The following is a 144,179-nucleotide window of genomic DNA, read 5'->3' as shown; positions in this document are numbered from 1 at the left end:
GCCATACATATGTCCTCTCTATGAAATACCTGTTAAGCATTTTTCTATTTGGTAGTTATTTCTTATTCATTTGTGAGCATTCTTTATACATCCTTGATACTCATTCTTGGGTGGGAATGTGTATGGTAAATATCTTCTCATTTGTCACTTGCTTTTTCACTTAATTATTTTTTCAGTGCATAGTTCTTTATTTTAACGTGCCAAACGTACGAATAATTTTCTTGGGTGAGTTTTGTATCTTTTCAAAAAGCATTTTTATCTGTTTATAAAGATATCTTTTGTCTGTCAATTATATCTCAGTTTTTTTAACAGTAGCTTTTATATTTCCACTAAAAGCCATAAATTTTTCCTTTCATATTTATATCATCATTCATCTAGAATTTAGTTCTGTGTATGATGTTAGGTGAAGAAGGAAATGGCAACCCACTCCAGTGTTCTTGCCTGGAGAATCCCAGGGATGGGGGAGCCTGGTGGGCTGCCGTCTATGGGGTCGCACAGAGTCGGACACGACTGAAGCGACTTAGCAGCAGCAGCAACATGATGTTAGGTCAGGATCCACTTTCTTTTCCACTTCGATAATCAGTTAGCCCAGCCTTATCTCCTTATTGATCTGCAGTGTCACCTCTGTCATATCAAGTTTCCATATATATGTAAATCTGTTTCTGGGTTCTATATTATTGGTTTATTATACCTCTGCCCCCTTGACTCCCCCCACCCCCACTAAAAAAAGCCACCTTATTTTCTTCAGGAGTATCTCGGTTATTCTTGACCCTTTAATCTTCCATGTACATTTTGTTTTATTTATTTATTTTTAAAATATTTATATATTTATTTGGCTGTGCTGGGTCTTAGTTGTGGCATGTGGGATCTTCAGTTGCACATGCAAAATATTAGTTGTGGCAAGTGGGATCTTAGCTTCCCAGCCAGGGATCAAACCACACCCCCTGCATTGGAAGGGCAGAGTCTTAACCACTGGACCGCCAGGGAAGTCCTGTTAAATGACTTTTTGACCAACTTATTCAGAGAATGGGGAAAGAAGGAGGGAGAGACAGATGGAGGGAATGGAGGAAGGAGGGAGGGTTATTATGTTTATCACAAGTTTTCTTAAAAACTCAATGATCCCAGGTAGCGCAGTGCTGGTAAAGAATAGGTGCTCAACATCACTAAATAGTATCCTTCCCCGCTTTGTGTTTCATTTACTTATTCTTTGTAGATAACCCGGGTCTCTTCCTTTTATTCTAGGTCCTGTTGATTGGGAACATTGGTCCTAGCAGTGTGTGTATTTGGATAGAATCCTCTTACAATAAAACAAGCTGAGGTGTCTGTGCTGGATTTCTTGGTACTGGTGAGGTTCGGCAGAGACCGAATACCTGGCTTGTAGAAGAAAACCTACCTCACCCTCCGTCTTGCTCGGGTATGTGGAAGGCACACCAATGACCATGCCTCCTGCACGCCTGGAGACAAGGTCGCCGCAGGACTGACAGGGACCCCTGCTGGCCAGTGCACCCTTGTACAAAGGATCGGCCCTCATGTGGTCATTTTAGGCAAGGATGTAACCATAAGCACCACCCTGAATCCAGAAATTGAGGTTTCCTAAAGAGTTCTTGGAAGGCAGTTCCTGGCAGCACTTCAACCTCAAAGAAGCAAAGAGAAGCCAAAACAAAGTCCAGACGCCTTTCATGGCACATTTGCTTTGTTATGGAGGGCAGTGCTGCCAGAGAGAAGTCACTTCTCAAGTTTTCCATATATTGTCCCTACTGGTGTCTTCAGAAAAGTAAACTTGGTGCCACATAGGTCAGTGTGCTACAAAGTAAGACTGTCCAGGGACCCTGAGGACATCTGTGCCCACCAGGTAGGAAGGACAGGCAGGCCCGCCTCCTGTGATGTCCTGGGGTTCTCTGCCATCGGTGGCCTGGGAGCAGGCAGGCAGTGGGCCTGGCACCATGGTCCATGACCATGCTTCATAAGGGTCCCCATGTGTGCAGCACCGTCTGGACTGGGTTTGGTTGTTTCTGAATCAGCAGCCTGAAGAGGTTCTCTGATGATTCATGTTAGAAGTCAAGGGACTGGAGGGAGGGATAGGAATGAGAGGACAGGTAAGACAGGGAATAGGGAACTCATGCTGGTGGAACAGCTACTTGAATCAACTTTACAGCAATGATAATGGTAATGATAATGGTATCTTACAGTAGAGAGCGTTTTCTACATTCCAGACTCTGTTCTAGCCACTTTGCATGTGTTCAGTGCTCAGTCGCTCAGTCATGTCCAACTCTTGTGACCCCGTGGACTGTAGCCTGCCAGGCTCCTCTGTCCATGGATTTCCCAGGCAAGGATACTAGAGTGGGTTGCCATTTCCTTCTCCAGGGGATCTTCCTGATCCAGAGATTGAACCCACGTCTACTGTGTTGGCAGGCAGGTTCTTTACCACTGAGCCAATTAGGAAGCCCAGCCCCTTTTACATATTCATTTACTCCTTCCAACAACCGTATGAAGTATGTATTTTTATTTTTATCCCTACTGATAGGAACTGAGACATTGAGTACCTCGATCAAGCAGACACAGCTTGAGAGGTGTGGGAGAAAGATATAAATGCTCATCACTTCATTTAATACAACATCTATGATGCAAATTTTCATCATCTCCATTTTACAGGCAAGGAAGCTAAGGCCCTTGGACCAGCAACATCAGCATCATTTAGGAGCTTATTAGAAATGCAGCACCTTGGGCCCTACTTCAGACCTACCAAAGCAGAATCTGTACAGAACCACTTTTTTTTTTTTAAATCACCTGAAATTCTGCAGGCCTTTCTGATGTCAGTGCTTTTATTGGCCTGTGAGCTGAATCTGTGGTTAGTCTGGATGATACAGTCATACATTTCAAGGCCAAAAAGGCCATTCAAAAGTCGAAATGATTTCAACCCCGTAACATGAACTAATGTTTCTAGAGTATTTTGTCATACACTTTGCTTGGTGAGTATTTGTGCAGTCAATTAATTAAACAAACCCTTCCCCAATGTTGGTACCTCACTTGAAAAAAGCTGGGGGGCTCAGAGAGCTCTTTCTGGGGTCAGCGAGAGTTCCCAGTCAGGGCTCCCAGGACACCATCCGCAGGGCAGAGGGAGGCCCAGGACTGAAATCACAGCCACCCATCCCTCTGCAGTGACCCCTGACTTGAGACCCACGAGGCCACTCCTCACGTCTTTCTATGATGTCTCTCCCCTTTACAGCTAGTGGTTAACGTGAGAGGACACTTTCTGCTGTGCTAGAGAACACTTTAGGGGTTCCCAGGTGGTGCTAGTAGGAAAGAATCCACCTGACAATGCAGGGGACATGGGTTTGATCCCTGGGTCAGGAAGATCCCCCTGAAGAAGGAAATAGCAACCCACTCCAGGATTCTTGCCTGGAAAATCCCATGGACAGAGGAGCTTGATGGGCTACGATCCATGGGGTTGCAAAACGTTAGACATGATTGCTGCTGCTGCTGCTGCTGCTAAATCGCTTCAGTCATGTCCAACTCTGTGCGACCCTATAGACAGCAGCCTACCAGGCTCCCCCGTCCCTGGGATTCTCCAGGCAAGAACACTGGAGTGGGTTGCCATTTCCTTCTCCAGTGCATGAAAGTGAAAAGTGAAAGTGAAGTTGCTCAGTTGTGTCCGACTCTTAGCGACCCCATGGATTGCAACCCACCAGGCTCCTCAGTCCATGGGATTTTCCAGGCAAGAGTACTGGAGTGGGGTGCCAGTGCCTTCTCTGTAGACGTGACTAAACACAGAACAATTTTAGACCTTAGAACAACTTTTCAAATATTTTTGACTATGACCCACAATGAGAATACATTTTATGAACCATGAAATATACCAACTGATATATAATTGCAACAAAAGTTTCACAACATAACAGTTGGCCTTACTACAGATACACTGATTAATCTATTCACATTCCAATAAACGTGTCAGACTGCACTTATCTCACAATCCACCAATGGATGAGGTGGGCGTTTTGAAAGCAGGTGCCCAGCCATCCACAGGAGTGACAGAATTCAGAGACTCCATCTCAGGGACCCAGTGGTAAGGAAGGCTGATGCTCCTTGTGACACCTGGAAACACACCTCTGTCACAGGAAAGTGTGATGCAGATCCCTCTTTTCTAGAATCCGAACAAGAAAGCTCAAAGGAGAGCTCTTTGCTTCTAAACTTTATACCATAAATAAAACATAAACAAACACATAAAAGCATTATACTATAAATAATGTATCAATTCTTAGCCATGATTTTCCATAGGGAAGAAGCCACTTCTGAGTGCCCCAGAGAGGAACTCCCATGAGAAGAAAGACTGCGTGGTTGCAGCTCCAGCACGTGTCCACTTAGTGCCACCAGACAAACAAGTGGCAGAGGCACAGGGCTGCGCCGAGAGCACAGTGAGTCCCCCAATCAGTGTCCCCAGCAACAGCTTCTCAGAGCCTCCGACATGCTCTTTTGTGTTGTGTAACTCTTGGGAAGGTGGGTACAGCATGCAGTGTTTTTCTATCATAGCTGACCACAGAATCCTTTCTTGAAATGCTCTCTTAAAACCTGCAGAATACAGTTTAGAGACCGCTGCCCTCAGTGACCAGTATGCCTCTTCCACTAGTTGCAAGAAACACAGTGTAGATGGGAGGCTTCCTCGCTGCTGTATGAGGGCAGGGCCAGGGTGTTAGGACGCTTCAAGCAGACTTGAAGGCATCACATATATAGCTAATCACATGAAAAAGGACCTGGTCAGCAGGTGGAGCAGACCCTTGTTTATGGAGTCACCACTGTAGCTCACAGCTGAGCTAGTTGTATCCTGCCTACCTCCAGGGGCCACCATTCATAAGACCCTGGCAGTGGCTGAGGCCCTTTGGAGTTCCCAGAGGCAGCAGCAGCCCTCTAAAAACAGGTTTATGTTTCAAACTGTAAAAAACAACGTCACACAGTTGTTGGCCAGAATATCCAGCACAGTCTCTCTCACCCCGACTGCATCCATCGTTGTTGCTCAGTCACCCAGTCGAGTCCGACTCTTTGCGACCCCATGGACTGCAGCCCACCAGGCTCCCCTGTCCTTCACTGTCTCCTGGAGCTTGCTCAAACTCCTGCCCATTGAGTCTGTGATGCCATCCAACCATCTCATCCTCTGTCGCCCCCTATCTTTCCCTTGACTCCTGTTTTTCTGTAAGTGTAGCTTCTCAGGGTGGAAGTGGGTAAGGCTCTTAAGAGATCAGACTCAGACCTGAGACTTGAATCCATCACTACTTATCCCACCAAGCCAAGGCGAATAAGGCATATTAAAGCTCTTATCAATGTGATCAGCAGTCTCTTCGTAGAAGCCAAGTCCTGCTGCAGCTCCCTGCCCTCAGGCTTCAGTGACTAGGTTCTGAACAGAGGGTACTGTGCCTCAAGTAAATGATTTTCTTCAAGCCGAGAGGTGAGACCCCTGATCACTTGACTCTACCCAGAATTCCTTTCACTTGTTTCTAAACATTTTTTGCTGCCATATGGAAACATTAAGTAATTTCTTGAATCAAACTCTCATTATCCTGGATTCCTTGTAGATGCACCATCACATTTATCTAAAGCATAAAACAAAAACAACACATAACATATACCTAAAACAAAATACACCTCTGACCTCACAGGTGACAGTTTTTATGGCAGCATCTGTCTGGATTACTTGTTAACTGGAAAATGAGTGTCATATCCCAAGAATAGGAGAGTGAGGACTTAGAAAACCTCCCCAGAGCTCATTTTGTGATGTGGGATTTTAGGAGGATGAAATGAATTTCCCCAAGGAGGTACATGAAAGGAAGGCCAGAGAGATTGGTACAGATACATCTCATACCTTTGTTTACAAAAAAAAATTCATGCTAAGTTGCTGACAAACTTGCAAAATATCAACCACTCTTTCTTGTTGTTTAGTTGCTAAGTTGTGTCCGACTCTTTGCAACCCCATGGACTGCAGAACGCCAGGCTTTCCTGTCCTTTACCATCTCCTGGAGCTTGCTCAAACTCATGTCCATTGAGTCAGTGATGCCATCCAACCATCTCATCCTCTGTGGCCCCTGTCTCCTCCTTTCCCCAGTCTTTCCCAGCATCAGGGTCTTTAACAGTGAGTCGGCTCTTCCCATCAGGTGGCCAAAGTATTGGAGTGTCAGCTTCAACATCAGTCTTTCCAATGAGTATTTAGGGTTGATTTCCTTATTGCAAAATGTCAACTACTCTTTCCAGTTCTCCCTAACAGTATCCGTTCCCCCTTCCCGATTCTTTCCTCCCTACAGACATGTTTTCCCTTAAGTCCCAGAGCCATGGGACAGGGCGCCAGTGTTGGTTGCTGACTTCTGCATGTTGGCACTGTTTTCTGTGCAGCCAGCCCTGTTTCCGGCGGGGTTCCCTTTGGCCTCCCTGCTTCTGCAGAAACCTCTCTGTCTGGACCGCCTGGCCAGCAGCAGTTTCGAGGCCGCTGCTCTATACTTCTTTGAAATGAGGTTGTAGAGGATGGGGTTGATGGAGGCGCTCAGATAGAAAAGTTGCAGAGCAACGATGTTAAAGTACTGAGAGAAGTGCATCATCTGGGAATCCTCGGTATTTATGTAAATGATTCTGCCAACGTGGAAAGGCAACCAGCAAACTATAAACGCCAGAACCACCACCACTGCAAAACAAAACACAGGCACCAGAATTAGCTAAAGCATCTGAAAACAAGAGTTCCCACTGAAGCAATAATTAACAGCAGGATAAATAAAACTCTTGCCTAGCCAGATCCCCACCCCAGAAAAACTACCAGGTTACAGGCAGCATCCATGTTTGGTTTGAAATTGAATATTTGAGAACAACCAACAACAACTGAACATTCGGCTCATACATGCCCTAGCAAGGACGGACATAAACTAGAGAGTGATTTCTACTAACAAGTAGAAATCGTTTCTTTCCACAAACCTATTTCAGAAACATGTTCTCTGTTTTCCGTTGAAAAGAATTATGCAACCTCTGTACGATCTTTATTTATTTATTTATTTTTTGATATGGGCACTATTCACTTTAGTCCTCAGGATAACATAACATTTAGTAAAGAAACTTTATCTTAACGTGAGGTATCCCGTCTTCTCCAGGGTTCTGTGAATAATTCCACATTTGCGGCATCTAACGGACACAGGCAGTGGGCTTAAGAGCCTGCAATCATTCATCTTGGATCAGTCTAGCTCTTTGCTCACAGAGGCTTTGGAAAATAATAGCTATTTACCAGACCCGGATATCCCACCGTTAGGGGGGCTCCCTGGGTGACACAGAGCTCCTAGAAGACGGGAGATGGTTTTCTACGGAGACTGGGGAGACAAGCTGGGGTCGAACCGCAAAAGGAAGCGTGGCCAGAAGGGGTGCTGAGGGCTGGGAGATCCGGGGAAGGGGCACCACGCGGTCGGGGTGTTTGGAACAGAGGCGGCGCCACTTACGCAGGACGCGGACCGTCTGCCGGTGGCCCTTCTCCCGGCCGGAGGTGGCCGGGCCTCGCAGCTGCCCGCGGCTCCTCCACAGCTCGCGCCCGATGAGCCCGTAGAGGACGCTGAGGCATAGGAAGGGCAGGAAGAAGTAGGCGGTGGTGACCCACAGCATGACGCGCAGCGCACCCAGCTGCGCCGGGCTCGGCCGGCACTCCCGGCTGAACAGCGCGGCGGCAGCTGCTTCGGGCCCCGACGGCGGGGACCGCGGGGAAGCCTGAGAGGGCCCCAGGAAGGGCGGCGGCAGCGGCGGCAAGGGGGAGGGCCGCGCGGTGCTGTTTAGGTCCCGGAGCGCATCGTGGCCGGCGTCCTGCTCGACGCCCACCAGAAAGAAGAAGGGCCCGGCGGAGAGCAGCGCCACGGCCCAGAGCGCGGCGATGAGCGCGCGGACGCGGCGCCGGGTGACCAGGACGCGCGCCCGGAGCGGACGGCAGACGGCCAGGTAGCGCTCCACGGCGAGCGCCGTCATGTGCAGCAGCGTGGCGTAGGTGCAGCCCTCGCCCACATAGAGTGAGAGGCGGCAGAGGAGCTGCCCGAACACCCAGGGCCGCGAGCGCCACAGGCGGTACAGGTCGAAGGGGAGCCCGAGCAGGATGAGCAGGTCGGACACGGCCATGCTGCCCAGGTATAAGTTGGTGGTGGTCCGCATGTCCCGGTAGCGCCCGATCAGCAGCATGGTCACCACGTTGCCGCTCACCCCGACGGCGAACAGCCCCAGGCACACGGCGGTCACGGGCACCAGCGCCCCCAGGGGGAAGGGCGAGCAGCGGCGCTCGTCGCACGGCAGCAGCGCGGCCCACGGCGGCTCCCCGGCGCCCCGCGAAGCGTGGCTGCGGTTCCCGGGGCTGCCCATGGGCGCGGCGCGCGGGGCGGACGCACGGACGCTCGCGGGGTCCCCGGGGCAGGGCCGGGTGCCTAGCGCCTGGCCCCGCAGCGAAAGCGCTTCCTTCGGCGGTCGGCGCGCGCAATGCGCGTGGCGCTCCCGCCGCCCGCACGGCTCGAGCCCCGCTGCAGCGCGCGCCGGAACGCGATTCCGCGGTGTCCTCTTTGAGGGCTGCCGAGCAGGTGGCGCGCAGTCCCCGCCCCCGGCCGCCGCCCTGCCCGCGCCGGCCCCGCAGGCGCTCCCGCTCCCCGGCCCGTCCTGTTCCAGGCGCTTCCCTCCCCAACTGATCGCGGGAGGCGGCCGCCCCGGACGACGCCTGCCCCGACGCGGGAAAGAGATTTCTGAGCCCCCAACCACGTAGGTTACTGCACCCAGCGGAGTGCGGGCGGTTTTTTGGGGTTGGGTTCTGAGAGGGACCTTCTGAGGGACCTCGGCTGGTGGCTGCGTCTTGACGGCTCGGGAGGGAGCCGCAGGACCAATAGCGGGAGAGGAGCTTAGACCGGAATCCAGAGCCCCTCCTGGGTTCTGGTGGTGGCTCGACAGCCGAGTCTTCTCAGATCAGCCCCAGCCTGAGGGGGCAACAGCCAGTTCTCCTCTTCTGTAAATTTTCAAATGGTGATGGAGTTGACCAAGTAATCTGAACTATCTCTTATGACTGAAATCTATGGACATGACCATGTCTACTCATTTTAAGGGGCTTCCCTGGTGGCTCAGACGGAAGAATCCGCCTGCAATGCTGGACCCCTGGGTTCGATCCCTGGGTTTGAAAGATCCCCTGCAGAAGGGAATGGCAACCCACTCCAGTATTCTTCCCCGGGGAATTCCATGGACAGAGGAGCCTGGCGGGCTGCAGTCTATGGGGTTGCAGAGTCGGACCCCACTGAGCGACAGTCACACAGGAAGGACTAATATCCTGGGGGAGAGACTGAAAACTGAGTCCTGAGTCCATTCATTGTGGTCTTGATGACAGTAGCTGACGCCGAGAGCTCAGGATGTGTCCGGTGCTGTGCTTTCCGTTTAATTTTCGAGTCATTGGAACTGAGTTCTTTGTTTGTGGATGGACACCGTCTAGCGATTTTTCCATCCTTCCAACCGTGGTTTAAATCCTCGACTTCTTTTCCTGAGTTCCCTTCCTCTTCCTGGAACTGAAAGCAGGCTTTACTCTAGCCTGGCTTCCCCTGCTCCGCTCAGCCCTCCGGAGGAGGGGTACCGGTCACCGCTCTCATCATCACTGTCCCCGTCGTCCTAAAACCTATCTTTAAATCTCACCTCCTCACACTGTGCCCTCTCCAGCCCCTCCCCCCTCATTCCCCCTCATTCTTAAGAATTTTGCTGTCTGACCTTCATTTTCTCAAGAGCTCCTGATAATAATAAAATTCACACCCCTACACAATTCCTCTGCCTCTCCTTTCTATCCGTGGTCTTGTCCTCCACCCAGTCTCAGGCAGTGGCCCCTGTGAAACACATCCCTTATGCCTTATTGTTCCCAGGGGCTTGCCTTCATCTCAGTTTCAGCCACCCCAGATTCTAACCTCCACCCCCTGTCTGTCTAGCTCACTTTCTCTGATACCTCCTGCAGTTCTTCAACTGCAGGAGTTCAGTGGGACCTGCATTCAGCCTCTGCTCCACCCTGTCCCTCAGGAGCCCCAGGTTCACACTTCCCGACTATAACGAATTTAAACTCCAAGAGCAATACTAATGGCTTCCAAGAAAACACTCTCAACGCCTGTGCTCTTTTCTTTCTGGTCTCTTTGGCCAGAGTAACCCTGGTGAAGCTGAACTCTCTGCTTACTTTGTGCAGACTTCCAAGTACCTTGAGTAGAGTTGCATCTCTTGAAATTCACAACCTTTAGCTGGGGGCTTAGTTTTCTCCCACCATCTTCATCCTTATCCTATTTCATTTGCTTTTCCCACCCTCCAGACCACTCTGTACATCCTCCTCTCTCCTTGATCCTCAAGACTTCTTTCCCATCCTCACGCTCAGGTGGTGACCTTGTACTTTAATTCCTGGGAAGAATAGAAACAGCTGGAATAGAACTACATGCTCCCATCACCACAGCCACCATCCCCCCAATCCCCAGACAGATGAATGAATGGATGTTGTTGTTCAGTCACCCAGTCTGCCTCTTTGAGACCCCATGGACTGCAGCACTCCAGGCCTCCCTGTCCCTCACTATCTCCCAAAGTTTGCCCAAGTTCACTTCCATTGCATCGGTGATGCCATCCAGCCGTCTCATGCTCTGACACCCTCTTCTCCTTCTGCCCTCAATCTTTCCCAGTATCAGGGACTTTTCCAATGAGTCAGCTGTTCACATCAGATGACCAAAATACTTGACCTTCAGCTTTAGCATCAGTCCTTCCAATGAGTATTCAGGATTGATTTCCCTTAAGACTGACTGGTTTGATCTCCTTGCTGTCCAAGGGACTCTCAGGAATCTTCTCCAACATTACAGTTTGAAGGCATCAATTCTTTGACACTCCGCCTTCTTTACGGTTCAGCTCTCACAACAGTATGTGACCACTGGGAAGACCATAGCTTTGACTGTATGGACCTTTGTTGGCAGAGTAATGCCTCTGCTTTTCGATACACACACCCCCTTCCACTCCCTGGACAGATGAATGAGTGGATGGTACTTTTACCTGAACTCAACTCTGCCACTCAGAACTTCATTCACCTCCTCAAAATCCTAGAAATCACTCTGGAAGTTCTCTCTCACACGCATCATCAGATTTTCCTCCCTTTTCTGGATCGTTTCCATGTTTTCAGCAAAACTCATAAGAGTGTCTGCGTCCACTGTCTCCCCTTTTCCTCCCTTCCCCCTCCCTCTCTGCCTAAGCAGCGAAAATATAATTTCTCCATCTCTAGTTGATCTGAACTCTCCCTTACTCCCTCGGGTAGCAAGAAACAGTTATCTAGCCTGCGTGAAGCATTGTCCGGTTGAATGAATTAGACAGCCCCTCTCAGCAGTGCTCGGCCCTCTTCTCTCTGATGGCTTCCTGCTTCTGCCCCGTCTTTCCCTAAGAGGGCCCAGGTGGGCGGGAAGCGAAGGTCAGGTGGCTTAAAGGGCCTTAGGAAACCAGGGAGGGAGGGGGGTGCCTAGCTTTGTGTTGGTTCCTAGGGGGCTGGCATTTGCTGGACTCCAACTCGTCCAAGGGTCCTCGTCCCCCTTGGTCACCAGGCGCTCTGCTGACCTGAAGGCAGAGGTCTGTGGCTCGTGAAACTGTGGTCTTTTTCTTTGACTCCCGTGATGCTCCCAGGAGCACGTAGGTACCAGCTGGTAGGTACCAGCTGTCAGCTGTCACAGGCTACAGCCCCCCGAAGTCTCTGTCCTTGGGTCCTTTCTGCTCCTTGGCCTGGTGGTCTGCCCACGTCTGCTGAAAGGCTTCCTCATCCATCTCCGCCACATTACAACTCTGAGAAAGACCCACTGGGGCTCAGAGCATGGCTGCACATCAGGCTCACAAAAGCCAACTCTCCATCTCGTCTGTACTGCACAGCTCCATTCAGACCCTCCCCTGCACTGCTATATTTTCTCTGTGGAGCTTATGACCAACTGACCTGCTACTGAATCTACTTAGCTGTTTGTTATCTGGCCCCCTCCATCTCCTGACATCACATGCTCCGGAAGACAGGATTTCATCTTTCCCTAGTGCCTGGTACCAAGTGAGAATTCAATAAATATTTTTTAATCTCAGAGCATGAATAAGTCTTTCCAGAATAGGGCACCATATTTTCTTTACAATTCCCAGCAGTTGAGAACCGTACTCTGATTACAGGGGCTGTTCAGCAAGCACTCCTTGATAATCTGGTTGGAGATAGAATACTGATACGGAGAATTAGATTCATGGACAGGTTTTTATTATATTTTAGTATGACTTGGCCTCTGGGGCAGATCTGAACCCTATTATGATGGCTTGGCCTTCCATGTTTTAGGAAGAAATGGGACCAGATACCTGAAGAATGACTAAACCCTCTTTCTACTTTGTATTTCTGAGCCATCCACCAGCTCATGACGTTGTATTTCATTGGAGGAGAGGGAGAATTTTCAGTAGTCCAGGTGTGTGGCTACCCTCCTCCTCTACCAAATGTGAAGTATCTACCTTCACATTTGCTGCTTGTGTGGGGCAAAACCGAGCCTAGGTCTGACCCAGCTCTCCCCCTGCTTCCCTGGAAGCTGGTGTCCTTAATAGGCATTTTGCCCCTGGCTGGAAGCCTCATAGGCTGGAATGTTCTGGAAGAAAAAAAAAAGCTAACTTTGTGCTATGTGTGAGGCGCATTTTCAAGTACCTGCATATGGTAACTCATTGAGTCTTTAACCACAGCCTTTTGAACGGGTGCTTTCAGTATGTCCATTTTACAGATGAGGAGACCAAGGCACAGAGAAGCTGCCTTAGGTCACGTAGCTGGTGAGCGTCTGCTTCCCAAGGCCGAAGGCACGACCTCTGAGCCAGGGCCTCTCGCTTGGTAGGCCATAGCACAACCAGTCTTAGGAATGGTTCCTGTGATCAGCTTCTGCTCGGAAAGTGTATTTTAGTTCGTATTCTATAAACCAGATTTTTGTGGACAAATGGAAACAGAAGGTTTTTTTTTTTTTTTTTCAGTTGAAGTATCGTTGATTTGGGGTCTTCCCTGGTGGTTCAGCAGTAAAAAAAATCTGCCTGCAATGCAGGAGACTTGGGTTTGTTCTCTGGATGGGGGCAATCCCCTGGAGAAGGAAATGGCAACCCACTTCAGCATTCTTGCCTGGGAAATCCCATGGACAGAGGAGCCTGGCGGGGTATAGAGCAGGGGGTCACAAGAGTGGAACATGACTCGGCGACTAAACCACCACCATAGCTGATCTACCAGGCTGCGTTAGTTTCTCATTTACAGCGCCATCTCCCGTGCTCCTGGAGCCCTTGTAGGGTTGAGTCATCACTGAGCAGGCTCCTGCCACTCACCTGCACCTCACTTGGGAGCTGCCCTTGGGCTGTAGCCTCTCCCATCTGCACAGGTTCCTGGAGACGGCGCCACAGCAACCCAGCCTGGTCCTCAGGCAGAGTGAGGGTTCGGCGTGGAGGTTTTCCACCCGGCTGCAACAGAGTAGAACCTTTGTATTCTGCTGCTGCTGCTGCTAAGTCGCTTCAGTCGAGTGCGACTCTGCGAACCCATAGATTCTCCAGGCAAGAACACTGGAGTGGGTTGCCATTTCCTTCTCCAGTGTGTGAAAGTGAAAAGTGAAAGTGAAGTTGGTCAGTCGTGTCCGACTCATAGCGACCCCATGGGCTGCAGCCTACCAGGCTCCTCCGTCCATGAGATTTTCTAGGCAAGAGTACTGGAGTGGCTTGCCATTGTCTTCTCCATTTGTATTCTATTACAGGTTAATCACTAAAGAGATGTTGCCTGGAAACGTAAATGGCCCACCTCTAAGGAGCCCTGCCTCCCAGGTAATGAGCATTAAGCTAAAACACCTTTGGGTAGCTGAACCACCCTGACCAGGCCCACCTGTGAATGACTCAAGGGAGGAAGAAATGAACACATCCCCTTTGGAGGCTCAGCTGGAACCGGACGTATTTGTCTTTACTTCCTGCACTTTTAGCTAAAGAGAAGCCTGAATTCTGACTCGGGCAAGATGACTCCCCGGCTTCTTGGTCAGCTGGTTTTCTGAATAAAGTTGCTCTATTGATTTGGCCCGTCGTGTGGCGAGCAGTACCAGCTTGGACTTGATAACAAATTTTGGTGCAGTCAGCCAGGAGCCTTGCTACTCATGGCTAGCTGGTCCCCTTTGGGGAATTTTTGGGTAAGGCCCCTAGCAGCTGCTAGGACCGCTTATCTTGAAAATCTTCCCCTCAAAATGCCCCAGAATGGCTCTGGCTGCCCCAGCACTTGGCAGCTGGGGCAGGGAATCAGCATTTGGAGGCCGACAGGCTCCATATGGTAGGGTGAGTTGCTCTGGTGTGTACAGCCAAAAAATTTATTTCCTCTGCGTTTGGGGCCTTTCTCCAGAATAAGCCAGTTTGTTTGTATGTGAGTGGGGAACCCTGTTGGAGAAAGGAAAGCTGTTGGGCTTTTACCTGTTTTGTGAGCCCCTTCATTTGTTTCTTGGGGTGCTAGTGTTCCTACGTGCCGTTTGTGCTTTTTTTTTTTAAAGTTACTCACCTTTTAATTGAAGGATAATTGCTTTACAGAATGCTTTGTTTGTCTTGAATTTCTGTCTTTCAAAACGGAGAATGTTTCAACTATCCCTGAAGAAAGTCCTCTGAGGTGCATTTTGGATCTGATTACAGCTGTGAACCTATGAGTGAGAGGAAGATATTTTATTGAAACAACGTGTGGCCACAGTGCCTCTTAGGATCTCCAGGAGGGGTTGAGGCAGGGTTATCTGGGGACCCTGGGCACCTTGTACTGCTATGCTTGTGTTAATTAGGTCATTTAGGGTCTCCTACGTCACTGGCATATGTAAAGCCCACAAGACCAAAATTGAGGGTTTATTTAGATTTTCTGATTGTCCTTTGGGTTTTTTTTTTTAATTTTGCATGATACTGTTTCCCCATTTATAGCCAGCCCGCTTTTGTGATATTTAAAATTTTTTTACTGATGTCAAGTGGAGGTAAGGAACAGGAAAAAAAAGCAAAGAGAAAACAAAGTCTTTTTTTGTCCAAGAGTGGGATATTCCCGGGAAGAAGAGAAATCTTCCACTTGGTTCCTAAAATTACTGAAAGCTACAAATAGAAATAGATGTGTCTTTCCCAAAATATTAGTAAGGGGTTTTGCTGTCTAGACAGATAGGATTTATTCTGACAGAAACCCAATTTGAATCCACTCTCTTTTGTAACTGATGGATTATACAATGTTATACCTGATTCATGACTGAAATTTTGGAATGGGAACTATGTTTGTTTGTACATGTTATAGATGTCTGGCATTGCCAGAATTAATTTGTAAAAGAATTTAATTGACCTAAAGGAATTTAGGCTTCCCTGGTAGCTCAGCTGGTAAAGAATCCACTTGCAATGTGAGAGACCCTAATTTGATTCCTGGCTCGGAAAGATCCCCTGGAGAAGGGACAGGCTACCCACCCCAGTATTCTTGGGCTTCCCTGATGGCTCAGATGGTAAAGAATTTGCCTGCAATGTGGGAGACCTGGGTTTAATCCCTTCATTGGTGAAGATCCCCTGGAGAAGGGAATGGCTACCCACTCCAGTATTCTGGCCTGGAGAATCCCCATGGACAGAGGAGCCTGGTGAGCTGTTCGCAAAGAGTCAGACATGACTGGGTGACTTTCACTTTCAAAGGAATTTAAGTGCTTAAATAAATACTCAAATGGCTTTTTTAAAAACACTGGCCAGAAGGAACTTCAGGTTCATGTGACCTAGGAAATATTCAGTATTGAATTAATGTCTGGTATTAAAGTTAGCTTAAGCTTGTTGGTTTGATTAATACATGTTTTAGGTCATCAACATCAAATATATTACTTTTTATTGTGCCTAGGTTTGCTAGAAATCAAATACTGAAAGACCTTATTATTCCTATTACAGCAAGAAAAATAATAATATGACAAAGCTTTTAAGTAAATAAAATAGAGATAAATGAGGTAAGAGTAAGAGGTAAACACTACAGAAATAGCTGGGGCTTCCCTGGTGGCTCAGACGGTAAAGCGTCTGCCTGCAGTACAGGAGATCTGGGTTTGATCGCTGGTCGGGAAGATCCCCTGGAGAAGGAAATGGCAATCCACTTCAGCACTCTTGCCTGGAAAATCCCATGGACAGAGGAGCCTGAGAGGCTACAGTCCGTGAGTCGGAGACGACTGAGTGGCTTCACTTTCACTTTCTTTCCCTGGCAGCTCAGCTGTGAATCAGCCTGCCAGTGCAGGAGACATAGGTTTGATCCCTGGTTTGGGAAGATCCACTGGAGAAAGAACTGGTAAACCACTCCAGTATTCTTGCCTGGGAAACCCCATAGACAGAGGAGCGTGGAGGGACTATAGTCCATAGGGTCACAAGAGTCAGACATGACTTAGCGACTAAACAACAAATAGGAATAATTATGTTTTGGGAATGTCTATCTAAAATAGTTTCTCCAGATTTATGTAACTTGAAATTCAACAAAGTTAAATGAAGAGGATCCATTGAATATCTGGGTCATTTCAAATGGGATAAAATATTAGGACATTAATTGCTGGGCATGTCTCAGTTTACCTACCTTTGCCTTCTCAGGAGAGAAAGACTAAAGCTCAAGTGTGTCAGCTAGGAAATGTGGTATGACAGTTTCCAATTACTCGCTTCTTGGTTTTTCACTAGAGGTGAAGGTTTTAAGGTTCAGAATTGCAAGGTACCATTTCAGCATGCAAAGATATAGGACATGTGTTTTCAGCAAAGAAGGTATGAGGAATGAAAAATGCATTTTGCTAAAGCAAAAAAGGTGGTTTTGTCTTAGAGATGACTGTTTCTTTTTAATAACGTTTAAGTTTATTTTTAAAATTTTGGCTACACTGGGCCTTCATTGTGGCATGTGGGCGTCTCTTGTTACAGAGTGTGGGTTTAGTTGCCTTGTGGCACTGACCAGGGATCGAACCTACCTCCCTTGCATTTGAAGGTGGATTCTTAACCACTGGACCACAGGAAAGTCCTGAGCTGATTGTGTCTGAATGGAAAAGAAAGTGAGGGATATAAAAAAAAAATTAAAAAAAAAAAAGAAAGTGAGGGATAGATTAATGCAGATACAGAAATTGTAGAAGGTTCTTAGAGCAGGAACACTGAGAGAGGTTTGTGCATGGTCAGGACTGGCTAAGATAACATTGAACTGAGTTAAGAAAATGAATTTTAAAATTAATGTACAAAGCCTGAATTTCGTTCTCTAAAGAGGACAAGATTTTCTTAAGGTATTGAACTGCTTTTGATAATTGTGCATTTCCTTCAGTGTTCTGTATTTGTCATTGAGATACTTTTTTATCACTGGTTGAAACTTGATATTTCTGACAAACTGCCCAAAGATAAAATTCTAAATGAAGTTCATGTGACCTTAAGCTAAGGTTGAGGCTTTCCAAAGGGTCCCTGGAATACCTCAAATTATTGTCTCCATCTCAGAGGAATATCAAGCTAATTAGGCTTGTTTGGTATGTTAAACTACATAAGAAGCATTGTCAAATAAATGGTGATGAAAGAAATTGTATCATAGAACTTCTTAGATTGTATGTATGGGTAAATGTTAATATACACATTTTAGAAATTATGTGAGATTCCTAAAATTCTGGTATATCCTGGTAAATTATAATAGGTCATAAATTTAGTAATTATCTTAAATTGTATGTCACAGCAGTAGCCAAGTGTCTTTTCATCCGCTTTGTAATCCTAATTGGTTGATGCCAAAGCAAAAAAGTATCTTTTTAATAGTTTAGTTCAGTCGCTCAGTCGTGTCCGACTCTTTGCGACCCCATGAATTGCAGCACACCAGGCCTCCCTGTCCATCACCAACTCCCGGAGTTCACCCAAACTCTTGTCCATCGAGTTGGTGATGCCATCTAGCCATCTTATCCTCTGTTGTCCCCTTCTCCTCCTGCCCCTAATCCCTCCCAGCATCAGAGTCTTTTCCAATGAGTCAACTCTTCACATGAGGTGGCCAAAGTACTGGAGTTTCAGCTTTAGCATCATTCCCTCCAAAGAAATCCCAGGGCTGATCTCCTTCAGAATGGACTGGTTGGATCTCCTTGCAGGCCAAGGGACTCTCAAAAGTCTTCTCCAACACCACAGTTCAAAAGCATTAATTTTTCGGCACTCAGCTCTTTTCACAGTCCAACTCTCTCATCCATACATGACCACAGGAAAAATCATAGCCTTGACGAGATGGACCTTTGTTGGCAAAGTAATGTCTCTGCTTTTGAATATGCTATCTAGGTTGGTCATAACTTTTCTTCCAAGGAGTAAGCATCTTTTAATTTCATGGCTGCAGTCACCATCTGCAGTGATTTTGGTGCCCCAAAAAATAAAGTCTGACACTGTTTCCACTGTTTCCCCATCTATTTCCCATGAAGTGATGGGACCCGATGCCATGATCTTCGTTTTCTGAATGTTGAGCTTTAAGCCAACATTTTCACTCTTCTCTTTCACTTTCATCAAGAGGCTTTTTAGTTCCTCTTCACTTTCTGCCGTAAGAGTGGTGTCATCTGCATTTCTGAGGTTATTGATATTTCTCCTGGCAATTTTGATTCCAGCTTGTGCTTCTTTCAGCCCAGCGTTTCTCTTGATGTACTCTGCATATAAGTTAAATAAGCAGGGTGACAATATACAGCCTTGACGTACTGCTTTTCCTATTTGGAACCAGTCTGTTGTTCCATGTCCAGTTCTAATTGTTGCTTCCTGACCTGCATATAGAGATGAGAAATTGCTATTTATGGCTTTACAGCGGCTTTTGAATGACTCTGTAGCTATATTGGGCTTCCCTGGTAGCTCAGCTAGCTGGTAGAGAATCTGCCTGCAATGCAGGAGACCCTGCTTTGATTCCTGGGTCAGGCAGACCTCCTGGAGAAGGGGGAGGCTACCCACTCCAGTATTCTTGGGCTTCCCTGCTGGCTCAGTCAGTAAAGAATCTGCCTGCAATGCAGAGACCTGGGTTTGATCCCTGGGTTGGGAAGATCCCCTGGAGGAGGGCACGGCAACCCAGTCCAGTATTCTTGCCTGGAGAATCCCCATGGACAGAGGAGCCTGGAGGGCTACATACAGTCCATGGGGTTGCAAAGAGTTGGACATGACTGAGCGACTAAGCACAGCACACATAGCTATGTTGTGAAGAAGCAAGATTTCATCAGGTTCAAATAGTTGTAGATAAAAAAAAAAAGGATTGATTAGAGATTCTAAGAATATTCATCACCTCCATTCAGTAAGAAATAGCCTGAACCATCTTCATCCTTTTCCTCACAAGATTCTGGAACTGACATGACACTGGAGAATTTTAATAGGGAAGAACCTTTGTATTCTATTACAAATTAATCACTAAAGGGATGTTGCCTATAAGCTTAAATTATATATAAATGGCTCATTTCTGGGAACCCTGCCTCCCAGCTAATGAGTATTGAGGTAAATACCTTTGTTCAGCTCACAGGAAACATCCTGACCAGGCCCACCTGTGAATGAATGCAGGCAGGAAGTAACTAACAAGTTCTCTCCAGCGGCTGGCCGGAACCAGGCAAGGTTTGACTTTATTCCCTTCCCTTTTAGTATAAAAGAAGCCTGAATCCCAACTCAGGCAAGATGGTTCTTTGGGATACAAATCTACTATCTTCTTTCTTGGTCTGCTGGCTTTCCAACTAAAGTTGCTGTTACTTGCCCCAACAACTGGTCTCTCAGTTTACTGACCTGTCGTGCAGCAAGCACTCCGAGCTTGCACTCAGTAACACAATCAATAGGCTGACACCCCAAAGGCTGGGAGACACCTGGGGAATGGCATCGCTGAAAGCTCATTCTCTCATCATCTGGCCTGGATCCAGGAAATTTGAGGACAAGGGCACCTGACCAGAGTACCTGCATTATTTTGCACTTTGTCATTTAGCTTAATGAGTCATCTTGGTGCTCTTTCCAGATCAGTCAATAGGAGGCTACCTTAATCTCTTTTGCTATAGCTACATATGGTATTCCATTGCATTGGGTGTACAATTTAACCAGTCTCGCACTGTTGCTCATTTAGGTCATTTCTGGTCTTTTGCTGGTACAAATGGGTCTGCAATGAATGGTGCTGTCCAATGTGTCATGTCTGCAGATAAATATTTGTTAGTGGACTGCCTGCTCAAAGAGTGTAAACAGAAATTTAATTTCCCTTCATAAGGGTTGTATAGCTTAAGCTCCACCAGCACTATCTTGTTTTTCTACCGTTATCAATGGTGTGTAATCAAAGCTTTGCATTTTTGCCAGTGAGAATGAAAATGGTGTTTCTGGGTTTTTATTTTATGTTTCTTATTTCATTTCCATATTTCGGAACTGACATTTTCCTTATTAGGAAGATTAGATTAGCCCTTTTCTGGGATATTAGTGCAGATATTTCCTGGTTGGCTATTGGCTCTAACTATTTTTGTTTGTTTGTTTACTGCTAATACAGAAGTCTTTATCTTTATGGTGTTAAAGTGATCAGCATTTCTGTGACTTCTATGTCTTGAGGCATAATTTGAAAGGCCACCACAAGTCCAAGATTATAAAGGAATTCTCCCATATCTTATTTATTTAGTTTCATCATTTATATTCATTTGGAATTCATCCTGGTATAAGGTATGAGATGTGGCTACCCAGTTGTACCGATATCATTTGTTTTGGTGGTTTAGTCGCTAAGCTGTGTCTGACTCTTTGGGACCCCATGGACTGTAGCCTGCCAGACTCCTCTGTCCATGGAATTCTCCAGTCAAGACTACTGGAGTGGATTGCCATTTTCTCCTCCAGGGGATCTTCCCAACCCAGGGATTGAACCTGTGTTTCCTGCTTGGCAGGCAGATTCTTCACCCATTGTTTGTTGACTTGTTCATTTTTACTCCACTGATTTGAGGTGCCACCTTTATTAAGTACTAAATTCTTCTATGTACTTGGGTCTATGGGCTTTCTAGTAGGTTCCAAACAACTCTTTTCTGCTGGTATTATTAAGGCTTTATAACTTAGTGCACCTAGTCCCCTCTCATTGCTCTTTTTCAGCATTTTTCTATTTTTGTTTTCCCAAATGAATGACAGTTTACTTATTTACAGTAGATTTATACTGTCTTTTAAAATTTGGTGTCCCTTTAAAATGTTATTGATGATATTGTCATAAACTGTGTGTGCTCTTTCTAGAATAATGTGTACTCCCTGGATCCTTTGTAGTTTCGTACTTGTCACCCCTCTGGGGTAATTAAAAAAAAAACTTTTTGGTTAATTAATTAGACTGCTTCGCATCTCAGTTGTGGCACTCTGATCTTCATTCTGTCAAGTGGGCTCTAAAGTTGTGGCATGCGGGCTTAGTTACTCCTTGGCACGTGGAATCCTCATTCCCCGATCAGGGATTGAACCTGTGTCCCCTGCGTTGCAAGGTGAGTTCTCAACCACTGGATCACCATGGAAGTCCCCCTGAGGTCATTTTGAGCCAGATTTACAATGATTGGAATCCACGTTCTTCATAGCATGACTGGATACTAAACTTCATGCTGGTTTTAAAGGTCTGAATCACATTTAGAGAATCACAAATTAATTCTATGAGTATTAGTACTTAAAAAAAGTGGAAGTCGCTCAGTCATGTCTGACTCTTTATGACCCCGTGGACTGTAGCCTACCAGGTTCCTCTATCCGTGGAATTCTCCAGGCCAGAATACTGGAGTAGGTAGCTGTTCCCTTCTCCAGGGGATCTTCCCAACCCAGGGATCAATCCTGGTTCTCCTGCATTGCAGGCAGATTCTTCACTGTCTGAGCCACCAGGGAAGCATTAATACATGCATTTTCCTCACATGATTTTTAGGTTGCTTTTCAGAATACAGGCTGTAAGGAAAAAGGTCTTATGCTACCCTGTATGAACTTCTTACTACACAGCTACTGTCATTGGTAAACTGAAACTGTAAAGCGTAACTTCCTCTCCAACATCACTGGGTCATCCTAGAAATGTTAAGAGTCAGACAGAGCTGGTAACTAGTGGGCAGGCCAAATCATTTAATAGCTATTAATGACACCCATTACATCATGAGAAACGCTGGACTGGAAGAAACACAAGCTGGAATCAAGATTGCCGGGAGAAATATCAATCACCTCAGATATGCAGATGACACCACCCTTATGGCAGAAAGTGAAGAGGAGCTAAAAAGCCTCTTGATGAAAGTGAAAGAGGAGAGCGAAAAAGTTGACTTAAAGCTCAACGTTCAGAAAACAAAGATCATGGCATCCGGTCCCATCACTTCATGGGAAATAGATGGGGAAACAGTAGAAACAGTGTCAGACTTTATTTGAGGGGGCTCCAAAATCACTGCAGATGGTGACTGCAGCCATGAAATTAAAAGACGCTTACTCCTTGGAAGGAACATTATGACCAACCTAGATAGCATATTCAAAAGCAGAGACATTACTTTGCCAACTAAGGTCCGTCTAGTCAAGGCTATGGTTTTTCCTGTGGTCATGTATGGATGTGAGAGTTGGACTGTGAAGAAGGCTGAGTGCCGAAGAATTGATGCTTTTGAAATGTGGTGTTGGAGAAGACTCTTGAGAGTCCCTTGGACTGCAAGGAGATCCAACCAGTCCATTCTGAAGGAGATCAGTCCTGGGATTTCTTTGGAAGGACTGATGCTAAAGCTGAAACTCCAGTACTTTGGCCGCCTCATGTGAAGAGTTGACTCATTGGAAAAGACTCTGATGCTGAGAGGGACTGGGGGCAGGAGGAGAAGGGGACGACAGAGGATGAGATGGCTGGATGGCATCACTGACTCGATGGACGTGAGTCTGAGTGAATTCCGGGAGTTGGTGATGGACCGGGAGGTCTGGCGTATTTCGATTCATGGGGTCGCAAAGAGTCGGACATGACTGAGCGACTGAACTGAACTGAATGACACCCATAAAAGACTCCGTTTTACCAGGCACAACCCACCAACTAGAGGGAGTGGGAACACCCAAGGACATCAGGGAAGTTGGAAAAGGAAGTGAGAAGTTGGTCTGTGTCCTTAGAAATGTGGACTTAATGACTAGGTCAATTTAATTGACTCGATGTCCGGGATTCTCTAGTTATGTGCTATCTGTGTATCAGTCTTTAGGAATGTCTTATAGTTCCTTCTAGAGGTAAAAAAGTCACTGAAAATTAACCATTTTAAAGTGAGCATTTCAGGGGCTTTTATTTATTTGACTGTGCCGGCTCTCAGTTGCAGCATGTGGGATCTAGTTCCCTGACCAGGGATTGAACCCGGGCCCCCTGCATTGGGAGCATGGTTTGAGCCACTGGACTGCCAGGGACTTGTAGTATAGTCACAATGTTCCACAACACCCACCTACTTCTACCAAGTTCCAAACCATTTCCCCAATAGAACACCATACACAGTAAGCAGTTACTCTCCATCTCCTTCTTCCAGCTCCTGGCAACCACTCATCTTTCTATCTATATGGATTTATGTAGTCTTGATATTTCCAGTGAATAGAATCACACATGTGACCTGCTGTGTCTAGTTTCTTTCACTCAGCCTGTTTTCAAGTTTCAGCCACATTGTACTGAGTTGATCAAAAAGTTCGTTTTTCTGTAAGATGGCACGGAGAAACCCAGATGAACTTTTTAGCCAACCCAATAGCTATATTCCCTTTTTGAGCAAGTGAGCTGATCTCACCTGTGGATGAATGAGTGTTTAAGAGAATGAGTTAAACCTAGGGCAGGGTGGAGGCTCAAAATGGGAATCAGTGTATCCAAGGATGAAATTTTGTTTTTTTTTTTGTTTTTGGTTATTGTTTTTTTTTTTAATTTATGTATTTATTTTTTTAATTTTAAAATCTTTAATTCTTACATGCGTTCCCAAACATGACCCCCCCTCCCACCTCCCTCCCCACAACATCTCTCTGGGGCATCCCCATGCACCAGCCCCAAGCACGCTGCACCCTATGTCAGACATGGACTCAAGGATGAAATTTTGGAGGAAAAGAAATTAGAGCTTTGTTTGGTCTGAAATGCCTGTACCAGATTCTCTATGTACTTGGGACTACGAGCTTTCTATTTTCTGTGTATGTGTGTGGTGGTATTATAAGTTCCTAAGGCTTTAGAGTTTAGTGCAGCTAATCCTCTCTCATTGCTCTTTTTCAGGGTTTTTCTGTTTTTGTTTTGTACCAGATTCTCTTAGTCTGATTTCTTTCTGTTCAGTTTTAAGAGGACTGTGAGCTGCTTTGGATGTGGTGAGGTGTTCAGCTTGACATTTAGGAAGTACTCAATAAATGCTATCATAAATGCAATTAAAGTCAATTATTATCTTGATTCCCTTGAGTTGAGGGCTTCTCTGGGAGACAGCAGAGGATAGTGGTCAAGTTCGGGGGCACTAGAGCAGTCACATGGATTCAAATATCTAATCTTGGGTTTCTCACTTATTAGCCGTGTGATCTTGAGCAGATAATGCTCTGTGCCTCAGTTTATACTTAATGGAGCAATTAAGAGGACTGTGAAATAACTAAGGTAACACTGAATATAACACCTTTAACACACTGACTGGTCAACAGATGCTATTACAATTTGAATGGGTCATGTGGCTTTAAAATGTTTTGAAACTTTTCTCTTGGCAAATTTCCCACAGCATCGTGTTATCTATAAGATGAAAAATAGTCCTTATATCGTCTAAACATTTGAAGGCACCAGTGCAGACACTGTTTTGCAACTATTAAAATCTTAGTTCTTCTTTCAACTTCTCCTTTAAGAGAGTCAGGGAGAAAACAAATGAGTAAAGGGACACATACAGATTGTTCTCAATCTGTAATATTAAAGGCTTTCTGGTGGCTCAGACAATAAAGAATCTACCTGCAATGTGGGAGACCCGGGCGTTTAAAAAACACAAAGCACTATGGTCACCTATGTTGATGGTAGGTGTTTAGATTCTAGGATGACAAGTGTTAGGTTTGGGAGACCCATTTCCTTTTTGCAGCCTGTTTGCGTAACTGAGCCACCACAGACATGGGATCCTCCTGCAGAGAATCTGTTGATGATGTTAAGGTACGTACACGTGTTGGAAACCAACCCACAAAATGCTTAAGCACAACATGTAACATTCCTATTTCCAATCTATAGGAAAAAAAAAAAGGTGCTGTGGAACGGTGACTCCAGTATCCTATCATTCTCAAGGGTGGATTCCAACTCAGTGGCTTCCATGCAGCAATGTCCCTACGTCCAGTTTCTCCTCTTCCACAGCCTAACATTTTAAACTTTCTCATGGTGCCTACAGTTGCAGCAATTACAGATCCACTTGGATTTTAAAAAGCAATGTATCCCTGGATGAGGTCTGTGGGATGGAACTTTTGAGATAAGCGAGAAGGGATGTTGAATGTCTTGGTATGTGTGAGAACTTTATGGTATTAAGCAGGAGGGCATGTTGAACCTTCTGGTGGAAAGCAGGCCTGGCTCTGGGCCCTGTAGGTGGGAAAGAAGGCAAAGAATGCAGGACAGGTGAGGAGAGGTCAGACTTTCTTTCCAATGGGAAGTTTACCTCAGACCCATCTTTATTCATTAGATATCTTGTTTTCTTTATATATAATGAGTTGCACAAAATCAGCTCACTAGGATAAAACTTGACCTTCTTGAATATGGATCCTTCTCCTGTTGAAGATTTAATTATTTTGAGAAAACTGTTGTAAGCCAATTGCAAGAGGGAAAAAAACATTTCATTCTCCAAAAGAGGCAGCAAATAATGTTTATGAATACAATAAACATATCTCAAAAGAAGAATGATACAACTTTTATTTTCCATGGATTTTAAAGATATTTTTGCTACATAGTTTATGTATTTTTATGAGATTATATTTTACCATCTGTATGAAGTTCATCCTTACACAATTTTAAGGTGATATGTTTGGTAGTGTGTCTATAATCTTTAAAAAGTTTAGAGTTTTTGGAATGTACAGTATATGAGGTAAAATCAAGGTGACATTAAAAATTGTTTCTCCTCTGCACGCGTTTTGCAGTGAGGCTCGAATGGCAAGCACACTATTAAATGACATTTACTATCAAAAATAGGAGTTCATTTGAGATACTATGAAAAACATAAGCCACTGTAACTGCCACAGTGGCACATTTTACCATTTTAGACATTCAACTATATAGAAATCTCTGGGCTATTACACTCAGACTCATTTGTACTGCCAAATGTGGCACTTTTCAGAAGTTTCTAGAAAACAATCACTGTTTCGGGGGACGTTATCAGCCTACATATAAGAGATTAAATTTAAATAAAATGTAAACATACAGTATTTTATAGTGACAGATCATTCTTACCACTTGGGAAGGCCAAGTTTATCCATTTCTTTTTTGAACAAAAGTTAATGTTTTTTTCTACAGCACAGATCATTTGACATAAAACAATTACAATACATGCCCATTCTAATAGAAGAAATTCTTCAGGGATCTTCAAAGCACAAAACATACGTCCTTTTTTTCAAAGACTGACAGAAGTGCTTAGTAATCACTAAAATGCTAACCTCAGCAACTAAAAATTAGTGATTCACTATCCTAAAATTCAAATAATAAATTAAAAAGGCTAGTTACAAGTGTTTTACAGATAACAGATGTGGTAAAACAAGAATTTTAGATAGTTTCATTACGAACTGTATTATTACTGGCAGTCATGGACATCTATGCAAGATGTACAATGTGATACTTGACAAGATTCAGTCTGATCATCCAATAACTCACAAATGCAAGCTCACAAAACATTAATGAATTATGTAATTGCAAAGTGCTCTAATGCAACATTAACCACATGCAATCAACAACTGGAACAGTATCCAAACAGACACTACATTAAACATTAGTTTTTCAAGAAAGAAAGCAGCTTGAAGTTTACTGGTGCAAATTAATTTTGTCTTCAGATTTGGTGCCCCAAACAAAAAGGTTAGGTTTGATTATGAATTCTGATGGTGATAGCAGTAGTTATGGGAGAAGCAGCAAAACTTACGGGAGTTCTTCAAAATTAGCCTATACCAGATAGATGGAGTGAGAGTGTCTGTGTGTGTATGTTATATATATATATTTCTACACTTGGTATATATATAAAGCCATATGTACGTGCATGTCCTTTTACACACACGTAGAGTTCAAAGGCTCAAAAATAAAGTAAGTCTGAAATTCAGGATTGATTATGAATTACTTTTAAAAAGTTAACTATCTAAAAGCCCTCTGTTCTTTTCCATGTTTTCAAGACCTGAAGATGTGTTTCTGAGTAAACGTTAAAATATTTTTAGGCCAAGTAAACTGTCTGTGCTTTCTTCAAGTGACTTATCTGTGAATTCATGAATATATACTTGTAATGAAGAACTCCACATTTATCAAACAAGAAGCTTTTTTCCATGCATATTCTTTCATCCAGTTTTTGTCTGCTAAGCCCCTCCAGTTATTCATCATAATCCCACTTACCAAATTAAGACAAATGAGGAGGTAGAAATATAGCACTAGATTGCTTTCACAGCATCATCATACTTTAACATTTTTATATAGCATGTTAGTGTGAATTTTAACCATTCTGAATTTTTCACTAGGTAATAATCTTTAGAACAAACAGATCAGGATGTCACTGTTACACTCATGCCGATTGGTCAAAATATCAATTATATATTGTATTGTTGCCTCTCAGAAATTTTGTTTCACAAGAAGGCATGTCAAAACAAGAAAAAAAAGCAAGAAAGGAAAAAAAAAAGAGCCCCAACCAAACAAAAAGCCGAAAATTGCTATTTCTGTGGCTTGCATTCTAATAAGGTGCCAGCCTCTACCTAGCAATATAAAGCATTAAAAATGGCCAAAATGATGTACTAGAGTCTCAATGCCAGTGCTTAATGCCACTGTTTTTGTAAAAGCAATACAGAAATAATTTTAGTACATGACAAAATAAAATGTAATATTAAAAATAAAGTTATATTTTCACTTGATTACAAAGTACTGAATGATAAAGGCAATCAAAATGGAAAAGAACGCAAAGAGCACAAGGATGACGGCTGCGCACTGCTCGTCGCTGAGCGCCCGCCCGCTGCTCGTGCTTTCCACAGTGTCTCTGCTGGCGCTGGCTGGTGGTTCAGTCCTCTGAGAGATGAAGAGCACTGTCGTGCTGTAGGGACCGACGAGGTCCTGATGCCCTGCAGGGTCTTGGCACTGGCGAATGGCACACACGCGGAAACGATATTCACAGTTCAGCTGAAGGCTTGAATACCGGAATGAAGAGTCAGGACCTCTGTAAATCTGATGGCAAGACATGGGGAAAGGAGAATTGTATGTGAAGGCTGGGTAGAAAATCTATGTTAAGACTGGCTAGGTTTAGAGTTATTTTTGACATGGAAGCATGTGATAGCCACCGCCTGGCTCTTTTAAATGAGGTTTTAAAATACCTATATATTAAAGAACTCAACTGTTTGCTGTGTAATGGCAGGGGAAATCTGAAGAGTCAGGGTGTGCCATCTCCCCTCACAGAGCTTACAGACCAGCTGAAGAGGGAAGATGTGCCCCCAGGGTAGCTACAGAATAAGCACAATCAGTCCACGGGCATTTCTCTGGTTTTACCAAATGTAAGAAGTCAAACTTGTGTGAAGCCATTCCATGAAAAGAGGAGCAGTGTCTCAGCTTCCTCTCCCATGGTGTCTTCGTAAAACTGGTTTTCTGTAATGTTTCAAACAGATGTGATGAATGAAACAATAAAAAAGGAGAGCTTGCTACAGGTGTCTGTGGCAAATCATTTTATAAACTTTAAAGTGAGAGATCACTTAGAACCAAAGAATTAGATCTTAAAACCCACTCCTCTGCTCAGTCCCCCAGAAGGGCAATAATAGGAATGGAATTCCACAGATTTTCAAGGCAGAGTGCTAGTGACTGTAGGGACTGGGCTCCGAGCTCTGCTCTACCCCTGCACACGCCGTGATGGTGTGACAGCAGTCATCCTGTATGGAAACTAATCTGTTACGGCGCTTCTTAGCACAGTGCCCAGCATACAGTGAGTGCTCAATATATGGAAGCTCTCACTTCCATTACTGAATCCCTTCACTCATTCTCTAAATGAAAAGACCAAGACTCAGTGGCTTCCCAGTTGAGTTTCCCCAGCTAGCTGGTGGGTTACAAGTAAGGTCAGGCAATTTTGGCTGCCTTATTTGTATCTGTGTTATAAATCTAAATTTTTACATACTGGTTTGCTCCCAATGGAGCAAGGTAAGATCTTTCCCTCAATTCTGTGTCTCTAGCATACAATAGGTACTTGTTAATAAAAGGCCACTATATTAGTATTGACTATGTATATATCAAATGTATATTGGTAGATACTGAAAAGATATAAATTCATAAATTCATTCAATAAATGAATTTTTATTGAAAAATGAATCTTTAAAAAATGCTGAATATGCCTTAGTCCTGAAGAGGCAGATGAGCATTTCAGGAAGTGGGAATATAGAAATGATTTATGTTTCAGTGATGGTAAAAGGATGAAGTTAAGTAAATCAGAACACTGTATTAGAAAGCAGTGTGAAACAATATATATACAATGGGTCAATTTAGTAAAAGTTAAAAAATATGTATTTGTCCTACAGGTACAGTAGATGATACTCATTTTTGCCTTTGAAATTTTCTTTACTTTCCATTTGTCTCCAAATGATCACGGTAAAATGATTTGGGAAAAAGCCTCAACAAATGGCATGAGGGTGACAGGTGAGGCGATTTGACACCGAGAAGAAGAGCATATTACTACACTAACTGGAAACTTAGGTCTAATTCCACAGGGGCTTTACTGTGCGCTATTTAAACAGTGTCTAAGGAATCCTGATCGTAAGGTTGAGTGAGGGATTGAGGGAATTGGGCATGACAGGGCCTCCTGGTGATAAAAGCACAAGGTTTCAAGTGAAAGTGTTAGTTGTTCAGTTGCGTCTGACTCTCTGCGACCCCATGGGCTGTAACCCACCAGGCTCTTCTGCCCATGGAATTCTCCAGGCAAGAATACTGGAGTGGGCAGCCATTCCTTTGTCCAGGGGATCTTCCCGACCCAGGAATCGAACCAGGGTCTCCTGCATTGCAGGTGGATTCTATACCAGCTGAGCTATCAGGGAAGTGTTTACAGATACCGAAGTGTTTATGATAGTGATAAATTAGGAGGAAGCTGGAGAGGAGACTGGGAAGGAAGATGATAAGATCATTTTGTTTCAGATGTTGGGAAGATGTCTAAACAGGGAGACATCCTATAGGTAACTGTAGATACAGGATTTCGCTGAATATGAATAAGCAAGAGTTCCCCATGGCAGGCAATGAACACTGAGAGAAACTATGTCCCTGATGACTGCACTAAGCTCCTGGATCAATCTGCCTACCTACAGGGTTTTCTCTAAGAGGATTTATACTTTATACACCAATTTGAATTAATTTTCCTGGTACTTGTAACATTAATGAGCTTGGTCTCAGATACAGACTCCCAAATGGGAGTTATCTACTTTGAAGGTGGTTCTACTGTCCCCCAATATTTTTACTTCACCCTGTTATACCAATTGAAATGCTGCTTTGGTTAAAAAGCACTTGTTTAAAAAATGTATACAATGCTGGGAGGATCAAAGAGCCAGTAGACACTTGACTTTTGATATGAATTTTTCCAAGCAAAAAAATTTTCTCCCAATGCCCATAAGGTCAGTTATCCTGTGGAGATGAGAGTTACAATGTATGTGAGGGAGGGAACAAGAGTCAGGGCAAGAGTGTAATTTTAGGGAACTAGGCCAGGCCTTGGCGAGGTGCTACAGAGTGGGAAGTCTGGTCAAAGCCAATGACTGATCAAACAGGGCGGAAAAGGGAAGAAGATAAAGAACTATAAGTGTGGTCTAGGGTCAGAAGTACTAGTTGCTGCCACGCTAATTAGCTTTCAGATCCCCCAAACCAGCAACACTACAGGTTAAACAGGTTTTTATAGGCTCACCTAGAAAGTCAACCACCAACTTAAAAAAAAATAATCCCCTTCTTAAAAACATCAACAGTTCCTATTGCTGTAGAATAAAGACCCACCAAGACCTGGCCTCCTCCACTCCACACTCCATTCTTGAGCCTTACTCAACTTACACCTGAGAGGTCACCAGCTCCCTCAAGAGTCCCTTCAGTGATAATCCTTTTGGAAAACATTCTAAAATCCGGGGGTGGGGGTGGGGAATCATTCCTTTTTATAAAGTGTTTTATCTTTATTATGACCTTTTATTTGTTTGCTTACATAAAATGTCAATTATAGTTATTTCTGCTTGCTTGCTAATGTGTAATAAATGAAAAATAAGAACAGTAATATTAATAATGTAGCCTCAGTTTCTTCATGTGTAGTATTTAATACATGTGTGTTGAATATCAAGTAAATTTTAAGTAAAATATTAAATTCCACGAATGAGATCAAACTCTTAAAAAATGACCTTCAAACTTTTAGAATATAATTTGTCAGTAAATTATAAAATTATATAAACATTTAAGAGATTTAGATGAGCATATGTACATGCATATATATGATGAAGTTCTAAGGAAATCAGTCTTACAGTATGCTTACAATCTAAAGTAAGAGTGTTGATGGGGATAATTTAGCTTTTAAATTACAATTAGCACTGCTGTTTCATGTAGTGATGTGTTCACATACTGCTCAAATGTCGGATCCCTATTTCCTTTAAACATGTAGTGCAATTACATTTTCTTTAGTATTAATTTGATTTCCTCCTTGGAAGGAAACCTGCTTATCTGTAAATTATATTCAAATCCAATTATCATGTCAATTTGCCGATGACTTAATAAAGAAAACAACCACATTCCAAATTTAATCTGACCCTTTGGGGCCTTCTGTTAATTTTGGTTAAGAAATTATGCTTCCATATTTAGCAAAACTTGAAGGAAAAAATTATACCTATATTGAGAAGTAATCTATTATTAATAATTACAACAGCACAAGAGTGAAATAAAACAGATGAATGACTGGTTTTTCTACTGAGAAAAGAAAATACAAGGTTAGATACTAAATTGAAAACAACCCAATTTAAAAGCCCTCAAAAATCACGAAGTTTGACAGCAAAAAGGGAGAAGCAGATGAAATGCCTAAAAGAAATAAGGCTTTTGAGCACCATAAAGACTTCTTTTCTAAGTTATAATGAACACTGACAGCTCCTCACTTCATTGGCTATTCACTCTCTATCAGGAATCCGTCTTTGAAATTTCTTGGCTGGGAAGGTGACACTTCCTCTAGGCTTCCATACTGCAACTCTGCACTCTGACTAGGGCTATTACCAACATTGTCAAAGCCTCCTCAGTGGTGTCTCTGCATCTGTCCTCATCCTACTCTAGTCACAATGACCTTGTGTCTGATCATGTGACTACTCTGGCTACAACCCGCCACTGGCTTCTCATTTCACGTGGAGTAAATGCTGGAGCGTGGCCTGTAACACCTTGCATGACCTCCATGCCACTCACAGACCCTCTATGATTAACTCCCTGACCTCATCTATTACTCCTCCCTTTGGTCACACTGCCCCAGCCACAGTGACTTTCTTCTTGTCCATTAAATTTAACAAGCATGTTCCTACCTCAGGGCCTTTGCACCTACTGTTCCTGCTTTTTGGAACACTCTTCTCCCCATATTCACCTCCTTTGAGTCTCTGTTCAAATGTTACCTGCTGTCCTGCATGAAACAGCACTAGCTATCCCTTGCCCTAGTACTTTCTACTCCTTTTATCCAGTTTTATTTTTTTCTCCATTGTGCTCATCACTATCTAACACTGATACAGTGATGTGTTTATCTGCTTCTAGTATCTCTTTTTTTCTGTTAGAATGTAAGCTGCACGAAGCCAAGGACTTTTTGTTCCGTGCATATCCTGAGTGCCCGGCACAGAGTTCAATAAAGCCTATCAAATGAATGAACACTCTGTTTAAGTACAGCTCATACCTAAAAGATTTTGAATCCTGATATACTGTATAGTTACTAATCTTTGGAACACAGTAAGCACTGAACAAACGTTTCTGAATTAGGAAGATAAAGGTTAGTCAAATCTTGTACTGAAAATACATTGAAGTGAAAAAAGGTAAAAACATGTATCTATAGAATTATATTTTGACACATACCTGTTTGAACTCTGAATCTTTTCCCACCATAACTTGGAGACTGTAAATAACTGGATCACCTTTCATTGGCTGTAAACACTCCCATGTAATATCACAAATGTGATCATTCACTTTCTCTATTTTGGGGGCTGTAGAGAAGAAATACAAATAAAATCTGCTTGACTTGATTTTTCACTTGGCACATCACACGGACATTTGTTTTAATCAAAATCAACAGACTTTAAAACCTAGTTATAAACTTGAAGTAAGCATCAGTGAATGTTTGAAATTTGCCGAGAAATGGTCAATGGCTAACTCTTACCATCCTCCAGAACATGCAATCTATAACATTATAATGCAGACTCATCAAAAGATCTGTCAAGAGAAGCACTGTTTTCACTCAGCTAAAAAGCTAGTGGTAGTTCTACAACGTCTTTTATGGTGGTACTTCAAAGAGCATAACCAGGACATGAAATTTTATAATTTAATAAATTTCCTTAGAGAATGAGTTCAAAAACACCCCCAACTTCTTGGCCACACATATGACTACCTCACTCAGTAGTGAGGTAGAAGGTGTCAAAAGCAGTAATCTTCTTAAGGTTCAGAGACAACTAAACCAGATGAAGGAACAGGAAAATAACTCCGTGAAAGCCATCAGCATTACTAGGAGGAGTATTCCAGAACAATCTTGCCGTTATGGGTCCGGTTAACAGATGGTACATTCAAGTATATGATCCAGGACACTGTACTAGATGTGTTTGTGATTTGTCCCCAGAGGGACAGGAGTTTCAGTTTTTTCCTTGGCTAAATGCACAAAGTACAATACTTGCCAGGGTCATTTTAAAATAAGAACTCTGCTGAAATTAATCTTAAATATATATTACATGCACAAATGTGTGAATATGTATGTAAATTTGACTCAAAAATTCAAATTAACTTAGTACTCAGGTTTTGCTGAACAGATGACTTGACTTTCCTCCTGAAATCCAAATAAATGAAATAGCAATGACTCAAAACAACAAGGATTGTGATTTTTTTTCCTTTAAATAACAACAGTGAAAACAGTAAATGGCCCTATTAGAAAACCAGCCTGTCTATTCAATTTAGTACTTTTATATTTATTTAAAAGATGAGTGACAAAAAACAGCACTGATTATGCCAGATAAAATAGCTTTTATTATTAAGTGAAACTCCCAGTAAGTAGGCTTGTCTAGCTCATTTCCTTTTTATAATTTAAATGTTAGACACATACTAGATGATAAATTTTAACTGTACAAAAAGTACATTATGAAAGAGCATTTAAAATTATAATTTATTATTAAAGAAAGTAACTTGAAGATGGAGAACTTACCTTTCAGGGCAGCTGGGACAGATTTTGGAGTAGTGAAAATATATTCTTGGGAAAGAGGACCTTCCCCTGCTTCATTACAAGCTTGAATACAGAATTTATAGGACGTCGACTCGTTAAGTCTTTGTACTTTGTATGTATGACATGGACCTCTGTATAAGGATACAAACCTAAAATGGAAATGACTCTTATGAAAAATAAACCTTGACGACCTTATGAAAAATGTTTAAAAACTGCTAAAAAAGAACAGCTCAGACATTATTTAGGAGCAGTAAGTTACTCCTAGAATTTAATGCCACAATGGTTTGTCACTCAATAAACCCTTATTTTTCATCAGATGAAAATCACAGAATTAGTTAATTTCCCAATTTGCCATAGTTTCCTGAAAATTTATTGCAAAATTGTATATACCATCACAGTAACTGTTTCTTTTCAGGCTTCTGGTATAGCTTTGCTTCTGACTGCTGTTTTTTAATGTATACATCTTAAAAGATACTCAGAACATCCAATTTTCATTATCAATTATTTCTAACTAGAGTTACAAGCATACAGTTTGTCATATAAAAAAGACAATTCCCTTTCCTAGGCATAACTTTAATTGATTTAGTGAGGTTTCCTTAATATTTCCCTAGCAGTAGGAGATGACACTGTGTACAGTTTCCCACAGACCACCCACCTGAACTGTCCAGTGGAAAGTTTAGTGTCTTATAGGTCATACACATGCTGAGTGTTCTCCACATTTTTAACTGGCTGTTTTAAACATTTTTGGAGAATGAATAATGAATGCTCATGTAGTTCTAATAGTCTGAAAATTGTAGTTAGTCTAAAATGAAGGAATACTTAATGATCATTAGTAACACTGTTTCCAAGAAGTAGTAATTGGATAAGCCTTGCCTTTTGAATCTACATTTTTTTTTTTAAAACTGAGAGGATTAAAAAAACCAGTGGCAAAGCCACTGTTGTAAAAAGCTGAACCATGATAAAAAACCTGTGGTCAGGGAACAGATAAGGTAGCATTCCAAAACAATCCCACAACAAATGTGAAGAGTTGTGAAAAATCAAAGGAAAGTAACTAAAGATATTAAATTGATTTAATTCATGAAATTTATGTGGTAAATTTACAATATCATAAAACACTTTAATTTCTTTATTTTCCACAAAGACCATAAGCTATACCCCATACCCTGCAACAGTTCTCTAGCTAAACATTAATCATGCTTAAAGTTCTACAATATAGAATAATATCTACAATAATATCTAAATATAGACTAATATCATCTCTACTTCATAGAATCTTTGTTCTATTATTTTTCAACCAAATACCAATTAAATGTTTCTAGTAAATCTTGCACAACCCTAAATATGAATAAATTAATTCACCTAACAATAACAACATATATTAAAGATAAATAGCTATAACAAAAATGTGCAGCAAGGCAAAAAACTTCCTTCCAGATATAAGATTACAAAGAGTACACAAAATTCTGCCAGGAGCAAAGGCTAACATTCAGAGAGGCACAGATTTTAGGAAATAAATGATCAATACTATTTGCTCTGTGTAATGCTCTTATGATTGATACAGGATGTTTAATTCTGTATGCTATTTTAAATGTATAATTATTTCTGATAGGGAGTACTGATATACAAGTACCTTGAGTATTCCATTATTAAATATTTGGCTGACATACAAACCCAATACAAAAAAACAAAGTAACCTTGGGAAAAACTGTCACTAATACTCTGAATCTATCAAACAGACAAATTTATTTCTAACAAATTGAGTGAAACATAAAAAACAAAAACAAAACAAATTTCTTAAAAGATTAAAGTATCAACTGAGGAAGATATATGGCATTGTTTATTTTGGTTAAATTTAATATCAATTTACTACCCCAGATTGGATTTTGAATAATTTATACTAATTACTTTGAGCAACACTGTAATTCAAATGCATGTTTTAGTGGAATAAAACGGCACGCATGTAACGAGATGGCCAAGGACAGAACAGAGAAGAACCGGAGCAGCCGGGGGACTGGACTATGCGTCAGAGGGCCTAAGATCTGACGGTGAGGAAGTGCACTCCTGCATTCACGTGGTGTTCACGCTGTGAGTAAGGAGGAGGGTGAGACATAACCCTCAGGATCTCAAAGGTCTTATGCCAATCAACCGCTTACTGTAAAAACTACCTCTTGCTGGAAATCAGCACTGAAGAACTTATTTTGCAGTAAAGATTGCTCCTTTTACTAGCTTGAAGAGAGTGAATGGGTTAGAGAGCCAAAGAACAGCTCCCCTATTTTCTCTCTTCACTATATCTTCTGATGTTTCAAAAATGGCATACTTAAAAAAAATTATTTCTTATGAGACTTCTGCTTTTGAAAACAATTTATTTCTAGTGTTAAAAAAATTTATATACAGAAGACCTAAGAAACTATGTAAAGAAGCAATTAGAAACACCCACCTTCCATTCTTATCCTCCATCTGAAGGTGGTACTGAACCGAATCTGTTGACAATGTCTTTGGGGTTCCTTCTCCCCACTTCAGTTTAAGGTTCTGGTGGCTGAAGGCAACGCATTCCAGACGAGGTGGATCAGGAGGGAGAGGTTTAGTTTTTAATTTTATCATGTGGCTGAAAGGACCAGCTCCAAGGCTATTCAAGGCTTGAATTCGTATTCTAAGCGCCATGTTAAAAAAAAAAAAAGGTTTAGTTTATGATTATTCTATTTAAAGTGTCTCTCTGGTCTAGGCAAAAATGAAGATAGTTTTTACTGTGTACCTGTATGTTGTATCTGGCTGCAGATTGTCTAGGATGTAGTTTGTAATCTTTCCCACTGTCAAAGGCTGTTTATCTCCAAAGTCTATGCTATAGGCAAGGATTTCTGAACCATGATCACAAGGCTTTTCCCAGCTTATTGCAAGGCATGTAGATGGTGAATAATTGGGATTTTCTATATCATCATCACTTATTTCTTGAAGACAAGTCACAATAGCAGGAACTGATGGTGGAGTCATACAGGCTACTACTTCACTAAAAGGGCCTGCACCCACAATGCTCAGAGCCTACAAATTAACAGAGCCCCAAAGTTAAAGACAGAATTATGCAAATACTCACAAAACACAAGACTCTAGAGTGTCAAGACCCTGACCATCTTTACCTGGACTCTGCAGTAATAGGTGGTTGCTGGTGAAAGTCCTTTTAGTTCGTAACTGAGACCGGGCCCGCAGTAACATATCTGCATACTTCCTTCAACTCCTCCCCATTCCAATCGATATTCAGTGACATCAGTTCCATTACTCAAAGGGACCTTAAAGTTAAGAAAAGGGGATAAAGTCTTTTGTCTTAAGTTCTGATAATGATTACATAGTTTTGGGGCAAAAATGTCATTTCCCCAAGCACATAAAAAACTGAACTGTTTTTGGATTTCTAAAAGAATGTTTAACAGAACACAAACTGTTTAATATTACATTTTTATTCATTAAGGCCACCTGAATTAAAGATATAACTTTGTTTTCAAAAAATATAATTGTTTTCAATCAGACATAGAAATATGATTCAGTCACTTTAGAAAGAGTATCTTAAGGTAAATAAGACAATTTGAAATAATTCTATTAAGTAATATAAATGTTAAATCATACAAGGCTATTTTCTTTGTTAAATTTCAAATGAAACAGAAAATGGAATTATCATTATTGATTACTACTATATGCAGTAAGTATACTGGAGATAATAAACATGAGAGAAATAGTATACACTAATTTCCATGAATGTTTGTTCTGAAAATTAAGTGCACCATGGCTAAATATCTCAGTACTGAGATGGGGCACCATCATGAATAAGAATATAAATACTTGTAAACATATACCTTACTTAAATACTGCAGAGCGAGAAAAGAATTTACTTTTTACCAAGTGGATTTAACTAGGACTTAACTCTTTTTATAATTTATGGAGATGAATAGTATCTTCATTCTTTTATGTAAAATTATTTTAATCATTTAAAGCAAATATATGTGAAGGAAATTACAATACCTCCCAATTCACTTGTGCACAAGTTGCAGATCTGCACGTCACTTGAGGGGGCTTACACTGATCTGGTGGTCCAGGGGCTGTAGTAATATCATGTTTTTCTGAAAATGGCCCAAACTAGAAAAACAAATATTAATCAGTGTTTTCATTTTTCACCTACCAATTGCACAGCTCTCCATAAATATTCACAGATAATTAAATTCATCATCCCTTTCCTTTAAGACTAATTAGTCATAATAAAATTCTCCTAAAAGAAATCACAGAAAGTAAAGATTTAATTAATGATCATGGAAGTAAATATGTGAGGTTATTTTAAAGTTTCTTTTACTATGGTTTCTTCCCTTGCCCCTTATTCTTTTATGAATTGATTTTTTGTAAGAAGGGAGGGGAATTTAGGAATTAGGTCGAATAAAAGGAAGAAATCATGTCAGGAGTGAAGAAATGAATACCAATCAAAGGCACAAGAGATTGTAGGCATAAATTATAACTTAAATAACAGCTTTAGTAGGGTGTAAAAATGCATTCTGTGAAAACATAGGGAACAAATATTTACTTGAGATGATTCTGATAAGTTATCACAAACCTGAAAACCCAGATTATAGACACTAGTATTAAAGATGCTACCCCATGTACTGCAGCCTTGAGGGGCTGCCAAGATCATCAGGGTTTACTAAAATCTGACATAATGGGGAAAGACTTGTCAGTTTAATTTCATGAAATTTTAATTATACTGTAGTTTTAAGAAACACAGTGCTAACTCAAAGTCAGAAGTGACTGGTTGGTCCTCAGAGAACTTTTAATTCAGAGAGATGAGAGATGTCACAGTTGAGCGGAAAGGGTTTTGGCTCGAGTCGGACAGAGTGACTGATGTCTCCCACTTTTTAGTGTGTGTGACTGCTGAGGCAAGGAGTTGAGCTTTCCTGGGCCCCAGCTTCCTCAGCTGTAAAATGGAGATATCACCTATTCTGTCCATTTTATGGAGTTATACAGATACAGAGATAATTAAAAACAAAAACAAAAAATACACAAAACCAGAAATGCTTAGAATGTAAGTTTTTTCCCTTAGGCAAAAAAAATGAATCACAAGTAGTTGTCAACTGGAAATAAACACTGCGTACAACCAGCCTCAAAACACTTACTCTTAAGTATTTCATCTTATGATCATGTTTCTACTCTTCTTACCAAGTAAACTCCATTAGCACTGCCTGAAAGGCTCAGCTCAAGTTCAAAGTGTCACATATTAGTAACTGGAGTTTTAAAGTACTGATATTCTGTAACTGTTAAGCTATGGTACATACTGAATTCTCATTTATCAATAGAGGCTTATTAAAAATTGTAAAATTTGGAGTCACATGTTGAAAGCAAAATGGTCAAATAATGGGCACAATGACATGCTACATGATATACCACTGGGATTTATAATTCAGTCAGCTTCGTTTTCCTACCCCCATTTTGTTAGCTGCACGTAGTCTGAAGCTGTAAGTCTTTCCAGGAAGAAGGTTGCTCACTGTACATTCTACTTCAGGACCTTGGTAAACTTCTCTGGGTTCATCTCTTTCTGCAGGAGACATTTCCACCCCATAGCAAGAAATGGGTGATCCACCATTGACCAGAGGGGGTCCTAAAGGTGGAAAGATTCACGCAGTTAAATAAGAGGAATATATTTAGTACCGACTTAATTATAATTTATTACCAAAATGAAAATTACCCCATCGTAACTGTATTTCTTTTGCTTTGGGTCTACCCTGTAATCTGGGAGGGAGGCATGGGCCAGGAGGCACAGCTGGAGTCTGCACAAGTAAAGATTCAGATACCTGCCAAAACAAAAGCAAAAACAAAACAAAAATGCCCCAAGCCAAATAATCAGACTGCTTTTGTTAAAGGAAAGTAAGACGAACACAAAGACTGCACCAATAATTTGCATCTGAGTATCAACAGAAAAGGAATAACGTTTTGAATAAAATCAAATCTAATTAAATCATTAAAACACAAATTTTATACAGGCAAGTAAAATAAGGACAACTATTATGTACCTACTAGGTACGAAGTTACCAGGAAAAAAAACAAACCCCAACAAAGAACTCTCTTCTTCCTTCCATAATTAAAACAAAAAACTTCCCTCATGACCTAATGGACATTATTTTTGGTGTCCAAATGGATCTACAAATCTCTTCTAAAGAATATTTTAACATTCTATCAATGCTGTTTGCTGTGTTTTTAGGAGGTTTAGACTATTTTGACCACTTGACTGTCTTTTTCAACCTAAACGCTAATTTAATATTAACAACAAAAAAATCTTTTCTTTCACTCTAAAACTAATTTAAAAATCAGGTAAGTGTTCTCAAGTATTTAGCATCTTTTCCAGGTAATTGGTATTACTTTTCATTTCTATGCTACTAAAAAAAACTTTTATTTTAAAAGACATTCTCTTAAAAGCACTGACACAAACTCAGTGCTATATTCATTATCTGCACAGTATTAGGGTTTATACTTAACATTTTATAAACAGTACGGCTCACGCTTAAGATTTCTTATTAAAGAAAATGAAGCAATTGGATCCAAAGCCTGTTGCACAGGACTTGCAACTCAGCTTCACTGTACTCTCATTTTCAACAAGATGCTAATTCATTAAAAAAAAAAACTACTTTCATTGCATTAAACCTCATTTGAAAAAAGTAACAATTATGAACGCTCTAAGATACATTATTGGTTGAATTCATTAAAAAATCACTCCTATTAAAAAACATTATACTTTTCCAGAACATTACAAATGTCTCATATATAATCAATGGCACATTTAAGTCCATTTCTGTCTCTAGTAAGAAAATAATTGCCAGACTTTTCTGAAATAAGTGTATATTTAGAATTTGTGTTTAAATAATGATTTTGTTTCTATTTCTGTTAGGGAGGGTTAATTGAGCATCATCCTAAAATTTATCTTTATAAAATTTTCTGCAATGTTTTTCCAAAACATTTTCTGCAATGTTTTTCTAAAACCTATTTTTTCCAAAGCTAAACAGCAACCAGACAACAGATATTCACTACAAGCTAAATACTACATTAGGCTAGTCTGGTCACTAAAAATTTAACCACCTGGGTTATACATTTTATGGATATATTTCAATATTTGAGGTGGCATCTGATGATTTCATTTCATTTGACCAAACTTGAGAAAAAAAATCTACACGTAAGTATTACCGCACTCTGTCCTCCATCACTGATGCAGTAAACTCGAAAACGATAGAAACAGCCTGGATTCAGTCGATCACAAAGATGTTCCCTAGTAGCGCCACTGTATATCATATCCCATTTGTTTCCTGTAAGATGGAAGAATTACGCTCCATCAGCGACAAGGTAATGGTTAACATTTTGGTATCAAGGACATGGCAGGTATCCTAGCTTCACTTCACTAAGTAAGCGTTTATGTAATTTGTCAGAAATGATTTAAGCCTGTTTTTCGAGTTTCCTGGAAATGATGTAATTTTCTTTATGTGTACAGCTTCTTAGACAAATTTGCATGGCTCTGTTGAAGTAAAATATCTCTGTAACTCTGTACAGACTCTGACTTAGATCGATAATTTGCTTTTAATTAAACATTTTAAATGTGTTTACTGGCCCAGTAATAACATTATAACACACAAAGAATAGAAAAAACCAATACCATAGGAAGTTTAGTCTTAATTAAAAGACATCTTTATTTTTTGCAAGGAAATAGGCCATTTGATATAAAGATAAAAATGTGTGATTCAAGAATAAAGTTCACTAGACAAAGAACTTATTACTAAAACTACTGTAAGTTAAATTTTAGAAGATTTTTCTGATACATCTGGGTATAAATCTGAGTGAGCTAACCTTCAGAAGACTTTAGGTATACTGGAATTGAGCAATGCAAACCAATGAGAAAAAAAAAAGAAAATGTAATAATATAAGTATACAGCAGTCTTACATTTGAGTCACTGTATATCTGGAAATTACAACTTAAAGTGGATCATAACAGGCAAAATCTTATCTGCTACAAACAGGAAAAAAATCAAGAGGAAAGAAAAGACATCATGTAAAATTTAGAACCATGAAGACTAAAGGTAGACTGACTGGTATAGATTATCAGTTTTAATAGTTATTCTTACCGTTAGAACCTTCTGCCATCTCTACTACATATTTATTGATGGCTGCCCCTCCATTGTCTTTTGGTGGGTCTATCCAAAGAAGCAAAAGTGGTATTAGGCAGAGTATATACAATTCAAAAAATGACATAAACTCATAATAAACAGAACACCACACTCAAGACTGCTCTAAAAGAAAGAAGAATCACCTGCAATGACTTTTTAAAAATTAATACCAGCACCTTCTTTACTCTTTTGTTTTTACAGAAGCAGATTCTCAATACATTTTTGTTTTAAATGAATAAGCGATTTTAATTTCTCATGAAAACCAGAATGAGCCATGAACACTTTAGCTATGAGTTCAATAATCTTTCATCTCACACAGGCGGCCCCTGCTCAGAGTTCTACAGTTGACCCCAAGTTCTTCCTCCATCAAACCTGAACTTAGTATGTATGAGTACAATGCTCTCCATAAAGCAGATCATCAAACAGTGAGTCTCACATTTCTCACTGACCTTCCCTGAGCTAACAAATCTACTCAAGTGTCTTAAAAATGATCTAAATATTCAAATCATTTAAATCAAATATAAAAGTAGTGACATACAAATATGCAAAATATCTTACCCCAGGTTATTTTAAAACTATGTGAATGTATCTTTCCTTTAACTGAAGGCTTTACAGGGACTCCAGGTTTATCAGGACAGGTCGTAAACTCTACGACTTCACTTGGACTACTTTTACCTTCTGAGTTATAAGCAATAACCTATGATGAGAACACAAAGACATAATTAATGTCTGATACTTAATGATACTGGCTTAATGAACAAAGTGATGGGAGACAAATAGGGTCAATCAAATGATTTATGTGAGAACTGCTTGTCTTCAAAAGGAACTCAGCACATATGAAGAGAATTAAGGTATTCAGTCAGTCCTAAAAATACAAGTGAGTCTAATATTTTGATACTAAATAAGAGTCATCACTGGAACAAGCTATATAATCTGATGATACTTGGCGAGGCTTGATTTAACTTATTCTTTTAATATTCTTCAGGGATTTAAAAAAATGTCAGATTCTCTGAATTTCCTCTCTTTAAAAGATAAAGGTTTTAACTCCTCCTCCTTTTGAATTGTCCTTAATAACTTGCTTCTAACAAAGTGTGTAGCAGAAACGATGGTGTGTGTAGCTCCCCTATGGAGAAGCCCATGTGGTGAGGTTTTATAATGATAACTGAAGCAAAAATGCAATCCAACATCGTAAGAGGAAAACTGGAATAAATCTATGTATTCCTCAGATACTTTGTAAATTGTGTCAATATAAAAATTGTATTTGAAAATTAAAATGACCCAGTGCTACCAGAAGTCTTGAAAATGAAGCTAGTATACAAAATAAGTATTGCAGGCATACTCCTTACTGTCTGAGCCACCAGGGAAGCCCCAAAATAAAACAGATATAATTATGCACCACATAAACAAATTTCCTGATATCAGTAAAATTTTCTTTCTTAGGTTCTCAAGGAGTAATAAAACTTTTCTTTTTAATAGTGAAAACACTTTACAATGGCTTCTATCATTTATTGGGAATAATTTGTTTAAACAAACAATGGTAGGAAAATTCAAATGTTGAATTTGTCAACTAGTAAGCATCCTGTTACCTTTTTGGGAAAACCTCTGTACGAAAATGAAGGCTGGCTTATATTAAATTGTATATTAGCTAATTCAAGGCCCTGTCTGCCAAGCAATAGCAATGTGTATCACTGACCAAGTCAAAGATAGACTATATCCTAGAATGGACGCTTGGAAAGATTCAGGATTTCAGGAGAATCCTAAAATGCTCACAGGAGAATTTTCAAAGCTTGCTATTGCTTCAAGTGAGCAAGAATGATATGTAGAATCTCCAGGCCTCCAACGAGCAAGAATGACATATAGAGTACCTCTACTTTCCTAAAATAATTAAGTCTGAAGGCCATCAGATGGGACAGTGAGACAAGCACGGGTGCTAGGGGATGGATGAAGGTTGGGTGGAGGCAGCAGCATTCACCCTGCACAAACTCAAGTGCTCTGGATAGGACTTTAGGGAAGGCTATGAGGGCAAGAGGGGTTTTATCCAGTAAGTAAAATACTGTGATAAACAGGGAAGAGTTTCTCACTGATGATGATGGCAGTTAGAAATAAGGACAGGGAGAAAATTAGAATTAATCTGTGGCACTAGATCAAATGGAGGTATAGGGTGCAAACTCATGACTTTTAAAAATAGATATGTATGTAGAAATACGTGTTCCTGCATGTAAAGGGTCTATGTGTGTCTACACACATACACACACAACATACACACGTACATCTAGTTCTTGGCTTTGTCCACTGAGAGGAGGCCTAGGAGTAGCAAAATCCTATAGCATTAAGTATACTTACTACCCAGATCCTGACTTCTAAACACCACTGTCTGCTTAACAGTGTGTTAAGTGTCTGCTTAACTTCTTAACACCACTGTCTCAGGTGCTCTGAGAAAGGGTCAATGTCAAATTTGAAGGAGAGAACTGCATGATGAGAATGTAGTATCATGTGCCAGAAAGGAGGGGCTCAAAGAATGATGGGGTGGGGACATGTCAAAAAAACTAGAAGTCAGCTTGACAAGGGCTCCCAAAATCTAAGACAATTTGAACCTCATAACTGATAACCACAGTAACAAAATATAACCCACTCAGTAAACAGGAATCCATGAGTTCATACTAATATAAATGAGAAGAGAAAGCTTTTCCTTTTAGTATAATGCCAAGTAATCAATGTAGAAGAAATTTTAAAAACCAGCACTTGGCAACCATTAATCATAGTTACTGAATGATTTAGGGCAAGAATTATCAATGGATGTTAAAACTAGTGGGTGAGACTTTGATGAGGAACAAGATGTCTATACAGTATTTGCAAAATACTTATTACAAAGGGAGAAAGAACAACTTTACAGCAAAGAAACATGGTAGTTATCTTATCACCTTTATAGCTACTAGTAAGTGGACCACCACTTCAAAGAGCATAACAGCATTACTTTTTTCTGATATACCTGCCAAAAAAGCATATTCTGACTATGTTCAATGACACCCACATTTTAAAAGATGTTTTGTTTACATTTTACAGAGTCTTGTTAAACATTAAGACTGCTTTGAATTTAAATACATAAAGTTTGAGAAGCATTATATAGTAAGAAAGTAAAACAATAAAGCTCATTAGAAAAGGCCAAAATATTTAAGATTTAAAATTATGAGAATAAGGCATGTACTTGGTTTTAAAACAGAACAGTAAGAACAATAAACCTTTCAAGGGCTTTCAAAGCTTACCTTAAATTTATACTTTGTACTACGTCTGAGATTTTTCACTGTGTAAGCAAGGTCTTCTCCATCATATTTAGGCTTAAAACCATATCCCTGGAAAGGGAAAAAAAGTCTTTATTAGATGCCTTACAGCAGAAATACGGGGAATAAGCAATATGTGAAAAGATTCAGGTCCTCTTCATCTTCTGCTGTGTGCAATGTGAGTAATGCCTGGTTGACTGTAATCTTCTCCTTGATGTTTCTATCTTGAGAAGACAGATCAAGAAATGCTACTGACCACTTGTAGGAGGATGAAGACCCCCACTTATTCTCAGTAAATACAGTAACCAAGAGAAGATCTCCGTGTTGAGGGAAAATCAGAGACAATGGTAACATCACCATCAGTAAGCTTATCCCTAGAACTAAGGTGAATTTCCCAGATGGACGTTGCAAGAATTAAACAAAACTATAACTATTTAACATATTTAATTCTCCGTGCACACACACTTGTGTTTAGGTGAAAGATGAATGATTGGTTGGGCTGGCAGGTTGAGATGTTATTTAGATTTGGCATTATTATTTCTAGCCCTAGGGACAATGCTTCACTACTTTCACAATGTTATTTTTAAAAGTTAAAAAAAAACTGAGACATAATTCACAAACCATGAAATTCCCATTTTAAAGTATAAAATTCACTGGTTTACAGTATGTTCACAAGCTTGTAAAACCATCATTTAATTCCTGGTTCCAGAATAAAGCCTAAATAAATAAAGTACCTTTATTTTCTGGTTAGCAGTCACTTCCTCTCTTCTCTTGTACACTAATATACTTTCTGTCTCTATGACTTTGCCAATACCTATATAAATGGGATCAGACTGCGCTCTTTTATTTAGCATGATGTTTTTAAGGCTCATTCATGTGTGGCATATGTCAGTACTCTATCCCTTTACATGGCTGAATGATATTCTACTATATGGATATGTTACATTTTGTTTATCCAATTATTAACATTAGTTGACGGACATTTCAGTTATTCCTACTTTTTGGTTATTATGATTAATGCTGCTATGAACACTGGGGTACAGAGTTTTGTACAAACATATTTTCAATTCTTCTGGGTATATATCTAGGATGGACCAAACTATTTTCAACTCATATTGCTTCAAAGTAACTCTGAAAAGCTATGGAGCTATAGGTAACTAACAGGGGACAGTCTACCACTTGTTCAGCTCAGCGCTGTCTCACCGGAGATGAGACACTGTAACTGGACAGTATCACGTGAGGCTCTTCGTCTCTGTGGCACCTGGGGAAGCAGCGGTTGCACACAGGTGGAGAACGCAGACACGCTCTTTCTTATCTTTTAGAGTTGCTTGGTCTAAGGCTGTGATGATCTTGCCCTCTCTTTATTCTCCCCAAAACATATATACTTACATGGGGTCCGTGTTGTTCCCAGGCACAAAGTGCAAATATACACACCCACATAAAAAACAAACCCCCCTCCAACATATTGAGAAAGCAAAAGACTGAGCTGTTCCTCACTTCCAGTCCTTTCCAAACAGTAACCAACCAAGGTTTCAAAGGGTCTGGGGAAGGAGCTGGCTATTGTGGCGGTATTTAGTGTATCAGGATTAATGTCACACTGAAATATTCTAAATACCCTATTTAAAATACATATACTTACTGAAGTTTCTTCCTCCATCTCTAAAATGTAAGAAATTCCTTCATCTGATGGCGTTCCTGAGGGTTTACTCCATTGTAAGGATAACCAAGTAACCCCAGCTTTAGTTAATACAGGACTTGCTGGCATAGATGGGGCACAGCCTGAGGTGTAATATAAGACTTCTTCACTAAAACCGCTGTCAAAACAAATGGTTTTTAAGAAGGAATGAAGAAAAGTTAGTTTTCTAAAGCCAAAGAACACAGTTTTGATAAATGACATTTTTGGTGAAAATGATAAATTTGATAATGAATCATAATCCAGGAATGTATCTTTGATGTGATAATATCTTTATGGTAACTAGGTCAGATACCTAACAATCAATTATTCTTCTTTTAAAACTGCCATTTACATAATTAAATTTCTCTCATAGCTTTTGCTAGGTTAGTAACACATCTTAACCATATCAACAAAGTGATAATAAACTAAGGCAGAATTTTTAGTGGTTAATTTGGACTGTAAATAATTTATACAAATGAACAGTCTAAAATACCTATATTAAAATGTATCTTACCTTGTACCATAGTCATTTTTGGCTGATAGTCTAAATTTACAACCCATTGCTGGTGACAGTTTAGTAATTTTAAATTGCTTCTGTAAGCCCATATAACACTGACAAAATTCTCCATTCCCTTTTCCCTAAAAGAAAGTTTTTAAACATCACTGTACATTAATGTAAAACGAAATCCACATTAATTCCTGACAGTAACATATTAGCTAGTATACATTTAAAGTCATCTTCGTTACATACATGTCATGAATCTTAAGAGAAGGTTGAGATAACACATCCTTTATACGACACTCGTTCATTAATGCAAAATTAAAAAATCAAAGGGTAGGCATCTCTGTATAGCTTCTTGAACTAAACATCCCATTTTAGAGCTGATGCTAAACCTCTGGCTTTTAATAAAAGAAACTCTTTCTGGGTATGGACCCCACAACTCTATGGGGGGACTGGTAGTGGTAGAAATAGGTTGATCTTCAACATGAATATCTGGCTGCTCTTCATAACCTATGAAGTTCTATGCAAACAGTTTTAGAAAAGGTCCCTCCTATGCATCTTCAAACCACCTAGACAGCTGCTCAACATCCTTAAAGTAAAGACTGATGCTACTACTGATTAGATTTAACACTGAAAAAGTATAAATAGATAGAAAAACTCCATTATATGTATTAAGATGGGAGAGAGAAAAGTCTGCAGTTAGGACAAGTGAAGAGCTTCAGAAATTTAAGTGTTATATAAAATCGACAAATTTCTTATTTTCTACCCATTTCTCTGTTGTGTGGTAGAGGTAAAGGACAGGGCTTCCCAGGTGGCGCTAGCGGTGAAGAACCCGCCTGCCAGTGAAGGAGACATAAGAGACACGAGTTCAATCCCTGGGTTGGGAAGGTCCCCTGGAGGAGGGCGTGGCAACCCCAGTATTCTTGCCTGGATAATCTCCTCAACTGAGGACCCCTGCGGGTGGGCTACAGTCCACAGAGTCACAAAAAGTCTGAAGTGACTTAAAACACACACACACACACATGCACATACATACACGTAAAAGGTTACAGTGACCTGTCAGAAAATCTTTAGTCTGAATTTGGTTGCTTTATTTAACTCTAGTTTTAATAATGTTTACAGTGTATTCTATTGAGTTATCTAAATAGAAACTCATATCATCTCTAAACAATGATAATTTTGTCCCCCAGGCCAGCCACCATAGCTCTACTTCTTTTTTTTTTTTGATACTGTTAAGCTATAATTTCCTGAGGAATGTCAAATAAAGGTGGGAAAAACTGGTAACTTTGACTTATTTTTGTCTGGCTAGAAATGCTTTTATTGTTTACTGATAGTACTTCTCTTAATACAAAACTATCAAATAAGGGATTACCCTTTTATTCCTAATTTGAGTTTTAAATGAAACTGGTAATAAATTTTATCAAATACTTGTCATAATTAATCAAGATGATATGGTTTTTCTTCTCAATTACTCTGATACTGCAATAGACTGTCTAATTCTGTATTCACTTAGAACTTCTGGAATAAAACTTCCTTGGGCTGCGCCTCATTACTGTTTTAATATATGGCTGGAATTTCTTCTACCCCCTCTGGCCCCTCCTCTTTGCTGCAGTGAAGCAGCAGGGCAAAAGAGAACACGGCAAATGACAGTAAAACAAAGTACTGAATAGTAGAGCCCAGGATGCTTGCTGTGGTAGGCCCCCAAAGACACCCAGATCCTGCACCCTGGAACATGTGAATATGACCTCAGATGGCAGCCGAGGCTGTATAAATGTGGCGGAAGTCAGACTCCTGAGAGTGGAGAGATTATGCTGGGTCATCTGGGTGCCTCCTTAATGGAATTACAAGTATCTCTTCTAGAGGAAGGCAGAGAAGGACCTGAAGATGACCATGTGATAAGGGCAGCAGGGGGAGAAAAGGCAATCTGATGTGGCCATGAACCAAGCAATGAGGAAGCCTCCAGGAGCTGGAAAAGGCAAGGCAATGGGTTCTCCTCTAGAGTCCCTGAAGTAAGCAGGGCTCAGGTGCCACCCTGATTCTGGCCCAGTGAAAGCCAGTTTGGATTTCTGATTTCCAGAACTATAAGAATAAAAGTGTTGTTTTGAGGCGCCCAGTTTGTGGTAATTTGTTAAAGCAGTCACAGTAAACAAACATGCTTGCCTTTAAGGCTGATGTGAAAGAAAATATTCCATCAAGTTAATTAACCAAGTGATTGCTTTGACGGTTGGTTTAGTTGGAAGAAACTAAAACATCAGGAGGTCTGGTCAGTAACATTTTCTAGGAACACCATCAACTGACTCAAGCACCACATGAAATCATTCATATTGTTTTTAAAGAGGAAAAAATTATTAAACAGAAAGGTATTTCTGCCTGAAGGTACACATACATTTTAGGCTAATTTTAAAAGTTCAAATGTACTTACCTCATCCCATTCTAAAATAAAACTTTGGATTTTAGAGCCATTGTCACTAGGTGCCTAAAACAAACACCAAAAAAACCCCAAATGAGTACAAGTTAGTACGTTTATAAAAGGTATTGGTGATGATCTAATCTAAGGCACCTATTGTGCTATAGATGTTCTCTGGGATTTAGCCCCGGAAAAATCTGCACAGAGAATACAGATAGAGATGTACATCCTATAATCCTTTTAACTGCCGGAAAAGAAAACAAAGCAGGAGGCTACTCAGATTTTTTTAAACTCTGAACAATCTCTTTTATCAAGAACTATGTTTTATCAGAAGGTTTTATCATCTTTAAGCTTCTGGGTTAGATAGATCCTGTCATTTTCATTAAAACTCAACTTATCAATACAATCTGCAAGTGATACCATGTAATACACTAAAGAGTAAAAGAGCAAGTGTGCTGAGAGGAACTCCAAAGGCGCATATTTTCTGGATCTCCACTTCTAGGTTCCATGTGTTGATTGCCTAAGACTGTTAATTCATCAATGTGTTAAATTTTCAATGGTGAAAATTTTAGTTCTAGTCATTTCCCCCAGGATTTGGTCACTCTAGAACTAAAGAATTTCACCTTTATTTCAGAACAAGGAAAAATTGTATTTTTTTCTCCAAGACATTTTTTTTTTTGAGAGCCTATGATAATTAAAATTTTTTGTGTTTCTTTTTCCATCCTCTTTTTGGTAATTTCTTTAAAATTTATTTATTTTTAATTGGAGGATAATTGCTTTACAATATTGTATTGGTTTCTTCCTCTAGGATTTCTGAATGTATTCCTGGATAGCCATATAGATGAATATCTGTTTATAATTATTATAGCCTAGAACTTGATTCCATTTTCCAAGGTATCAGTGGTATAATTTTAACAGGGTATTCCCCTAAATCCAGCTACTATGCAACTTGGGAAAGACTGTACTTAATTTTATTCAGAAATTTACCAAGACCTATGTTATGATTTCAGAAAATCATGTCACCAATGACAACAATGCCTGTTCTATCTGGGATCCAATTCTGTCCAGTGTCTATCCACTTTATTACATCTTCTTGTGTAATATTGGGTCCAAATATTTATACACTAAAAAAATACAAAGAAACTGCCTGTTGATGCAGGAAATGTAAGAAACGTGGGTTTGATCCCTGGGTTGGTTAGATCCCCTGGAGGAGGGCCTGGCAAACCACTCACTCCAGTATTCTCGCCTGGAGAATCCCATAGATGGTTCATGGGGTTGCAGAGTCAGACATGATTGAAATGACACAGCATGAATTCTATTAGAAATAATTTCATTCCTCCTTTACGGCATCATATTAATATTTGGGTTAAGTTATTATGAATCTCATTTTAGGATAAAATTCAGGATATAAAGGTGTTATTACAAAATACAGAGAGCAGCAAGTTTGAGAAACACACTGCAGTGTCAGCACACATTCAGTGTAAGGACTGCTAATTATGAGCCAATCTTTTCCGTTATACTTATGTCACACGTATGTTATACTTTTCTGTTTCTGTTATATACATGTTATACATAACATATATTTTATGTTTCTGTCATAAAAATGTCATAAATATATATCTGTCATAAAAATGTCATAAAAACATATTTTATGTTTCTGTTATAGATAACATATATATATAATTTGTAACAATGTTTCTGTTACATTTATGCTACATTTATACTTGTGTTATGTAAGAAAAACTGTTAAGAGTGTTATTTTAGGATACAAGGAAAAAAATGCCTATTTGATATATGTGAAGAGCAAGAGCAAGTTAGCTTAAACCTCCTTTTGTCTCCGAAAACAAATGAAGTTTAATAGTACAGGGGAAAAAAAAAAAAGGAAATAAATGTCCAGTTGGAAACACTCTATAGTCTTACCTTCCACTGCAAAGTAAGTGAATTTTTGGTCCGATTGGCTATCCTTGGTGGATTAGGTATGTCAGGTTCACAGCTCAAGGTGGTAAAGGTTTCAGCTTCGGAAGGAGTTCCCTTTATAGAATTGTATTCTGCCTGGACTCTATGGTAATAAAATAAGTTGTAGTTTTATCCTGCAGAATCACTGTATCCTACCATTCTATAGCATCACCTTTAAGTATCTGCAAGTCAGTAAAGTGCCCTCTAAATGTTCTATCGAGAAACACACATATCAGAAATAAAGGGTAACCTTTAAAAAAAAGAAAAATAGAATAAACCAGCGGCTTTCATATTTTTCTAACTGCTCAAAGTAAGAAATACATTTTCAACTATGACTCTGTCTCTGCAATATGTATTTATACATACACACACATATATGTCATCCACACAACAAAAGTAGTATTCTGAAACAATATCCTTAACTGGGTAATATACTGATATTTTCTATTCCATTTGAGTATATTTAATTAAAAAAATTCTGACTAGAACCCACAAAATTAATTTCATGATTCAATAGCGGTTACAATCCACATTTTGAAAAATATTAGGTTGGATAATACTTAGGGTTCATCCACAGGGAGTATAACTGAAGACAGTTTAATAGGATAATCTCAAGTACAAGTGTTCTTTTTAAAAATAGGTGACTGAATAAACTGTTATACGAGTCCCAGCTGGAGAGGCCCTATAGTCTAAAAAATAATTTTGTGAAATCACAATAGAAGAATTGTGCAGAGTAAAACAGTAGTATCTAAGCTATCCCAATTAAATGTTACCAAATTCTAAGAGTTTTAATATTCCAAACTCTTACAAATTAGGCTGGAATAAATATACATAAGTGGAAGTTATTATTTATGATTTTGCTTTGTAAAAATTTCAAAAGCTGGCACAGTCTTCCAGTGCTAAATCAGGTATTACAGATATAGTATACATATGATCTGTCAGTTCAGTTCAGTTGCTCAGTCGTGTCCGACTCTTTGTGACACCATGGACTGCAGCATGCCAGGCCTCCCTGTCCATCACCAACTCCTTGAGTTTACTCAAACTCATGTCCACTGACTTGGTGGTGATATATACTCATTCTAATCCCTAAGTTGTACAAACCAGGCCATTTACCCTTCAATATAACATTTCAGATAAAAGTTTTTCTGGGGAATGTGTTGATAATTATAGCAAAAGAAAAATCAAAATCCACAAACTCCGTGTTTTTAATCCAAAATTAATATTGAAATTATAGTCTACACTTTAAGGAAATCATTAAAAACAAACTCTATGCTATAGTATATCACATAAAAGTAGCATATAGGAATTCCTTACTTTGCATGGTAATCTGTAGCTGGTTTGAGATCATTTAAAGTGACACTGGTTTCTTCTCCTCTGGGGGGAAAAAGGTTAACATATCATTATTTGATAAATATAGCATTTTTAGAGAATGTGTCTTATGTATACTAGTTTGTGGAATTTTATGAAATTATACTGCTTCTTACTTTCTTACTTGAAATTATACTTACTTCTTACTTTGTGGTTCCCAACTGTAACCACATTCAGACTGTATCAATAAGCAATTTGCGTATTTAGGATACATGCCACACTTAGGTATGTCCCTGCATAACACTTGAAAACAAAAAGGTGTGCTAAGTAAATGGACTGTATAAGCAAGACTGTGTGTGTGTACGGTGTGTGTGTGTAGTTAGGGTAGCTATTTAGCTTAACTGAAGAAATGGAACCATTTTCAATTACTGGCATATAGTTAAAATGCTAAGTAACACATGAAATCAAAACTGAAATCAAAACTATCAAATTTTTACAAGGAGTCTGCCACTATTGGATTTTATTTAAAATATAATGTGGAACTTTATTTAAAATGTTACAATTTAATGAGCAGGTTTCTAAAAAGTGAATCACAATTTAAGGTAAAGGATATTTCATAGCCACTATTACATTTTCAAATATAATAGCACATATTTTCTTAAATAATTATTTGCTACCACTATTATTTGGGCATGTAGCCAACAAGTTAGCCTATTTTCTCTTCCTTTTCTTTTAAATCACTGTTCTCTGTTCCATTTCCTTCAGTCAAGTTTCTCTCCTCTCCACTTAATGGACTTCTTCCTCCCGTCCCCCTCCCACTTTCCTTCCAGGTACCCTGTTTCTCAAATCAAAGCCAGTGAACAGCATGAGAAAGGAAACATGTCTCACTGATGGAAGGACACCTTACTGAACTGGGGCAGTTGTAGTAGCAGCCTCAGAAAGAGACTTTAATTGGCGCAGGATAACGAGATGACTGAGGCTGACTAATGTCCCCCTTGTGCTCTCTGGTCAGGCTGCAAATGGAGATAAATTCTTTCCCTTAGGAAGCAGTCATATCAAACTAGAACAGCCATTAACACCAAAAAGAAACCTTTATGTTGATGGTCCTTTACTCTCTATTTAGCCCGTAGGTAGGTTTGCTCTTTTAAGAAAATGAAATAAAATACACACAAGGGAGTCTCAACAAAGAGGAGGAGACCTTGTTACTAGATGACAGTTACTGAAGCAGTTTCACATTCCTTTCTTCCCCATACTTTTTTTTTTTTTTAAATACACCAAGGTTGATTTATCCAGTGTTTTGTGTTAGTAATGATCATTCAAATGGCTAACCATGTCCTCCTTTACAATCTTCCTGATGAAGTTATATAACAGTTACCGATTTTACTCTTTTTCACCAGAATAAACAATTTCTATATGAACAAGAACAGAAAAATAATTCATTTTACAGCTGTCAATCACAAAATCACAATTTTAGCCACTGACACTTTCTAAGGCTTGCTGGAGTATAACACACTTTTGAACCTAGAAAAGAGAACTATGGCATTTTCAACACACAAATGAGGAGCAAGGGTACTAAATTCATTTCACAATAGGACATGAGGTTGTACATGTAGGAATGAAATCCAGCTCCCTAGAGGAGCAACACTGCATGAGCTCACAATGTAAGACTTCTCCATTTCTGGTCCTGGCTTCTACAATTTATATTTATGTCTCAGGAATATGTAGATAGTGAAATATCTGTTAGGGAGCCCCTATTGAAAAATAAAAAAGCTGAATGTGGCCAATGAAAGTGAATTATTCCAAGGGAGTTGTAGACAGAAATGTGAACCAGCTGGCATGTGGGCTATTTACATTGAAATCAGTATCACCGGTCAACTTACAGATTTAAAATAAAAGCAAGAAGAGAGAAAACAGCACAGAATTAGTATTAAGCTCTTTATGATAAACCATTAACTTATATAACGGGAAGGAGTAAAACAAAACAAATACCTACGCAAAAACACTTTTGTATTTCCCATCTTTTCCAGTGCTTGAGACCAGAATTTCATAACCATAGAGCTCTGGTACAGCCGTCTCATCTGTTTCACCATTTATGAGGCTGGAAGGCGGTGACCAGGTAAGAACTACTGTCCTTGCCTGGATGTCGGAGGCCTGCAGAAACATAATATTTAAAAGCTCTCTGAAACAACTGTAATGTGCACAACAAACAGCACAAAATCTAATAGGGTTTCAAGATTAAATAAAATGTATCTGTAGTTACTTACATAAAATGACTCACCAATAGAAACCTGCCCATTTGTAAATGAGATACAATCTGCCATGAAAGGGTAGATGGGATCGACAAAGTTCAAAGACCATTTTTTTTGGCTGTTTAAAACAATTACTGTAAACATCATATACAGTTGAAAGAATGGCAGAAAAAACTCACTTGTAACATACTTGAAAGGTTTCATTTCCTCACTTTAGAAAGTGTCTAACAATAAGAAAAAGACCAAAACCTTAAGAGAAAAATGAGCAAAAGACTGGGACTGTCAAAGAAAAATAACTGAATCATATTTAAAAAACAAAATATATCTAACTACCTTCATAATTAAATAATCTATACATAGCATAACTTTCTCTTCTTTTCATTTGTGTACGTTTTTTACTGAAAAATAACACCTCACCATTTCAGAAAAGTTTATTTTTCTTTTAATTACTAGTGAAGAACCCTTTGGGGTCCTTAATGGGTCTAAAAATTCAGTTTGTATGAGCATTTTACTTAATATTAAATATTAATCTTTTATCTGATGGAAATATTTTTCCTATCAGAATGATAGCCTTTATTTAGGCTATTTTAAAACATACATTAGCTTTCCAGATGGTGCTAGTGGTAAAGAACCCGCCTGCCAAGGCAGGGATGCAGGTTTGACCCCTGGGCCAGGACGATCCCTGAAGGAGGGCATGGCAACGCACTCCACCATTCTTGCCTGGAGAATCCCATGGACAGAGAAGCCTGGTGGGCTATAGCCACAGGGTTGCAGAGTTGAACACGACTGAAGCGACTTAGCACGCATGCATGCAAAATACCCAGAAAATTTTATGCCGCCAGTTTTGCTGTCATACATTTTTCTGCTTTCTTCTATTACATCTGCACACAAATAGGACTGGGGAATATTAACCTTCTTCTATGGTTTGATTTTAACTCTTTTTGCAACTGGAGCTATTGGATTTATTTTATATGGAAATAATTTTCTTTTTTTAAATGATTATCAGTTGTACCTACACTCTTCATTAGATCTTTGCCTGGTCCAGTGATTTTGAATGTCATTAAGCGTATACTAAAACCTTGTTTTAAAAATGAATTGCTGGTTGAGTATTCTGCCACACTGATTAACAGCTTCGCTCTCCTTATGTCAGATCTGTATTGATCTATTATTACTGATCTCACATTCCTTACATATAGTTAAATTTTACGTAAGCCCTAAACCTATCAAAATCCTATGTGAATATACTAAATGTAAATGTCAAGAAAATACATGTGATACTTACCACTGGTTTGACAATGTTGGAAAGAAGTGCTTCAAAAGCTTTAGTTTCTTCATCTTTTTCTTAAAAAAAAAAAAAAAAAAAAAGGGAATAAAAAAACCCCAACTTAAATGCAATCATCCTGCTCCCTTTACAATATGTCTTCTAAAACATGTAACAAGAGGTTGGTATTTGGGAATTTTATTTCCTAGTTTTTACTCCTTAGTTCATATTCAGCAGTTTGTGTTTTTTTATAGAGTTCTTCTGCCTCAGTTTCTATTTCCCTTTTAACCATAATAACTAGTTATAGTGCCACTATATACATCCCTTTAAAAAAATAAAGTACTCTCTCTTAAAAGCCCTTATTTGCCAATCTCATACCTCTTAATGACAAGTTAACTAAGCATTTGTTTCATATATGCCTTAATCGTGGCTCCCAAATAGGAATATAATTGACCTGACGATAACTTAAAACCACCACTGAAGTATTTGAAACTTTAGCTTAACTCCTCTGAAACATCAGTGCTGAAAAGAATGATCAGAAGGTCTCAAAAATATGGGAGAACATTTTAATAAATGTTTATATTACAAGCCAAGAGGCTATGAAAGCACTAAATTGATGGGAAATAGAAATTTTAGAGAAAAGGAAGTAGTTCTCAGATTTCTTATGGTGGAAGCCACAGGTTAGATGAAGGATCTGAGGGAAACAGAAAAGAACTTTTGAACAAAGAAATGGAAACGACTCTGTCCTAGCTTTAACATTTATAGAGTATATAAATGGATTGGTGAACTACATAACTGGTTGCTATCAGGGACTTGTATAAGAAGAAGCTGGGAAGAATAAGGGTTTTGATTAAAAACCAGTTTAGCCTTATTTAGATTCAGGAAGAAGGAAGGAATCTGGATGAACTTTGAGTTTTCCTATCAAACAGAAATTTCTCAAGGTTAGTAAAATTTGTGATATAGGTGTATTAATTGAGCTTTCCCAAAATGTAAAAAGAAATACCCTAGTAACAATTCAGGTTCTAAAACTTACCCCTCACATTTAGACCGTGTTATGCTATTAACCTACAGTTTATGTGAAGCATGATGAAATGACTGAAAGGTCGGACTATATACTTTTAGTAGGTTAAAAGATGATAAAAAGACAATAAGAATATATTTTAAATAGTTACCTTCTATTTCTGTATCAATTTGCGCACCGCCTTTCCCCTTTCCTGACTTCTTCATTGATCCTGTGTTTGTACCACTAGCATTCTGCCCTTTTGTAAGCCCATTATGTTCACTTATAGGAGAAGGGCATTTCTGGGGTGATGATGGTGGACTGCTCATCTTATCTTTCTGTGTTCCTTGTCGATCCTTTAATTTCTTCTGCAAACGTTCGTATGTTTTACTAGATCTTTCATCTCTAAAGTTGGACCTTCCATGTGAAGAGTGAGCATCTAAGAAGAAATAAAGTAAAAATCATTTAGAAAAGGTTGCTTTCTCCAAACACATTTATGGCATGAGAAAAGAGTATGAAATAAATCTATCATTATATTATATAAAACTTATAATTCAAAGAAAAATCTTGCACAACACAAAGCTATTTCTGTGTCTCCACTAACTGAAGAGAACCAAGCTTTATGACTTGATTATAATTATAATCTTACAGATATTTTTTTCCTTCCTCGTTTCTCAGTATTAATCTCCATAGAAACAGCTTGGTCCTAAGCTATGACTGTCACAGGAGGGGAATAAGACCTGAACTGAGCTGTGGAGAGTTCTTTTATTCTACGTTAATTTTAGCCCCTCTTTCAACTTCAAACATCTTCTCTGAATAACAATGGCTTCTAACAATGTAAAACAGTAGTATACTGTAATAGTTAAGATTTTTCTTATAATTTTCTCACATTTAAGAAAACTAGGTCATAATTAGGAGTAAAAAAAATGAGAAAGACTGATTTGTAGTATAAACTCTTGCTATCAAAAGTATGTTCATTGGGCTACTGCATGAGACTTACCTGGGAATTCGTTAGAAATGCAGAAAACCAAACCACGCTCAGATCTACCGAATTAATACACATTACTTGGACAATAGAAATAAGTTTGAAAAAAATGTAATATATGACATGTAATATATCTACGACTTACAGGCTGTGTTGCATAATTTAAAATTTGTATTTAGAGTTATTTCTTCTACAAATTTACTAAGCTTGAATGACAAGTACTGATTAAGTGCAAGGAAAACAGTGATGAAAAAAACAGATTCAGTTCTTCAGGGCTTTACAGTTACATAAGGGAAAAAGACTTCTAAATAAACAAAAATAATCAAGTTGTGTTCAGTTCTGTGAAAGAAACAGGTTTCAGAGACTGACAAGGAAAGGTTATGGGAAGATCTCTGAAAGCTAAAATCTAAAGCAAAAAAAAAAAAAAAAGAAAGAAAAAACCCCAAAGCAGCAGCAGCTTACATGCAAAGGGGGGAAGAACACTTCTGGGAGAGAGAACATTATGTGTAGAGGCACTGAGGCAAGAAAGAGCTTGGTTCTGAAAAACCGGAGGTGGGGTGCGTACATGGGAACAAGACAGACCAGGCAGACTGCGGCCACAGAGCAGGATCTTGTCCAAGGCAGTGGTTGGGAACCAGGCCCAACTGTGGCCCCAGGAGTCATTTGGCAGTGTCTGGAGATACTTCTAGTTGTCACAGCTGGGTTGGATGAGGGTGAGGGGTGGAGTTGTGTGCTACTGGCATCTAGTGGGTAGAGGGCAGGGATTCTTCTAAACATCCTACAAAGCCAGTTCTGTCCTCCACAGTAAAGACTCATCCTTCTTCAAAGATCAAAAGTGCTGAGGTTGAGAAATTCTGGTCAAGGGGACGGGTTTAGGATTTTATTCTAAATGCAGGGAAAGTCACTGAACTCTATTAACTAGAAGAATGGTCTGATTTACATTTTAAAATGATTACTCTGGCTGAGTGTGGGTGGCTGTGGGCAGGAATGACAGCAGAAAAGCCACTGGAAGGCTGTTGCTGCAGGTGTCCTGGCCAGAGGTGATGGTGGCCTAAGTCTGAGTAGCAGTGGAGAAAAGCAGTCATATCTGGGAATCTTCTGAAAGTAAGACACCCACTGATGTGGGGGTTGAAAGAGGAGGAATCGAATTTGGTCATCTGGTTTTCACTTGTGCAAACTGAGTAGACAGTGGTACCGTCCATGGAGATGAAGATGACACAGAAAATCAAGTTCCATAATTACGTTTTAAAATACTATTACTGAGATATATGCGACACTTAAGTGGAGTTATCAAGAAGGCAGTTAGGGAGTAACCTGGTGGCCTAGTGGTTAGGATTCCAGAGTCCAGGCTTTTAATACCACGGCCTGGATTTAATCCCTGGATTGGGAATGCAGCACAGTCCAAAAAAAAAAACAAAAACAAAAACAAAAAACCCACAGACAGAAATAAAAGCCTGGGGCTCAGAGGAGAGGTTTTTGACTGAAGATACAAATTTAAAAAAAACTGTCAGTCTATGGATGGTATTTAAAGCCACAGGAAAGAGTAAGATGATTATTTTGTGTATATGTAGCTTTCTATTCTTCCCAACAATTTATTAACTCCCCGAGGGCAGAGATTATGTTTTGTTTTTTTTTTCCCCCAGTATCTTATAGAACCTAGCAATGTTAGTTAGTGGCATCAGAGGCTTCAGAATTTAATAGTAGCATGATCATTCCTAACTAAAAAGTTTCCTCAGAGAGCAGCAGGACAGACAAGTAGACCCCTGGTTTGAATGTGTCCCCAACGGAACGTTGCTGCATGATGTAAGTTACTTTCCCTTTCTGATTTTCAGTTTACTCACCTGCCTTGAAGGGTGGGCATGAAGATGAAACATTTAACCTATTTTTTAAAGTTTAATTTTTACTGGAGCATAGTTGATTTACAATGTTGTGTTAGTTTCTGCTGTATAGCAAAGTGAATGGGTTACACATATACATATATCCACTCTTTTTTAGATTCTTTTCCCATATAGGTCATTACAGAGTACTGACTAGAACTCCCTTAACACAGTGTTTGAGTGATAGAAAATTATTGGGATAGTTACCATTTTTTGGCTTCTTTTATATAAAGTGATAATAGTACCTATTATACCCAAGCAAAGACCAGCCAACTCCATAAAACAAGAATGCTTTCTAGATGTCTTACCTACATCTCCATATACTTGTGAAGACTGATACTGCGGCATATACTGCGTTGCCATGTCTCCGGCTCCGGTTACTGGTGAGTACATGTGGCGTGGTGGGGGGGGCATCATGGTTGGGACAGGAATGAAACCAGGCAGAGGAGGGTGTGGAGAGCGGTGGATGACTGTGTGACCACCAGGATGAAACTCTGGTGCCTGAGGAACCACAACAACTCGTCGAACACCATTGTCTTCAATAACCTATAAAATGAAAAACAGATTAAATGTTTCTTCCATAGGACGTTACAGATTTTTCCAGATATGTGAAAGTAAGAATTATTACACCAATTAGAAGTTAATTAAGAAATTTTACAGAATCAACATGAAAATATTTTATTAAATACATTATATACATATGAATTAGCACTGAACAACATATGAAGTAGTTTTGTTACACAATTGAATGTAAATCTTAAAACACAAGATTGGCTAAATAGTAAGATACACAGTGAGTTAGGATATTCAGTATTTATCTTAGGTGTGACATGCATTTAGTGATACAGTTAAAATGTAGCAATGGGACCAAGTGTCTCAAGGGACCTTCTGGTTTCAATATACTAGGGTCAGGAATTTCTTTCTTTTTGTGGGGTAGGGAAAAAATAAGATGTGGAAAGAACAGAAACTGTGAAATAGCAACGGGGAAAAAAACTGGATCCAAACTCCCCTGATCAATTGTATACTGAACTTAGGCATAAAATTCTTAGGACCATGACCAGAACAATTTTAACAGCTGAAGATCATGTCAAGGTAGGCAGAAACACTCCCAGTTAAGGAAAATATCTGTGGCTCTAAGTCTTAGAAATCACACATTTCCACATAGGGGTCACTCTGTGGAAAAATATTTTTAAAAATGACAGATTTCCCTTTGAACCTCACTGGAACAAGAAGAACATACAGGAAGGACTAAAAAGATACAAGATTTTACCTCAAATTTAGAAATCCTTCTACGAGAAGAGTTTGTTATCTTTTAGACTTTAATAACAGAAAATGATTAAAATGTAAAGCAGTACCTTAAAGGCAAATGGGAGGCCTGGCGTGCTGCGATTCATGGGGTCGCAAAGAGTCGGACACGACTGAGCGACTGAACTGAACTGAGTATTTTCACATTTTATTGTGGAAGAATAAGTTTTACTATGCCTAAACAAATAGCAAATTTTGTTTATAAACATACGTGCTTGGTAAGGATGTTAAAAAACACAGTACTTGGATACAGATAAGCCTAAGTTACAAATAAATTACTGCTTTAGCAAGAATACAGTTGCTATTAAATAGGTTATTAAACTTTCCCTGATGAAGTGTGAGACGACTTGTGACAAAACACGGAACCAGAAGAGCAAATGAATCGCTGTCTTGATACACTCGGTGAAGAGTACGTTTGTTTCAGCACAGTGGAGACTGCATATCCCATGTCTCCCTATTTAACCCAGTTCTGGATTCAAGCCTGGACAACTGCCTATGACTGGTGGAAACAACGTCCTATCTGGAACCATAGCTGAAGATAATCCGGAACCTGTTTACCATTTTCCGGCCTCTAACCTACAGGATGGGACCTGAGAGCCTACAGGATGGGACCTGAGAGGAAGTCTGAAATGGATTCTGAGTGAGCCAAACCACAGTGCCTGCCATTAACATGCCACTTTCACCTTTATCACCATCTGACTCATAAACCTTAGATGACCCCCACTGCTGATAGGATTGCATGGTACATACTTTTCAACCTAGCATTCCATCTGGCTCCAACCTCTCATTATGGCTGTTATCTTTCTTCCACACCAAACTCTGAACCCTTCATTCCAGCCAGGCTGGTATACTAGAACACCTATCTTCACACTTACCTGCATATTTCTTTATCTTGTACTTTGGCTTATGCCATCTTCCCTCTTCATTTTACTTTTCCCCAGTCTACATCTATGAAAGTCCCATCCATCCTTCCAAATCTAGCACTAACCACACCTCCGTTCATTAAAACAAAATTTGTTTTTGAACAAAAAGATAGTGGTAATTTAGGAGAGAAAAAACCAGTGACATGTTTGTGTGGGCACACACTAACAGGGGCAGACAAACATGGCAGCAAAAGTAAGTTATCTAGCATGCTGCACGGCGATAAACACCATGGACAAAACCAACACACCAGGTGGGGGGGTCAGAAGGACCGCGAGAGGGGAACAGTTGTAGTATAAAAGAATGATCAGGATAGGCCTCATTGGCAAAGTAAAATTTGAGCAGAGATGTGAAGGAATTGAAGGAATTAGCCACGCAAAAATCTGAAAGACTGTTCTGGGAAGAGGGAACAGTCAGAACAAAGCCTTTAAAGTAGGAGTGGCTAGGAGGAAGCCAGTGTGACTGGATCAGCGTAAAGGAGGAGAAAAGACAGAAGCGGATGAGATCAACAGATACAAAATGGTAGATGATGGCCAAGTCAGGCAGGTTGTACTGTACAGGCTATTAGGGACTATATGTACTCAGTGAGATGGAGGACCATCCAGAAACAAGTGGTTCTCATCGAGGGGTGATTTTACTCCCTAAAGCAACAGTCTCCAACTTTTAGGAGGACTGGTTTTATGGAAGACAGTTTTTCCATGGACTTAGAGTAAGGATGGTTTTGGAATGATTCAAGTGTATGACATTTATTGTGCACTTTATTTCTATTATTATTACATTAGCTCCACCTCAGATCATGAGGCATTAGATCCTGGAGGTTGGGGACCCTTGCTGTAAAGGACATTTGGCTGTACCTGGAGTCATTTTTAGGGCTTCCCAGGTGGCGCTAGTGGCAAAGAAGCTGCCTGCCAATGCAGGAGACGTAAGAGATGCAGGTTCAATCCCTGGGTCAGGAGGACCCCCTGGAAAAGGGCATGGCAACCCACTCCAGTATTCTTGCCTGGAGAATCCCCATGGACAGAGGAGCCTGGTGGGCTACAGTCCATGGGGTCGCAGAGAGTCGGGCATGAATGAAGCGACTGAGCATGCTTGGAGTCATTTTTGGTTGTCACCCCTGGAGTTGGAGGCACTAACTATTTAGCGAGTAGAGGTCCGGGATGCTGCTAAATGCCGTACACCACAGAGGACAGCCCCTCCATAACGGAGAATTACTGGCTTACGCTGTTTATGGTGCCAAGGTTGAGAAATCCTGATACACCCTTACATTTACTAGGGTTACTCTGGCTGCTGAGTTGAGGACAGACTGTAGGGCAAAGCCAAAAATGGGGAGGTCATTCAGGAAGTCATTGTAGAAATCTAGGCAAGAGATGGTGGTGGCGTGGGCCACAGTGTAGCAGTGCAGGGAGTGAGAAGCTGCCCACAGTCTGCGTGTCTTTAAAGGCAAAACAACAAGCTTAGCTGATAATTCCACTGGAGAAGTGTCAGAAAGTTTTGGAACGATGGTATTTCGCCAACAGTGAGAGGGAAAGCTGTAGGTTAGAACAAGCTACTTCAGCAGAGTTGGGAGAAGGTCTGGAGTTTTAGGTTTTGCACATGTAAGTCTGGTAGGTCTGTAAGTGCAAATGTTGAGTAGCAGTTAGAGAATAGTGGCCTGCAGTTCCACAAAGGCAGGAAAGGACAAACAGGTAAGGCAGGAAGAAAACTTGAGAGTGTGGAGTTTGGTTAAGTATATCAGGGAGAATGGACTGATTTGTTAAGTGTCGCTGATAGGTTCAATAAGATGAAGACTTAAGAACTGACCATTGGATTCAGCAATTTGGAAGTCATAGGAACCTTGATGAGAGCAGTTTTAGCATAATCATAGGGGCAAAGCCTGAGTGGAATGGACTGAAGAGAGGAAGTGGGGAGGAGAATTAGAGAGCTAAATTTCCTCACAATTTTGAAAAGTTTTCCTGTAGAAGGGAATATGTAGGGTGGTAACTGACAGCAGAAGAGTCAAGCAGCTTAAAAAATCTGTTGCTGTTTTTAGTGGGAGCAATTACAACAAGCTGATATACTAATGAGCATGATCCATCAGAGAGTAAGAAACTGATGATGTAGGGGCGAGAGAGAGAGAGAGCTACAGTAATGTCCTTGAGCAGGCAAAAGGAGAAGACAGGACTCCAGCTGGGGCGCAGGATTTAGATAGGAGCAGAAAAGTCTGTCTGATCTAGATGAAAGAAAAGTACGGATTGATGAGATGAGAAGATAAAGAATGTAACTTCAGATGCCGATAGAGATGCGGGGTTAGGCGTCTGTAGCTTCCTTGATTGCTCTCTGTGAACCCTTCCCTAGATACCAGAATCTCAGTGTTCTCTCCTTCCTATCAATTCTATTACATTTATTCTCTAGCATCTGTTTGGTATCCCTAACACTGCAGTATTTGTTAATTTTCCAACATGTCTTACTCTATAATTTAACTCTAAGTTTCTCAAGGGACATGTGTTAACTATTCAATCCTCAAAACAATGCTAAAATAGGTAGCATTATTATTTCCATTTTTTTTAGACAGGGAAACTGACGCATAGAGATGTTAAAGAACTTGCAACGTCACACAGGCAGTAAGTGGAGGAACTAGTAACTGAACTCAGGTAAGCTGGCTTCAATTCCATGTTCTTATTCACTTTGTCAGCACAGAATCCACAAATAACTGCCTCCTAGTGCCCTTTTAAATTTCACAAACACAAGTGAGAGCTCATCAGTTAAAAAAGAAATGGCTAAATTGCTTATGAAATTAAAACCACTTTTCTGCTGAATAAGAACATTTCAAATATACAGATAAGCTGAGGGAAGGGAGACTGGGGAGTTAATTGTTTTAAAAGGTTGGGAAATGAGATTTCAACAAGAAACCTGATTTAAAATAGTCTGGAAGCCCTGAAGAGGGGGAACTCTCATGCACTACTGTTTGCTGTCTTTTGCAGACTCTAGCAGGAATCACATACCTTGCATTTCCCAACCAGAAGGAAGCTTACTTTTATACCCCAGCTGGAGGAAGGAAAATTTTTCTCCTTGCTTAGTATGGCCAATGAGAAGCTACCACAACTAGCCTAATCAGAAGCAGCCATAACCCTCAACTCTCTTTCCTCCGATGGACTTTGCTCAAAAACCACCCCTTCCCAACTCCCCTCTTTTCTTTAAGAATGGTCCTCTTCTTTGTTTTGGGAACTTGCCTATGGTTTGCCATAGTTTGCATGTCCTGCACTGCAATTTCTCTGCTATTCCTGAATAACATCATTTTGCTGTTAACTATGTATTTTATTTTTAAGGTTGATAAGGTACAGAGTTCAGTTTTGCAAGAAGAGTTCTGGGGATGGATGGTAGCACAACAGTGTGAACATACTTAATACCACTGAACTGTACCTTTAAAACTGTTACGGTATATTTTTAATGTGTATTTTACAATTAAAAGAAAACAAAATAAAACTAAGATACAGAGATTAAAAAAACTAAAGCCAGATCACGATCAAGAGGGTGTGGAGAACTCCACCACTTCAAGAAATCATCTGAGCAGCCAGTAACTTCAGAGTAAGGCCAGAGACCTCAAAACTATCCGCCTAGTCTCTAGCTGCCAAGAAATAGCCAAGACACTGAATTTTACACCAACAGGGTACAGTGATGGCAGAGATTAAGATAAACAAGTTCTGAGAAGGAAAAAAAGGTAAAATATAATCCAAATTAGTCTATGTTAAAAAAATTAAAGACAATGAGATAAATGGAAATATCAACACAGTCTGATTACCTAACCACATACACCATATAATATCTAATTAGACAAAAGTCCTGTTTTGTCTCCTTCACTGAACACAGACGTAATTGAGAGGGGCTGCAGAGAAAGGAGGTTGTGTTTGCTATCTGATATTTTATATTGTGCTCCAGAATGGACATTCCATGACAGATCTGTTCTGTATTCTATTTTCTCCCCAATAACTGGTACGGTACATGTAGTGTATGACAGATGCTCAAAAAATATTTGTTTGATGACTGATATGACCAGAAATAAATGCTATTAGTTCTACTCAAATGTCCCACCCCTCTTAACAATAGCTAACTACTAGGGTTTTGTGACTTCTTCAATACCTACCACCTTTGCTTCCCTGCTACTTCTAGCAACCTACTTCTACTGCATCATTCTGAACTACTCCAAATTTAAGCTACTGAACAGTATTACAGATATTTCTGGCCATTCATCTAACAGATTCACCCAACGTCTAATTAAGCACACAGCAACACAAGCGACTACAACCTTTCTGTCCAGCTCTTACTGTGTCTCTTCAGCCTCATTTAAACCTTTCAGTCTCTTATACTGCTGTCCATCTGTTTTGGTTGTTCCTTCCAGGAGAGACAAAGACTGAGATCAGACTTGTTTGTACACTCTTTGAGAGATTTACTAACCTCACTGCTGTGTGCTGACATAAAGACACAGTGAAATACCAAGTCCAGCTCAAAGGAGTAATCTGAAACTTCATGAAGCTGACACAGGCCCTTTCCCCACATTATGAGATCTACAATCCCCTCCCTGTTAGGTACCCTGTCATCACCATAACAACCCACATTCCATAAAAAACAAGGAGCCATTACAGAAAGGCAGAAGGAGGGACCTTTTGGTATTACCTTTTTTTTTTTTTTTTAATAGTAACTGGACTTAACATTATAATTTTAATGAAAAAGTTAAACCAGGGATCTCTAAATTTTGAAATCCTAGTATTAATCAACTACAAATAAGTATTAGCACCTATCACCAATGACTGAGATGTTTCTTTCTAATGAATTGACCATTACATTTCCAAGATCCGAAATGGCCAACAGACCATAGAAAGAGACTTCTTTAGGCTCCTGTTTGAAACCAACAGCTTCAGCAAACTGCTGGCCTTGATTCAGGGCCAATTGGTATTACCTTTTAGGAGTCCCATTCAGGTTAAGTCTACACTATTTTCTTGATAATTCATTAACTTCATCACTAAAATATCAAGTGTGATTCTGAGCTGCAATACCCTTAGGGACCACAAGTTGTTATTATTTGCCAGGAAACTAAGTACCTTCTACACCTGTTACCATATGCTTTCTGTGCCATTTGTTTTCACTGCTTTTGTTTACTGTACTGTTTCTCCCTTTGGTGTCTGAGTTCAGCTGGCACATATTTCTGTCTATGCAGTATGTCAAACCGCTCATACATTTCCCTTTCTTATTTGTTAAACTGTAATAATCAAGTTCCTTAAGGTCATGTCTAAAATTATGTCTGTAATTAGAGAAAAGGCTAAGGGGAAACATACTTAATGTTTACAGAGAGTATCTCTGGGTTATAACACTCAATGGAATTTTTTCCCTACCCTTTTACATGTTTTCCAAATAATAATGATCAGAAAATGAACAACTATATTTGTTCTTTATCACTAAATATATTTCCCATTGGTTTGCTAGCAAAATTAATATTCCTTGACATTTAGGCTTCTGGTGAACAATGAACATTTTCAGTTCAGTTCAGTCGCTCAGTCGTGTCCGACTCTTTGCAATCCCATGAATCTCGGCACGCCAGGCCTCCCTGTCCATCACCAACTCCTGGAGTCCACCCAAACCCATGTCCATCGAGTCGGTGATGCCATCCAGCCTTCTCATTCTCTGTTGTCCCCTTCTCTTCCTGCCCTCAATCTTTCCCAGCATCAGGGTCTTTTCCAATGAGTCAGCTCTTCATATCAGGTGGTCAAAGGACTGGAGTTTCAGCTTCAACATCAGTCCTTCCAGTGAACACCCAGGACTACTTTATGCATAAAATTTTAATGAACTTTAGGTTTCCCAATCATATTGCAAGCACCTGATGATTAATAAAAAATTTTAGAAAATGATGATCCATTTTTCTGATCCAACAACAAAAGCTATGCAACTAAAAAATTAAGACTGACTATTCTCATTACTGCTAAGTAGAATGCTGAAGTATCAGAGAAATAAGGTACAAATATAAATTAACAATATTATAGAACTCTTGGATAAAGCAGCAAAGAAAGTATAACAAAATTGGCAATTTTAACAGCAACTCTGGGCTTTTCAAATGGCAAATGAGAAAAACAGAACCAACGAATCCCCAAATTACCTAACATGTAATACCCTGTCTGTTATTCTCAAAAATCAAGTTAAAATATATGTGAATTATTGATAAGTGCACTTCTGAAGTGCTTCTAAACTTAATGGCATTTGTACAAACATAAAAAATTTAAAGATTGATTTATCCTGGGTAAATCATGATTTCTTTATTTCTACTTAAGTTCTTTGTTAAATCTCGATCTTCATCTAAGATTATTTATCTTTTGAATCTTTAATTTTTCCGCCTCAATATGCTCTTTGATTTGTAGCATGATTGCTTCCCCAGTGGTAGAGCTAGAGAGTCCCAACATTGGATTTTAATTTTTTTTAATTAAATTTATTTATTTTTAATTGGTGGAAAACTGTCTTACAACATTGTGTTAGTTTCTGCCATACTGGATTTTAGTTTTTGCAGTCCTTGCTTGTCTGACCAAATGTTTTAGGACATTTACATTTGCTGAATATTTACATTTAGTGAATCCTGTTAGTATTATGTACTGAATTACATGATGGTATAGCAAAAACATTACTTGACCTTCCTTCGATCACTGGCCTTCAACAACAGATACACAGAAGGCAGGGATGGAGTTGATTAAACTGCTGCCCCAAGGGGAGAACGGTGTACAGAAGTCTAAAGAGACTGCAGGTGACGGCTATTCCTGGATTTAGTGTGTGTGCTCCTTTAGCTCCCACCGAGCCAAATCCAACATGCAACTTAGAACAGCCATCTACGTGTCTTAATGTTTGGTTCAACTCCCGGCTTCTATCTTTGCTAATATAATTATGTTTGCTTCTGCGTTAAATTTTGGATAATTACCAAGCTCTTAGCTGTGCTGAGAACTTGGCTTTTGGTAAGTATTTTCTAACATGAGAAATTGTGTATGTCAGGCAATAGGGTGATGTCAATGGTGATGTCAAAATGTTAGAATTCATTCTTACACACTAGGTACTTAAATTATTTCAATAATGATGAGAATAGATTTTTGTCTTTGGATTACCGTTGTGTGATTTTAAATGATTACATTTCCTAGAGACAATGATTACTGTTAAAGTTCATTCTCTTATTTGACAAATATTTATGAAATACATACTATATTTGAGTTACTACAGAACAAAAATAAAAAAAGGTACCTCCATACACTCAAGGAATTTAAAATCCCATTTAAGGAGAATATATAGACACATAATTATAGTATCAGGTATGCATATGTAACTAAAGAATGGTACAAATAACTTGATCTAGGTTCTCAAAGATAGGTAGAATTTCAAAACGCAGAAATGAGGGAATGAATAACATTCCCTGGATAACAGCATTAAGAAAACCATGGAGAAAGAAGAACATCAAGTGAGCATGTGAGTAGTCCTGTTTGGCTGAAAAAAATAGATAGGTGATGACATTTATCAAGAGAAGGCTACAGAGACAAACCAGAACAGAACTATGTTAAGGCCTTATGTGTCAAGAAATCTAGACCTCACTGAGTGGCCAAGCCAACTAATGAGCACAGAACTGAAAAAATTAAAGAAGTTATATAGGAAGATTTTTTTTAGTGGCTCTTGCCCTAAAAATACAGCACTTTGGACTTCCCTGGTGGTCCAGTGGTTAACACTGTGCTTCCAATGCAGGGGGTGTAGGTTTAAGCCCTGGTTGGAGAACTAAGATTCCATATGTTATGTGGCATGGCAAAATAAATTTTAAGAAAGATACAGAATCTCAACTTGGATGATTATTTGATTGATTTACTAGTATTTACTGAGCCCTTAATACATGACAGGCACTGTACTCAGCACTGAGGAAATAAAGATGAATGAGAATTCTGTATGGTCTAGTCTTATTATCTCTCTGACCTCACTCTTTACTATTATTCTGCCTTAAGGACTCAGTCAAGCTGCAACGGCCCCCTTGTTCCCAAGCATGCTCTCACGTTAGGCCTTTTGCACCAGCTGTTTCTGTTCCCAGAATCCTCTTTCCCTGAATAAATGCATGGCTAACTCCCAACTGTTCTTCAAGACTTGGTTCAAAGGCACCTTTCCAATGATGCCTAGTCTGACTACCCTATCTTAAAGTGTAACTAGCTCTGTTTTCTTTCTTTTCCCCCCATTTTACCACCGAATACATTATATATAATTTATCCATTTATTATGCTTATGTTTCCTTTTGCCCACAAGAATGTTGACTACAGAAGTACAGAGGTCCTTGCCTCTTTTTATTCAAGCACTGAGAGAGTCCCTAACATGTAAGAGCACTCAAAACATATCTTTTGACTACTGTTAAATACAGGAACTGTATGAATTCATAATCTTCTCTTCTCAGGAAAGAGAATTTATTAACTAAACAATGTGAAAAATTTGTTAAAAGAGGGATATACATAATGTGCTATGAGAACCCAAATGGAAAGGCAAGTGAAAAGGTTCAAGGAAAGTTAATTCTAGAAGGTTATAATTGAGTGAGTTGAGAAGAATAGAAATTTGCCATAAAAATGAAAGGTACTGTTAGCTGAGAGAACAGCAGAATACCTACAATTGCCTTTGAATAATCTGTCTTAATCACCGTTATGTCACTAGCACCCAATACAGAGCTTGGCACATGATGCCATTCAACATGTTTGTTAAAATGAGCTATGCTAGAGAGAGAAGACGAGGTAATCCTCTTTATGGAGACGGAGAAAGGTCTGAAAAGGAGCACACAGAGAAGAAGGAAGAATCAGGATAGCATTACTTCAAGAAAATCTGGGGTAATCTGGGGTAAATCATATCAATGTTGTTTAGTTGCTAAGTAGTGTATGATTCTCTGTGACCCTACGGACTGTAGCCTGCCAGGCTCCTCTGTCCATGGGATTTCCCAGGCAAGAATACTGGAGTGGGTTGCCATTTCCTTCTCCAGGGGATCTTCCTGACCCAGGGATCAAACCCGAGGCTCCTGCATTGGCAGGCGTACTCTTTTACCACTGAGCCACCAGGGAAGGGTCAAATGTTCAGAGGTCAAAAAGGACTGTTGCTGTTCAGTCGCTCAGTTGTGTCGGACTCTTTGCAACCCCATGGACTGCAGCACACCAGGCCTCCCTGTCCTTCACCATCTCTTGAAGCTTGCTCAAACTCATGTCCATTGAGTCAGTGATGCCATCCAACCATCTTGTCCTCTGTCATCACCCCATTCTCCTGCCGTCAATCTTTCCCAGCATCAGGGTCTTTTCTAATGAGTCAGTTCTTCACACCAGGTGGCCAAAGTATTGGAGTTTCAGCTTCAGCATCAGTCCTTCCAATGAATATTCAGGATTGATCTCCTTTAGGATTGACTGGTTGGATATCCTTGCCATCCAAGGGACTCTCAAGAGTATTCTCCAACAACACAGTTCAAAAGCATCAATTCTTGAGTGCTCAGCCTTCTTTATGGTCCAACTCTCACATCCATAAATGACTATGTTTTTAACAAATATTTAGAGGTCAAAGAGGATTATGCTGGAAAAAGGGCTTTGGTTTGGTGTATACCAGAGAGTAGTTTTAGTATGGTAAAAAAGGCAGGCAGGCTAAGGAGTCAGTGGGCTAAACAGAAGCAGAAATAATGACCAGATTATTCTTCTGGAAAGCTTACAAAGTACTTTCAAATATGAAAGAAAGTTAAAGTATTAGTCACTCAGTTGTGCCTGACTCTGCAAACCCATGGCCTGTAGATCGCCAGGCTCCTCTGTCCACGGGATTTTCCAGGCAAAAAATGGAGTGAGCTGCCATTTCTTTCTCCACTTTCAAGTATGTCATCTCATATATGTTATCATCTTATCTTACAGTGAGGACACTGAGGCTCAAGGAAGTTGATTTGTCCAAGGCCATGCAGCCAGCAAGCGTTTTAAACATGATATGGATCCAGCTTTTGGACTCTAATTCTCAACTATTTCCATTCTCCCCAGCATCATGGTCCTCTTTTGCTGTCATTCATATAGTGGGGTAGGCTTCAGATAGTGGGCAGTGAATCTACCACAATAGCCCACCAGTATTTTGGCATAATCAGGGAGGATATAAGAGAGGCTCCGAAGAAAAGTCTAAGTATACGGGCTTCGCTGGTGGCTCAGTGGTTAAGAATCTGTCTTATTATATAAAGATATGTTATATCTTAATATAATTATTATATATTTAATATAATCAAACATACACTAATTATAATTAAATATATATTCAATATATTAATATATTATATTATATTAAGATTCTGCCTTATTATAATGCAGGGAACATGGGTTCCATCCCTGGTCTGGGAAGATCCCACATGCTGCAGGACAACACGTGCAGCCTGTGTGCTGCAACTACTGAAGCCTGTGTCCCTGGAGCCCAGGAGTGGCAACAGGAGAAGCCACTGCAAGGAGAAGCCCACATGTGGCAACGAACAGCAGCCCCCACTCACTGCAACTAGAGAAAGCCTGCGCGTAGCAATGAAGACCCAGCACAGCCATAATTTAAACAAATAAACACATCTTAAAAAATTTTTCAAGTACAAACTCAGTGCTAGGATAAGAAACTGGCTATTTCCAAACAGCTTTTGAAGCAATGAGTGCTGACTACGTAGAATCTCAGTAGCAGATATCGACACCTATAGATTTTATAGTTTTACTAAGTTTGCCTGTGCAAATAAGTAAGCTATCCTTTTTTCTTTAAGTCAGAGCTTTTCAACTTGTATCTAAGAAAGAGCTACAGGTGTGTGGTGATACTGATCCCCTTAGCCCTTAGAGTTGCAGGTCTACAGGTCTAAATTCTCTTGTATAGACCACAATGTGCCATCCAATGATCATGGACCCCTGTGAATGAGTGTAAAAAGAAGTTGGACGCACTGGCTTGGATTACTTTTAAGTAAATGGTTAATTTTAAAATGTTAGCATGGGTGCCTTTAAACCTTACGATATTAATTATATTATTCACATATCCCAGGAGAAAAAAACTCTACAATTAATTCTTTATTATAATTCAACACCCAAAAGACAAGGTCAAATGATGAGTGCTACTAACTTAATTTTTCCTCCTTTCCAAATAGCACTGATTGTGCTAAATTTGAAATAGATTCACCAAAGATATACTATACCGGGTAATAAGCTTCGGCATCTAAATTTTGTTTGCATTAAATAGTAACATTACGATCACTAACATACACATATATAGACAAAAGTAACACAAAACATACCTGTGGGGCATAGCCAGGAGGCACGTAAATTGGAGGCACAGAACCATTTGGGGACATCATTGGAACCTGAGCAGGACCTGAACAGATGACAGAAATCATCTATTAATCCTGGGTTACTTAACAAGCAAAAATTGAAAACAATTTGAATTACATTTTGAATTCTTCATTTTAAACTAAACCCTTAAATTAATAGTGTATAACCATGAAAGGAAATTCAGATGCTTCACCTGCTAAAATAGAAATGTTTATCTTGTAAAGGGCACTGACTGCTCTTTACCTACAGTTATGTTTTTCAAACCTGCCTGGTGATCGTAACAGTCGCCTGGGGAGATTTTTGAGCACACAGGGACTTCTCTGACAGTGCAGTGGTTAGGACTCTGCACTTCCACTGCAGGGGCTGCGGGTTCAATCCCTGGTCAGGGAGCTAGAGATTCTTGTTTAGTATGCTTACAGTAAATGGGGGTCTTGAATCAGTGTACTTACAGATGTCCCAGGTAATTCCTGTGCAAATTGTGCAAATTAAGAAACACTGACCCAGTGGAAAATCAAACCAAACTTTGCATATAAAATCAATGAAAAATACAAAAGGCAAAATTTGAAAAAAACAATAGGAAAAAATCAAGAAAAAGTCAAGAGAAAGAAGCAGTAAGAGGAAGATTAGTTAGAAATTTGGAACTTGTTTTCTTAGGGTTAAAAATCTCTTTTAACCCTGTAATGCATAAGTCATGCCTTTGGGGGCTTGAGAACGTTAGAAAAATGGAATACATGAGTATTTGCCCAAATAAAGGTTTTTTTGTTTCTTACACTGAAAAGTCCTTTTAAAAAAAAGAAAACTCAGCTAGTCTTAAATTCTACATTTCCTTTCATTTTAATAGTGATATCATTTCCCAACAACTTTTTAAAAAGTTGTTTCATATCTAAGGATATATTTCTACTATGTATTTAGTAAACACTAAAATATTATGTATTTTTTAACAACTGATGTAATGAGCTTTAAGAAATATGCTCTGATGCTTCTAAGGACAAGTAAGGCCTTCTTTATTTTCATATCCTTGGAAAACAAAAACAAAATTTTCCTACATCTAAGTCAACATTACCTATAAATTTACTAAACAATACTTGTGACATGCTTTACAACTCTAGGCAAGAGAGGCTTCATCCAAAACTCACCTTTCAACTTCAATATGCTGGACTCAAGAAATGACAGCAGTTTTAAAGTTATGCTGGTTTACTTCTGTTAGCTAATTTATAGAAAACTATGGCAAGCTAGCTTTCTGAATCCTGAGATCTGGCTTAGAGATTATTCAGAATGTGTGAAATTTTGCTGAGAACCAGAAAGAGAATTCACTGAAAACTATTATATATAATTTTAATAAAGGACATTACTTTGTTGTGTTTCTACTGTATGTGCCAGAGACTGCTACCTTGCATACGTGGTCAAGTTTAATCCCTATTTCAAGTTATCAGAACAAGCTTTTGTTTTTTAGCCATCAGAGTAAAAAATAAATTATTACCGATTACATTTAAACTTATAAAACTACATAACTGCTTTGGGTTGCTCTTCTTTCACTAAAGATATGAATATATAAATACTAACTAGTTGCAATTCAAACCATAATATTCTTTGAAAGCTGCTAAGTGTTTGTAATTTAGTAGTACAAAATTCTACTTTATTCTTTAATTATAAGTGTGATTACTGAAGAGAGCACAAAACAAACCTAATCTCAAATAAACCAGCAGTAAACCCATAACTAGCTGCAGTCCAGGAATAATCATTAACTCATATCCCTATGAAGTAATCTTTTCACTTTAGCAAGTGAATTTTCTTACCCTGAGGGAAAATGGTACAAGGTTAGATTTTTTTTCTTTAAAACCAAACCAAACCAAACCACACACTTCATGTATAGCATTATTTAATATCTAAAATACTGGTGTGAAGTAACATGCAACACAACCTATAAAACTCCCATTGTATAAACAAAATAAATACAGGTATTTATTTTGTTGCTTAGAACTACAATATTTACAGCACCATTTCTGTTGCTATTCCTGTCTATAGTAGCAAAACTCCAAAACCTCGCATACTTGATGATGCAGAAGTTCCATCACCTCCTTAGTTCCAACAATATTTTTAAATTTAGGAGGTACGAAAAGATTAACTACAAACTCTTGATTGAGGGCAGTGATGGAGCTCCTGTCTCAGTGAAGAAAGCTAAGTCTGTTACAGACTGTACCATTAAGCACATCTGGCAGGAGAGTAGCTGTATCTGAACCACTGTAGATCCACCAGCTAACTCCTTAATAATATATACGATTTGAGCAAAATCTACCACAAATCATATACCTAGATTTTTAAGGGCATATTTCCTTTTCTAAAATCTTGCATAAGAGTAAACAGCTCTATTTACCAATTGCCTTAAGAAATCTGAGAAGCCTAAATTCCTTAAAAATTGCCATCAATGATTCAGTAAAGACGGTATTTCATCTAGTAAAATGTCAACTCTTTTTAAATTTTTTCTTTATTAGCAGATATGAGCAGACATCTGATTAAAAAACAAAACAAAACGAGAGATCTGTCTGGGTTCAAATTCGTAACAGGCAACGGGCTGCTGACGTGCCACACATTCTCCTTACAAGCAAGCTTTCACAATGGCTTCCAAATAATCTGATGCCAGTTTGCAGATTTTAGTTGTAAAAAGAAAATCCTAGTAAAGGCTCTGGAAAGGAATATTCTGTGGAATATAAAATCAACCCAACTCTAAACAGAGTCTAATCTTTTTATAACTACATGGCCACAATGTAAAATTTTTACAGCGACAGATCTGGCATCTATTGAAAAAACACACGGCATGACTTTAGAGTAATACAATACTTGCTACGTTTTAAAATAAAAGCAGAATGTTCAAAACCAGTCAATCTTACCACTCATTTTGTTTTTACAGTAGCAGAGAACAAGAAAATCCAACAAGGAAACAGCGTAGTACACGTTAGCAGCTTTAATTGGAGAACCGCGGTTGCTGCCTTTTTTTTTTTTTTTAAGCAAAGCTACGAGGAAAAGATCCTTTGACCGAGTCACGTGATACTAACCACGTGACCTGCAGTGACCCGCGGAAAGGGAAGGGGAAAAAAAAGCAAGCGTTCCTGCTGGCAGTGTTTGGCGTACAGTAAATGATTAAAAGATTTCTACTGATTCTGCCCTGGATTTGAAAATTTTCAGACTCCTTTATGAACCAGCTCAAAAGCTCATCAAGATATTCATGGAAACATAGATATCTGATATAAAAAAACTCCCTTTGGGGTTAGGGTTTGTTCTCATTTTCCTCTGATAACTAATAGGCCTGTGTGCTAAATCGCTTCAGCCATGTCCGACTCTGCGACCCTATGGATTGCAGCCTGTTCTGCTCCTCTGTCCATGGGATTCTAAAGGCAAGAATACTGGAGTGGGTCGCCACGTCCTTCTCCCAGGGATCCTCCCGACCCAGGGATCGAACTAGCGTCTCATTAGTCTACCTGCATTGGCAGATGGGTTCTTTACCATTAGAGCCACCTGGGAAGCCCTACATACTATCTACTAATTCAAATTTTATTACCCCAGCCGGCTGCTTTTCATTTATAAATTTTAGGACACATATAACACTAATTTAGAAGCCTCACTCTGAAATGTCCTTGTGTAACTTGATGCACTCTCCATACTCATCCCTTAAAATTCTTTTGTGTATTGTGGGCAACCCTTAAGGAAAGCCCACAGTACACAAAAGAATTATCTACAGAATACAGGCTTCATCAACTTGTTCTTTAAGCATGGGATTTCTATTTCAGACAGGCATTTAACATCTCAAGTTAATAAACACTACCTTTTTTTTTGTATTATTACTGGTTTTACTTTCTTTTCATCTGATTTTTTCTTGTTTCTAAAGGTTTAACCTGGACACTAATACAGATACTGGGTAGATGGTATTCTCACTCATGCTCATGAAATCTGAAAAGACAGGTCATGATTGGGGCTTAAAGTACTTTACTCAAGCAGGTGTAGAGACCAGGAAGAAGACTAAATGTTCAGTTATAAGAGAGGGTAATAAGACTGTAAGAACTTTGGAGGGCTTTTCATTACTTTATGGTGCTGTGTAGTTAAGGACATTTATTTATAGCTAATACAAATATACAGGTAATGATAATGAATGTGATTTGTAATAAATTGAGCAGTGGAAAGAAAGTGCATTTTCGTATTAAAAGATGTAAGTTTTAACAACAGCATCAATATTTATTAGCAAGGCAATTTACTGCTCTTCTGTGACTCAGTTTCCTTCTATAAAATGGTTAAAACAATCAACTTCATAGCATTGTTGTGAGAATCAAACTAGATAAATTTAAAGTACCAAGTACACTGGCTGCCACCACTCAATAAATGATAGTTATTATTATAAGAATGGTCACTATGGGGCTTCCCACGTGGCTCAGTGATAAAAAATCTGCCTGCCAATGCAGGAGACAAATGAGACATGGGTTCAATCCCTGGGTCAGGAAGACACCCTGAAGTAGGAAATGGCAACCTGCTCCAGTATTCTTGCCTGGAAAATTCCATGGACAGAGGAGCCTGACGGGCTACAATCCACAGGGTCACAGTCAAACATGACTGCGCACGCACACACACACACACACACACACACACACACACATATCTGAGAAAGTAATGGACAGGGTACTATTCAATGTTTTACATGTGTTAACTCAATCCTCGAAATAACTGAAATAGGCATCGCTTATAGGTAAGGGAATTGAAGCAGAATGCAATAAAGTAACTTGCCAAGAGCACACAATGAGGCAAAGCCAGGATTATTTTAACAATAAGGCAATATTTTAAACATATATAAACCATGTTCAAAGACTTGGTCTTCCAAAAAGCTGGAGAAGAACTGGCAAGGGATAACCTGGAGGTTTCAATAAATACATGCCAGACATTTCAGAGGAGATAAGACACTGAAGTATCATTCTCACTAGTGAGGAAGGGTAATTGTTACCTTCTAAGTCTCACTAAAAGGCAAAGCTGCCCTGAGGAGCATAGCTTAATACCTAAAAGTCTCCTGGTCTCAACAGAATCTTCTCATAAATGTTGGATTCAGGCTCCCAGTAAATCCAACCATGCCTCTGATCTTTAGCCCCTAAACAAAAAGCAAGTCCCAGCAGCCCACTTCCTCATTTTGGCTCATGTTCTCACACAGCTGTGTTTCCATTTCTTGACTTTCTTTAACGGATGATCTTCTCATTTCTTCCCATTGTGCTCACTGGAACATTTTCCTTGTTATAAATTCCCCTAGATCCTCAACCTTTTCACAGAACACCTGCTGATGGGCTTTCTTTAAATGAAACCCAGCTCGCCTCCAGGACAGCTCTTCCAATAGCTGCTGGGAGCAGCAGCTTCTCATTCTCTCCTGAGGCAGGCTCCAGACACCCGAAGGGCTGCTTCTCAGCGCCACTACTGTTGCTGTTTCATGCTTCAGCTTCTTGTTCCTCGAGATCACGCCATAGTAATGCATGGTGATACAGCACCCTCTGCCCCTTCTCACTGCCATCATTTATTGAGAGCTTCAGCACCATGTTCACAGTGTTTTTCCCAGCTCTTGCCTATCAGCAAGACGACTTCCGTGTCCAAGAAAACCTAACATACCTTTCTTGAACTCTTCTATTGTTTTTAGTAAAGCATGTTCAGTGATATATCTTAGAATTTATCACTCAGAATTCCACTACAGAATCTCGTCTTTGAAATGTTAAAGCTCTCATGTTTAAATCTCCGGTCACTGTATCTAGCATCTCACTAGTTCTTTCTTCTGCGACATTAGGTCTTCCTCATAGTGATCTCCTGTTTCTCCTGATCCACCTGTGTCTTCATAGCCTGATCTTTTTTCCCATCCATGTCTTCCTTTTACCTTGCCTTCACTAAAAATACCAATTCTAACAAATCAGATTTAATTATCTTCTCATAGACCTGAACTGTAGAAATCAAATGTTATGTGGATTGGCATGTTTATGAATTTAATTATATCCAACCTTAACTCAGCCATGAGCACCGCCCAGGAATCCTTTCAGGAATTTATTCCTGGATAATAAACTTATATCCTGTTTTCTACAGGGATTATCAGAGATCCCCACCACTCTTTAAGGATATCCCCCAATTCAACCTCAACTACGTATCTCAGCATAAAATTGAACTCTTTCAATGTTGTTTACAAACTCTTCTCTTTTCAGAAGAATCATTGTCCTTTCACACTGGATTAAAGCTATCTCCCCCCCTTTCTAGTCTTGAGCTGATCTCTACTTCCTCCTCTACTGGGGTCTGCTTCAGTTCAGTTCAGTTCAGTCGCTCAGTAGTGTCCAACTCTTTGCGACCCCATGAACTGCAGCACACCAGGCCTCCCTGTCCATCACCAACTCCCGGAGTCTACCCAAACTCATGTCCATTGAGTCTGTGATGCCATCCAACCATCTCATCCTCTGTCATCCCCTTCTCCTCCTGCCTTCAATCTTTCCCAGCATCAGAGTCTTTTCAAATGAGTCAGTTCTTCCCATCAGGTGGCCAAAGTATTGGAGTTTCAGCTTCAACATCAGTCCTGCCAATGAACACCCAGACTGATCTCCTTTAGGATGGATTGGTTGGCTCTCCTTGCAGTTCAAGGGACTCTCAAGAGTCTTCTCCAACACCACAGTTCAAAAGCATCAATTCTTTGGCACTCAGCTTTCTTTACAGTCCAATTCTCACATCCATACATGACCACTGGAAAAACCACAGCCTTGACTAGACAGACCTTTGTTGACAAAATAATGTCTCTGCTTTTGAATATGCTATCTAGGTTGATCATAACTTTTCTTCCAAGGAGTAAGCATCTTTTAATTTCACGGCTGCAATCACCATCTACAGTGATTTTGGAGCCCCTCAAAATAAAGTCAGCCACTGTTTCCCCGTCTATCTGCCATGAAGTGATGGGACCGGATGCCATGATCTTCGTTTTCTGAATGTTGAGCTTTAAGCCAACTTTTTCACTCTCCTCTTTCACTTTCATCAAGGGGCTCTTTAGTTCTTCACTTTCTGCCATAAGGGTGGTGTTATCTGCATATTTGAGGTTATTGATATTTCTCCTGGCAATCTTCATTCCAGCTTGTGCTTCTTCCAGCCCATTGTTTCTCATGATGTACTCTGCATGCAAGTTAAATAAGCAGGGTGACAGTATACAGCCTTGACATACTTCATTTCCTATCTGGTTTACCATTAGCGCCACCTGGGAAGACAGGGTCTGTCTTCAGTACCCTCCTAACAAGATTCAGCTCTATCCCCTCACTATCCTCAACTATTTCCACAGCTGCGACACTTCTAATGCCCAAGGTTAGTGTTAGGATCCATATTTTCGAGGACTTTTCAGTTACAATAGAAAAATAAAAGTTAAATTTATTTCATGTTTTCTAAAGATATGTTAATTTAACAATGTGCATCAATTTTTCCACAGAAATAAAGAGAGAGAATGCATTGAGAACACCACAATTACAGGAAAACATTTTGCAGTGGTGAATACATTTTTCATTTTCCCTTTTGTACCTGATTATATGACAATTTTAACAAACAAAAGGCTCCTGGTTTTTATTTTCTCAACACTGCCTCAAATGTTCACAGAGGGTTACTGGAGGCCTGGTGACACCAAGTGGCCATCAGGGGCATGAGCATCACATACTGCCGTGGCCACCGGCAGGAGACTGGAAAGAGTTCTGCCCTTAGCCCTCCTTATCAAAGAACATTCTGCTCTACTGCTAAGTACCTTAACTGCCATGCTTGACTTGCTTCTGACAGGGGTCAGGAAAAGAGAAACGGTTTATTCTAGTTGCCTTTAAGTATAATCACAGGTTAAAGTAAAAACAAGAGATAGACAAGCTGCTTAGAGGAGATCATGGCAGAAACTAGCAACACGAAATGAAGGCTGATCAATACATCAGAGCTTATTTTAATGGAACTATTAATTATACTGTTAAAAAATGAAAAGTCTGGAACAAATGTTAAACCAGTCAGATATCAAGATGAGAGGAATAAACTGGGATTGTCCTAGACAAAATGGGACATAAGGTCACCCTATTAATAAGCGATGCTTATTTGTTCAGGTTACAAAACACCTGATAATTTTTATTTATATGAGGCTGGTAATCAGCACAAGCCTATATAGTCTTGGAACTGAAATGAGTTAGTCTATTGTAATTTGATTGTATGTATTTTTTTTTAATCATATATTTTTATTAGTGTATCTGAAAGGTCCTTGAAAGTATGGACTCTAACACTAATCCTGGGCATTAGAAGTGTGTGACAACTGTAATTTGGGAAAAAGAATGAAGTAGGAGATTAAAGAAAAAAGATCAAGGTAATTATTATTCACTGCTTTAGGGGACTTTCTTTTCCTTGAAAATTTATTATTCCTTTTTAAGTCTGGATGAAGTAGACTATTAAAATCAGGGGTCTATGGATGATTTAGAATTATGGGTAATTTCATTTATCTGTGTACAGGTAACTAGAAATTTCTATAATCAGACTTGCTAAGCATTTAGATGTATCAATGACAAGCATATCAAGTAGGAAAAGGATGAAGAATGACTATCATACTACGGTTAGAATCTATCTTTAGCACTAAATCAAGCTGTATATAGATAGAAAACAGTAGATATGTTTACCAAGAAAGCACCTGCTTCTAAACAAGAGTTATTTTTAGGGCTCTTGTTTAGAAAGCTACAAAGGCTCTGATATTAATGTGCGTGGATGCAGCAGATTGTAAACATTACTATTTTTAGTACCAGTCCAATGTGAACAACCACAAATCATTCTTTGTTATTCTAGTAGGAAATGGTGCTTGGGATTTACTACAGCACATGCGGTTAACTAGGTCTCACTAACTGTACACCCACATGCTGACATCACACAGGCAGTGATATGGATCAGTGACGCAAATCCCGTCAGGATCAAACATTAAGGCCACAGAGGTTAAAAAAAAAAAAGTGCCTGCATGGCAGGGCAGACCCATCATCCAACATGTACAGACTGGATTAAATCAGTACTGCTGCTGATGAAGAGGCTTGTGTTAGGTCCTTTTTATACAACAGTTTAACTTTATTTTAATTATAGATTTTCCACATATAGACTCTATATTTATCTTTATGTTTCTTCACAGCTTCTGTGGTTTAAGGTCTGGACCTTTAAAACATATGTTAAGGCTCCGCCAGCCACATGAGTTATCTGGAAAATGGCCTCCGCAGCCAGGCTCTTTGGACCCATCTTCTGAAGACTACACCACCAGCACTGATTAAGTATTTTATGTAATGTATGCTTAGCAAACAATAGTCAGATTTAGATCTGGAGCACTACTCCGATGCCTCAGCGTTTGCTGCTCCCTCAGTTTTCTTCCCACCGTCACCGTCCTCTTTGAGCAGTTACTGTTTTTAGTTTTATTGGCATCAAAATATTAATTTCTTATGGTTACAGATGGATTGGAAAAGATAGCTTATTAAGAATAACCATGTATCAGGTTTCAAAATCCCTTCTCTTTGAATTACGCGTACCCACCTGGAATCAGAGATTTCATCTCCTGTAACAGGAACAGAACCTATCCCTGGAGATGTGCCACAGGACGTTCAGGTTCTTCTGAAAAGGAACTTGGTCTCTACACTTAAAGCATCACCCTTCCTTCTCATTTCTCACATTCTACTCAAGGACTATCACTTCCCAGGAGAACTGGAAGGCCGGAAGGAGATGAGAGCTGGAGGTGTTTCCTTCTATCACTGTTTGACATAATCAGGCTAACATGAAACCACGTCTTTCCCAAGCTTTCAGGCACCTGTTTTCATGTTGTTCCCTCAACTAATGGTGCTTTTTATGAGAACGTAAAAAAGCCTGGTGAGTTGTTGTTGTTGTTTTAGTATTTACTGGAGTATAACTGATTCACAATGTTGTGTTAGTGTTGCGTTTATTGCTGTATAGTCGATTAACCATGCTGTGCTAGTTTCGAGTGTATAAATCTTAATAGAGGTATTTAATGCATACAAAAGCAATTATGTGTCTACTCTTTTAAAAACACAGGTGACAGTATACTACACACATTGTTCTGCACCTTAATAATATAGTTTGCTTAGAGAGCTTTCCATGTGAGTACATGCACAGGCTGCTCCAATCTCTTAATGGCTGCATAGTACTCCACCATAACAATGTCCCATAATTTAACTATTTCCCTATTGATACTCAACTTATTTTCAACATTTTGCTGTTACAAACAATGGTGTAATGAACATCTCTGCACAAACATAATTCATAGATGTATCAGTATGTCAACAGGATAAATTACTAGAAGTGAAATAGCTATTAGCTATATCAAAGAGAATTTGTTTTTCAAGTTATCAAATCTCAGAGTTTGTATTTATATTCTTATTAACACACCCTTACCAGCAGTTATCAAACTGGGACTTCCTGGAGAGCCCTAAGACACATTACAAACCTTTCTTATGAGAAAGAGCTATAAAACCAAAAAGCATTTTGAACCTAACATGCTCAGTAATAAATTAATCGTCTCTATCCTTCTACCCAAACCAATTTTTTTTCTCTTCCTTGTATATGTTGCAGCACAGCGAAAGATACTGTCATTTATCTTTACGCTCAACTGACTATGAAATCTGTAAATCATTCTAGTTTCTTCTTACCCTCCACACTGAGTGCCCAGGTCTTATTATCCTTATTACTTATTTGCTTTTGTTGTTGCTATTTTCCTGCTTCAAGTGAATCCTTCAGTGGCTCTTTGTTCTTTTTCAGGGAACACTTGAACTGTTTAGCATGCTATAAAGGTATTTGTAACACACCCTATGGGGCTTCCCAGGTGGCGCATTGGTCAAGAATTACCTGCCAATGCAGGAAATGCAAGAGACGTGGGTTTGACTTCTGGGTTGACTGAGCACCTATGTTTCCATTTTCAGTCTCATTTTCAGATACTCCTCAGTGTATTCTGTTTTCCATTATATTTCTTTATTCATACCTTTTCAGTCTCCTCTAATTTCTCTGTGCTATGCATTTGCACATGCTATTCCTTCTACTTCTAAGATATTTCTCGCTTATTTTTCCTCTTGGCTAAACAACTATTTCTTTAACCATCACCTTTTCCTGCACGTGCGTGTCTGTGTCCTCAGTCACTCAGTCGTGTCTGATTCTTTGGGGCCCTAAAGACTGTAGCCCACCAGGCTCCCCTGTCCATGGAATTTTCCAGGCAAGAATACTGGAGCAGGTTGCCGTTTCCTCCTCCAGGAGATCTTCCCTACCCAGGGATCAAACCTGCATCTCTTGCGTCTCCTGCACTGGTAGATTCTTTACCATTGTGCCACCTGGGAAGCTTTTTCCAGCACATCTGTGTGCCCAGCCGCTCAGTCATGTCCAACTCTGTGCAACCCTTTGGACTGTACTCAACAAATATTCCTAGCTGGGTTAGGTATGTCTCCTCTGGCCTCCCACATACATCTGGGCACACTTAATTCCATCACAGTACATATCACTCTCTCAGTTTTAACTGTAGATTACTTGCCTTTCTTCCCCACTGTGCTGTGAGGCAGGGTCTAAGTCTTTCAAATGGCTGTCAAGAATGAGTCATCCTTCAGAACAGTTACAGACTGGGGCAAATTCTCTTTCCAGGAAGAGAGTATGCATACACTTTTAGGTATCATGTCTTCTGTGTTCCGGCAACACCCAAGCATGGGAGACTGAGTACAGGATGGGGAGAAATTCCAACATATTAAGACTAAAAATAAAGTAAAATTTTTAAATATGATCTTTCACTGTAATGGTTTTTCCAAAAAATTGAGGGATTATATGATAAAATGAAGCAGAAGAGGATGTCAAAGACAAGAGAACTTTGCTGATCCATAAATAATGGGAATGGGATTTGACTAAAGTTCACCTTCTAAAAGTGAATCAACATCCTTAAATAATGTTACTGCACATATTTTGAGATCAGAGTCCTATGTTAAAATTATGACTCTGGCAGACAGTAACTTTGCCTCTGGAACCTTAGAGAAACTAAAACAGACATGCAAGGAAAACTTCTACCACCACCTTTATTATGTTGTGGCCTGACTCTTATGGTTAATGGGAGCGTGTTCGGATGTGCCTTAATGTAACACCACAACCACAGTCAGAGGCAAAGTCATACTTTTATAAAGATAAGAAGGGTCTGTACTAGATATGAAATTATGCTCGTGTTAGCTGCTGTGACACAGGAAGATAAGAACTGTGAAAGAATGATTTTTTTCAGCCCTTTATTATCTAGGTAGGTACTAAAAATCACATTCAATATTGTTGCCATATAAAGAAAGGAACCAGAAAAGATCTTTTTTTCCCTGGGACAGTCTTTGCAATAGGTAAAAGGATATATAAGTCAGATTATATAATTAATTCATGGTAGTCTCTTTATAACTTTATATAAATGTTCATGGAAGATTGTAGCCTTGTGTTGCCCCAGCTACACTTTGGGGGGAAAAAAACAGAAATGTTTATGCCTAAGTTAGACTGCTTAATTAACACTTCCCTGAGTTCAAATTCGTGGTTGCAGTCACTACAGGGCTAAAATAAGATAACTCTCTGTATCAGTTTGTATTCAGTTGCTCTTCTCACCAGGAGATCCTTCCAGTGATACTAACTTTAGAGAGTCTGGTCTTTATTTTTAATAAGGAAAGTGATCTTTCTAGACATTCTGACATAAGGTTAAGAAAAAGAATGCAAAGCACAAAGTAGGTTTGTAGTAAATACTTATTTCTTTTCTAGTATCCCTTCACAGAATGATTTGGTTAAATAGAGGGGATCCAAACAAACACTTCTTTCATAAATACGGACTAGCTTACTTACACTGGTATTTTTTTGGGGCTGACAAAAGTCCTCAACATCTAATGGTTTTTCCCTGGGTTCATATCTGTCCATTTTAATGTCAGAATTCTTTAAGCCAGTTCTAAATTATGGTATCAAATTTACACATTTCTTTTTTCCACCCCCTTGATTTCAAAAATTGTCAGACTATTATTAATATTATATACTTGTAAGCTTGGTATGTCCCATATTTTTAGCTTTCACTAGTTAAAAAATCACTTATCTGCACCAAAATGGTCCACCATTTTCCTTAATAAGCTCAGGGTCTCAGCTTAAAAAAAACTCAAACTCTAAATTTTATAAAATAAAATCAGGACTAAATTTTAGAAGAGTTACAACATTTATTTAAGCAATTAATATTGATTAAAATTATCAAGTTGTACAGAAAACATAAAGAAGGAAAGAGATTCCTATAATCTTACCACATAGGGGCAGGCACTTGAAGGAAATGTGCTCAAATTAGTTGTGATGCATATATACGCATTAAAAGTAATATTTTTCCTTATTACAAAAAAGCTAATTATGTTGATACCCTCAGTAATTTATAATCAATAAAGAGACTTCAAGATTCAAGCCCTGATTGAACAAAACTACTAATTAATAATCTTTTTAATCTTCCATTTGGGGGAAATAAAAAGTAAAACCAGAGCTTATCCTTTGTGTGTCCTCCAGGACATCTTTCCTAGTCCCTGGCCTGGTTTGGATGTTCCTACCAGAGCTTCTATAGCACCCTTCCTGTTTTCTTCCTTTTCTCATGTTACTGACAATCTTCCCTACGAGATCACAAACTTTGTGAAGGGCAGGGATAGGGTCTATCTTACTCACCAGTAAATCCTCAGAGTTTTGGAATAGTGACTGTTCATATCGAGTTCATAATAATTTGCTAAATAAAAGAATGGGTTTTTAATGAAACCTAATATCCTAATCTAGACTCAGCAATTTACTCAGCAACTCAATCTTCTAAACAATCTGCACTATACCACCATAACAATCAGTTTTAATGCTTATAATGATTTAGGGCACAGGAAGATTCTAAATTATGTTCAGTACATTCTGTTCACTAAGGCTAAATTTAAGTGTTTATTTTGTAAATATTTTCAGTTACATGATTCGGAAAAAGATTTTCTGGTTTTCAGTTAATCAGAAAATATTTTAACAAGAACACCTTGCCCCAGGTTAAAGTTTAAGGCATATACCTTATGCCGTACTAAGTTAGACTGCTTAATTAACACTCTAATAATATCATCTTTAGCAAAAACACTTAAATCCAACTGATGAAAATTTCTTCCCCAAGTGATGAGGAGGTAGAATCGAAAGATACAAATCTTCCTGTAGACCATCCCCATTATTTTAGGGTAATAAAAATTAAGATGTTTCTCAAGTATAAATGAGCAAAGAACCTTTTCAAATTCTAACATTTAGAGCGTTTGAATTCGCTCAGTCGTATCCGACTCTTAGCGACCCCATGGACTGCAGCCTACCAGGCTCCTCTGTCCATGGATTTTCCAGGCAAGAGTTCTTAGGGTATAGTAATTTGGTTTTGGATCTTTTGAAATAACACACTCCCATTTCTAGAATAGAATTTTGAATGACCTGTAGTAAATATGTGAAAATATTTTGGAAAAAAGTATGTGGTTGAGAGAAGCTAACTATTGTTAAGTCATGAGTAGAATGCCATCTCAGATACTTATGTTTGAGAAATGGCTGTAAAGCGTGGATTTTGCAGCCAGACTACCAGAGTTCAGGTCCCAGCTCAGCTGTTCAGTCACCCGAAACTGGGCAAGTTATTAACCTAGGTCTCAGTTTTCTTTGTCCATAAAATGAAGACAGTAATAGCTATCTCACAGGGGTGATACGAGAATTAAATAGATTAATTACATTCAGAATGTTTACAAAAGTAACTGCTACAGTAATTGTTCAATAACCATTAGACAGTATCATACATGCTAATTAAATTATAAGTTACTTTCTGCCCTTTTCCCCATTATTTGCAGTTCTATAAAGCACTGGTTTTGCAGTTAAAAATAAGTGCTGAAATAAAGACAACTTGTTGCTTATTCCTAAAGTAAGTCAATTAACATTTGGAGTTTCTATAAATGCAAGGGACAGTTCCAGGTGCTAATGGAGAAGGAAAGGAGATCTAGACACAATATGGTCTGTACCATACTCATTTGAGAAAGGCTAATGTGGGTCTAGACACCTGCATGTTTAAACCTCCCTGTTGAGTCTGATCCCTTGGTGGAGGGATAAAAATTATAATCTTTACAGTCAGAAAGACCTTCCTTTGAGTCCCAGATCTTTCAGTAACTATCTATGAGACTTTAATGAACCTCAAGTTTCTCACTCTGTTAAGGTTTAAGTAAGATTAATTGTACACACCACAATGCTGTCAGACAATGAGAACTCAATTACATTATTAGTGGTGGACTCTAAAATAGAAAAAAGAGAAAAACCAGTAAGTGACATATAAACCAATAAAAGACATATGCCAAGTTAGAGATAAAGGCCAGACAATGAATGCCAAAGGAAACGGAGAAGCACTTTTTAACCCTGGGGTGGTCAGAAAAAATCTCAAGGGATGGGGAACTAGTTTGTACTGCGTTTTGAAGAATTGCAAAAATTCAGAAAGCTCTTGTGTGTACACATGTGAATGCATACTCTTGTGTAATTTTTAATGAAGGGGCAATGTAAACAAAGGTAAGAGAGGGGTCTCTGTAAGAAATATATGGGGACTGGTGCTGTGCTTAGTCCTTCAGTCATGTCCAACTCTTTGCGACCCCATGGACTGAAGTCCACCAGGCTCCTCTGTCCATGGGGATTCTCCGGGCAAGAATACTGGAATGGGTGGCCATGCTCTCCTCCAGGTGTAGAAACTGGAGTATCTACTAATTCTGGTATATCTGGAGTAGAAATTTCTGAAACTAAAACTAGAAAGAAAGACTGGAATGAGTTGATGGAGTGCCTAGAAAATGAGGCTAAGAGTCCTATGCTGTGTGAAATGAAAGAAGGCAAGGTTTTTTAGTTTGTTTTTAGCATAGTAATAAAAAAAGTCATGCTTTAGGAAGGCCAAACTTGTAGTTACAGAAACAAATATGGAAAATAACACTTCTGTAAAGAAATTTGAATCCAAATCAATGTGGGACTAATGTGCTTATTAAAAGACTTCCCTGGTGGCTCTGCTGGTAAAGAATCTGCCTGCAATGCAGGAGACCTGGGTTCAATCCCTGGGTTGGGAAGATCCCCTGGAGAAGGGAAAGGCTACCCACTCCAGTATTCTGGCCTGGAGAATTCCATGGACTCTATAGCCCATGAGGTTGCAAAGAGTTGGACATGACTGAGCGACTTTCACAGTAACGTGCTCAAAAGGGCATGAAACTACTCAATTAGGTATAATACATACTTACACAGATTTCTGTGACAAGTTTTAATCAAACCCAGTTAGAAAGTATAGCTCTCTAATGTGGCTATTTGTGGAAATTTCCCCAGTTTATCAAGGGCTTTCCTGGTGGCTCAGATGGTCAAGAATCTGCCTGCAATACAGGAGATCCGAGTTCAATCTCTGGGGGAGGAAGATCCCCTGGAAAGGGAATGGCAACCCCACTCCAGTATTCCGGCCTGGAGAATTCCATAGACAGATGAGCCTGGCGGCCACAGTCCATGGGGTTGCAAAGAGTTGGGGACACAACCGAGCGACTAACATTTTCACTTTCCCCAATTTATATGGCTAGTCAGATTCATTTGTTAAATTACAGTATCATCAGCCTTGGTTTCCTCATTTCGGAAGGAGCTGCTGCATACAAACAGTACTCAACTTATTAGACAGTCAACTGGCAAAATAGATATTTCAAACCCAGAATGTACTATTCCATGCTTTCAACTTTATAAATGGTAGTAAGGCTCTGCTATAATTAAAAACTCACAAAATAAATACTGATATGGCCTATAAAGTAGTTAAAATATTGTGCATGTGCAATGACAACAGAGTAGAATGACCTTTTCCTATTACTGTAAAATACATCAGAATGTATCAAATACTTAAAAATACCTTATATACTTCAGGTATATATATATATATATGTATATGCAATGTATATACATACATACATACATATATATATATATTTGACATGGCCTCCACTCCAAATGATGAAAATCTCAAGAGGGACAAGGAGGAACAGTGGAGAAATACTAATCACATTGGGACAGGTAAAATGTGGCTGAGGGAAGGTAGACAAGTATCTTTTGGGTAAAAAGAAAGGCGGGCGGTTCTTATATACAACTCTTATATTTTACAAGATTCAAAAACGAGAAAGTATAAAAAAGAAGAGAAGAAAAACTTCCCCTTCATCCCTGTTCCCAATTTTATGCACCACCACTCCATAAGCAAACACTGTAATTATTTTTAGAAGATCTTTGAAGATTTTCAATTATTATTATTATTTAAAATAGCCTGTGGCATCTATCAGTTATTTTCTGGTATTTGTTCTTCACTTCTTCCATAGTAATAATCTTCTGAATGTTAGCTGGATCCATGGGCACCTCATCCAAAGGCAACTTTTAGTTTTCTTATTTAGTTAGAAGTGATCAGCTAAGCTATGGCCAGTGAGCACAAGTTACCTGTATAATCTCCAAAGTATGTCCTTAAAGAAAGAGGGCATATCTTTTATCTCTTCTTCTCTTCCTCTTTTCCATTCTGTCTGGGACATGAACATTGGTGGTGAGCCACCACGGCTCATGCAGACGAGTGTAATATTCTAGGGATGGCAGATCAGGATGGAAGTAACCTGAATTCCTTTACTACCTATGGGGCAAAGAACTCCATAGAAGTACTAACAGACCTCTGAACATGACACATGAGAGAAAAAATGTTCATGTTATAATTGTCATAGTTTTCTATTGCTTTGTTAACATTTGCACAGACTTAGTGGTTTTAAGAAACACCCATTTATTAGCCCACAGTTCTGTAGTTCATAAATCCTAGTGTTGTATAAACTGGGTTTTCTACTCAGGGTCTCACAAAGTGAAAAATCAAAGTACTGGCTAGGGTGTGTTCTCATTTGGAGGCTGGAGGCCTTTTCCAATCTCATGAGGCTGTGGCGGAATTGAGATTCTTACGGCTCTAGGACTAAGATTCTCATTTCCTTGTTAGCTATTTTACACAATTATATTTCTAGATCTTACATTGCTTTTACCATCACCACTCATTAAAAATTGTTTGAGATTTTTATCACTTAGAAAAAAACAGAACTCACTGAACTGGTTGAGATTTCCTATTTTCAAGAGAACAACAATGATATTTTATTCGTTAGGAACATAAAGAATTGAAGACAACTTAATTTGCCTGAATTTTCCTTTTTAGCATAAACATTGCAGTTTTCTCTTAACTAAGTCATATATAACACAGTTTGTCTTGAAAGGTAACATTTAATAGCATTTAGGGACAATCTGGGACTATTACACAAAGTACTCAAGATGAATCATTCACTTAACCTAAAATGGGCTGAATTTATGAATGGATGATCCATTATGTTTCATTTTCAAAAACAAGACTCATTAATATTTCAAAATGAGTCTTTTGAGCCTCTCTAGAGAAACTGATGTTTTCATTTTAGAAGGAAAAATGTAGAGGGCAAATTTTTAAATAATGGATTTCCACCACATAGTTACTTATGCTTTTAGAGTATTTCCTAAGGGTAGTTAAGCTTTCCTAAGTAATGTATGCTGCTGCTGCTGCTAAGTCACTTCAGTCGTGTCTGACTCTGTGCGACCCCATAGACGGCAGCCCACCAGGCTCCCCCGTCCCTGGGATTTTCCAGGCAAGAATGCTGGAGTGGGTTGCCATTGCCTTCTCCATGATTTAGTTTATTAAATTATGAAAAAAATATAATAGCTAGTCATATGGGGAAAAGACTACTACATATGGTTTGGACTTGAGTTAATTATAATTTCCATATACCTTAAAGAACTTCATTTAGTTCAGTCATATCTGTAGTAAAAAAAAAAAAGTCCTTAGTTCAAAGATTATCAGTGGTCTTTAAAAAAATTCTCGGAATACTGATCTCAGTCCAGTTCAGTTCAGTCGCTCAGTCGTGTCCGACCCTTTGCGACCCCATGAACCACAGCACACCAGGTCCCCCTGTCCATTACCAACTCCCGGAGTTCACTCAAACTCACATCCATCGAGTCGTTGACGCCATCCGGCCATCTCATCCTCTGTCATCCCGTTCTCCTGCTTCCAATCCCTCCCAGCATCAGAGTCTTCCAATGAGTCTTTTCAACTCTTTGCATGAGGTGGCCAAAGTACTGGAGTTTCAGCTTCAATAAGTCCTGCCAATGAACATCCAGGCCTGATCTCCTTTAGAATGGACTGGTTGGATCTCTTTGCAGTCCAAGGGACTCTCAAGAGTCTTCTCCAACACCACAGTTCAAAAGCATCAATTCTTCAGTGCTCAGCCTTCTTCACAGTCCAACTCTCACATCCATATATGACCACTGGAAAAATCATAGCCTTGACTAGAAGGACCTTTGTTGGCAAAGTAATGTCTCTGCTTTTCAATATGCTATCTAGGTTGGTCATAACTTTTCTTCCAAGGAGTAAGCATCTTTTATTTTCATGGCTGCAGTCACCAATTGCAGTGATTTTGGAGCCAAAAAAATAAAGTCTGACACTGTTTCCACGTCTATTGGCCATGAAGTGATGGGACCGGATGCCATGATCTTAGTTTTCTGAATGTTGAGCTTTAAGCCAACTTTTTCACTCTCCTCTTTCACTTTCATCAAGAGGCTTTTTAGTTCCTCTTCACTTTCTGCCATAAAGGTGGTGTCATCTGCATATCTGAGGTTATTGATATTTTTTCCCGGCAATCTTGATTCCAGCTTGTGTTTCTTCCAGCCCAGTGTTTCTCATGATGTACCTTGACGTACTGCTTTTCCTATCTGGAACCAGTCTGTTGTCCCATGTCCAGCTCTAACTGTTGTTTCCTGACCTGCATATAGGTTTCTCAAGAGGCAGGTCAGGTGGTCGGGTATTCCCATCTCTTTCAGAATTTTCCACAGTTTATTGTGATCCACACAGTCAAAGGCTTTGGCATAGTCAATAAAGCAGAAATAGATGTTTTTTTGGAACTCCCTTGCTTTTTCAATGATCCAGCGGATGTTGGCAATTTGATCTCTGGTTCCTCTGCCGCTTCTAGAACCAGCTTGAACATCAGGAAGTTCACAGTTCACCTATTGCTGAAGCCTGATCTACTTATTATTAAAATAAATTTAAGATATGGCATAAGATATTACCATAATTATGAATATCTAAAAAATTGAGAGTTGGTAGAAAATTGTTGAATCTAATTCACACTAGCGCATCCTCATTTCACAGATGTGCAAAATAATGGGCAGAATTTAAGTAATCTACTGAAGGATACAGAATCAGAACATTTTAGACTTGTGAAGAACCTTAAAAGGCATTAACTCCAACCATCCATTGAAGAGAAATTAAACCTGCTAATGGCACCATCAAGTGAAGACTCAGTACATGCATTACCACCTACAAAGGCAGATGGGAAACTGATTGCTCCTGAGTCTCTCTGACAGCTCTGTTTATTACAAAGTTGTTCCTCATATTAAGCTAAATTTGTTTTCCTTTAACTCCCACCCACTAGTCTCAGAACCCAGGCTGACCTACTCCCAGACTTGTACCTTTAAAAATACACCATTAAGTTATTCATACATTTCGTTATTAATATTTCTTTAAAGTTTTATTGTGAATTTAGTAAGAAAATTATATTTCATTCTGCAAGTTATAGTAATTATAGCAAACAATACAGTGACCGTGATATATAAAACAGACATTTAACTTCTAATAAATTTCAGACATTTTTAATATCAAAGATCTGATATATCTAACAAGATTCATGGGGCCTAAGGTGTAGTTTGTACACGTCTCAGAGATTCTAGGATATCACAGCAGGTCACTAGGGGTCCTAGTTGGATGAAATCTTCCTCTCCCATCCCCAACAAAGACATCCTGGGAGAAAATGGCTCTTTTTTAAAACACGAATATTTGCAACCATTTAATTTATGTTAGCCAAAATCTGGAAACAACTCAAAGGTCCCTCAAGAAATGATTTAACAGACACAATATGGGGGTGTTCACACAATGTAACACAACTCAGCAATTAAAAATGAGCGAACTAATGACACATGAAAACATGGATGGACCTCAAACTTGTTATACTAAGTGAAAAGAAGCCAAACAGAAAATTCTGTATATGCTTTCATTTATGAGCTACTACTAGCATAGGTAAAACTATAAAGACAAAAGCATTCTGAACAGACCTAACGAGTACAAGGATTCAGACTAGAACACAGAGGCCGGAAGTGCTAACATTTGGAGTGCAGAGAACTCACTCTAGGGTAACAGAGTTGGGATAACTGGGATACAGAGCTTGTAAGTATTTAACAAAATGTTGTTTTACTAAGGACCTAAATGTCATGTGGCTCAGTTTAGGAGAGACTTACTAACAAAATGCTCCGCAAAGGAGATGGCAAATATGAAGAGCTGTGTGTGCTTATCCTCACCATGATCCCCAAACACATGGAGAACAGAGTTGTACTTACTAGCGGGGACAAACCTTCCCTAACTTCAGAAGCCCCTATAAAGGCAGGGAGAGTCAAGATCAGGTGTATGAGAAGATAATGTGAGAGCAGAAAAGCAGTAATAAAGAGCAGCAGCAGTAAAGGGAAGACAAACAGGAACAGAGGTGCTGACAATAACCGCCCCAGGAGCAACAGTGCTGGTCGCTCTCTGAGTTAGATGACAGTGGAAGCACCAAGGGTCCAATAACCTCCCACTGGCAGACTAGAAAGTGACACCAGCAGCAACAATGGTGAAACACACATCAGTAACCACTGAGAAGCTGGTCAGAGCTACCTGGAAACAAAAAGGAAAGCAGGAAGATTTAGAGGCAGAGGTAGTATCAATGGCACACTAACTGTAGCGGGTCAAGGGGCGTGGAATCAACACACTGGGGAACTGTCGATTAGTTCATGACTTCTCGAGGTAAGGTGAGCTACTGCTTTCAACAAACTTGAATTTACTTTAACATTTTTTTTTTACATGTGAGAGTCAAATCATAAAAAAATAGCCAGAAATCCAGGATTTGGCTAAATGATTGACATCTAGGCATTACTTATGGCTCACTACATTTATATTTTTATATTAAAATTTCCATATTACCATGCAATCTTAATTGGTGCTCATATTGAAAACTCTAAGGCACTAAAATACCTCTGAGTATAAAAATATATTTTCAGTACATAGTAGTTACCAAGGCAAACAAGCATACCAATATACTTAAAAATATTTTAGCAGTTAGTTTTAATAAATATCAACAGCACACCTACTAAGCAAAAGGCATTATTTTAGCACAGAGAATCAAAAGTAAAAATGACACAGTTTTTGTTGTTAAGAAATCAAAACAGAAGGAAGCTATTACTCCTTGAACATTTTTATTAAGTAAGGTTTTATGTACCAAGCTAAAGACAGTATCATTATTTCTGTAAGTTTTGAAGTTTAGTGGAAATTTCTCTTACAAGTGTTTATTTCATTAGGAATTTGAATTAGTAAATTAGCTAGTGGGCATCCTATTTATACAGGTCTATTAGGAGCAATAACTATTCATTAGCTTGATTACTCTTTGAAATGTGCCTCTGCATAGGTATACTTGTTAAATTTAGGACTCTCATTCAGAGCACTCACTTCCAAAATTAACTAAGATTTTAGTTTAATTAACAGGTTACTTTGGAATCAAGGACTCTTTAGTTGGAATGAATGCTGGAATTTACACAACCAAAATTCTTTTACTACACAAGAATTATGTAGTTATTCATCCAACCAGTACATGAGTACACATAATGATGGGTCTTTATAAAAAAAACCTTTTAAAGATAAGATCTGAGCTCAGTCTGGAAGCACTTGGATAGGCTGGAGGTAGTGGTGATATGGGTAAACTGTAGATAAGAAGAACAGTACAGAAAGTATTCAAATAAAAAGGGTTCAGAGAGAGCAGATAAGCCAACTTAGCAAGACTAAAGGAAAATAGTATTCAAAGGAAAGTGGGAAAAAAGCAAGCGAGAATGATGAAATGATCTTTCAAAAAGACTAAAGAAACTGAACTGGATTCACCGAAGATTTCTGAGCAGGAGACTGACATGAACAACATTATAGTATATTAACCAAGAAACCCTGGGAAAGAGACTAATTAGGATGCTACTACAATAGTTAAGCCATAAAGTATGCGAAGTTCATGCCTTGGTGTGGTGGCAGTCAGAAAGAAAGGAAGAAACCACAAACATAGAACACTTTTATGTTACCATAAACTTTAGTCTTGTCTCAAAAGATAATAAATTACCATTCTTACCTGTAATACACTGAAACTGTCCATCTTCTCTTCTTATTGTAAATGCTTCCCCTGGGTTAACTTGTACCAGAATAACCTTAAAATGAGGGGAAGAAGTATTAATTATAAGAACAGCAGATCAAATCTGCATATCAAGATATTAAATGTTGCAAGTTAGAGAGTAGATGTATGCTATTTAATAGGGAAGGAAAATGGGGACTACACATTTGTTGAAAAAATTAATTACTTCACTTTTCTGGAGATCAGACTTAAGCCAAAAGTAAGGGAATAAAAACAAGACACTGCACTGCTGACCTTCCAATTCCTAACCCCTCTAAAAAAAAAGAGTTCAGATCTGACAGTTACACTACACTCTGTAAAATTACTGAATAGGTTCTCTTCTCCACTCAGCTTCTTTCATTTCTTACATCCTCGTATCCATGCTGCCATCCTTTAGACCTCACTCAATTCGCAGGACAGATCAGCCAGGCAGTTTTCTTTTGTCATTCTTTACAGAAAATGCTTTTAATGCCTGATTTCCGTTAATACTGTCAACAGGGGATGAGTGGACAACTGATAAAAGGAATTGCCTGAATATTTGCCAATAGTTAACTTCTAGCTTTCTTAGCATTTTGAACAGAGACACATACAGCTATTGAGCATTATGCATTCTGAACTTAAATACTCATACTACTAATATTTATATTACTTCCTGAATAACAGATAAAACATGTTCTTTAAACATATGTTTTGGATAAGATGGCTACCACCAAAGGGCAGATTAAAGTTGACAATGACTATAAATAATGCCATATCACGGAGACTCTTAAATTACTCTTACAAGTAGGCGATGATGATACATGGGCTTCCCGGGTAGCTCAGGGGTAACAAATCCACCTGCCAACGCAAGAGATGTGGGTTCAATTCCTGGGTTGGGAAGATCCCCTGGAGTAGGAAATGGCAACCTACTCCAGTATTCTTACCTGGGAAACCCCATGGACAGAGGAGCGTGGAGGGCTACAGTCCATGGGGTTGAAAGAGTCAGATACAACTTAGCGACTTAACAACGTGATGACACATGCAAATACTAATAAAAAATGTTACATAAATGTAACATAAAGAAGTGTAATGAAAATGTCCCTGATTAAAGTTACAACCATGCTTAGTATATATACTAATGAAGACTAGAAAAATCTAGAAAAATGTGATTAACACTTAACATTTCTTAAATTTCCTAAGAAATAATAATTAAAAAAAAATACAGTGGCTTGGTGAAGTTATGGAAGAAAACAGATAAAATTTAAGAGTATCAAATATAAAATTATTTTCTTAAAGAAAGAAATAATTTTCAAAAAAAAGCAAGACAGAAGAAAAAGACATCTCTGGAATGAGAAGGAAAGAGAAGGACCAAGATGCATAGACAGATAACAGAAATCAGCAAGCCTGACATGAATACCTCTAAACAAACAGGGCATACAGCCTGGGGAAAGTCAGAGCTAAGGAAACCCGAGATATCATTTAGTCCAACACAGATTTATTTCTTTAAAAGTACAATAAGAGATTATCGTTGTTACTGAAAAGTTACTTCATTTTACAAGACCATTCAAACAAACTTTCCCTTAAGGTAAACTCCCAGTGCAGTGGACTTAAAACTTGTTAGCTAACTATTTAAAGTGAAGCAATTTCAAATGAACATTTACCACCTTGGAATCTGAACTACTACATAAAAGTGCCTAACTTTATCCAAATGTCAGGGCATAATTATTTATTAGTAATATCTACATATATTTTAAAGGAAACACAATAATGAGTGAACAGTTTTTTATTATTTTTATCAGTGCAGATCTGTTGCTTTAAGGATATGCTCTCTAGCGTAGGAGAAACGCACAAATTTACAGGACAGAGAAAGAACATACACAGGACACACTGTTTATAAGATTTCTCCTGAACTGATGCTGGACACCTGCCTGCCTCTTACTTTCCATATTTTCCTATACTGACCACCCTATAGCTTTTCAGCTATCTGTCTGCTCTATTCCGTTCAATCTAATATTCCATAGTCAGAAGTTTCATTTTCATTTCCTGGCCTCTGATTTATTTACTATTCTCCAGCACAATCTGATTCACACTTGACTTCTGCTGACGTTTTCCTATGAGGAAGTACTTCTCTCTTCAAGAAACACTACTCATCCTTCAACAAGCTGACCACCCTAAAGCACAGTTAGGTAATTCCTGTATTAGAGACAGCACTTTGTATATCCTTCTATTAAAATACTTGGTGCATGACTGTATTCACTTGTTTGCATGTTGTCAGCTCTGCTACAACACACACGAGCCCTTTACTTCAGTCTATTTACTTTTTTTTTTTTTTAGTCTATTTACTTTTACATGCAGAGACTACAGAAGGTGAAGAAATGTTTGCTGAATTCACTAGTGTTCAGTCTCTAAATAGCTCCTAAATCTCTCCTTCTGGCTTTGAGAACAAGGCTAGCTGATAAAACTTTCTGTGATGATAAATGTATTCTATAATGGTGCTGTCTGATAATAGCCTCTAGCTGTATTTGGCTATACATGGCCTGAAAATGTACACAAGCGCTACTGAGCATTTGGAATGTGACCAATGAGAATGAAGAACTCATCTTCTTTAATCTTCTTAATTTTAATTAAATAGCCACATGTAGTTAATGGCTACTGAGTATAGCTCTAGATTCCCCAAACTCCAAAACTGTATTTCCAACTAATTTCTGGATTTACTTACCTTGATAAACTACAGATACCCAATCTTATTATGTCTAAATTTAAACTCATTATATGATTTTCCTAAGAAATTAAGCCAGGAAATTGATTTCACAAACAAGCATGAACTACTTAAACATCAAAATGTTATTAAGCTGACTTCACTATTAACAACTTTGAATCATGCTTTGTTCTTCACTGGATGCTGTCAATCTGTAGGGGGCGGCTGATGTAACACATTTCAGCTGAAGTCTACATAGAGATTAATAACTGTAAATAAAGGGGCAGCTATCAAACTAATGAATTTGAGTTTAATTCTTAGTCCTATGAAGGAAAATCATTTTCAAACTCAGGTAAGAATACCAGCATATAGAGAAACAATTGAGATCTGTTAACAAGTAATTAATGAGCAAATACTAAACGTTAGGCATGTTTTGCAGAGCTGAGGGTATACGGATGAATCATTAAGGGAAATTAGTTACAGCCAACTACAATGCTAAGCTAGAAAAGGTATGCAATATAAAATGTGATAAACAGAAAATACTTTCTATTAGGGTCATCTGTCTTCACAATCGCTTTTTTAGAAATAAAAGCACTATAATAGAAAAATATGAATTTGGAATCAGACAATTCTATACTGAAATTCTGCTCTATTGCTTAATAAATGTGGTTTTTAGACAAATTATTTAAACTCCAAGAACTTTAGTGTCCTCTTTTCTAAAATGTAGTGTTTTTGAAGGATTAACAGAAACACTGTATGTAAAGTGCCAGCATAGTGCCTGATATACAGCAGACCCTCAAAAACAATTAACTTTTCCTTTAATTAGGATTCTTTTTGTTTTGCATTTAATCTTTTATCTAGACTGTGGAATACTTCATTACAGTTTATGGCAGAATAACATTTCACTGCATCACATTTTGTTTATTCATTTGTTGATGGACATTTGGATTGTCACCACCTTTGGGCTATTAATAAAAAGGCTGTACAAATTTTTATATGGACATATGTTTTCACTTCTCTTGAGTAAATACCTAGAAGAAAAACTGCTGGGTCACATCATAACTGCATTTTGATTGTTTGGGGAATTGCCAGATTGTTTTTAAAGTGGATAGACCAATTTACATTCTCACCAGCAGCGTATGAACGTTCCAATTTTTCCATGTTTTTGTTAACACTTGCTACTATTTGACTTTTTTATTCTAGCCATTTTACTGGGTATGGTTTCATTTGCATTTTTCTAAACATTAATGATGACATTAATTAAATTAACTGAACATTAATGCCAAAAAGAAAGAAAGTGAAGTCACTCAGTCGTGTCCAACTCTTTGCGACCCCGTGGACTGTAGCCCACCAGGCTCCTCCGTCCATGGGATTCTCCAGGCAACAATACTGGAGTGGGTTGCCATTTCCTTCCCCAGGGGAATCTTCCAGACCCAGGGATCAAACCCAGGTCTACCTTTTTTGAAGGCAGATGCTTTAACCTCTGAGCCACCAGGGAAGCCCCTAATCAAGGCTATGGTTTTCCCAGTGGTCATGTATGGATGTGAGAGTTGGACTATAAAGAAAGCTGAGTGCCAAAGAATTGATGCTTTTGAACTGTGGTGTTGGAGAAGATTCTTGAGAGTCCCTTGGACCGCAAGGAGATCCAAAGTCCATCCTAAAGGCAATCAGTACTGAATATTCACTGGAAGGACAGATGCTGAAGCTGAAACTCCAATACTTTGGCCACCTGATGCAAAAAACCGACTGTTTTGAAAAGACCCTGAGGCTGGGAAAGACTGAAGGTGGAAGGAGAAGGGGATGACAGAGGATGAGATGGTTGGATGGCATCACTGACTAAATGGACATGAGTTTGAGCAAGCTCCAGGAGTTGGTGATGGATAGGGAGGCCTGGCGTGCTGCAGTCCATGGGGTCACCAAGAGCCAGACACGACCGAGCGACTGAACTGAACTGAAACATTAATGATGTTGAACAACTTTTAATGTACTTATTGGTCATGGACATAGCTTCTTTGAAGAAATGAGCATTCAAAACCTTTGCCCAGTTTTTAATTGGGTTGTCTTTTCATTGCTGAGTTCTAAGAGTTCTGTAAATATTCTGAATACAAGATCTGACAGATTTACAATGTTGCATCAGAAGCTCTTTGGAAAAAAGAAATGTGTTTATAGTTAATTTTTTCCTAAACTTGCGGTGTATTTTTCATTTTTGTTCAATATTCATGTTTGTATATATCTAATATTAGTACTGATACATAACTATTGATTTGTAAGGCTTTTTCTTTTCCAGTTTATGTCAGTGGCATCATTATAGTAATATAATGATCATATATAATATCCCTTTCTAATTTGCTGTTTCATGCACCCTTTTACTTTTTAAGATTTAGCCATAGTATAGGTTCAGACAATGGAATACTGGTGATCATATTCTAGCATTCCATCATATGAGGCTTCCCAGGTGGCACTAATGGTAAAGAACCCACATGCCAATGCGGGAGACAGAAGTGACACATGGTTGATCCCTGGGTCGGGAAGATCCCTTGCAGGAAGGCATGGCAACCCAATCCAGTACTCTTGCCTGGATAAACCCATGGTCAGAGGAGCCTGGTGGGCTACAGTCCATGGGGTATCAAAGAGTCAGACATGACTGAAGTGACAGCACACACACAGGCATTCTATCATATGAATCCTCTAAATCCTATTCATTTCTCTACTGTTAGATATTTATACTACTTCTTGTTTTCTTGTTATTACAAAGCAATGAATAGGCACGCACATGTGCCCTTGTATACATGTATAAGATTTTCTGTAGGATAACTACCTAGAAGAATATTATATTAGATTTTAGGTCTGCATTTTTTCTTTATTAAATATTGCCAGCCTACTTCCAAAAAGACTTGCACCAGCAGTGTATGAAGGATTCCACTGCTCCACAGACTTACTATATTTCAGGTTTCTTAATATTTACATTATCACTAAGGTTTTAATTAGCATTTCCCTTCTTCAAAACAGTTCCAAACTCCTTTTTCTCCCAAAACCCTTAATTAGTCCAATGAATCATCCCAAGAAGATAGGGTACTTTGTTACATACAGGCACTTTGTTGCCAACTTTGCAGCTAACATGAAATTCTTTCCTTATACACTAAGCAGTCATTAATGTGCCAGTTAAGTTTACCAGTGGTTTTAGTTTTAAAACATCAGTTTTTATATTACATAGGCATGTGTTAAGTTGCTCAGTAGTGTCCAACTCTTTGTGACTGCATGGACCGTAGCCCACTAGGCTCCTCTGCCCATGGGATTCTCCAGGGAAGAATACTAGAGTGGGTTGCCATGCCCTTTTCCAGGGGATCTTCCTGAACCAGGGATCAAGCCTGGTTCTCCTGCGCTTCAGGCAGACTCTTTACCGACTGAGCCATTAGGGAAGCACACATAGATACACAGACCAATAAGCGGTCAATTGTATGTTCACAGATACTTATGACACACTGGAACTGATGTTTACTAATAATAGGTATTTTATTCAGATATTCCCCAAGTGGAGGCACATCTATTTTTGTTTCCACAAGAGGCATGTGGATATTTCCTTTAAAATTCAAATAGTATATATATATATCTATCATGATAATAGATAAAATGAAACAAACAGAGAATTCCAAATGTTGATTTGACTGCAGAGCAATAGCCAAAAACATACTGCTTGTGGAACTGGTGCTGTCTCTTTGCAAACCTTTTTTTTTTTTTTTTTTTGCCAATAGTAGGACAGGAAAAAATAATCTTACCCTAGAAGGAAGCAGCAGCTATTTGGGGAAAATTATAGTCCTCTACTATAAGGAAAAACTGAAGCAGCAATAAAAGCTTGGTGTTTGAGGGAATATGAGAAGAGTTCAATTGTATTTGAGGTATTGGGGATATATAACTAGAAATAAACTAACAAAAATAACAGCAGTTACTACTTGAACATATGTTAATATATTCCCTATGACCCATGCACTCCATTACCAGGTATATACCCCAAAGAAAAGCATACACATGTGCAGAAGTTGTGTACAGGAATGTTCTTGAAGAAATCACTTGTGGTAAGCAAAAACCGGAAACAACCCAATTTTCCATCAACAATAAATTGAAGCAACTGAGGCATATTTATAGGATGGAATATTATACAGCAAATACTATGAACAGCTATGAATGGTAACAGGAATGAATGTTGACCAAAATAATGCATACTGTATAATTCTACTTATGTAAAGTTCAAAGACGGGCAAAACTAATCTTTGGTTTGGGGAAGTAAAAAGGGATAGATAATCTTTGGGAGAGAGGGAATACTTCTCGGAAGGATTAAAAGCATAATCCTTCCCAAGAGACTTCTTGGGATTGATTACCTTTCAAATCCTTCCCAAGAAGCCTCTTGGGGGTGCTGGTAAAGTACTACTGCTTGACCTGAGGATGGCTACAGGGGTTACACTCCTTTTAGTTTTCTTAATTGGCCTGTACAGAAATGATTTGTGCACTTCTCTGACTTATGTTGGTTTTAAATAAAGACATTCTTAAAATCTTAAACATTTCAGATAAAGCAAAATTTTAACCTCTTGCCAACAAACTCCTCTTTCCTAAGAACTACTGTTAATAAATGGATATGTATGTGTACAGAGCTTTTCTTCCTGTGATATATGTGTATGTACACTTGGAACTGCATAGCTTTTTACCTTTTTCAAATTGTTAGAACTTTTTTTTGTTTAAAAAGTAATAAATCCACAAGAGTAAAAAAATACTCAAACAGTACAAAATGTTGTATAAAATGTAAACTCTTCTACTGGGGTCAGTCCCTGCTTATAATTTCTTGTATAATTTTCTGTCATGTATTTATATACGTGTGCATATTTGTCTGATTTTCAAAATGTTCTTTTTTGAAATATCACATAAATGCATTTCAGGAATTTGAATCCTGGGCGTTCTATCTGGCACTAAGTAGATATACAACAGCACTTGAATATAAAACAACCATAAGTTTATTATTGAAAGGGAAACATTATGAGAACTGAAAAAGCAGAATTCAACTTCTAGTTCTACAAACATCTATATAGTTTGTGACAAAAAAAAAATCTCTATTTGTATTAAGCTAACGTAAGAACATACAAAAGATCATGGGGAAAATCATCTTTGTAAGAAGCCTCCTTTTCATTTAATGTCTCTTATTACAGAAGTTTATAATCAGATTCACTTTAAAGAATTTTCAGTATCCCATGGATAAATTTCAGTTGAATGCACTTCCTTATTTATTTAGTGCTGCTTACCAGTTATTCTTTACTTCTTCCTCACTTCAGTCCAACTTACATTTCTTAAAAGTCAACAATTCTTACATGATTCTGGGGCACAGGAGCTGACTAAGTACAGAGTTCCTTAACTAGAGAATTAGGAATTATTCTGACTGTATACTATCCAGGAGTTAATTTAATAGAATATCTATTGTTTTTAGATCAGAGTCCATCAAAATTCCATGACCATTATGCTTTATTTCACTAAGATGCTGTTCCCTTTAGATTTGATGATTCTGTCTTCCACAACAGGTTTAAGTGTGTGTGTATACTCATAAATATTTCACTAAAATAATGTAAAAAATTTCATGTTTCAAGTTATAGAAACAGCTAAGCGTCAATACATTGCAGGGCTGGAGCAAGGTTTCCTAGGAGGTGGCATATGCTCTAAATTGGTGTCCAATATATGTTGCTGTTTCTCTCATAGCCAGTCCAAGTCCAAGAGTCAAGGGATAAAAATGGGAGGGATACCACTCTCTTGTAATAAAAATATAATAAAAGATTATTATCCTGCAAGGTTACTAGATACTAAGCAATATATAAAAATAAGCTGTGTTTCTATTTACCAACAACAGAACATGATATTTCATATACATGCATACAATTTATAACAGCTTAGATATACCAACTTGAACTTTAAGGACTAAAAGGTTCGATACTGTAAAGATGTCAATTCTTTCCTAATTTGATCTACAGATGCAAAGTAATCCAAATCTGAATCTCAGAAGGCTGTGTCTGTGTGTACTGAGAGGCTATTTCTAAAATTTGTATGTAACGCAAAGGCCAAGCATGTCAAAACACTCTCAAAGAACAACAAAGTGAGACAGTTTGCCCTACCAGATTCCAAGACATCATTTAAAGTATTGGTGTGTTCTTGGCACAGGGATAATCAAAACAGATCAACAGAATAGAATTAATAATTCAGGAAAGATTCCACAGATTTATGGTCACTTAATTTATAGCATAAATATCACTGTGAAGCAACAGGAAAATGACGGTTGTTTCAATAAATGGTGTGAGATAATTAGATATATATATGGAAAAATAATCAAATTAACACAATTCACAGAAGAAAACTCCAGTGAATTTTTGAATAAAATGTTTAAAGTAAAACCATACTTTTTAGAAGATAATGTAGAAAAGCATTTTCATTACCTCAGTGTAGGGAAGAATTTTTTAAACAAACAAAAAACACAAATAGATAAAAGAACTGATAAATGTGACTACATTAAAATTAAGAATTGTTCATCAAGATACTGAAAAGTGTGGTTACAAGGATAAGAGAAAACATTCACTACACTGCTGCTGCTAAGTCGCTTCAGTCATGTCTGACTCTGTGCGACCCCAGAGACGGCAGCCCATCAGGCTCCCCCGTTCCTGGGATTCTCCAGGCAAGAACACTGGAGTGGGTTGCCATTTCCTTCTCCAATGCATGAAAGTGAAAAGCGAAAGGGAAGTTGCTCAGTTGTGTTCAACTGTGAGCGACCCCATGCACTGCAGCCCACCAGGCTCCTCCGCCCATGGGAATTTCCAGGCAAGAGTACTGGAGTGGGGTGCCATTGCCTTCTCCAATTCACTACACTGGTGCCTGATAAAAGGTTTATATCCAGAATATATACAAAGGGTTTTGACAAATCGAAAGAAAAAAAACAGCAACAAACTAGAAACTGCCTAGATGTTCATCAAGAATAGAAGAGATAAGTGAATATACTGCTGTAAATCCATACATGGAATCCTATACAGCAAGGAAAAGAACACATTTCAGCAACATACAACAATAAATGAATCACACTGTTGGATAAAACCAGGAAGACACAAAAGATCAGCTATAGTAAAGATTACTTTAAAGGTCAAGAATAGGCAAATCTAAACCATTATTGCTTAGTGATATGTACATACATAAAACTATAAAGAAGAGTCTGGCAGTAATTCCCATAAAAGTAAAGATAATGGTAACCTCCAAATATGGAGGGTATTGTGAGGTAGAAGGAACACACAGGGGATTTCTAGGATGTTTGCAGTTAGTCTGGCTAACAGTTATAAGAATTTATGTTTTATAGTCATGTGCTATATTATATCTTTGTTTTATGTACTTCTCTATCTATATAGGTTATAGTTTACAATTTAAACATGTTTTGAAAAGAGTAAGCTGAGGGCATGTTCCCTGTTTTCTTAAATTCTCTTCCTGGCATCTGTTTATCACAGGACCAATTACTTTAACCATATTTTCTTAGTTTCTGTGTTCTTGATGCTTTGGCATTTATGGTTGAGCTGGGTAGGGAAGAGACTGCCCATCCCAGGACTAACCAATTCTTAGAAGTGGCAAAGGGCTCAGTCAGGAGCACACCCCTCATATGCAAACCAACCAATTACAAGTCTACAACTAACCCCCTTACTGAACTCTTACAAGCCAATATTTCTAATGCTCTAAATCATCCCAGGGCCAAGTAACAGGCAACTAAAGACCACCTGTATAGCCCCAAATCTGCCAGAATCATTTTTTTATTAATATTGATATTTAATTGACAAAACACTGTATTGGTAGTTTTAAGTGTACAGCATGATTTGATATGAATATATTACAAGGTAATTACCACAGTAAGTTTAGTTAACATCTACCACCACACTGTTACAAGCTTTTTCTTGTGATGATAACTTTTAAGATCTACTCTCTTCCGTTCAGTCGCTCAGTCGTGTCCGACTCTCTGTGACCCCATGAATCGCAGCACGCCAAGCCTCCCTGTCCATCACCAACTCCCGGAATTCACTCAGACTCACATCCATCGAGTCAGTGATGCCATCCACCTGTCTCATCCTCCGTCGTCCCCTTCTCCTCCTGCCCCCAATCCCTCCTAGCATCAGAGTCTTTTCCAATGAGTCAACTCTTCACATGAGGTGGCCAAAGTACTGGAGTTTCAGCTTTAGCATTATTCCTTCCAATAAACACCCAGGACTGATCTCCTTCAGAATGGACTGGTTGGAGCTCCCTGCAGTCCAAGGGACTCTCGAGTCTTCTCCAACACCACAGTTTAAAAGCATCAATTCTTTGGCACTCAGCTTTCTTCACAGTCCAACTCTCACATCCATACATGACCACTGGAAAAACCATAGCCTTGACTAGACAGACCCTGGTTGGCAAAGTAATGTCTCTGCTTTTCAATATTCTATCTAGGTTGGTCATAACTTTTCTTCTAAGGAGTAAGCGTCTTTTAATTTCATGGCTGCACTCACCATCTACAGTGATTCTGGAGCCCCCCAAAAATAAAGTCTGACACTGTTTCCACATCTATTTCCCATGAAGTGATGGGACTGGATGCCATGATCTTCGTTTTCTGAATGTTGAGCTTTAACCCAACTTTTTCACTCTCCTCTTTCATCAAGAGGCTTTTCAGTTCCTCTTCACTTTCTGCCATAAGGGTGGTGTCATCTGCATACCTGAGGTTATTGATATTTCTCCCAGCAATCTTGATTCCAGCTTGTGTTTCTTCCAGCCCAGCGTTTCTCATGATGTACTCTGCATGTAAGTTAAATAACTAGGGTGACAATATACAGCCCTGACGTACTCCTTTTCCTATTTGGAACCAGTCTGTTGTTCCATGTCCAGTTCTAACTGTTGTTTCCTGACCTGCATATGGGTTTCTCAAGAGGCAGGTCAGGTGGTCTGTATTCCCATCTCTTTCAGAATTTTCCACAGTTTATTGTGATCCACACAGTCAAAGTAAGTAAGTGTGTCAGTCGCTCAGTCGTGCCCGACTCTTTGCGACCCCATGGACTGCAGCCCTCTGTCCATGAGATTTTCTAGGCAAGGATACTGGATTGGGTTGCCTTTTCCTCCTCCTGACAAAAGCAACTTTCAAATATGGTGCTGCTAACTACAGTCATTCTGCTGTACATCACATTCCTAGGATTTATTTATCTTATAACTGGAAGTTTGTATATTTTGGCCATATTCACCCTGTTTGCCCACCACCCTAATTCCCCACGTCTGCAATAACCAATCTGTTCTCTGTATCTATGAGCTCATTTAAAAATATATTCTATATAAATATTACTCAGCTATTAGAAAGAATGCATTGCATCAGTTCTAATGAAGTGGATGAAACTGGAGCCTATTATACAGTGTAAAGTAAGTCAGAAAGAAAAACACCAACACAATATATTAATGCATATATATGGAATGTAGAAAGATGGTAATGACGACCCTCCCAGTCCATCCTACAGGAAGTCAGTCCTGAATATTCATCGGAAGAACTGATGCTGAAGCTGAAACTCCAATACTCTGGCCACCTGATGTGAAGAACTGACTCATCTGAAAAGACTTTGATGCTGGGAAAGACTGAAGGCAGGAGGAGAAGGGGATGACAGAGGATGAGATGGTTGCATGGCATCACTGACTCGACGGGCATAAGTTTGGGTAAACTCCAGGAGCTGGTGATGGACAGGGAGGCCTGGTGTGCTGCAGTCCATGGGGTTTCAAAGAGTCGGACACAACTGAGCGACTGAACTGAACTGAACGGCCCTATACATGAGACAGCCAAAGACACACAGATATGAAGAGTCTTTTGGACTCAGTGGGAGAAGGCGAGGGTGGGATGATTTGAGAGAACAGCACTGAAACGTGTATCACCACATGTGAAACAGATCGCCAGCCCAAGTTCAATGCGTGAGACAGGGCACTCAAAGTCGGTGCACTGGGACAACCCAGAGGGACGGGATGGGGAGGGGGGATTCAGGATGGGGAACACGTGTACACTGAGGCTGATTCATGTCAATGTATGGCAGAAACAACCACAATACTGTAAAGTAGTTAGCCTCCAATTAAAACAAATTAATTAATAAAAAATGTATATTCCATATATAAGTGAGACCATACCATGTCTTCTCTATTGCAAATAATGCTGTAACAAACACAATACAGGGGTACATATATCTTCTTTGAGACACTGACTTCACTTACTTCAGATAAATACCAGAGGTAAAATTGCAGGATCATGTGGTAGTTCTATTTTTAATTTTTTGAGGAATCTCCATATTGTTTTCCATAATGTCTGCAACAATTTACATTCTTATCAACAGTGAACAACAGTGCCCTGTTCTCCACAACCTGATCAATAGTTATTTCTTCCCTGCCACAATTAATGAACAGCCAATCCAAAGCTGTTTACCCTGTTGTGTCTTTCCTGAGAAAGCACTAATTAATGGCTTTGGTCTAAGCTTTCTGCCTGTTTCTGCTTCTGCTTCCGGACCAAAATCTGGTGTTTTCCCTGTGGCCCAACATGGCATGGCATGCTCTCTTCTTTCAGGAAATATAAGTAACATAAATTTAGTCTCTCTATGTCATTACTCAAGTCACCTCCATAAATTAAAATCCTACAGGGACAAGTGAGATAAAATAGTAATGGAGATTTATAAAATAACAATTAATAAATTAATGAAATAGAGAAGATTCTGATAAAGACACTAGATAGGCACTGAGTTTTGAAAGACCTTAACCAAAAGTTTCCGTTTAGTTCAGTCGCTTAGTCGTGTCTGACTCTGCGACCTCATGAACTGCATCATGCCAGGCCTCCCTGTCCATCACCAACTCCTGGAGTCACCCAAACCTATGTTCATCGAGTTGGTGATGCCATCCAATCATCTCATCCTCTGGTGTCCCCTTCTCCTCCTGCCCTCAATCTTTCCCAGCATCAGGATCTTTTCAAACGAGTCAGCTCTTTGCATCAGGTGGCATAAGTATTGGAGTTTCAGCTTCGACATCAGTCCTTCCAATGAACATCCAGGACTGATCTCCTATAGGATGAACTGGTTGGATCTCCTTGCAGTCCAAGGGACTCTCAAGAGTCTTCTCCAACACCACAGTTCAAAAGCATCAATTCTTCAGCACTCAGCTTTCTTCAAATCCAACTCTTACATCCATACAGGACTGCTGGAAAAACCATAGCCTTGACTAGACGGACCTTTGTTGACAAAGTAATATCTGCTTTTTAATATGCTGTCTAGGTTCGTCATAAATTTCCTTCCAAGAAGTAAGCGTCTTTTAATTTCATGGCTGCAATCACCATCTGCAGTGATGGTGATTTTTGGAGCCCCCAAAAATAAAGTCAGCCACTGTTTCCATTGTTTCCCCATCTATTTGTCATGAAGTGATGGGACGAGATGCCATGATCTTAGTTTTCTGAATGTTGAGCTTTAAGCCAACGCTTTCTCTCCTCTTTCACTTTTATCAAGAGGCTCTTTAGTTCTTCTTCATTTTCTGCCATAAGGGTGGTGTCATCTGCATATCTGAGGTTATTGATATTTCTCCTGGCAATCTTGACTCCAGCTTGTGCTTCCTCTGGCCCAGTGTTTCTCATGATGTACTCTGCATATCAGTTAAATAAGCAGGGTGACAATATACAGCCTTGACATACTCCTTTTCCTATTTGGAACCAGTTGGTTGTTCCATGTCCAGTTCTAATTGTTGCTTCCTGACCTGCATATAGGTTTCTCAAGAGGCAGGTAAGTGGTCTGGTATTCCCATCTCTTTCAGAATTTTCCACAGTTTATTGTGATCCACACAGTCAAAGGCTTTGGCATAGTCAATAAAGCAGAAATAGATGGTTTTCTGGGACTCTCTTGCTTTTTCCACGATCCAGCAGATGTTGGCAATTTGATCTCTGGTTCCTCTGCCTTTTCTAAAACCAGCCTGAACATCTGGAATGAACTTCACAGTTCACATATTGCTGAAGCCTGGCTTGGAGAACTTTGAGCATTACTTTACTAGTGTGTGAGATGAGTGTAATTGTGCGGTAGTTTGAGCCTTCTTTGGCATTGCCTTTCTTTGGGACTGGAATGAAAACTGACCTTTTCCAGTCCTGTGGCTACTGCTGAGTTTTCCAAATTTGCTGGCATATTGAGTGCAGCCGTTTCACAGCATCATTTTTTAGGATTTGAAATAGCTCAGCTGGAATTCCATCACTTCCACTAGCTTTGTTCATAGTGATGATTCCTAAGGCCTACTTGACTTCACATTCCAGGATGTCTGGCTCTAGGTGAGTATGAGTGATCACACCATCATGATTATCTGGGTCATAAAGATCTTTTTTGTACAGTTCTTCTGTGTATTCTTGCCACCTCTTCTTAATATCTTCTGCTTCTGTTAGGTCCATAATATTTCTGTCCTTTATTGAGCCCATCTTTGCATGAAATGTTCCCTTGGTATCTCTAATTTTCTTGAAGAGATCTCTAGTCTTTCCCATTCTATTGTTTTCCTCTATTTCTTTGCACTGATCGCTGAGGAAGGCTTTCTTATCTCTCCTTGCTATGCTCTGGAACTCTGCATTCATATCTTTCCTTTCTCCTTTGCTTTTTGCTTCTCTTCTTTTCACAGCTTTTTGTAAGGCCTCCTCAGACATCCATTTTGCTTTTTTGCATTTCTTTTTCTTCGGGATGGTCTCGATTCCTGTCTCCTGTACAATGATATGAACCTCTGTCCATAGTTCATAAGGCACTCTGTCTATCAGATCTGGTCCCTTAAATCTATTTCTCACTTCTACTGTATTGTCATAAGTGATTTGATTTAGGTCATACCTGAATGGTCTAGTGGTTTCCCCCACTTTCTTCAATTTCAGTCTGAATTTGGCAATAAGGAGTTCATGATATGAGCCACAGTCAGCTCCCAGTCTTGTTTTTGCCATTGACGTTCACTCTTGCCATCTCCTGTTTGACCACTTCCAATTCGCCTTGATTCATGGACCTGACATTCCATGTTCCTATGCAATATTGCTCTTCACAGCATTGGACCTTGCTTTTATCACCAGTCCCATCCACAACTGGGTGTTGTTTTTGCTTTAACTCCATCCCTTCATTCTTTCTGGAGTTATTTCTCTACTGATCTCCAGCAGCATATTGGGCACCTGCTGACCTGGGGAGTTCATCTTTCAGTATCCTATCTTTCTGCCTTTTCATACTGTTCATGGGGTTATCAAGGCAAGAATACTGAAGTGGTTTGCCATTCCCTTCTCCAGTGGACCACACTGTCAGACCTCTCCACCATGACCTGTCTGAGGTGGCCCCACATGGCATGGCTTAGTTTCATTTAGACAAGGCTGTGGTCCGTGTGATCAGATTACCAAAAGTTTACATGCATTCAATATTTTTGGAAGGTAAATGAACAGAAATTAGAGAAGGTAAAGTTAAAATAGGAAAGTGCTGAACCACACAAGAAACCAAAATATCTGCACTTTCATTTTGTTGGTACCAATAGTGACTAGAACTAAGAGCATATTATGTACTTTAAAGCTCAAATTCCCTAAAGCACACGTGTGGGTTCTAACAGGGTAGGAGGAGCACTCATAAGGGCTTTACCAAGAAAAGATACAATCTCAGATCAAGCACATGCCTGAAGATGTGAAATGACATAGCCACTCTGGAAAACAGCTTGTTAGTTTCTTATAGAGCTAAACACAGATCGAGCAATGATGTTCCTAGATATTTATCCAACTAGTTGAAAACTTATGTCTAACCAAAAACCTACACATAAATGTTTAAAGCACTTTTACTTATAATTGCCAGAAACTACAAACCACCAAGCTGTCCTTTCATAGGTAAATGAATTAAGCAGTACATTCATACAATGAAGCACCATTCATATAATGTATTATTCATACAATACAATCATACAATGTTGATACAACAGTATCATTCATACAATAATAAAAAGAAATGAGCTACTGAAACAGCCACAAAAAGAAACTTTCTAGATCATATTGCTAAGTGAAAGAAGTTGGTCTGAAAGGCTACATACTGCATGATTCAAACTATAAGATATTCCAGAAAAAGATAAAAACTATAGCAACAGTAAAAATACAGCTATTTGCCAAAGTCTCAGGGGGTGGGGAGTGAGGGAGGAATAATGGAGCACTGGGGAGTTTTAAGGAAGTTAAACTGTTCTGTATAATACTATAATAATGATACATAGTATTACACATTTCCCAAAACCCACAGAATTGTACAATGCCAAGAATGAACCCTAATGTAAACTGTGGAACTTAATAATGTATCAATATTGGTTTATTGATACAATAATGTATCAATACTGGTTATTATTGGTTTATTTATTGGGCTTCCCTGGTGGCTCAGATGAAAAGAATCTGCCTGCAGTGTGGGAGACTTGGGTTTGGTCCCTGGGTTGGGAAGATGCTCTGGAGAAGGGAAAGGCTACCCACTCCAGTATTCCGGCCTGGAGAATCCCTGTGGACAGAGGAGCCTGGCAAGCTACAGTCCATGGGGTCACAAACAGTCAGATACAACCGAGCAGCTAAGCACATTGGTTTATTAATTGCAACAAATGTTCCTATAAGATGTTAATATTAAGGGAAACTGTGTGTAAGATGTCAATGAGAAAACCTCTCAGCTCAATTTTTCTGTAAACCTAAAACACTCCAAAAATTTTAAAAAGATGAATTAAAATTTTCAAACACAAAAAACAGTTCAGGTGCTGCCAGTCAAAATGAAAGATAAATGTCTATCATAGCTTCCCTAAAAGCAACACTAGCAGTAATGATGTCAGGAGTGATTCCTTCCAGTGCAATTCATAAGCCAAAAGACCCACTATGTATGTGACATTGTATAAAATGCATTTGCTATAAAAAAGTAAGAAAATATTGATGAGTATTTTAGATAATCTGGATGGTCAACCATAAGAAAATTAATTTGATCTCAAGAGGCGGAACAGAAATCATCTCATATTCCCAAGAAGAAACAGAATGATATTCCCAAGACAGTAAAGACAAAGGACAACCTGTCTGTTATCCTAAATTGTTAACATCATGCATGTACACAAGACTTCCTTCTGTCAGGAACTGTCTTCAGCTTGCCTCTTTACTCTGGGCACCAACCAGGTGGTGTCATATCACCACAGGCAAGCTCTTAGTTTGGCCATGCTTGGCATAGCACTAAGTTCCTGAGTTAAGACAAAGAGATGTGTGTTGTCAATTGTTACCTACTTATTGTTAGCTTCAGCTCCTTACAGTCTACCATAGCTATTGGTCTATTTTGTTACACTTATACTCAGTATCAGTCATGATTATTTCTCAGCTTACTATAACTACATCTGTTGACTTAAGTCCTGACTGACATACCTATAGAGTTTCTTCAGTCTTTTAAGCATTCACTGAGTGCTTCAATTTAAATTCAGAAAATATTTACTGAAGCTCATTTCACCTTCAAAGGTACACCTACTGTAAGCAGTTATTATTACCTCTCTCTCAGAAAGAAGTTAAATTATTTGTCTTAAGTCACCCAAATCAAATCTATCGACCAATCCTATGCTCGTTCCACTCACTGATATCTCTCCCCTAACTAGCAAAGAGTGCTAGTTAGAATTTAAGGCTTTATTCCACCTCTTGACATCTGACTTCAAAGCCTACCTAAAAACCTGTCTTCTAGAGCTACTGACTCCACCTGATCCTTCAAATCTTGCTCTAGTATGCTCTTCTATTCCCAGCTCCTTTCTCTGTATCCGTCTACACAATCACTACTATACGCTAGCCATGGTGCTCTTAAGATCTCAAGAAAAATTCTGCCAAAAGAATCTTCTTTTGAAAGAAAAGAAAGAAATAAGTCATAAGAGGGCATGCTGGTCTTGTTTCAGCCTATTGTCTTCCCTTTAACAGACTATATACTATAGGAACTACATCAGTGTACTGTAATTAACAGCTTCAGATTCTTTCTTGTATTACACTATAAACAACTTGAAGCCAGTGATTTGCCTGAGGCAACAATGATAAAAGGCACTCCCAGAGCCTTGAAGTAAACGAATATCTGCCACATCTATTATTTTTAAGGGAGGAAAAGCCTGTTTAACGGACTTGAATTTTATCATAAAAAGCAACTTTAGTGAAATGAAGTTGTTGCTACAAGCTATCAGAGCATTCGTGAAAATAAAAACCAGTGTATACTTTTCATACCACGTTTATTCAAAACAGAAAAATGTAGAACACAAGCTCATCACTCAATTTTTCAATAGCAAAGTGAACAAAGTAGTTCGTTATCTGGTAAGCAAATAATTGCCCACTGTAGATACTAAGTTTATAAAATAACAAAACATGATTATATTTCTCTTAGTTTCCCAAGGAAGCAATATGAATAATGGAGCAAAAAAGCTTTGTGTGATCTTGGGCCTTTCTGAGACTCATTTTGTTTCATCTGCAATAGGGACAGGATTGCTGAAAAAATTAAATAAGATCATAAAGTTCTTAGCGCATGTTTTTTCCCATAGTGAGAAGCTGAATTGTTCCTTCTCTTCCCTCATTATTATTTATTATGTCCTTAATCTTTGTTTCCTTACTCACAACATTAAAATCCAGACCATACAAGGTAGCCGTGAGAATTAAGTACACAGCTTGGCACATCACAGGTACTTATGAAAGCCCATCATTCTCACCCCTTTAGGATTTCTGAGGGAATGAGGCATCAACGAAATAACAGAACTTTATTTATAAAGCCCTGGGAGAAAAACACACCAGGAATTGTGTGTTTGCTTTTAGCGGGGAGAGGGATTCTGGTGAGAAGAAAATATTTTATTATAATATAATGCAGGCAGTCATTTAATCATATAATTAAATCATGATTTCATAGTGATTTGAAGTAATGATCTATAATAACCATTGAGGCACAAGGTTAAACTTAGTTAAAAAACGTTCAGGGACTAGTATACTGTTTGCCTAAAGTAAAATGTTAAAAACAAGTTCAGTGGCAACTAAATAGAAACACAAGAAATTTAACCATTAATTAGTGAGACATTTTAGAAGCAGCTTCAAAAACAGTCTCATTTCATTTTCCTATGAAACCAGAACAACAGTGTCAACTGGATTTTAAAATATTAACAGGAACCCATTGTTGTGATGCTGCATTCTGTTCTAAATTTTGCATTCTTCTGAAAGAAATACATGTGTACTAGATATTAGAAAATAAACATTTCAGTTTCCTTACCTGTTGTGTTCCATCTGCACTTACAATAGGGGCAGACAGAAGAGAAATATCACTACTTAAAATCTGAGTTGTATCCAGTAGTGGTGGATGTTCTGCCATTATCAATAAGACATTAATATACCGGATAACCCTCCAACTCTGAAAAACAAAAATATATAGCCATTTGTATGTACATCCTTAAAAATACACTAAAATACAATGCATTCAAGATAAAGAGATATTCTGACTCTTTTTCTGTCAACAGATCACTTAGGGAAACACATTTCTTGTTTACCAACCATCTGTCAATGTAGACAGCAAATCAAGATATGTTATCAGGAGCTTCTATTTAAATTCCATGTCTGTCTGTCTAGTCCTTCCATCTCTACATACCATTTATTTAATTTAACCACCACTACACTTTAGCTAAACCCTGGAATAAGAATTAAAATGCATGACTGAGTGAGGCAGCTCTATCACTGATTCTTTTTAATTGAGCTGAGAAGGTGTTTATGAAGAAACAATTAACTCTCATCACCCTATCAATCTCTAGGAACTACACAAGAACTACAATCTTTTATTGATTCCTCAGACAGAACAAAATGGTAGAAAAATTCCCTCAGGATTAGAAAAAGAAACTTCAAATTTTAAGTGTTAAGTTCTGGCTTTGGTCTTCTGTCATTCTGGTTTTATTGTTTCTTCCTAAGAACCTTACAATAAGCCAACTCATTTCAGTGAGAAAAGCTCATACATTTAGAACACTTTAACTGTATACACAGTATCACCTGTTATTTATTTTAATAAAAAGCAAAAGATTTGAGGTAGTATCAATCTACCATGTATAACATCAACCAATGTCAGCAAATTACATGTCAAAATGAGCACAACTGAGGTCAATCATAAATTTTATCAAATCTATACTGAAAGGTAAAATAAACATTGTTGGATGCGTGTAGTAGTCTACAATTCAGTAGGGTCAAAATGTTTAGCTTTTTTAAATGGAATTTTGTTTTTACTTATTCATCTTGGCCGTGCTGCACGGCATGTGGGATCTCAGTTCCATGACTGGTATCAAACCCTCGCCCCCTACAGTTATCTTGGATTGCTTTCTTGTATGGCCATATTCACACTACATGCAAAGCAGCTGGTTTTACTTCAGCTTGCAAACTGGAAACTTCAGTCATGCAACTAAAATGTTGCATCTGGAAACCTAAAAGTTCCTTTCATTCCTGCCCAGAGAACTGTCAGCTTCTTTCAATCAATTTCTTTTAATTTTGCTACTACTCAGTTCCTATGTTCTCATCTTGTGACCACAAATACCCACTTGTTTTATTTTCTATTTTTTTTTTTACTTAACAATATTGTATTGGTTTTGCCATACATCAACATGAATCCTATGTATCTATTTTCACTTGTTTTAAGTAAATTTGATATGTGAAAAAAAAGAGAAGTGATTTGTCACACTTGCTAATTTCTATGGAATGAATACACATTCCCCCACAAGCCACCATGGTTTAAAAACTGACCTGAAAATGCCTGAATTTTGAACAATCACTTTTGTACATAAGTACAAGATGGCTCCAACATATCACTCTCTATATCTATGTATCAATATTTGACCGTCTATGTGATAGTAATTTAACATCTAGCAAGTCTGGGTGAAGAATAATAGCTGGATATCTTTGTACTATTGCAAATTTTTTTTTCTAACTAATGTCAAATTAAACAATGTTTAAAAAATTGATGCCAGACAGATTGCATATCTGAATGCAAAAGGTAAGACAAAAAAGCTGCTAAAGATAACACAAAAGAAAATCTCATAACTGTGAGACAGAGAAAGGTTTTTTAAACAGGGTATAAATTATGTTTCTTAAATCATAAAGTAAAAGAATGACATACTGAACTTCATCAAGAACTATGATTCACTTAAAAAAATCTTTAAGAGAATGAGAGAGCAAGCCACAGAATGAAGGATATTTACAACATATATAACCGTAGAAGAGCACATATTTAGCAAATTCAGGCCTCCTAACAAATTGAGTTTTTTAAAAAAAAGAAAAATGAGATGAGACCTGAATACACTCTTCACAAAAATGGAAATTCAAGATACCAACAAACATATGAGAAGATTCTCAAGTTCATTATTGGGAAAAAGTTAATTAAAATCACAATGAAATGCCTACCACATACTAGGATGATAAAAGTGGAAAAGACTGATGGTATCAAGTATTAGCGAAGCTACAGAGCAACTGACACAATCATAAGGAATGTGAATGAAAACTCATAAAAATCACTTTGGAAACCAGTTTGATATTATCTACCAAAATTGAACGTATATGAATATGCTATGACCTGGCTATGATTCAGCTATTAGACTCCTAGTATATGCCAAAAAGAAATGCATGAGCATGTGTATCAAAAGATAAGTACATGAAGGTATGTATGGCAGCATTCATCTTTAATAGCCATCTATAAGTAATCTAAATGTCCCTCAACAGTAAATGGAACACTGTATCTGATTCATCCAACTCACTACTATACAGCAATAAAAATTAATGGACTAGTGATACAGAGAACAACAAAAATGAATTTTATAAATACAATGTGAGTGAAAAATAGACACACAAAAAAAGAGTACATACTGAACAATTTATAGAAAGTTTAAAAACTAATTAGATTTGTCTGGTATTAAAAATCAGGTAGTGATTACCTTTGGAAAGGAAGAAAGGATGGGGACCGGGAGGGGCACGAAGGCAGTTTTGGGGCTGCTGCTACTATTCTACATCTTGACCTGGGAGGCTGTTACATGGTAATTACTAGTATGTTATAAGCTTCCTGGTGGCTCAGAGGGTAAAGAATCTGCCTGCAATGTGGGAGACCTGGGTTCAATCTCTTGGTGGAGAAGATCCCCTAGAGAAGGAAATGGGAACCCACTCCAGTATTCTTACCTGGAGAATCCCATGGACAGAGGAGCCTGGCAGACTACAGTCAATGGGGTCACAAAGAGTCAGACATGACTGAATGACTTCACTTTCAGTGTATTATAAATTTAGCTTTATACTATGTATGTACTTCTCTGCATATACTTCAATAAAATTATTTTTTAAAGTTAAAATGAACACATGATCACCTCAATTGATGTAGGAAAAAAACACTTGATAAGATTCAACAACTTTCATGATAAAAATACTCAACAAACTAGGAACAGAAAGAAACTACTTCAACGTAATAAAGGCCATGTGTGAAAACCTGAGTCAACATTACACTCAGTGATGAAAGGCTGAAAGATTTCTTCTAATCAGGAAAAAGGTTAGATGCCCACTCTCACCACACCTATTCATAGTATTGGACACAGTATTAGAAGTCATAGGCAAAGCAATTGGGCATGAAAAAGAAATAAGAGACATACAAACTGGGGAAAAATAAATAAAACTATCTTTGTTCACAGATGACAGGATCTTAAATGTAGAAAACCTTAAAGATTTTTTTAAAAACTATTAGAACAAATAAATTTGGTAAAAATACATGACATGCAATCAATGCACGAAGATCAGCTGCATTTCTATAAACTAACTGAAACAATCTGATATCTGTTTCATGTACTTTTAAAAAGAATAATTAGGAATAAATCTAACCAAGGAGAACAAAGATTTGTATTCTGAAACCATGAAGTACTGCTAAGAGAAATTAAAGAAGACCTGAATAAATGGAAAGATATCCTGTGTTCATAGTTGGAAGGCTTAATATTGTTAAGATGTCCATAATACCCAAAGCAATCTACAGACCAAATGTGAAAGTGAAAAGTGAAAAGTCTAAGTGAAGTCACTCAGTCATGTCCGACTCTTTGCGACCCCGTGGACTGTAGCCTACCAGGCTTCTCCATCCATGGGATTCTCCAGGCAAGAGTACTGGAGTGGGTTACCATGTCCTTCTCCAGGGGATTTTCCCCACCCAGGGGTCGAACCTCGGTCTCCTGCATTGGAGGCAGACGCTTTACTCTCTGAGCCACCAGGGAAGATCAAAGAGCAAATGTAATCTCTATTAAAATCTCAATGGCATTTTTTTTCCAGAAAAATTCAGATGTGAAGAACTGACTCATTTGAAAAGACCGTGATACTGCGAAAGATTGAAGGCATGGGAGAAGGGGATGACAGAGGATGAGATGGTTGGATGGCATCACTGACTCAATGGACATGAGTTTGAGCGAACTCCAGGAGTTGGTGATGGACAAGGAGGGCTCACATCCTGCAGTCGCAAAGACACACGACTGAGAGACTGAACTGAGACCTGAGAGGAGAGAAATACATCCTCTCTCTCTTAATGTGGATGATGAAGCAGAAAGATACTGGCCACCATTTTGCAATAAGTGGACTGACTCACAATTAAGTTGCCGTCACTGAAGTGAGGAGGCAGAAATTTCAAGCCTGTTTAAGTGAACGTTTTACTTGGGAACTCCTAAATGGTACAAACTGCCTTTTGATTTCAGTGATCAAATACCCTTCCTTTTGTTTATGTCATGAAAATTCTTTTAGTAGTCCAGTGTTCCCCTCTGGGGGGCTTTATTTTATTGTTCTTTTTCTGACTTCTTGAGTAGCATGCTTAATTCATTCATTATTTTTGGTTTCTGATATTTTCAGTTAATTCCATAAAATTTCCTGTGAGTCTCACTTTGGCCTCATTAGATATTTGACCTCATTGTCATTCATTTCTATATTACTTTTTAATTTCACGCTGTATTTCTTACTTAACCCAAGAGTTCTGTGTGTTGTTTAATCTCCTGACAGATAGTTTGGGAAAGGGATAGGAGAATTTATTGAGGTTTTCTTTGTGCCTAGTATTTGGTAATTTTTATTGAATATTTCGTATGTGTGTGAAATAAAATTATGTGTTTTGAAACAGAAAAAATAAAAAATAAAAAAAAATAAAAGAAAATATAAAGTATATTTTCTCTAGAAATCCGTGTGTAGCAAAAAGTCCAGAAGTCCTCTCCTTAAGTTTCAAAATAAGTGCAATTAAATAAGGTATTTGATAAAAAAAATAAAATAAAATAAAATTCCTATGGAATCTCAAGAATCCAAAACAGAAAAATAATTTCAAAAAGTACAAAGTTGGACGACTCAAGCTTTCTGATTTCAAAAAACATACTACAAAGCCATAGTAATCAAACAGTGTGATAATGGCATAAAGACAAATACACCAATGGAATAAAACAGACAGCCCAGAAACAAACTGTCATGTATATGGGCAAATGATCTTCGACAATGATGCCAAGACCAGTCAACAAGGAAGGGCAGTCTCTTCAACAAACAGTGATGGGAAAACTGCATATTCATATGCCAAAAAAAAGAAAGTTAAACCCTTATCTTGTACACCACATTCAAAAATTAACTCGAAATGAATTAAAGGCCCAAATGTGAAACCCATAACTCTCCAAGAAGATAACAGGGGGAAAGCTTCAAGACACTGGACTTGGCAATTATTTCTTAGATATAACACCAAGAGTAAAGGCTACAAAAACAAAAATAGACAAATAGGACATCAAACACTTTTGTGCGTCAGAGGACACACTGAGTAGAGTGAAAAGGCAACCTATGGAAATGGAAAAAAAATACTTGCAAACTTAGCTCCAGTTGCTACGAAATACCACAGATTGGGAGGCTTAAACAACAGACATTTATTTCTCACAGTTCTAGAGGGTAGGAAGTCTAAGATCTGGATGCCAGCATGGTCAGGTTTTTGGTGAGGGCCCTTCTCCCAGCTTGCAAAGGACTATCTTCTTTCTGTACCCTCACATGGCCAAGAGAGAGAAAGCTCTGGTCTGTCTTCCTCTTCCTGGACTTAAAGGGCACTAATCCCATCATAGGAGCTCCACCCTCATGAATCACCTACCTCACAAAGGCCCCACTCCTTAATATCAACACATAATGGTACAGGGTTACATATGAATTTTGGAAGGACACAAACATTTAGTCCATACTAAATTCTGCCCCTGCCCCCCCCCCCAATTCATATCCTCTTTTCATGTAAATTAAACACACACACACACACACACACACAAACAACACATTCATTCCATCCCAAGAGCCACAAAAGTCTTAACCCATTTCAACACAGAGTCTAAAATTGCATCTAAATCAGATTTGGGTGAGACCTGAGGTACAATTCATCCTGAGACAAAATTCCTCTCCCACTGTGAACCTGTGAAACCTGTTAAGTTTCATGCTTCCAAACTACAACAGTAAAACAGGCATTAGATATTCTCATTACAAAAGGAAGAAATCAGATGCAAAGGGTGACAGGTCCCAAGGAAGTTCAAAATCTAGCAAGGCAAATACCATTAGATTTTCAGGCCAGAGAATAAGAATATCTTTGGTTCCAGGCTCTGCCCTCTGGACCCTAAGGGGTGTGCCATCACTTCCAAAGACATTCCTTTCGCTTGGCAGAGTCTTACCCATGTGACTCTGCAGGGCAGAAGTTCCATTCTGTGAATTCAAGGTGGAGGTACCCTGCCCTTCAGGCCTGTGCACTCTGACCCTGTGGTACTAGCAGCCCTGATGACCCTGAGTCACCTTTGGGATACTTCTCTATTCTTGAAGAATAACACATGTTTAAAGCCTTCCTTCATTGCATTCTCCTTGCTTCCTTGAGTCTCACACCTGGCCCTTTAGCCCCACCTGGCAGTGTTTTTAATTCCATCTCTTCCTAGCTTCTGTTGAGATGCTGATTAAGTCCTTGGCTCAGGTCCACACTAATATCCTCATTAAATGGTTGGTGAGCCACACTCTTGGTGTTTTTCCTTCTGAAGGTGCTTTCTCATTTTTGCAACCTGGATAGGCTGATAATTTTCCAAATACTTTTAACTTCTGGTTCTTTTCTGCTTAACAAACCCTTCTTCAATTCATTTCTCTTCTTTCACATTTTGCTATACACCGTCAGAAGGAATCAAGCCACTCCTTCAACACTTTGGTTAGAAATCTCCTCAGTTAAATATCTGATTTTATCACTCACAAGTTTCACTTTCCACAAAATGTTAGAACATGAACACAACACCGCCTAGTTCTCCACTCCTTTATAATAGGGATCACCATTTCTCCATTGTCCAATAACAAGTTTCTCATTCTCATCTGGGACCTCCTCAGAATAGCCATTACAGTCTATATTTCTACCAACATTCTGTCCATGATCATTTATGAATTCTCTGAAATGATGGAGCTTTTCTCTTCCAGCTCTCCTCTCTTCTTTCTAAGCTCTCACTATTTGCCATTAGCAGTCCCTTAATGACAATTTTGGGCTCCCCTGGTGGCTCAGTCGGTAAAGAATTTGCCTCCAAAACTTAGTCAACTCTCCATGAACTTGGGAGTAACTAGTTAGTGCAGTAGTTCTTGGGTTCCTCAGACTCAGAGCCTACCTTAATATAATCACATATTTTGAGATATCCCTTTCCTATTCTGAAATGAAATTCACAGGTAATGCAATCTAACTATACAGATAAAAAATAAATGTGAAATACCACCTGTCATATGAAAGAGAAATATAAAGAATATAACCTGATATGTATATCAACACATACATGGCTAAACTGGAAGATAAATTCTACAAATTTCCAAAATACTTCATGGGGAGGAAAACTAAGCTGGGTGAGACCACTTAGTGCTCTATTCTCCCTGGTGCTGGATGGTGCAACAAGTGATTGACAAGTAAGTTCTTTGTGACTTAGAGCAGGTTACTTTTTTCTCTGAGCTGGAGTGTCTTCATACTGAAATGAGAACACCGCTTACTTCACAGGAATGCTGCCTGTATCACTTTTTTACACACAAAGCACTCAGGACTACATCTAGCCCATAGTAGGGTCTCAGTGCATGTTGATTCTCATTTCTTTCTTGGAGGAGTCAAAGTTACTGTGGGTCCAAGGGTTATTTGTCCTCTTTGCAAGGGATACCTGATTGGGTTTAGTGTTCTTCTACTGGGGGAAATGAGAAGTGGGAGTAATTCAAAGACCAAAATGTTAAAGAAACAGTGACTTTTACTGCTCTCCACTGCTCCCGTCCCTTCTCCAAGTAGGTGAAATTAACATGGGTCAAATACATGGGTTAAACTGCCGTTCCTTCTCCCCAGCCCAGTCTTTTCATGCTAGGGACCTTAGTTCCATTTAGTTGCGTTCAACTTTTTTGCAACCCCATGGACTGCAGCACGCCTTTTCCTGGCACATACGTCAAGTTTGTCCAGCCTCTACTCATTCAGTTCAGTTCAGTTCAGTCGCTCAGTCGTGTCTGACTCTTTGCGATCCCATGAATCGCAGCACGCCAGGCCTCCCTGTCCATCACCAACTCCCGGAGTTCATTCAAACTCATGGCCATCGAGTTAGTGATGCCATCTAGCCATCTCATCCTCTGTCATCCCCTTCTCCTCCTGCCCCCAATTCCTCGCAGCATCAGAGTCTTTTCCAACGAGTCAACTCTTCACATGAGGTGGCCAAACTCTACCCATCACCCAGTTCCAAAGCCACTTGCACATTTTTAGATATTGCACTCTACTTATCATACCAATTACTGTCTTAGCTTGTGCTACTGGAACAAAATACCATAGACTGGGTGGCTTAAACACCACACGTTTATTTCTCACAGTTCTTGGAGGCTGAGAGTCCAAGATCAGGTGCCAGCACAGATTCTTGGTGAGGGCCCTCTTCCTGGCCTGCAAATGGCTACTCTCTTGCTGTATCTTCTGTGTCTTATAACAATTAGTGAATCCATCATGAGACCTCCAGCCTCATGACCCCATCTAAGCTTAATAATCTTCCAAAGACTCCACCTCCAAAAACAATCACATTGAGGTTTAGGGCTTCAAGATGTGAGTTTGTGTGGGTGGGTGGGGGGAGGAGATATTCGGTTACAACACTACTAGGTTTAGGAACAGTACTGTTTTCTCACTCAGTCCCTGTCATAATTCTGAAACTGTACCAGTTTCCTTGTGCATACATTTTACCAAAGTTTCTCTTCCTAACCTTTTTATTAACAGCCATCCATTCTACATGAACTTGTTCTATTTTAATGATGCTGCTGTCATAATGATAACAGTCGAGACCTAGAAGCCAAGGTAGATAACTCATGGAAATAAGCTTGGCCGGGGGTTTGAAACTTCAGCTCTACTTGTTCAAAAACTATGTGGGAAAATACAAAGAAAGATCCTACTTGGATTACAGCCAGAGTGTAACTGACAGACACATAGGAAAATTATGTACATTTATTAATATATTGAGAAATCCAATTTTTTTTTGGTCTTTTGCCTTGTCTAAATCAATGAAACTAAAAATTATAGGATTCCAAGGCCACACATGAAACACAAGGCTTTTATACACTCCAAGGTAGATTTAGTACATTTAAATCTACATTTTAGGATTACTGGAAAATATACATATGAAAAAACATTAGGTAAAAATATTAAAATTACAGTAGCAACTATATTAAGATAGTGGAATTACAGTATTTTTTTCTCTATTTTGTCAACTGTTTTGTAATATGGCTATGGTTTTTTCACTTTTATCAAAATTCTGATTTAAAAATGAACGGTCTTGAGAAGCCACAACTTCTCAAGGCAACTACAGAGTTGCATCCAGCTGTAATAAACTATCTAAATATCCTTTAGGGAAATTTCAAGAAATTCTGCTTGAACTTGGACTTTTATCCAAATTACTAATTCATCTTATGAACTGATATCCTAAAATGTACTTTTCCAATTTAGATCCTTTTTTTTTTTTCAAATGTCTCGATTTTTTACTTTCTAAACTTGACTACATTAGATTAAAAAAAGAGGAGGGGGAGCATTTTAAAATCCCCCTGCAGTGAAACTTACCGAGATGAAAGTCGCAGAAACCACTATGCAAAATCATCTTATTATTTCTTACCAGCACCCCAAAACAAACATTTCACAGATCTGGCAATAAGTACATGATGTTAGATTTTATTTTTCCTAAGACTAATTATAATTAATTCAATTACCCTGTTTGATGTTAATGGTACTCCAGAAGAGTGACTCTTAAAAATATGTGTAATTTGGGACTTCCTTGGTGGTCCAGTGGTCGAGAATCTACCTTGCAACGCAGAGGATGCAAGTTCAATCCCTGGTCAGGGAACTAAGATCCCACATGTGGCAGGGAACTGAGCCTATACATGGCAACTACAGAGTCTGTGCACCACAAGTAAAGATCCTGCAAGATGCAACTAAGACCTGACACAGCCAGGGCTTCGCTGGTGCTCAGCGGTAAGGAATTCACCTGCCAATGCAGGAGGCACAGGTTCGATCCCTGGTCTGGAAAGATACCACGTGCCATGGAGCAACTAAGCTCACGTTTCCTAACTACTGGGGCTGCGGTTTACAGCCTGGGAACCGCAACTACTGAAGCCTGTGCACCAGGGTCTCCTGCTTGCCAGGCAGATTCTTTACTGCTGAACTACCTGGGAAGCCTGTATGAGGTTTAGGGGAGTGGTTTATTTATTTATTGTTTGGGGAGTGGTTTAAATATAACTGTGTAGACTGGTGAATGTCTCGCTTTTTCATGTAAAATGTCTTAAGAGTTTTCTAAAGAAGTATATCTGTATCTACTTCATCCTTTTTCATGACTGTCTTAATATTCTACCAGGAGGGTACACTATAATTCCAATGATGAGCACAACATGCTTTCATCTTTCTTCATGTATTTCCCTTTCTTCAAGGAAAAATCATGTAATATTCTCTATGAAGCTATGATATTATTTCTGTATTATAGATACACAGAAATGAAACTTTTGGTTTAGAAGTACACACTTTTTGCTCAGTCATGTCTGACTCTTTGCGACCCCATGGACTGTACCCCACCAGGCTCCTCCATCCATGGGATTCTCCAGGCAAGAATACTGGAGTGGGGTGCCATTTCCTTCTCCAGGGGATCTTCCCAACCCAGGGAGCGAACGCAGGTCTCCCACATTGCAGGCAGACACTTTAACCTCTGAGCCATCAGGGAAGCCTTCAAAATTGATAGATATAGCTAAACTTCTACCCTAAAAAGATAAAACTGTTCATACTCGAAATTCAACAGTTTGAGTGGCTACTTTCCAATCTGATACTTAGCTGAGGTTTTCCAATTTTTGCCAATTAACAAAGATTTAAAAACATCTTATCTCGTCGACGTTTTGAATTTCTCTTATTATTGGTGTGTTTGAGTATCTCTTCAAAACTGTGTAGGCTATATTTCTACTTCTATGAATTTCCTACTTACATCCTTTCTCATTTTCTACCAGGTTGATTTGTAGGCACACCTTATATACCTTGAATATTACTTTGTCTATTACATGTCAAATATTTTAGCCCAAGCCACCATGCTTGTCTTTTTTAATGCCATTTAAGTTTGACATCTCATTTGAAATGGCTTTCACTGCCCTGAAATTTTTTAAAAATTAATTTCTTCCAAAATTTTTGCCATTTTATTTTTTACTTACTGCATGTATTTAGTCCAGCTGGAACTTAGTTTTGAGAGTGCCACAAAGTGAGTACTTAAATTATCTTTACCTCAACAGAACAGCCAATTGTCTGGCATCATTTATAGACTAGCTCTTCCATTACTCACTTGTTTACCATATAATAAATTCTTCTGTAACCATGGAGCTCCTCCTGAATTCCTTATTCTGTTCCTTTGATCAACATGCTCATTCCTACTCCAAACTCTTATTAATAATTATAATTTTACGGTATGTTTTTTTATCTTTGAAAACAAAAGGTAAATTCCCTTTTGTTACGCTTCATATTGAAACGTATCTGTCCATTCTGGTGCACTTTTTAAAAAATGTAGATTTATTTTAATTGGAGGTTAATTACTTTACAATATTGTATTGGTTTTGCCATACATCAACATGAATCCGCCACAGGTGTACACGTGTTCCCCATCCTGAACCCCTCTCCCACTTCCCTCCCCATACCATCCCTCTGGGTCGTCCCAGTGCACCAGCCCCAAGCATCCAGTATCATGCATCGAACCTGGACTGACAATTCGTTTCATATGATATTATAAATGTTTCAATGCCATTCTCCCAAATCATCGCACCCTCTCCCTCTCCCACAGAGTCCAAAAGACTGGTGCACTTTCTCAAAACTTGAAACATCAGTTGGTCAAATCCCATTTTAAAAATTCTGTTGGATTTCTAATTAGGATTACACTGTCTTTACTGATTAACTTGGTAATTAAGTTCTCACAGTCAGGAATATACTATTATTCTATTAGTTTAAGATCTCCTTGTACTTTTTTTCTTCAGATGGTGCAACATATTTCTAAAAATTTCTTAAGTATTTTATAATTTAGGCTTCTACTTTTCTTACTGTTTTTCACAGTTGGTTATTGCTGGTTTATAAGAAAGCTAATGAATCTTCTAAGTTTATCTGATAGCCACTTGGTTTACTGAAATCTCTTTTTGATTTAAATAACTTTCTGTTGCCTGTCTTACATTTTCTAAGTAGATAATTGTATCAACTGCAAATAGTAACTATAATATATCCCACCTCACTCCTCTTCCCCATTATTTAGAGGTTATTTTTCTTGTTTCTTAATGTACTGGCTACTTTGACCAATGTTCCCTTCTTTTAATGAAAATACTTCTAATAGTTCACTATGACATTTAATACAGGTTTCTGGTAGTCTCTTTACAATATTATTTTGTGTTGATAAAAAGTTGTCAGGGATAACCAAATTTTAGAAAATGATTTCTTTTTTTAACATCAAAGAGAGAAACATACACTTTCCTCCATTAACCTATTAATATAGTGAATTACATTAATATATTTCCTAATACTGAATCAATATTACACTCCTGGAATTCTACATATCAGAACTGGTATGATTCAAAGCTAGGCTCTGGAGTCAGATGCCTGGGTTCAAATCCCAAATCTTTCACTAACTAGTTATATGATTTTAAGCAAGTTATTTAACTTCTTTGTGCTTCAGTTTCTTCATTTTATAAATGATGACCATAATATCTACCTCAAAGAGTTGTTTTAAGGATTAAGTAAACTAATATATATAAAGTTGTTTACAACAGTATACAGAATACAGAAAGCATTTAATACATAAATAATTGTTACCATTTACTGAGTGCCTTACATTTGCCAGCCAAAAGGTATGCAGCATTACAGGGGTCAGCAAACTAAGACCTGTGCACTGAATCTGGCCTCCTGCCAGCTTTTATTGGAATGCAGTTATACCCAATATTTATAATTTATCTATGGCTATTTGTAAGGCTCCTAAACCACAGTTAAGTAGTTGCAACAGAGTTCATATGGCCACAAAGCCTAAAATACTTACTGTCTGCTCCTTTACAGAAAAAAAACAAAACAAAACTGCCAACCTGTGAAGTACTCTTCAAACTCACAGAGTTCAGTCTAACAGGTGAGACAGTCAAGTTAAAATATATATACACACATATATATATATGCTACAGGATGTTACGTACACAATCATGATATTCTGAGCATACTGTGGAAACATACGGCAGTTCAGTACTAAACTACAGAAGGGATTCACACAAGAGAAGAGAGATAAAAGAAGAGGTATTTTATTTACTTTTCATTTTAAAATATTTTTATATGCCTTTCTCTCTTATCCAACTGTGTGAATTGCTACACAAAAGGAATACAATGTTGATTTCTGTGACATTCATATTCTAAGTATCCAGAACATTTAAGCTTTTTAACAAATGATAGATATATAAGTGAATGGTGAAAACAAGAATTTGGATACCTAACAACGATTAGAAATGCCTATCAAAGGTCTAGATATAAGTATCCCACGGCAAGTATTTTACTTGCCATGTTAAATAGGCTCTTTTTAAATCCCTGTAACAGCTAATTCTAGGAGACAGATCCCTGTATTACCCCTCTTTAAAGTAAGGAAACTAAGGTAAAGTAATATGTTCATGTTCGTAACAGCCAGTAAAGGAAGAAGTCAACAAAGAAACCTGTACCTGCCTAACGTAAAATACATGCTGTTTATACTACAAAGTTGGCAAGTGGTGGGAAATGGATATAGTCAAAGAATTGTTGTTGTTTTGTTGCTAAGTCATGTCCGACTCTTTGAGACCTCATGGACTGTAATCGGCCAGGCTCCTCTGTTCATGGGATTTCCCAGGCAAGAACACTAGAGTGGGTAGCCATTTCCTTCTCCAGGAGATCTTCCCAACCCAGGGACCAAACCTGCATCTCCCGCATTGCAGGCAGATTCTTTACCACTGAGCCACCCAAGAAGTCCAGCCACAGGATATCATCAGAGTACAAACTCTTAAGATAAAGACAGAATACTTTATAATTGACACAGCAGGAACTGTAGTGTAGTTTAATTTCTAAAACTGAGCAATGATTTAAATAAATTTGTATTTTTGAAGGAATAGTCTGGAAGCAGCCTGAAGATGAACTAGAGGGACAGCTGCCCACACATTCTACCCAAAGTCTACTCTGTCACACACATTAGACCAGTTTGGTCAGGTTCAAGTAATTGATTAAAAAAATATGATTCTGGCACACTATGGAATTTGAAGAATAATGATCTGAAGTACTGGCAAGAGCTAGTTCTAATACAGAAGAAACAAAAATATATTTCATAAACTACTAACTAAAATGTAAGGGAAAATATATATTGCAAATGAAAATATTACATAAAAAAAATTAAGTCTAAGAATGAAACTGTGATTGAGAATGGCTGTCACAAGACAGACTCACAGACTTAAGAGAATGAATTTATGGTTACCGAGGGGAAGGATGGGAGGGAGAGCTACAACGGAAGTTTGGGATTGACATGTATACACCGCTATACATAAAATAGATAAACACCAAGGACCTACTGTACAACAAGGGAACACTGCTCAATACTCTGTAACAACATAAATGAGAAAAGAATTTGAAAAAGAATAGATCCATGTATAATTGATCTCTCTGCTGTATACCCGAAACTAACATAGCATTGTCAATCAACTATGCTCTAATTAAAAAAAAACTTTGGAAAACAAAAAAGTATGGCTATCACAAGCCAACCAAAAAATTTAGAGAATGAAAACATAATAAAATCACAAAAAATTACATCTTCACTTTTATTTTCATTTACGCCAATCTAAAGACAAATGGATTTTGAAGTAAATGAAATCATTACTCCCTTCAAGCTAGATCTCAACAAAAGTACACAGTTGTATTTGACATCTATTCCTGCAAAGAAAGCATATAATTACTTTTTAAAGAAATGTCTTAACTGTGCTTTAAAATGTACTTAAACATCTGTTTAGAACTGCCAGAGAAGTAGGCAGATTTTTTTTCCTCCTCACTAGGGAATTGGATTTCACTAAGAAATCACTTAAATTGTTTAAATTGTTCTGTTCAAATATATGTTAAAATGCGGATTCTAAAGAAGGAAAGCAGAACACGGTAACTTTCAGACATTTTTGATAGAGTCTGATTAACAATCTATCAAATGCAGAGATCTTTTACACCGAGGTTTATTTCAAAGCACATATCATACTTACTTTGTATTTCTAACAACTAGCACATAAGCAATCTCAAGAAGTGAGGCAGGAAGAGACAGAAGTCAATCAGAATAGCTTCATCTATAAAATGAGAGTACCACCACATATCTGGCAGTCTATATGGGATTTTAAAAATATAATCAACTTTCCAGTCAGAGTTCAAGTGGATCTTATTACTATATATACAGAAATAGTCATCTACTTGAGAAAAAAAAAACACATAAGGAATTCACTTTTGCATATTTCTATCCCACTGTGGAAAGACTAGCTGAATTTCCTTGGAATAGATCAGTATTCTCCTGCAAAGAGGAACACAGGCATTGGATAGGGACAATGAAAGATTAATAAGAATGGAAAGAAAGCTTTTAAAATGTGCACTCTTTGCCAAGAAGGCAGTTAAAAGTTTTGAGTAAACTAAATGTTTACTGGAATACTATTATTTACAGAACTTTGGAGGATAAAGCTTGAACTCATTTCTGGTATTACTAAAAAAAGGTTGCATTGCTTGCAATGTAAAAACATATGGTACATTAATACCATCATGGTTTCCAACATCTCTTTGGGTGCTCACGATATTTCTGTGGGGAAAATAGGATATATATTACTCTCATTTTAAGAACTGGGAACCCAAGACTGAAAAATAAAACACGTAATCTGAAATCATATGGCTAATAAGGGTAAAGTTGGAACTCAAATCCAAAGTACTTTTATCTCCTATCTAGGAAACGGAAACAGCTGGAATAATGAAGCTGTTTCAAATACTGACAAAAGTGGGGTGGCAGAGTGAATTGTTAATTTCTCCTTAAAGCGAAATTTAAAAAGCTGAACTTTTATTATGTAGCAATTCATGAAGGATTGAAATTTAGTTCAAAAGGTCTATAATGCCTTAAAACTGAAAACAGTAAACACATATACAAAGTATGGAAAATGCTAGTACAAGTAAAAGGGCAAGAGTTAACTTCAGTTTGGGGGTTTTGTTGGTTTGTCTGCTTTCAATGTCTTTAACAGGGAAAAAAGAAACTCTATTGATTTTACCCAGACAGCTCTCCATCTTATATATCTTTACTTTTCCCAACACCCAATGCTATCTCTAACATACAGAATGTATTCACTAATACCTACCCGATTCAAATAAACTTCTCATGATATATTCTTACTTTCTTGGTAAGACAAAATACAGAGTAACCCTAGCCAATTTTATTCATGCAACCATAACCTGAAGTACCACTATTTATCTGGTAATGGTACATGAAACACAATGCGCTGAAGGAAACAGAACTGCCGAAACACACACCTATAAATTTAGAAACTTCAAAAGATATTTCATGTAGAGGAATTTTCAAAATAACTGATACTTACCCTTTAAATCACTGTAACTTATCTTTAAACAATCACAATGAAAATATTTTAAAAGAGATTTCTAGGTCTTTTTTCTCTGCCTCAATCTACATGTGATACAATCTTTTCTTGATGACTCAAGCTCATCAATGTGAATGTCAATTATGTGACTCTCGGAGTTACTGAGGGACGTTGCAACTGCTCTTCTCTTTACTAACTCCTCAACTACTTTTACAGACACTGCTTCCTGCTACGTGTTCCCCAGTTGTCACAGGCCACCAGCATCCCACCCCTTCTACAATGACAGCTGTAGTTTAAAAAATGTACAACCTGAATAGGCAGTTGATATACTTAACCTTATACAGATTCTAAATCAAGCCCTGGAGTAGCTATTTTCACTGCTCTAAGGACTAGCTCAAAGGCTTTTCTTCTTTCACTTCCTAGTTCTGAAACTCAGTCTAGGCAGTTGCTAGAAGTTTGGTCACAAAATAACAATTACAATAGAAGTTATTTCTGCCTGTTCTCTTTATTTTTAACATATGGAAAAACATAAATGATACTCAAAACACACAAAACAACCATGTAGGCAAATGATGTAAGGCAGCTCACATTATGTGCTATATGGACAATTAACTAGCCAATTATTAGCCAACAGTCAGCAAAGTAGGCCTGCTGGTCAAATTCTGCGATTGGAAGAAAACAAATAAAAAAGGATATTCAACAGAGACTATAAGTGGCCCACAAGGCCTAAAGTATTAGCTATCTGGCACTCTACAGAAAGTCCGCTGATCCCTGATCTAAGCTATAATAAACACACACATATAAAATATATAAGCTATTCCTCAAACATAAAGCTTAAGTTATTAATATGTCAAGGTAGATACAGCATTCTTCCAGTGATGGCTTCACAATGACACAGGCAAACTGTCCTGTCCAGCCCTGCCTATTCCTTTCTTGACCATGTTATGGCGCTTTTAGCCAAAATCTTGACTTGAACCTTCTTTTCTTCTTCCTCCTGATACTTACCCTCTCAGACTGGTCTCCTTGAATGTCCTTCCTTTTGCTTGATCCCAAAATCCTTCCTAAGATTCAAGTCTGACTTCTTCTGAATGCCTTCCAGGATCATTCCTGCCCTCAGTAGCCTCACTTTCCTTTAAATTCCAGTTCTTGCCACATAATTTAATAAGGCCATCTTGTATTTTTTGTTAAGGATTTCTTGTGTGTTAGTCTAGTATCCCCAACTAGTCTGTAAACTACTTGAAGGAAGGAAACACATCCCATTGCTTTTGTATCCCCACTCTAATAGCTCACCATCCTCTGAGCATGTCATCTCTCCAGAGATGACACATTCAACTCTCTATCTTGAGAAAAAAAAGCCCGAGGCCTGGTAATGGATGATAAGTGATTGGAAATATCAAAGGAAGACACATACAAAGGAACTTGATGTAAGACCATAGATTACACCACAAACTTATAAAGTATATGTGAAAGGTAAGCAAAACTACCACAGTGGGAGGGTGGAGATAAGATCAAGGGATAAAGAGGCCACAGCATAACACTCTGAAATAAAATGAGGCCAAAATATTAAGAAAATAGTAAAAGCTCCCAAAACAGGTTAAAAAAAAATTGTCTGTCACCATTATTGGTCATTCATTTCTTTTAAGCAAGCAGCTCTCGACACTGATATCCACAGGGGCCATTTTTCTTTTTCTTTTTGCAACGTGATAAACAGAAGCACTGAAAAAGACTCAGTGGAATTGCAGGCAGAGCATTCTAAACCTTTGGATTTACAATATTGTGAATTTATTTGAAATCTGCTAGAGACTGCTCGGGGGAAAAAAGCAATCATTTATCTTTTGATCACCTGGCTAATAAAACTGGAAATCATATGCATAGCCCTACATCATTCTCAAAGACATCACCTAGACTCATTTTCATAGAAAAATGCCCCAAGAACATTAAAGAAAAAAAAACCTTTAGGTTATCTCATCAAACTGTATTTTAAAAATACAGGCAAAATAGATGCACAAGCCTTGGGTATATACATATTAAAATAGACAAATATTTTTTAAACAGACGTAACTATTAACCATCAATCTAAACTAAAATTATAAATTAAATGCTCTTCACCCAAGTAAAGCTACAAAAGATGATGAGAATATTAATCATGCATCCCTGTTCTTTCCTGGGTTTTGTAGCCTCTAAATCCTGACCTCTGCCTGGCTAGTTAGAGAAGAGGAAGAAATTTTTTCTTAGTCAGTAATAAAATATGTTCAATAGTATACCACAGAACTTAAAAAATTAGAACATAATTATTAAATGCAAGAGAAAATAAATCAGCTTTCAGTTACTCATATAAAGGGGGAAAGTGATGACACAGACGACATCAAAAGGTAATTCTAAATCTGTTTTTTTGAATGCATATCATTAATTTAGGAGAAGTAAATTACTCCTATGTTTGATTGAAACCAATGTTAACTAGCAGTTAATTTTTCCTAAACAGTCAATGACTTTTGAAGGTTCAGACAAAATGGAAAAAGAGGGAGTTCATTCAGAAGCATACAGGTGGTTAAAAGCAGCCAGCCTGAGAAAAAAAAATTTTCAGTGAACCTACCCAAGAAAACTGAGAGAGGTTCTCTGAAAGGAAAAAAGAAAATTTCATAAAATTTACTATGATAGTACTAAAATTCAGAAACAAAATTATTTATAAAAATTTTAACAAATTTTTTCCCCTGTCAAGTCAGTATCCTCTGTTCCCACTAACTGGTATAAGCGGTGATGGCAAGAATTATCAGTGGGTTAAGAAGCTGAAAGCAAAATTTTAGGCACTACATTATAGAAGATGTGTTACAACCAATCCCTTTTATCACTGTTTTAAGTCCACCATCTGTCTCAGTGTGCACTTTTATCTCATTACTTGAGCAAAATCAAATCAACCGAGAAAATATCAAAAAGGCAGGAGACTCATTTCTCTGGACTATTTTTAGGTGATTTAAAAGCTTACATGATGGCAAGAACTACAGATTTAGCAAATACACAAAAACTAAATATTTATCCAAATACAAGATCACAGCCATAAGACTCAATTAGTTTCTGCCCAACATATGGCTCCAACTCCTGGGTGGCATATGTTTAGCACTAGTGCTGGTACTATCATGGTGATAAAATATTATAGTAACAGTTCAACTTTTCATTCTTATAGTACAGAAAAATACCAATTTTGCTTTCTAGAACTAAAAACACGGAAAGAAGCAAAATCGTTTTGCCGCTCAATTTCGAGTCCACAAACCTACATGCACATGAGCTTTACATTAAAAAAAAAAAAAATCCTGTCAGCCTGATATTCTTAGTTAATAGATGCTCAGACGCAAAGGTGTCCAAAGGAACTTATATGAAATTTCACAAAAGAAAATCCAGAATTTACGATTCCTAGTACCCCCACTATCCACCCCCTACCCCTACAAAAAAAAATAAAAAACAACCCCAAGGGTTTTTTTTTTTTTAACGCTAACAATTTAATAAAAGAACGACTAACAAACATTAATTAAAATAACCGCTTTTCTGCCCGCGATTTTACGGCTAAATTATGAGTTCATTTTCCTTTACCTAACGCATGACGTCCTTCCACCGCCGTGTCAGAAGTTCAAAGATCCAGGTTGTTTAACAGGGCGAGGACTGCAGCCTGGAGTCCAACCCCCCCGCGACTGAACAGGTGGTTAACTCAGCCCGCTGAGGAACGGCCAGGTACCGGCACCAGCCAAACAAGATCAAACACACCGGGCCGGGTTTTCGAGGTTTGAACCCCAACAGGCGCGGGGGGAGAGTCTCTTGAGAGGGGCGTTCAAGTTCGGCGGCCGCCGGGCGGCCACAAGCCCGGGCGCTGCGGACGCTCGGCGATCCTCTCCGGGAGGGCTCCGGCACTCGACCCCCGCGCCGCCAGGAGCGGCGCTGCTCGCCGCGGGCCGCCGGCCAGGGGGGGCGGAGGGAGGACCGCCCGCGCCCCCGCGCCGCCTCCGCGGGCTGGTGGCGGGGCCGTGGCCGCGCCCCCGCGAGCGCCTCCCGGAGAGACTCGGGCCCGGCAGGTGCCCGACAAGCGGATGCGTCCCGCCCGCGGCCCACTGCCCCCGCTCGGCAGAGCGCGCGCCCCCAGGACGGGGTGGGCCGCGCCCCTCGACGGGCCCGAACCCCCGCTCGGAGCCCCGGCCCTTCACACTCAGCCTAACGGTTTCCGTGACGCCTGCCCCGGGGCGCGACGGGACCGGGACGCCTCAGTCTCGCCCGCCTTTCCCGAAGGGAGCGCCCGCGCTCTCACCTCCGAGTCACGCCGCTCTGAGGCGGAGGAAGGCGGCTACCCCGGTGCCTCTTCTTCGGGTTCCTGATCGTCCTCGCTCCACCTCAGCGGCAGGGCCAGCTCTCGGGGCCGCCGCAGCCGCTGGCGCACTGACTGTTGGGGTGGTTTCCCGGCAGTGACGGCGCCGCCTCAGCCCCGCTCCTCGCTCCCTCTCCGCGTAGCTCCCGCTTTCTGTTTCACCCGAGGGACCGCGAACGCCGCCGCCGCCATGCTTACTACGGAGCCGGGAGGAGGAGCCCGGACTCGGCTCGCCGAGTGCGGCTGCGCGAGCCCCGCCGACGGCGCCCCCGGCCGGCCCGGACCCCGCGTCCCCGCCCCGCGCCCGCGCCGGCCGCCCGGCGGGTCTTTCCTCGGAGCGCCGGGCGGCCGAGTAGCCCCACCTCGCCGCAACCCGGGACGCCCACCGCCCTCTCGGGCTCCGGGCTCTCTCCCGAGGCCCGACTGCGCCCGAGTCGTCGTAGCCGCCGCGGCGGCCAGGCTGCTGGCGACACTAGGGAAATGAGTTAGTAATGGACGTTCCTGGGACCACTCACACAATTTCTCAGTCCAAACTCTAAAAGACTCCTTGTGAGGCGCACCGGGTCTGCCTCTTTCCGAAAGCACAAAACTTGATGCCGGCAGGTGCTTTTAAAGACACTCCCCCAAGGAACAGGAAGCCAACCGAAGTGGGCTTGGATGTTTTCAATTCCAAACGCTTTAGTGCCCGGGATCTCCTCAGCAAGCAAAAACACTTAGATATTTACTCCAGTTGAAAATGTAGGGGTTAGTTTTTTGGCCTCTTCCCCAGTCAAATCGCATGGAATCCCATTACCTTAATTTGTGCAACAGCCTGAAGACCTGGAAGGGAACGCAGCCGAGATTTCCCTGAACCTCCAGCGACTGGGGGCGCTGCAATAATGCCTGAGGGCTGCCCTGGGCTGCTTCCTTTTGCGGGTTCTAGGGGTAGTCCTTGGGACAGGGAGTCTAACCCAGGAACTGACCCTTCAGAAACAATGGCGATGTAACCAGGCTTCTTTGTCTGGTTTTATTTCGGTTTATTAATTGTGCTGCCTTTCAAAAATAACAGTGCTTTTTTCCTCCACCTTTTAACAGGAATTCTCTGAAAATGTATTTATTCCCTACCTTAAGGGATACAATGGTTAATGAAATCCTTTGTTGATGACTGGCCATCAGATGCCATACCTTGGCCATAACCTAAAGTCCCAAAGGATTGCTGAGGTATATAGGGTCTCTTAGGTGATCTCTGTTTTCTTCTCTTTGGAATGTTCTCATTACCTTTTCTAATATCTGTTACTGCTTCTCCTCTTCTCACCTGCCTCTTGAACCACTCAGATCCTTCCTCTCATCCTTTCTACTTTACTGTTTATTTTTTACTCTTTTCTCCTTTCTTCTGTGCTTTATCTCTATAGCTCCAGGTAATGATTGATGAGGTGTTTATACCCACAATCAGCCAATGAGAGATTTGGTTTCTTCCTCTTCTTCCCATCAGTAAATAGGACAGTGACTCTGTATCAAGTGGTATCTTGAGATATTTTCATTGTTGTTCACTCTCAAAAGTTCTTTTCCTGCAAGAGAGAGAGGTGTTTCCTTTTCTTAACTTTCAGATTTGGCCCTCTTCCAGACAATTGCTGGAAAGCTGATCTCTGAATAACTGAAGCATAACTGTATGTTTTAAAATAGGACTTATCAGAGCGTGGGTGAGTTGGGTGGCTTCTCCATATTGCTTCCCTAGCTCTATTTGGTCTGAGACTAAGCTAGTGGTTTCCAAAGCCAACTCTAAGTAATTTCCAAAGCTTCCTATTCAGGAGCTTTTTAAAAAGACAGAATCTTGTAATCTATCCCTCAAGATTTAATTCCTTTGCCATTGGTGTGGGGGTAAGGGGGAAAAAGTTCATTAAAAAAACTATATTATTAAAAATTATATTTGGGGCATACCTACATGTATAGGCACAACAAGAAAGAAAAGCTATTTTGGAGGAGACTAAGACATGGCATCCGGTCCCATCACTTCATGGGAAATAGATGGGGAAACAGTGGAAACAGTGTCAGACTTTATTTTTTGGGGCTCCAAAATCACTGCAGATGGTGACTGCAGCCATGAAATTAAAAGACGCTTACTCCTTGGAAGAAAAGTTATGACCAACCTAGATAGCATATTCAAAAGCAGAGACATTACTTTGCCAACTAAGGTCCGTCTAGTCACGGCTATGGTTTTTCCAGTGGTCATGTATGGATGTGAGAGTTGGACTGTGAAGAAGGCTGAGTGCTGAAGAATTGATGCTTTTGAACTGTGGTGTTGGAGAAGATTCTTGAGAGTCCCTTGGACTGCAAGGAGATCCAACCAGTCCATTCTGAAGGAGATCAGCCCTGGGATTTCTTTGGAAGGAATAATGCTCAAGCTGAAATTCCAGCACTTTGGCCACCTCATGCGAAGAGTTGACTCATTGGAAAAGACTGATGCTGGGAGGGATTGGGGGCAGGAGGAGAAGGGGATGACAGAGGATGAGATGGCTGGATGGCATCACTGACTAGATGGACGTGAGTCTGAGTGAACTCTGGGAGATGGTGATGGACAGGGAGGTCTGGCGTGCTGCGATTCATGGGGTCGCAAGGAGTCGGACACGACTGAGCGACTGAACTGAACTGAACTGAAGACGTAATTCAGAATACCATCGAAGTAGACATAGATTAGTCAACAATATACGATGCTGTAAGGTTGAGTCAAGTGAGGACTGGGGAATTTATGTTCTGTGGAGAGAATGAATCACACACATAAATAACCCTAGCATGGCCACCAGTATGAATTCTTTGGGAATCCGGAGAGCGACACTAAGTTACACTGACTTTGAACAAGTCACTTCTCAGTGCTTCATTTTCCTTATCAATAAAAGTTATTTAAAATCCTCATCTTTCTTGAGCTCTGAGTAATACCCAACAGTTGGATCACTTATCTCCTTGAATAGTTCTTCCTTTGGCACTATACTCTTGCCTTTTCCTGCTACCTTTCTGGGTATCATTTCTCTAATTCCCTCACAGATTCCTTCTCCTCTCCCTAACTGTTAAATATAGGAGTACCTCACAATTTAGTCTGGGTTCTTTTCTGTTTTCATTATAATCTCTTGGTCTGAACATCATCACCCACCCCAGTTACTTTCAGTTCAGTTCAGCTCAGTCATACTTGTTACCATCAAAAGTTGACGATTACCAGGTATGTGTCTCTAGCCCTGACCCTTACCCTAAATTCCAAATCAACTGCTTCAGTAACTCAGTCACTTAAAGTCTCAAAGTCACAAAGTTTAGACCAACTTAGTTGATAAACTCTTCTTGTTTTCCTTTCTCCTCATCTATGTGTGTGTGTGCACGTTTTAGTCACTCAGTTGTCAGGCTCTTTATGACCCCATGGTCTGTAGCCGGCCAGGCTCCTCTGTCCATGGGATTCTCCAGGCAAGAATACTGGAGCGGGTAACCATTCCCTTCTCCAAAGGATCTTCCTGACTCAGGGATGGAACCCAGATGTCCCGCATTGCGGGCAGATTGTTTATTATATGAGCTGTCAGGGAAGCCCTATCCTCATCTATCCAGCTGTTCAAATCAGGCAGTAATCAGCCCCTGACATCTCCCTTAGATTCATTGCAACACCAAGTTCTGGCAATTTTCTTTCCAAAATCTCTCAAATTGGCCTACTTTCCTGTTGTCACCAATCTAATCTGGTCTCATTGCATATGATCTGAGCCCTTCCATCAATTCTCCACTTTGCAGCTAAAACAGTTTTTCTAAAAGCAAGTAAGACTATTTCTCTTCTCACATAAAACCCTTAAACAGCATCTCCCTGCTCTAAGATAAGACTAGCATTCTTAAGGTGGCCTAACAGAGCATGTGAGGTCTTGCCTTTTCTAATCTGATCTGATACCACTCTCCCCTGGCTTCCTGTGTGGAAGACTTCCCCACCACCTTTTATATTCTCAAACATGCTGCAGTCTCAACAGCACAGGCTCTGTGCACATGATCCTCTTCTCCCTTTTAACTTGAGTGTGGAAAAAACATTTCTAACTTCCCAGACAAGTTCAAGACCCCTTGTTGATGAAGCCCTTCTACAACTAATGTACTTTTCCCTCTATGACTTACCTCAGTTTGTAGCATTTGGTTGGAGAAGGAAATGGCAACCCACTCCAGTATTCTTGCTGGGAAAATTTCATGGACAGACAAGCCTGACAGGCTACAGTCATGGGGTTGCAAAGAGTCGGACACGACTGAGCGCACATACATAGCATTTGCTATGCGTATATACTGCATGAGTCTATTGTTCCCTTCAAGAGAAGGACTGAACCTATTTTTGCTTACACAGTGCCTAGCATTTAATAGCTGCCCAATAAATATTTCTTAAATTAATGTTGTCCTCTGAGGTTCCTTTTGGCATTCTGGAAAGTTGTTGAATCACGCAATTAGGAGATCTGAGAGAGGAAACTTTTGTATGATTAGTAGAAAGAGATGTGGTATGCATTGGCAGACAATTCTTCACAGAGCTGTCATACTTCAGTACATCTAGTAAGCAGAGACACCAGCGGTTTTGATCTAGACTGTCTTTTCCAGATGTTTGTATATCAGATTTAGAAGGTTGAGATTGTATTTCCCACTGGAGCAGGAGGCACACCTTGTTTACCATCCAATATGATAACTTCTCCTTCTGTAGTGAAGGTTGAATGGGTTTACCTGTTCAGTTCAATCACTCAGTCATGTCTGACTCTTTTGACCCCATGGACTGCAGCACACCAGGCTTCTCTGTCCATCACCAACTCCCAGATCTTGTTCAAATTCATGTCCATCGAGTCAGTGATACCATCCAACCATCTCATCCTCTGTTGTCCCCTTCTCCTCCTGCCTTCAATCTTTCCCAGAAGCAGGTTCTTTTCCAATAAGTTAGTTCTTTGCATTAGGTGGCCAAAGTATTGGAGCTTCAGCTTCAGCATCAGTCCTTCCAATGAATATTCAGGACTGATTTCCTTTACAATTGACTCGTTTGAT

The 144,179-nt window shown here is 39.1% G+C and overlaps 2 protein-coding genes and 1 non-coding gene across 12 annotated transcripts; all 3 read right to left on the bottom strand.

Annotated features, from left to right (window-relative positions):
- Window positions 1-3,797: 3,797 nt before the first annotated feature.
- MLNR (motilin receptor) lies at window positions 3,798-8,358 on the bottom strand. Its single transcript, XM_027973890.3, has 2 exons — window positions 7,461-8,358; window positions 3,798-6,664 (listed from the first exon to the last, which is right to left on the bottom strand). The coding sequence occupies exons 1-2, from the start codon at window positions 8,356-8,358 to the stop codon at window positions 6,303-6,305; spliced, it is 1,260 nt and encodes a 419-aa protein (XP_027829691.2). The 3' UTR covers window positions 3,798-6,302.
- Window positions 8,359-25,744: 17,386 nt separating this feature from the next.
- On the bottom strand, window positions 25,745-140,059 carry FNDC3A (fibronectin type III domain containing 3A). Of its 10 annotated transcripts, none has more exons than XM_042254706.1 (26): window positions 139,969-140,059; window positions 117,963-118,100; window positions 97,965-98,040; window positions 74,634-74,710; window positions 61,438-61,675; window positions 58,440-58,706; window positions 57,289-57,347; window positions 55,751-55,908; window positions 53,764-53,823; window positions 52,414-52,552; window positions 50,509-50,562; window positions 48,099-48,223; window positions 47,549-47,723; window positions 45,895-45,981; window positions 43,190-43,328; window positions 42,590-42,658; window positions 41,661-41,779; window positions 40,171-40,276; window positions 39,908-40,083; window positions 38,466-38,579; window positions 37,592-37,741; window positions 37,213-37,496; window positions 36,898-37,110; window positions 34,443-34,609; window positions 33,113-33,240; window positions 25,745-28,255 (listed from the first exon to the last, which is right to left on the bottom strand). In XM_042254706.1, the coding sequence occupies exons 2-26, from the start codon at window positions 118,059-118,061 to the stop codon at window positions 27,941-27,943; spliced, it is 3,594 nt and encodes a 1,197-aa protein (XP_042110640.1). In that variant the 5' UTR covers window positions 118,062-118,100; window positions 139,969-140,059; the 3' UTR covers window positions 25,745-27,940. The 10 variants fall into 10 exon arrangements, with proteins under 10 accessions (XP_042110640.1, XP_060250318.1, XP_042110641.1 ...); XM_060394335.1 differs by lacking the exon at window positions 139,969-140,059 and adding an exon at window positions 139,649-139,760 and having other exon boundaries at window positions 117,963-118,190; XM_042254707.2 differs by lacking the exon at window positions 139,969-140,059 and adding an exon at window positions 139,693-139,760.
- LOC121820502 (small nucleolar RNA SNORA2/SNORA34 family) lies at window positions 68,143-68,278 on the bottom strand. The gene has a single exon (XR_006061066.1). It is a non-coding gene; the product is annotated as a small nucleolar RNA SNORA2/SNORA34 family (small nucleolar RNA).
- Window positions 140,060-144,179: the final 4,120 nt, after the last annotated feature.

The sequence above is a fragment of the Ovis aries genome, chromosome 10, assembly GCF_016772045.2.
Source record: "Ovis aries strain OAR_USU_Benz2616 breed Rambouillet chromosome 10, ARS-UI_Ramb_v3.0, whole genome shotgun sequence".
NCBI classification, from domain to species: Eukaryota; Metazoa; Chordata; class Mammalia; order Artiodactyla; family Bovidae; genus Ovis; species Ovis aries.
Note: the sequence above shows the minus strand (reverse complement) of the source record. Positions and strands in the feature narration are given on the sequence as shown.

What these genes read in the sequence shown, in the direction of transcription:
- MLNR (XM_027973890.3), bottom strand. Translation starts at nt 8,358, where the DNA reads ATGGGCAGCCCCGGGAACCGCAGCCACGCTTCGCGGGGCGCCGGGGAG. An exon ending in GCAGACGGTCCGCGTCCTGC is followed by an intron (nt 6,665 to 7,460) that starts GTAAGTGGCGCC and finishes TTTGTTTTGCAG; the next exon opens with TGGTGGTGGTTCTGGCGTTT.
- FNDC3A (XM_042254706.1), bottom strand. Translation starts at nt 118,061, where the DNA reads ATGGCAGAACATCCACCACTACTGGATACAACTCAGATTTTAAGTAGT. An exon ending in TAGTTTTAAAATAACCTGGG is followed by an intron (nt 42,659 to 43,189) that starts GTAAGATATTTT and finishes TTCTTTGGATAG; the next exon opens with ACCCACCAAAAGACAATGGA. An exon ending in GTGCACAAGTGAATTGGGAG is followed by an intron (nt 37,742 to 38,465) that starts GTATTGTAATTT and finishes CTTAACTTTAAG; the next exon opens with GTCCCTTTGAGTAATGGAAC.